Genomic DNA, 121,896 nt, shown 5'->3' with positions numbered 1-121,896 from the left:
TCTCACCCTTTCCCTAACCCAAGCAACATGGTTCATGAGAAAAGACTTATGTTGAGAACCTAGACAAGAATTTTGTTGCTTCAATAATGGCAATAAGGATTCTCCAAGACACTCCTTTCTTGCTGTTGAATATTCTACGAAGAGGATAGTGTTTTTAATTATGACCAGCCTCTGGAATTGCACAGAACAGGGGCATGTGTGACATGTAAAGAGGTCAAGACGCTGAGGCTGCTATGTCCTGTTCTCAGTTTGCTCTGGTTGGAATGGTCCAAAGTTTGGAAAACCCCAAGGGACAGCATCAGCTTCTGCAGTATTCATGTCTGAAGCTGGAAGAGCCACTTGTGAGCCATCTCATCTTGGTAATTACCAGTAGACAGAGCATAAGTCTGTATAAATGGATTAACTTCATTACATGAGAGGTGCAGCACATATCTTATCATTTCCATCCGTCTTGAATGAAACAGTCCAATGTTTGTCAAGAAGGTTTTCTTTTAACTTTTGAATATATAAATATACTTGACTTAAGGACTTTGAATGCTTTGGGGATCTTTGTGATAACTATGATCAGAGAGAATCTTTTCAGAAGTACTTTCTTTGTATCTTAGTTACATTTCCCTAATAGATTTTGAATCTGTGCTTCTGAATTTCAGCCTTTGCCTGGATCCTGAGACATAAAGTGTTGGCTATGATAATGCTGGAAATTGAACTCTGTTAGCATCATTTTGGGGGGAGGGTAATATTAAATAAGCTAACTGTGCTTTTTCAATAATGAAATTTGCAAGTGAATGGTTATCAGTTTTAGCAAGACCTGTCTTATTATTTAAGGAAATGAATATCCTCTTACCAACTCAAAGCTGTTTTTTTTAGATGAATTTATTTTAAAACTGCCAACTGTCTATTTCAATGTTGAGAAGTATTTCAAGTGGCCAAGTTAAGAATCCCATTCTTCCAATGGCAGTTGGGATGCCATCCCATCACAGTAAATTCTGCTTGAGATACTTCCTGCCTTCTCAAAAGAGGTCCCTCTCAGGGTTTTGTGCCAAGGGTGATTAGAGGTGATTTCCAACAAATTCACCTAGTTACTCTAGCTCTTTTTTTTTTTTACATTGATATTTTCATGTATAATGTTCACTACACATAAGAAGCATTTGCTATGTGGTAGGTCAAGTTTTTTATAAACATTATCTGACTTGATCCTGAACACAACTCAATAAGGGTACTATTATAAGCCCTACTTTTAAAGCTAAAGTCAAAAAGCTGAAATATATTACTCAAAGCCACAAGATGTCACAGTGTGTTTTCAGACATGGCTCTAGATGAACTAGAAGCCAGACTTTTAGCCTCTCTACTAGACTCAGTAAAAGTTTCACATCATCAGATTGTTAGGGTGGATCTAGAATAGTACAGGAAAAGTTTAAGACAAAAGTGTGATCAAATCCCCTTCCGAGAACCCCATCCATCCAGCAGGGAGATTGGCAGTAAAGTCCTGATGACTCACTTTTGCTCCAGCCGAGTCTCATCTGCTTCTTCTTTCCTTTCTAGTGATAGGCAGGGAGAGAATCAGGAGCAAAATAACAGTGAAGGTAGAGACCAAAGAGGAAAGACCACTACCTACTGGTGATGAGAAATTCCACAGCAAGAAATCAGACAAAGAAGCCAAACTTCCACTTCACATCTAGAGTCTGCATTACTAGAAAGCCAAACTAGGAAGACATTCCATCCATAAGGACAGAGTGAAATACAAGAATAAAAGAAGGAACAATGCAGAACATTACATTTTCTTTATCTTCAAATTTTATAAGAAGCTTTAGCTCATCCATCTGGGTCTGGGCTGTTATTTCTCTATTTGCAAAGGTAGTTCTAGCAAATTTATGATAAAAAAAGAGGAGATACATGCACGTGTGCAACTGATTCACTTTGCTGTACACCTGAAACTAACATTGTAAACCAACTATAACTCCAATAAATTTTTTTTTAAAAAAGGAAGAGAAGAAATGTTTCTTTTAAAATAAAAAAAATGGTTTAGAATGAAACATATAAAAACCCACTAATGTACTGTTTAGAGTGTCTTAACTAAGAGCTGGTCATTAGACAGAAATAATGAATACTGAGAAACAGTCATGAGCAGGAAGTAGTGTCCTGTCATCTCTTGAGAAGACCCTTGTTATTATGGCCCATTAACAACAAGAACTTTCCTCTGTAGTACGCCAATATTTCATTTTCCCTTATTGGTGGTGTTTCATTTGAATTCTCACTTGCACTTGTGGAAGCTCCAATAGTGTGTATATGTATATAATGTACATACAACAAATGCATTTATTCACCACTCTAAAACTTTTCAAGGCTCCAATTTTAGTTATTTTGATCTGAAAATCTAAAAAATAAAGAAATAATGCATATCCATATGGGACATTATATTTGAGAAATGAAGATTATTAGAGGCAAACAGAAGACTTCATAGAAGGAAACACTAAAACACTCATCTTGCATCCTTTTTTTTTTTTTTCTCATCCAACAGATTCAAAGGCGATATCCACATATGGCCATGTAACTACAGCCAATAGGATTTGAGACAGTAAATTCATTTAGTCCAATCTGTGATAGCTGTCTTTCTGAAACATTGCCCTTAGATAGCTGGTGCATATTTGTGCCTTGTTAGATTCAATAATGAAGACAGATTGTAAGGTTGAGACTATCGGCAGACCATGGACTCAGGAATATTCTTAGAAGGGAAGCTGGCACCCCGTTTGCTACCATGTCTTCACAGAAAACTATGATGTATTTGATTCATTTAATCGGTGCAGTCAACAGTTCAAAGTGGAGAGCTTTTTGGCATGGACCATCTAATTCGATTGTCTGTATAGATTAAATAAAAAGGGTGAACTGCCAAATCTCTAACTGTATTTCATGCCAAAGAAAACCTGTCAAAGAGAAGAATTGTCTTAGAGAAGCTAGTTAGAAGACTGACATTTTACAAAGGAAATCTTGACATTTAGCAAAGATCAAAAAGACCAGCATATTGGTGATGCCATTATAGAAACATAATCTTCAGGAAAATATTCTTGGGTCACTGTTAATATATCATGTCCAAGGAACTACACAGAAGTGAAAAGTAGATCACCCATTTTTCTCCACGGTCCTTTGAGTCTTTCAAGTTTGAGATTAAGCTTACTGGATCCATATTTTCTTAGAGTTTAAATTTCTGAAAATCAACAAAAAACAGCTGTCATTTTGTCGTATTGATTCAAAAGGTGTAAGTATTCTGAGAAGAGTTAAAAAAAAAAGAGAGAGAGAGAAAGTATGATGTAAAGAGCATTTAGTAAGAAGAAATGATCAGAAATAAAGAATCCATTTTAGGGCTTGACTTCCTGTGGGGATAAAGCAATGAAATGAAGGTGGAAACTATATTTTAACTCTGAAGATAATTTTGAGGTTAACATTAGAGGATAAAAATGGGACAATTAATTCTCTTGCAGACATGGAAAGTCTTGGATGTTCACATAAGGTGCTTTGATCAGAGGTAGCATTTAAATTACATTATACGACGAATTTAACAAGTGATGGTTTTCCTTTGATGAGGCTGTAAATATTTGCTTGAAAACAGAATATTACATACAGTAGGGCCATCTTCCACGATGACCTTAACGCACATACCACAGCAGGTTTCGGCCCGTGGCATGTCTTCCTCGCGAGTACACACAAACTCAGAGTGGTTTAGTTCTTTCCTCCCTAATACTTGATTTAGTCTGGATGTCCCTCTCATGTGCAGAGTGGAGGGGCCAGAGAGGAAAGAGTTTTGATGACTTTGGGCAGGAACAGGCACTTTCCCAGGAAACCAGAGCTTTCCACGCATTCTCACAGTGACCTGCTTCCATATAGACGGTGGCATCTAAGCTCAGTGAGGGTCTGAATGGTATGAGACCCAGTTAGGGTAACGGAGTGGTTTCTGCTTCCAGATTTTCTAGCTGAAAGAAGAGAAAGTGCAAAGACAGTGAATATTTCAGGTTGGGTTGCAGTACACAGTTATTGGACATCTTCTGTGTCAGAAAATACATTGAGAATCTTCATGTATACTTTTGTCTGCAACTCTCAGAGTTTTTCCTAGATATCAAGACATTATTTAATCTCTTGGGTCTTTATGAATATGCTACTGCACCTGTATACACTGATGAATAAGAATTATACACTAATCATAAAAGAGATATGATACGATGGCTCTTGAAAAAAAATAACTTAACCCAAACTGTTTCCCTCTGTGCTTGATCCTCTTCCCTCCTTGTCTTCAAATTATTCATGATTTGGTCAAAATATCAAAAGAAAAGCAACACCTCTATTTGTAGTACTTTTTACCTTCTTTCTTTCTAGATGAAGAACTTTTATTTTTCATCGAACTCACTAAATCAGTGGATTTTTTTTCCCCTGAAGCCACTGATTTGCAGTTCAGAGATATTTTCCCCTTGCTACCCCCACCATAAACCTAGCATATCTGCTGAGCACTCACTGGACATTTGTTCACACACAAAAATGTGGCTTGATATTTTCTAGTAAGGGAGGAGGATCACAGACATGAAGTGAGTTTTACAATGAACAAATAGTTGTTGCTGTCATACTGGTTACTAAAAAAAGGAGTTGTTTGTACAGTAAGTGGAAAGAGATGAGTTTTTTTTTCCTTTAACTTTATTTTGGTAACTTTCACACTTCAGGAAAAGTACAAGAATTAGACTGGTATTAATACAAAGAACACTTGCGCACCTTTTACCCAGATTCACCTACTGTTAACAATGTACCCCATTTGCTTTACCACTTGCTTCCTCTTCATTTTTTTCCTCCTTCAACAGACACACAGACTTACAGACACACACATACACAGACATACACACTTTGTCTTATTGAACCATTTGATGCTAAAATTTGATCCCTAAATATTTCATGATGCATCTCTTAGGAGTCAGGAACAGAGAGCTCACTATGGGATCTCTGTGGGAGAGGCAGAGTCTGCCATGACCCCTGGATGCTCCTGTTCATGCTTGCTGATGGTGGGGCTTGACCGATCTCTGACCCAGAACCATTTCTGCAGTGGTAGCATAGGTTATTAAGTAGGTTGAGCTGACCACAGCGTTGATCACTGTGTGACTGCTTGCTCCTAAGAGGCTGGTTTATTACTTGTTACCAAAGGGACTGAGACGTTAGCTCTGGTTCCCCAACTGTGATACAGTCATTGTGTGTACAGCCACCATCTGGTCCCATGGCATCACCCTTCGCAACAGCTAAAGTTTCTACTGTTCATTGTGCTATGACTACCTAAGTGTTTTTTATCGACTTTTGGCAGATAAAAGTATCTTGCCTGCTTGCTTGCTCTGTCATTTCCCACTTTGGAGTCTCGTTACCTCCTATCCTCTTCTAAGAGGCTGAGGTTCTTCCCCAACTGGTATAACAAGCAGTATGTCAAGATGGATGATGAGTGTTTGAAAGAGAAAAGACAAGGGCTCATGGAAGAGATCTGAGGATGTGAAGAAACTCCTCGGGAGCTGGTGGCACATGTTCTGGCCCACGTGGTGAAGAGAGGGTGTGAACACTCCACCCTGTCCTTCGTTGTTGTTGCTGTTTAGTCATTGAGTTGTGTCTGACACTTTGTGACTCCATGGACTGTAGCCCTCCAGGCTCCTCTGTCCATGGGATTTCCCAGGCAAGAATATTGGAGTGGGTTTCTATTCCTTTCTGCAGGGGGTTTTCCCGATGCAGAGATCGAACTCAAGTCTCCTGTAAGGGCAGACAGATTCTGTACCACTGAACCACCAGAACAACTCTGTCCCATCTGTTGATAAACAGGAGTTGAGTGGATGGATGGAGGCTGAGCGGTGAGGGGTAAAGTCTAACCAGATGCCCAGGTGGTGCCATGGTTGCCGCTTGGGCTCCTGTGGGCTAGGGGGCTAGGAGAGCACTCTGACCCCAAGAGGGAGGAAAGTCCAGCTACATCCAGTCTTAAGTCACAAGTAGAAACATCTAGAGGACAGTAAGTCCCTATATTGAGCACCAACATATAGACCCTTAATGAGAGGGAAAGGAAGCACGCTCAGGAGCATTTTGATCAACAGACTGAGCAACTTGTAGACCCGTGGATGACAAAGGAGTGAGGAAAGTTATGCTCTTAGAGGGTGAATGAAGCACCTAGACTGTCAAAATCTTGAATGGACTATGACTCAAAAGTGGATTCTGGAGGCAGTAAAGAAAGTATTCTTTGCACTATGACTCTATTATCATAAATGTAGCCCAGCACTTAATTGCACTGTCCAGCTATTGGCGACAATATGTGCCTTATCTATGCATGCATTTTGTTGTCTGCAAGTTAATCAGATAACCTGTCAAATTTTGCTGAAGACCTAAGCAGCAGGTGACACCCTGGGGCTTTTCTGAACTACAGATTTCTGTAAGAGGAGGCAGCCTCCATGAGGAGTGTCCCTTGGAACCTTCCTAGGACCATCATTATCTACTTTAGCTGGGGAAGGAATAGCTCAGGCTTTGGAGCTACTGGGAGGAGAACATGATTAATGCTCTCTTTGTTTCCAAATTCCAGGCTGCAGCCTGGCAAAGCAATCACATGGTCCACTGGTCAGGGAGCAGCTCTGATAGCTAAACTGACCTCCTGCAGGGTTTATCACCCCAGTCTGTGTGCTGTGAGATCAGAGGAACTCGTGTGGGTTTGGCTGGTCTTGAGTTACTCTATGATGCCTAATGTTATTAAAGGCAGCTCTTAAATGTGAAAATCTTGTACATGTACAAACACACACAGATAGATGCAGCCATAGAGTTATAACTAGCTGACCTGCTTAGTTGCTAAGATAGCTCTCTTGAAAGCTGGCAACTCCCTGACATTTTCTAAGACCAGGCTTCTTTCCTGACTGTAATCACAGTTGCTGTTATAAATTCAGTAAATTTAACATTTGACATAGATACAATATTTTAATCTACCATCAGCTTTCCATTTTTAAAAAGAACTTCTTAAACTGTTATGTTCTCCAGAAAGTCAACCAGCAAATACCCTTGAGCTGTTTTTTAGCCTACATTGAAAAATAAAGTGTCCAAAAGCTTTTAGGTTCAAACTGAAGCTTATTTGAGGCATTTTTAATCTCTAGTGATACAAAAATCGGTACATGCTTCCTATCACTGGAAGGAATTTAAGAGCCTGCCTTTTCCCATTTTATTAATCTCTGGGAGGAAATAGAGGTCTTGAGTGGTGAAGTGACAGGCCCAAGAGTATTGCTGGAGGAAAGCCCCTTTAATATTTTTATTTTTACTCTTTGTAGCGCTCTCTTCCACTTTTATTTTCTCCTTCCCATCCTTGATGACACCCAAAGTTGCAGGTGAAGCCAGTACCAGGCTTGGGGTATTTCTGAAGCTGATCAATGTTTTAGTCAGTCATAGACTTCAAAATCCCATTCATGACATAATCCATAAAAACAGAGCCACCCACCCACAAGAAAACTTTGGCAGTGATGTCATTGGCAAAGATGTCTATTTATGTAAGCAGTAGAGAACTCACCCTCTCTACCATGTTTCATTGCTAGAACCAGACACTTTGGAATGTAGAGTGTAACAAGGGGTCATACTTTAGTAAGGGGGAATTCAAGGAAAGGTGGAATTTCAAAGGTTTTTGTTTAACTGCTAAGTCATGTCTGACTCTTTGCAACCTCTTGGACTGTAACCCAACAGGTTCTTCTGTCCATGGGCTTTTCTAGGTAAGAATAGTGGAATGTGTTGCCATTTCCTTCTCCAGGGGATCTTCCTGACCTAGGATCAAACCCATATCTCTTGCATTGGCAGGCTGATTCTTTACCACTGAGGTAGTAATCTGGACTCAGATATGCCATATGCTTCTTTCTGCTTTTAATATGAATTTTTGTTCACTATAATAAATTCTTTTACAAAAGGAAGCTTTGGTGGTTACCTCTTTTGTTGTTCACTAGGAGTAGTTAGTCCCAAGAGCCTGAATGGGGGTAATTAATCAAGACCAGAAATGAGCCTGATTCATTGGCTAGCAAAAGAAGGTAGGAAAGTCCTGTTTGAGAAGAGAGCCCCTAGGCAGCCAGTAGCACGAGATGCCAAATCCACACAGCTGGCACCAGAACCCAAGTTTTTTGATTTCTGATCTTGTATTGTTTCACAAGAAAGACTGTAATTATTTAACCTTTGGTATGATTTTCACAGTTAAATATAGATCACTCTTAAAAGAAACCTGTTTTATAGAGGGACCTTGTTGCATAGCACGGAGAGCTCTGCTAAATTCTCTGTGAAGACCTAGTTGGGTGGAGTGGGATGAGGGTGGGAGGGAGGTCCAAGGAGGGGATACATGCATAGTTATAGCTGATTCTGTTCATTGGTCAGCAGGAACGAATACAACATTGTAAAGCAATTATACTTCAATAAAAAAGAAACACATTTTTCCCTCGAAGATGTTTCATTCAAAACAAAAGAATCTGTCCGTTGTAAGGCTTCTTACTAGCAATGTGTAGTTTAAAGCACTGAAAACATATCCCAAAGCTATGTAGATTTTTTCCCACTTTAGGATGGTAACCAGAAAGCAACAAACTTCACAATGAAACAAAACAAAAGTGAGAACCCAAACAAAATACAATCTGTTCTATTTTCAGAGGTATAAAGTTTCATTATCTTGTTTGTATTTAGACCTTATGTTTTGAATGAGAGAGAATAAGAGATTGATAATCAATTTTAGAATCCTGGTTAGTGCCTAGAATTATAAGACCTTGTCATTCATTCTAGTAAAACATTGAATTTGAAACAGATTTGTGCCTAACTGGAACTAATGCTCTATGTTGGGCTTTTTGAAGTGCTTAAGCAAACCATTCTGTGATTTGTTAAAGAGAAAAACAAGTATCATATATTAATGAATATATGTGGAATCTAGAATCATGGTACAGATGAACCTATTTGCTGGGCAACAACAGAGATGCAGACATAGAAAACAGAGACGTGGACACAGGGAAGAAAGAGGAGGGTGGGACGAATTGGGAGTTTAGGACTGAGATATATACACTACTGTGTGTAAGATAGAGAGCTACATGCTAGCAAAGTTATGCTAAAAAATTCACCAAGCCAGGCTTCAACAGTACGTGAACCATGAACTTCCAGATGTTCAAGCTGGGTTTAGAAAAGGCAGAGGAGCCAGAGATCAAATTGCCAACATCCATTGGATCATCGAAAAAGTAAGAGAGTTCCAGAAACACATCTACTTCTGCTTTATTGACTATGCCAAAGCCTTTGACTGTGTGGATCACAACAAACTGGAAAATTCTGAAAGAGATGGGAATACCAGACCACCTAACCTGCCTCTTGAGAAATTTGTATGCAGGTCAAGAAGCAACAGTTAGAAACAGATTGGTTCCAAATAGGGAAAGGAGTACATCAAGGCTGTATATTGTTACCCTGGTTATTTAACTTATATGCAGAGTACCTCATGAAAAATGCTGGGCTGGATGAAGTACAAGCTGGAATCAAGATTGCCGGGAGAAATATCAATAACCTCAGGTGTGCAGATGAAACCACCCTTATGGGAGAAAGTGAAGAGGAACTAAAGAGCCTCTTGATGAAAGTGAAAGAGGAGAGTGAAAAAGTTGGCTTAAAAGTCAATATTTGGAAAACGAAGATCACGGCATCCGGTCCCATCACTTCATGGGAAATAGATGGGGAAACAGTAGAATCAGTGTCAGACTTTATTTTGGGGGGCTCCAAAATCACTGCAGATGGTGACTATAGCCATGAAATTAAAAGACGCTTACTCCTTGGAAGAAAAGTTATGACCAACCTAGATAGCATATTCAAAAGCAGAGACATTACTTTGCTGACCAAGGTCTGTCTAGTCAAGGCTATGGTTTTTCCAGTGGTCTTGTATGGATGTGAGAGTTGGACTGTGAAGAAGGCTGAGCACCGAAGAATTGATGCTTTTGAACTGTGGTGTTGGAGAAGACTCTTGAGAGTCCCTTGGACTGCAAGGAGATCCAACCAGTCCATTCTGAAGGAGATCAGCCCTGGGATTTCTTTGGAAGGAATGATGCTAAAGCTGAAACTCCAGTACTTTGGCCACCTCATGCGAAGAGTTGACTCATTGGAAAAGACTCTGATGCTGGGAGGGATTGGGGGCAGGAGGAGAAGGGGACGACCCAGGATGAGATGGCTGGATGGCATCATGGACTCGATGGACTGAGTCTGAGTGAACTCCGGGAGTTGGTGATGGACAGGGAGGCCTGGCGTGCTGCGATTCATGGGGTCACAAAGAGTTGGACACGACTGAGTGACTGAACTGAACTGAACTGAAGATCATGGCATCTGGTTCCATCACTTCATGGCAAATAGATGGGGAAACAATGGAAACAGTGACAGACTTTACTTTTTTGGGATCCAAAATCATTGCAGATGGTGACTGCAACCAAGAAATTAAAAGATGCTTGGAAGAAAAGTTATGACCAACCTAGATAGCATATTAAAAAGCAGAGACATTACTTTGCCAGCAAAGGTCTGTCTAGTCAAAGCTATGGTTTTCCAGTAGTCACATATGGATGTGAGGATTGGACTATAAAGAAAGCTGAGCACCGAAGAATTGATGCTTTTAAACTGTGGTGTTGGAGAAGACTCTTGAGAGTTTCTTGAACTGCAAGGAGATCCAACTAGTCCATCCTAAAGGAAACTAGTCCTGAATATTCATTGGAAGGACTGATGCTGAAGCTGAAACTCCAATACTTTGGTCACCTGATGTGAAGAACTGACTCATTTGAAAAGACCCTGATGGTGGGAAGTATTGAAGGCGAGGGGAGAAGGGGATGACAGAGGATGAGATGGTTGGATGGCATTACCAACTCAATGGATGTGAATTTGAGTAAACTCCGGGAGTTGGTGATGGACAGGGAAGCCTGGTGTGCTGCAGTCCATGGGGTCTCAAAGAGTCGGATACAACTGAGCAACTGAACTGAACTGAACTGAATGGGAATCTGCTGTGCAGCACAAGGCACTCAGCTCAGTGATCTGTGACAACCTAGATGGGTGGGATGAGGAGTGGGTGGGAGGGAGGTCCAACAGGGAAGGGACCTGTGTATATGTATAACTAATTCATTTTGTTGTTAATGTTGAAATTAACACAACATGGTCATGCAATTATGTCTGTGTTAGTCTCTCTGTCATGTCCAACTCTTTGAGACTCCATGGACTGTAGCCCGCCAGGCTTCTCTGTCCATGGGATTCTCCAGGCAAGAATACTGGAGTGGATTGCCAGTCCCTTCTCCAGAGGATCTTCCTGACCCAGGGCTTGAACGCTGGTCTCCTGCATTGCATGCAGATTCTTTACCATTTGAGCTACAGGAAAGTCCCAGAAATTAAGTACCCCATGGACTCTGCAGTCCATGAAATTCTCCAGGCCAGAATACTGGAGTGGGTAGCCTATCCCTTCTCCAGGGGATCTTCCCAATCCAGGGATTGGACCCAGGTCTCCCACATTGTAGGCAGACTCTTTACCAGCTGAGGCACCAGGGAAGCCCAAGAATGCTAGAGTGGGTAGCCTATCCCTTCTCCAGCAGATCTTCCTGACTCGGGAATTGAACCAGGGTCTCCTGCACTGCAGGAGGATTCTGTACCAGCTGAGCTACCAGAGAAGCTCAATTAAACAAAAACAAAAACAAAAACAAAAACACCAGACTGTGTTCAGATAAGTTTGAACAGTTTAGCTTAAAAACAAGATGTGAGTACATATACAGAGCTAAATACAACACACACACACACACAAATACACAATAGGGCTTTTCAGAGCCTTTAAAATGCTCATCCACAGCATCAGTCCCTGTGACCTAAATAAGATATGCAACATTTCTGAATATTCACCTAACACCTATTTTTTCATGGACCACATATTAGCATTTCACTGTAATAGTGTTCTGTAAGAACTCAGTGGAACTTGTAAAAACTAAAAAGCTTATGAAAGAGTCATTTGTTCTGATTCCCTAAATATCAAATCTTAACACTTGAATTTTTGTAGCGTCCTGTTTTATGCATGCAAAATGTGATGTTTGGATTTTTAAGACTGCCAGTGGCAAGGGAATCCTTGTGTCTCTAGGCTTAGAAAATTAGAGAGTCCCATTCAGTTCAGTTCAGTCATTCAGTTGTGTCCGACTCTGCAACCCCATGCACTGCAGCACGCCAGGCCTCTCTGTCCATCGCCAACTTCCGGAGTTCACTCAAACTCATGTCTATTGAGTCAGTGATGCCATCCAACTGTCTCATCCTCTGTCATTCCCTTCTCCTCCTACCTTCAATCTTCCCTGGCATCAGGGCCTTTTCAAATGAGTCAAATGAGATCCCCATTACTGAATTTCTAATTCCCTATGCTAGTCATTAAACATCATTTGACTGCTTACTTTTACACACAGATACAAAAATACACTATGAGTACATCTAAACAAACCTATATAAAGGTCTTATGGCATTCAAACTGTCAGTATATAAATGCTATAATCTAGTTCTCAAAGCCACCACTGAGTGAAGGGGAAAACAGACTGGGAGGAGAGTAAGGTAGGTCTATAATATAAAATTTAACTGGATTCATTCCTCAGCCACTACTTTTTACCTATGACCTTGGGTTTGTTAATTCCTTAAACATTGATTTCCTCAACTGTAGAGATAATCCACACCTTATATTATCAAATCAGATACACTGGATACAAACTGGTTAATAAATGTTATTTCTAACAGTCTTATTTTAGACATGCCTAAATTTATCCAAATGCAAATATTGTAACTCTGTTTTCTTCTTTTCTTTTTTTAGCCATTTTAAACTGAAGTATAGTTAATTCACAATTTTGTGTTAGTTTCAAGTGTACAGCAAAGTGTTTCAGTTATATATGTACATATACATGTTTCTTTTCCAGATTCTTTTCCATTATAGCTTATTACAGGATATTGAATATGGTTCCCTGTGATGTACAATAAATCTTGTTATTTATCTACTTTGTATATAGTAGTGGGTATATGTTACTCCCAAACTCCTAATTTGTCTCCTGCCTCCTGTTATCCCCTTTGATAACCATACATTTGTTTTCCCTGTCTGTGAGTTTGTTCCAGTTTTGTAAATATATTCCCTTGTGGCTCAGCTGGTAAAGAATCTGCCTGCAATGCAGGAAACCTGAGTTCGATCCCTGGGTTGGGAAGATCTCCTGGAGAAGGGAAAAGCTACCCACCCAGTTTTCTGGCCTGAAGAATTCTATGGACTGTATAGTCCATGGGGTTGCAAAGAGTTGGACACAACTGAGCGACTTTCACTTTCATTTGTATCATTTTTATGTAAGTGATATATATGCTATTTGTCTTTCTCTTACTGACTTATTTCACTTAGTATGATCATCTCTAGGTCTATCCATGTTGTTGCAAATGGTGTTAATTTAATTCTTTTTTTGTGGCTGAGTATTATTCCACTGTGCGTATTGTATCTGTGCGTATACCACATGTTTATCCGTTCATCTCTTAATGCACATTTAGATGACTTCCATGTTTTATGTTACTATAAATAGTGCTGCAATAAACACTGGAGTGCATGTATATTTTGCATGTATATTTTGAATTAGAGTTTTGCCTGGATATGTGCCCAGGAGTGAGATTGCAGGATTGTATGATAACTCTACTTTTAGTTTTTTAAAGGAAACTCATACTGTTCTCCATAGTGGCTGTACCGATTTACAGTCTCACCAACAGTGTAGGAGGAGGGTTCCTTTTTCTCCATGCCTTCCCCAGCATTTATTATTTGCAGACTTTGATGATCATTTTGATTTATGTGAAATGATACCTCATTGTAGTTTTATTTTGCAGTTTTCTAATAATTAGTGATGTTGAGCATCTTTCCATGTGCCTGTTGGCCATTCATATACCTTCTTTGGAGAAAAGTCTATTCAGGTCAGTTACTACTAATAGCCAAACATTTTGTGGGAATAAACATATTTCCAAGTAAACAATATTTTCTTTTCCCAGACTGTAGTCAGTTTACAGAAACATACTATTTCTTCTGCTACTTGTGAATGGTGGCATTCGTTTTAAACTTAGATATACTTTACTACTACACATGCATAGAGGCACACCTGTGTCATGCACGTGGATGCTCTCTCTCTCTCTCACACTCATCACTGGAACTGTTTTCCTTTTAAGTCAAAGAATTGGAAGCATAGCCATTTTGACTCCATTCATAAAATATGTATTAATGTAGTCAAGTGCGGTAATTTTGTGAGCTATTCTCATTTTGGGTCTTTTGTCACGAAATTGAAATACTTTTCCAGCTTAAATTGGCTCTCCACAGATGTCTTGTCAAAAAACAATTGAAAGTCGAATTTTGAGAATAATGTAGTTGATTTGACAAACTAGGCTTCCGCTTTTAGTTTAGCTAGGGATAATATAGTTTTATAGTTAATACAAATACAAAGTATGTCATTTCTTGACCTGCTACTTTGATTAAAATGTCAAGAAACTGCTTTAAATAGTAACCCAAGGATTTAGGAATGGGCTTGCCATATCGATGAGGAGTTGGCAGGAGGCAACTCTTCGCATGAGGTGGTCAAAGTACTGGAGTTTCAGCTTTAGCATCATTCCTTCCAAAGAAATCCCAGGGCTGATCTCCTTCAGAATGGACTGGTTGGATCTCCTTGCAGTCCAAGGGACTCTCAAGAGTCTTCTCCAATACCACAGTTCAGAAGCATCAATTCTTCGGTGCTCAGCCTTCTTCACAGTCCAACTCTCACATTCATACATGACCACAGGAAAAACCATAGCCTTGACTAGACGGACATTAGTCGGCAAAGTAATATCTCTGCTTTTGAATATGCTTTCTAGGTTGGTCATAACTTTTCTTCCAAGGAGTAAGCATCTTTTAATTTCATGGCTACAGTCACCATCTGCAGTGATTTTGGAGCCCCCCAAAATAAAGTCTGGCACTGTTTCCCCATCTATTTCCCATGAAGTGATGGGACCGGATGCCATGATCTTCATTTTATGAATGTTGAGCTTTAGGCCAACTTTTTCACTCTCCACTTTCATTTTCATCAAGAGGCTTTTTAGTTCCTCTTCACTTTCTGCCATAAGGGTGATGTCTTCTGAGTATCTGAGGTTATTGATATTTCTCCCGGCAATCTTGACTCCAGCTTGTGTTTCTTCCAGCCCAGCATTTCTCATGATGTACTCTGCATAGAAGTTAAATAAGCAGGGTGACAATATACAGCCTTGATGTCCTCCTTTTCCTATTTGGAACCAGTCTGTTGTTCCACGTCCAGTTGTAACTTTGCTTCCTGGCCTGCATACAGATTTCTCAAGAGGCAGGTCAGGTGGTCTGGTATTCCCATCTCTTTCAGAATTTTCCACACTTTATTGTGATCCACACAGTCAAAGGCTTTGGCATAGTCAATAAAGCAGAAATAGATGTTTTTCTGGAACTCTCTTGCTTTTTCCATGATCCAGTGGATGTTGGCAGTTTGATCACTGGTTCCTCTGCCTTTTCGAAAACCAGCTTGAACATCAGGAAGTTCACAGTTCACATATTGCTGAAACCTGGCTTGGACAATTTTGAGCATTACTTACTAGCATGTGAGATGAGTGCAATTGTGTGGTAGTTTGAGCATTCTTTGGCATTGCCTTTCTTTGGGATTGGAATGAAAACTGACCTTTTCCAGTCCTGTGGCCACTGCTGAGTTTTCCAAATTTGCTAGCATATTGAGTGCAGCACTTTCACAGCATCATCTTCCAGGATTTGAAATAGCTCAACTGGAATTCCATCACCTCCACTAGCTTTGTTCGTAGTGATGCTTTCTTAGGCCCACTTGACTTCACATTCCAGAATGTCGGCTCTAGATGAGTGATCACACCATTGTGATTATCTGGGTCGTGAAGATCTTTTTTGTACACTTCTTCTGTGTATTCTTGCCACCTCTTCTTACTTTGGCCACCTCATGCGAAGAGTTGACTCATTGGAAAAGACTTTGATGTTGGGAGGGGTTGGGGGCAGGAGGAGAAGGGGATGACAGAGGATGAGATGGCTGGATGGCATCACTGATTCAATGGACGTGAATCTGAGTGAACTCCGGGAGTTGGTGATGGACAGGGAGGCCTGGCGTGCTGCGATTCATGGTGTTGCAGAGTTGGACACGACTGAGCGACTGAACTGAACTGAACTGAACATTAGCTTTATCACTGTTGTGTTATTTTCTCCTATAAGACTCACTGATTGATAAGGCTTTATCAAAGGATATCTATATCTTTTTGCTAAACACAAGATTCATTTGGTGAAAAACATAGGGCCAATCATCCTGACTGAATGGGTTACTCAAGTTAGACACACCAGTAACTGTGATAATGTTTGGATGAAGTCATATTTTAATTTGGAGTTTTCAGTTTAGTACTTTATTTAACATTCAGATTTTTGGACCCTACCCTGACTCAGTGAACCAGTCTTTCTTAAAGTTCCCCCCAAATTATTCTGGAGTTCATAGTAAAGCTTGAAATCTTCTGCTTGAGGCCACACTGTAATATTTGAATGCACAATGGTGTTTTGTGGGATAACAGGAAAGTTTTGGATTTGTATTAGAATTCTACCTAAAAAGAAATGATACAAACAAACTTATTTATAAAACAGGAAAAGACTTTCAGAGAATGAATTTATGGTTGCCTAGGGGAAGGTTGAAGGGAAAGGATAGTTGGGGAGTTTGGGATAGACATATACACACTGCTATATTTAAAATAGATAACCAACAAGGACCTACTGTATAACACAGGGAACTCTCCTCAGTGTTGTGTAGCAGGCTGGTTGGGAGGGGAGTTTGGGGGATAATGGATAAATGTATATGTCATGCTGAGTCCCTTTGCTATCCACCTGAAACTATTACAACATTGTTAATACTCCAGTACAAAATAAAAAGTTAAGAAAATATTAGAATTCTACATGTCTGTCTGAGTTTTACCTCTTACTGATGATTTGATATTGTATAATTATTAACCTCCCTGAACATTTATTTTTTTCATGTTTACCCATTAGGGTTATTATTAAAAGCTGATATGATAAAAGTACTTTTTAATCAGCATGCTATCTATCATATGAGTAAGATACCATTATTATTAATATTGTTATAGTTAATACAAACTGAATATTAATAACAATCCAGTAGATAGAATTCTCTTTTCCAATATAATGTTATGCATTAAAAATCAACCTTTTGTCAAAACAAAAATGCATTTGAGAATATGATTAGAGTGGAAACCACACAGGGAGGCAGGTCAGTAGTGGTCAGTAGTGGTCTCATGTCTGAGCTGGACCTGGACCGATTTGAGCAAATGATGGAAGTATTTTGAAGCCAAATAGAATCCAATGAGGACAACAAAAGGGTGGTACACATACAAAGAAATTAAACTGCACTGACAGCAAATGGAAAATGAATACCTTTACCTAAGTCTACCTAACAAAAATCTAGAAGACTTAAAGACAACAAGTTGAACATAAATCACGCATTATTCTGGAGCAGTAGGCTGGACCCTGGAATGCACAAAGGAATATGAGCCTATCTTTATAATGAGCCAGGACATGACCTCTTTAGGGCACTGAGTCTCGTTCTTGATTGCCTCATCACTAGCATTTATTTAGAATTAGAAGACAAGCACAAATGCAAGAAAATTTTTGAAAGGTGTAACTGGATTAGAGGATTAAAGGCTGGAGAGGAAAAAAATGAAGAATCCCTCCTGTGAATATTTTCCTCTTATTGAAGGGTAAGTATGAAATAAGTCAAGGTGCCACGTGATTCTTTAGCCTGTCAATCAGTTCCAAGAAAAGGATCATTCTGGCCCCTTCCTTATCTCCTGAAATACCAAGAGCCCTCCGAGGTCATTCACGTATTCAGATATGGAGGTACCAGGAAGACCGAGGCAGATGTGGCTTGTCCTCTCAGGAAGCAGTGACTTGCCTGACCCAGGCAGCATGTGTTACTGTAGATGGTGATCAGATGTGGCCACAGTGACTTCCCTCCCTTCATCCACATCCCTTTGCAATGTGACTGCAGCTCCGAACATCAAGAGGTGGAGTCTGTTTTCCCATCCTTTGAATCTGGAACCTGTGATCACCATGGAAACATGCCTCGGCTAACATGAATGACCGAAGATGCGGATCCATGAAGAGCCAGCCATTCTCACTATGGCCACTAGATCAGCTGGCTGACAGCCCAACTAAGATGGGGAGAACTGTCTATCTTAGCCCAGCCCAACTCACTGATCAATAGAATTGTAAACTAAGTAAATGGCTTCTTTCAGCCAATAAACTTTGGAATGATTTGTTGTGCAGCCAGAACTCACTAAGTAGCCCTTACCTATCTATGTGACTCAAAGTTTATTCTGGGCACAAAACTCTCTTATAAGGTTTATTGAATTACCTTGATAACTGCCACCTCTCCACTTGACTTTGCGTTGTATGGACATGGTCTCAGTATACAGTTGTCAGAATACAGACACCCTGGGAAGGTTTGATATTGGATCTCTGATCTGCAGAATATGAAGTTGACTAATGTGCTTGAGATGTTACATAGATAGAATAACACATTTCTTGGAGAAAATACAAAGACAAAGTCAGGACATAAGTATCTACAATGGTATAAATTTAAGACAAGCAGTTAAAAAGTTAATATGAATCCAATTAGCTCTGTCTCATAACATGATGGCTCATGAGTTAAAAGAAAAAAGAAAGAACAAAACCTGCCTGTCAGATTCTCAATTTGTAAGCTAATCAACTACATCCTATGTATTCTGTGTGCTCAATTGCTCAGTTGTGTCTGATTTTTTGTGGCCTCATGGTCTCTAGCCTCTCAGGCTCCTCTGTCCATGGGATTCTCCAGGCAATAGTGGAGTGGATTGCCATTTCCTCCTCTAGGGGATCTTTCTGACCAAGGGATCAGACCCATGTTTCATGTGTCTCCTTCATTGGCAGGCAGATTCTGTACCACTAACCCCACATAGACAGCCATAAAGTCTCCAGTTTTTTCCTCAAATAATGTTGCCATTTTGATATACTACTGAAGTGATCATCAAAGGCTCGTATATTGTTCTAGGTGTATGTGTGTAACTGCCTTGATTCTAACGATGACACACCAGTGGAGATTAGTGAAAGAACTCTTTGATTTATCTTAGTTTTCAGATATATCAGTATGTCTTTTCCTCTTTGCCCAGCAGCGGCTCTTCTCTGTCCAGCTCTCCCAGCTGGGCCTTTTGGGAAAGCAGCCAGCTCCAGGGCTAATGTGCTTCTGCTGTTGTCTGACACTGATGCTGCTTCATAGAGGCAGCAATGAAGATAAGCCCTAATTGGATGTATTTTTAAGGCAAACCTTTTAGTTACTCAGAACAGAGCTTCCCTAATTAGCTTCCTTTCTCCTCTCTCTGGCTGTGCAAGGACCACACGGATGTGGAAACCCAGGATTTGGAGGGGACTCAAGGGCAGTGGCAGGACAGCTAGAGGACATTCATGGTGAACTCAGGAAACACGCTCCAGCAGACAGGCTGGGAGCTGTCTTGCCAGGAGAGCAAGGCAAATGAAGGATGCTGAGAGGATCAAATGTGACGAGAAGCCCCGGCAGTGGTCCAGGGTATAAAACCAATACCCACACTCCAAAGGAGAGGGAAGGCATGAGCTGGTGCTTAAGGAGAAAGAACTAATCCTTTGTAATGGCCATCGTCTTGTTCCCATGGAAATATATTTCTCCAATGTGAAATATTTGAACCATAGTTTAGGACTGAGAGTTTGAAGTTGCACTCTTTAATGTATTATCCTCGCCTTGGAGAAAAATCTATTTAAATGCCTGCCCTTTTTAAGTTATTCACAAGATCTCCATAGCCACTGAGAAGGAGCTATGCTTAGCAAAAAGAACAGGCTTAGAGGTCTTGATGATGAAGAAAAAAAAAAAAAAAAGAAAGGAGCAGAGTGGGAAAACATTTCTTTCTGGCTTTCCTTTTGGAAATGGAATTAGAAATGAGACATAATAAGTTAATCATTTCCCTTTGGTTGGAAGTGGGTCTGCCACCATTACCTCATGCTCCCTAGGGCTTGCCAGTTCCTGGGTTCATTTGAGCGTGATTTAATATCGAGGGTATGAGGATTAATGCGCCTATGACAGATCCATCTGGGCCGTAGTACATTAGTCCTGCTGTCAATTAGAAGGGTGAGCCTGGGTTGGGGTCGGTTTGGTGGCAGTAGTGGGAGAAGAGAAAGCAGAGATGAAGCAGCTGCCTCTTAAGGGAGTCAGGTTCTCCTTCTGGCCCCTTGATTTGGCTTCTGGGTGATTGTCATGGAGCCATCTGTTCCCATGGCTGCTCCCTGATCCTAGAAACTTTATCTAAGCTTCTGACATGAGGATTTACTTTCACAGGGAGTTTGCATTTGAGCTCTGTGTTATACAATTACATACACCACGATTTGGGGGATGCCGGCACCATTATTTGGAAATTTACTTGCTTACATTGATAAGTAAGTGACTGATTTATTTAACAGGTCAGAGGCCAAATTTTCAAAACCAGACACTGAACAGGTAACAGTAGCCTAGAGACAGATGTTTTAATCTTTTCTTTCTTTTCTTTTTTTTTTTTTTTTGATTTCTTGTGTGATTATACTGCTGTGTGTAAATCTGGCCTCTTCCATGCAGGCTTCTGTCTGTACTCCTTTATGTGTAGGGATACATCTTCCAGGAAATAGTCACTCCTTATGATATTAGCCTCAAGGGGCATGTTGACTGGGCTTCCCAGGTGAGTTGGCAGTAAAGAATCCACCTGCCAATGCAGGAGATGTGGGTTTGATCCCTAGGTCAGAGGGATACCCTGGAGGAGGAAATGGAAAACCCAATCCAATATTCTTGACTGGGAAATCCCAGGGACAGAGGAACTTGGTGGGCTACAGTCCATTATAAAACTAATTTAGTTTATAACGAATTTTTTGTATTAGTTTATAACTAATACTGTTATAAAACTAATTTAGTTCCAAGAAGTAATAGGTCTGAGTTCAGGTATGAAAATTTACAAGTCAGTGACCTAACAAAGTAACAGTGTCCATCTGACTTTCTTTCTCCTTTTCTGGGACACTGCAAACATCATCCCTCATTACCACAGTGGGCAAAATGCTGATGCTTTCTTTGCAACCACAGAACCAGAGCAGGACTGGCTTTAGAGAAGTGGCAGGGACTTTACTTGGGGATAGAGGTAGATGCCACAGAAGCACTGTGGCAGAGCTAGTGGTCACTTAATTCTATACCCCCTGCTAAATTTCCCAGCCTCCTTTGCCCTTGGTTAGGGCTTTGTGACCAGTTTGTTCCAAAGGACTGTAGTTGAAAGTCAAACGTGTTATGTCAAAGCTAAGGCAGTTGAAAGTCTGTGCGCCTTCCCCTGTCTCTCTCTTCTCATCCCCTTGCTGATCGTCGTCCTCATGTTAGTCGCTTCAGTCGTGCCTGACTCTGTGACCTCATGGACTATAGCCCGCTAGACTCTCCTGTCTGGATTTTACAGGCAAGCAACACTGGAGTGGTTGTCATTTCCTTCTATAGGGGATCTTTCCAACCTAGGGATCCAACCCGGGTCTCCTGCATTGCAGACAGACTCTTTACTATCTGAGCCACCAGGGAAGCCCACCAGTTATAAAAGCCATCTATTCCTGGTGGAATATCCATGAGCTGAAGGAAGGCAGTGTGTCCTCCGCTGGGCTCTGTATTCTAGTGAACAAGAAATAAAACCATTATATTAAGCTAAAAAAGAAGTGACAAGGATGTTGGAATGATATGCACGAAACACCTAACATTAGGGGAAATCAGAATTCTAGATGAGGATCTCTTCTTCAATGTGCTGAAATCATTAACCTTGCATAGGCGAAAAGGCTGCGGCAACACAGACTTCTAGCAGATTTATGGAATTCTAATCGGAATGTCTCTATATCTAAATGATTATGTGCAAAATACATAGAGCTCGGTTTATATAACGAAGTGTTCCTCGGCCACAGTGATCATAATTTCCTCCTCTCCTCCCTCCCTCCTTGTACTGACCTCAACCCCTGAGTTACCGGTCCACTTCTAATGGATTCTAATGTTGGACTTTAAAAAGCTCTGTAATTTTTATGTCATCCCTGGTAGGTACACCCAGTCCTAAAAGCTGCATACCTGATGGTTAGTCCTATCCACCGTATTGGCTGTGGAGGGGTGGTCTCTGGTGTTCTGACGAATTCGAGTGGAGTTTTGCTGCTCAATGGTGGAGGAAGTTGGGATACAGAACTCTCTGAAGCATCGTTTGAAGTTTTCATCCAGAAATGCATAAAGGACGGGGTTCAGGCAGCTGTTGGTATAACCTAGAGCAATGCAGAAATGCCAGGAAACGGTCTGGAAAGTAGTTTCCGGGATTGTGATCAAGGCTTTAATGATGACGTAGATGTGAATGGGTGTCCAGCAGACAATGAACACAGCCACAACCACCAGCACCATCCTGGTAATTCTTCGCAGGTTCCTGTCCTTTTCTTTGGAGCCAGAGAGCATGCGGACACTCTTGAGGCGTAAGATCATCAGCCCATAACACACTGTAATGATGAGGATAGGCATGATGAAGGCAAAGATGAAAACGCAGATTTTCAGCAGGTTTTCCCAGTACCACGTTGGGTGAGAGAATATTAGTGTACAATCTATGGAACCTAGAGAAAAAGAAGTATAAGGAAGAATTAGCAGCAACATTTAATGCTATCATCAGGTGTTAATATTGCCAATTTGCTTTCTAATTTATAGCCTTGACCCGAGTTAACTTATGGCTCGTGGTACACAGATCCTGAAAGGAAGATTTAAAGAATTCATGGAAAAAAATTCAGATCTCTGTTGATTTTTCCAAATATGTCATTTGGTTGTCAGCTTTGATGACGTTATGTATCTCTCGCCACGAGCTAGATTCTCTATGGAGTCTAAGTTGACATAAAAATATAATCACTGTCCAGACTCTAGGAGTTTCCAGCTACTGGGTGCCTTCACTCCACTTTTTTTCCCTCTTTTTTTTGGCTTCTGAAGAGCTTGTGGGATCTTAGTTTTCCTACCCAGGGCACCACAGTGAAAGTGCCAAGTCCTAAGCAATGGACCACCAGGAAATTCCCTAAACTCCTCTTTTTGATGGGTGGTTTATCATTCTGAAATGAGGTCTAAAAAGACACACTTGTCATGTAGGCAGTCACTTGACATTTTCAAACAAGCCTCCACTTAATGTTCTTTGGGTCTAAGCTCTAATTACTGTTTAAAGATCTGTGTTCTTATGCTGCCATCATTCGGATGAAGTAATCAGGAATGATTACAGTGCAGAGGAATCAGGAATGGATAGATTTTGGGTTATAGTCTCTCTAAAATGTTCACTGGACTTAAAATTTTAGGGGAAAATTCCTATTTCAAAATATTCAAAAGTATTTTATGAGGAAGAATCACGAAAACTACAGTTTGCACAGCACTGGACCACTCTGTAAATTCTACTTGGGTCATGGCGTCACCAACATACCCATCTGTATACTCTCCACCCCCCAGGCCCGCAGCATCAGTCACCTTGCCGGTACTTCGTCGTTGCCATGAACATCACAGGCAGACCAATGGCTGAAGAGAGGATCCAGTTGCAGATGTTGATGATCTTGGCATTACGGGGAGTGCGGAAATCCAGGGCCTTGACAGGATGGCAGACTGCAATGTAGCGATCCACACTCATGGTGCAGAGGGTGAATATGCTGGTGAACATATTGTAGTAGTCTATGGAGATCACAATCTTGCACAGGATGGTTCCAAACGGCCATGTTCCCATCAGGTAATTGACACTCTGGAAAGGCAGGGTACTGGTTGCTAGGGCATCTGCCAGAGCAAGGTTGAAAATATAGATGTTGGTGGCAGTCTTCATTTTGGTGTACCTAGCAGACGAGGGAAAAGCAGTGGTCGAGTCAGAAGAAAAACCCCATCAGTGTGAAATGCAATGAAGTTTTTAGTAAAAAAAAAAATTGAAAACTAAAAGGCAAAAACCAAACAACCCTCCCAAAACCAAAGCAAAAACAATAGCAAGGGTTAGTGGAAAGCATCTGAGATTAGATACAAAGGAACTCTTTCAGAGTACTAGGTTGGCCATTTCTCTACTTTTCCATTTCACTATCTGTAAAATGGTTATAAGAATAGCTGCCATACTGATTTATTGGTTTATTTGCTTTTTTAAAAAAGTGTGCCAGGCACTGTGATAAGTGTAATAGACTCAGGGAGCTCTCAGTAAAGTATCTACAGTGATAATAATACATTTAATTCTAAATAAGTAAGAGAAAATTTTCAGATATACAACTAAAACTATGGAACAATGTAATTGTACTAGAGTATATACATATATGTGTGCTTGCCAGGTGGCTTAGTGGTAAGGAATCTGCCTGCCACTGCTGGAGACATGGGTTTGATCTCTGAAGAGGTAAACCAATTTGATTGTAGCGTGCTTGTGTGCTAAGTTGCTTCAGTCATGTCTGACTCTTTGTGACCCCATGGACTATAGCATGCCAGGCTCCTCTGTCTATGGGATTCTCCAGGCAAGATTAATGGAGGGGGTTACTATTTCCTTTTCCAGGGGATCTTCCCAACCCAAATCTTCTGAAGTAAAAAATCAAAAGTGAAATAAAAGATATGACTTTTAGGACCCTTGAGTAATTGACCTTGATGCTCAAGAAGTTTTAAACATTTTGATGTTGTTTATTAGCTGAAATTTCTCCCTCAAAGCAGAAAGAAAACAAAAATAGACCAACCTCCCCAAACCTTGCTAGCTATACCATAGCACACTCGACTGTTAGTCACTGTCTCAGGCAGTAGACGTACATTCCACAGCTTATACTTAGTACAATGTTTTATGTTAAATAATCAATTTCTTTACTGTCAGTTTATGACTCATCATACTTTTAACCTTTTCTTCAGGCTTATCTTAGCCCTATGTGCTTATTAATGTATGATTATTTCAGTTAAAAAAGCCTTTCCTCCTTTAGAATGAGATGTTTTGTGAAACAAAATTAGGTTAGAGTCTCACATCACAAAAGAAAAAGTGAATATTTGTCTATAAAAGTTATTTCGCTTGGCATCTTATGGGAACAATGATGTTTAATTTTCTCCATTTATTCAAAGATCCTTCCTCTACAGATAGGCAGTATTCTTATCTCAGTTACTCACACTTTGAATCACAGCAACATATAAAAAGGGGTTCAGCAGTTTCCAAAATATGTGAAAGAATAATACAAGACTAAAGGTCTGAGAATTCCAGTTGCCTCCAGTATATAGCTTCAAAGGCTTCAATCTAAAACAATAGTCTGATCAGAAAAGGGGTCATGCTGTCCAGCAAACATGAGCTTTTCATTTTGTCCTGTTCTATGTGGTAGTATGAACATTGCCCCCGGAAAGTGACATGAATGATTAGACTCACACCACAAGCTATAGGAGTGTATACACCAGAGTGAGCAAGCGTGCCAAAGAAGGGAGCCGAAGGAAGGGTCACCTCTGCTGTTCAGTTCACCTGGGTGGGTCTGAGTCGAACTCCTGGATGTCAACACACAATCCTTCACCCATCCTTCGGGCCTTTTACTTCTTACTGAGTCAGAGATGAATTTGCTGGCAAAGGGGACAAAACAAACTGGGAGGGATAGGTGACATATTCCCAGAGTGTCTCCCCTGGACTATAGGGCCTTCCTGACATTGATCGTTCCTGCTATAGTCACTGAATTGGGTCTTTTCCACTAGGTAGTGGGCCAAGCTATTTTTCTCCTTCCTAGTTATCCTACGGAAATTTTCCTAGTATGTATTTTTGAAATTTTGTTCTAAGTGATCTAGTAGCTTATTTGCAATATGAATCCAAATAAATTGCCATAGAACTATTTGAAAAATATATTCTCAGAACCTTCAATGATTGATCCAGTAGAGTGATTTTTATGGAGCTTTCAGATGATATACTAGGGAAAGGGTGTCAGGAAACTCATTTCATGGGCAGCTCATCTATTCTTCTGTGCTCTATATATATCTTTTGTTTGTAAATGTCCTTCCTTGTTTGTGGCTATAATTCCTATTTATTTTCAAACCTGTTCTTCAAGCTATTTCCCCAGTTACCAAAACCTCATTGAATTTTGACCCACATGTACTAAATGAAGCCACCCTGAATTAACTACTTTTGCAATGAGCTAGGCTTTGTAAACCTTTTGTTATTCTATTGTGTTTTTGAGTTAATTTTTGAGTTGTGATGACCCTGTCTTTGTCCAGAAACAAAAAAGATCAAGGATGCATGAAAACAGGATGAACTTCTCTGGTGGCTCAGGAGTCAAGAATCCATCTGCCAGTGCAGGAGACAGAAGAGACGCAGGTTCAGTCTCTGGGTTTGGAAAATCCCCTGAAGGAGGAAATGGCAACCCATTCCAGTATACTTGCCTTTATAATCTCATGGACAGAAGAGCCTGTTGGGCTACAGTCCATGGGGTCATAAGGGCTTGTAAAGAATCACACACTACTTAGCATACACCTACTCCACCCACATTCCAGAATCCATCTTGCCAGTTTCGTATACCATCATGAGCTTCACATGGCTCTCTACCTATTTTCAGTTCAATTCAGTTCAGTCACTCAGTCGTGTCTGACTCTTTGCGATCCCATGAACCACAGCACGCCAGGCCTCCCTGTCCATCACCAACTCCTGGAGTCCACTCAAACTCACGTCCATTGAGTTGGTGATGCCATCCAACCATCTCATCCTCTGTCGTCCCCTTCTCCTCGTGCCTTCAATCTTTCTCAGCATCAGGGTCTTTTCAAATGAGTTAGCTCTTTGCATCAGGTGGCCAAAGTATTGGTGTTTCAGCTTCAACATCAGTCCTTCCAATGAATACCCAGGACTGGTATATACTCCTTTAGGATGGACTGGTTGGATCTCCTTGCAGTCCAAGGGACTCTCAAGAGTCTTCTCCAACACCACAGTTCAAAAGCATCAATTCTTTGGTGCTCAGCTTTCTTTATACCCCAGCTCTTACATCCATACATGACCACTGGAAAAACCATAGCCTTGACTAGATGGACCTTTGTTGACAAAGTTATGTCTCTGCTTTTTAATGTGCTGTCTACGTTGGTCATAACTTTCCTTCCAAGGAGTGTCTTTTAATTTTATGGCTGCAATCACCATCTGCAGTGATTTTGGAGCCCAGAAAAATAAAGTCTGACACTGTTTCAACTGTTTCACCATCTATTTCCCATGAAGTGATGGGACCAGATGCCATGATCTTCGTTTTCTGAATGTTGAGCTTTAAGCCAAGTTTTTCACTCTCCTCTTTCACCTTCATCAAGAGGCTCTTTAGTTCTTCACTTTCTGCCACAAGGGTGGTGTCATCTGCATATCTGAGGTTATTGATATTTCTCCCGGCAATCTTGATTCCAGCTTGTGCGTCTTCCAGCCCAGCATTTCTCATGATGTACTCTGCATAGAAGTTAAATAAGCAGGGTGACAATATACAGCCTTGATGTACTCCTTTTCCTATTTGGAACCAGTCTGTTGTTCCATGTCCAGTTCTGTTGCTTCCTGACCTGCATACAGATTTCTTAAGAGGCAGGTCAGGTGGTCTGGTATTCTTATCTCTTTCAGAATTTTCCAGTTTATTGTGATCCACACAATCAAAGGCTTTGGCATAGTCAATAAAACAGAAGTAGATGTGTTTCTGGAACTCTCTTGCTTTTTCGATGATCCAGTGGATGTTGGCAATTTGATCTCTGGTTCCTCTGCCTTTTCTAAAACGAGCTTGAACATCTGGAAGTTCATGGTTCATGTATTGCTGAAGCCTGGCTTAGGGAATTTTGAGCATTACTTCACTAGCATGTGAGATGATTGCAATTGTGTGGTAGTTTGAGCATTCTTTGGCATTGTCTTTCTTTGGGATTGGAATGAAAACTGACCTTTTCCAGTCCCGTGGCCACTGCTGAGTTTTCCAAATTTGCTAGCATATTGAGTGCAGCACTTTCACAGCATCATCTTTTAGGATTTGAAATAGCTCAACTGGAATTCCATCATCTCCATTAGCTTTGTTTGTAGTGATGCTTCCTAAGGCCCACTTGACTTCATATTCCAGGATGTCTGGCTCTAAGTGAGTGTGAGTGATCACACCATCATGATTATCTGGGTTGTGAAGATCTTTTTTGTACAGTTCTTCTGTGTATTCTTAATTTTTTAAGGAGTTCACAATAGAACCAACTGGAATGTACAGGATGTTTTTATCTTTTGGGGGGCTGATTTTCTGCCCTTTGTTGTTTTTGACAAATTGAGTTTTTCTTTTTTCTCTTTTACTGTTTATCTGTTAAGAAGAAAGCTATCTAACTCTGTGAGGATTCAATGAGCCCCTTTTCTATGTTCAGCATTGTGCTTGGATACTTTTTCATATCTGTCATGATTTTTATATCCACTTACCCTCACGTAGAAAAATTCACAGCTTTAATAGAGGCAAAACCTCAGAGTGTCATCTTTTGATATTCATGATTAATTGGATAAATTGGATGAAATAAAGTCACTTGTCCTACATTTCAGGTTGTTATTTAGAAGAAGAAAGTAGACATATGAGTACCCACCTGAATCTCTCTTCTATTATCTAGACCATTCTGTTGTCTCAGGCAAATGTGTGTGTGTGTGTGTGTGAGAGAGAGAGAGAAAGAGAGAAAGAGAGAGATTGAAAACAACCAAAACCTATGATACACTCTCATCAGGCATTAACACAAAGAGACTATATATTAGTTTATTATTTTCTGTTAAGTTTTCCACTAGCTTAGTGGAGCAAACAGGAGATTTCTCACTTTACTATAAAATATTCTAAAACATTTTATTTACATTTATTTCAAGTGGTCTTATGTGGTCAGTGACCAAATTTCCAATGAGTTTATGTTAGCAAAATGAGACAGGAGTATTCTTAGATCTCTGAGCCCTGCAGGCATAAAAATGACTATTGTTTGCTAATTTGCCTCAGAAGAGAAGACCAAGCTAGGTTTACAGGAAATTAAACAAAGACACACTGCCTCTTTCTGCCCCTGTATCACCAGAGTGTAACAGTCATGAGTTTTTTTGATTGAGTGGTGCTCTCTCTTCATCTATACATACTTTTTTTTTTTGCTGTTGTTCTTTGTATTCCTACTTTCTTCTTACTCCATGATACATTAATGACAATTCAAGGGAAAAATAGCCTTCAGATGGAAAAGGGACAAAAATCTGCTTTCTTCAGGCAATGGACGTATTTTATAAATAGAAAATGTGAAACAAATAACTGATCATGTTTTTAATTTTGCATTTGGTGCTAGAAAAAATCAGAGTGAAATGTGTGGGTCCTCTTAATAATTGCATAGAATTCTAAAGGAACTAGAATCTAATATATTTCTATTGTATTGAGTCTCTGGCTAATCTCATCATTTCATTCTCTTTCGGCTCCCTATTTGCCTGTTTTCTTTTTCATTTCTCTTATTTTATTGCATGCATTTTAAAAGGCTCTTCAAATCCTCTTGTTGAATTGGAAACTGAGGTGGAGGATTGGTAGAGAACAGGGAGGCACATCAGTGCAGAGGAAAGAAAATGAAAGCAGAGACTTCCATTATGGCCAAGAGACTCTGTTTTATAATTTTTTGCATTATGCCTTTTGAAACTGCTTATTTCCTGCTTTTTGTTGGTTTTTGATTTCTGAAAATTTTACTTCAGCACATTTATCTCCTCAAAAGTTTATATGAAAAAAACATGTTTTTTTCTTGATTCCCATATTCTGTGATAGATAACATTGATGTACTATAGAAAAATATGATGCTAAATCCTCTGATGTATGTAAACCATTGTCATTGAATGAAATATTCTTATATGTGACTTTAGATTTTTATTTTCTGAAATATTGATTTTCATCTCTTTAGACCGAATTACTTGAAAAACAGTATTAGAACATCTACCTCAGCCTTTGCTTCATAGATAACAATGTTTTACTTTTATTCTAAAGGACTAGTTTTTAAAATTTAGAAACACCTTAGCTTTCAAGTTTGAGAGTGCTAAGAGAAAAGGAAATTCTCTTATTTTAGAATCTGAAAGTTTTGGACATAAAAAATAATCAAATGTGTTACCACTAATATCAAATTATGATATATCCCTAGGCATTTCTTTAATATTGAAGGAACAACAAAGAAAACTTCAAAATATAATAAAACAATTCTATCAATGTCAATATTAGAAAATTGCTTTTTGAAGAAGCTCAAGCATATGCTGTAGAATATACATTTTTAGAGTATAGACTATCAGTAGAATTAATGTCTACTGCACTGAGTGCAACAAACATAAAAATTTTGGTGATGATATGGTGCATATAACCACTCAATGCAAGTATAATATGAAAGGCAGCATGAACAGAAAAATTTAAAACCATAATAGATTATCCATTCAGCATAGAATCCAGCACAAGATGGGCACCAGTAAATGCAACTGAATACAGGAAAAAGGGCTTGGGTTATTTTATTTTTTTATGGTAAAATGAAACAAATTTTTTACGGGAACCAATGGCTTTTGAAGTAAAAGTGAACATGGAGTATTCCTTTCTGCCTTGTCGTTTGGTTGTCAAATTGAGAAGAACTTTGGCCATAGAAAGTGAAGAGGAACTAAAAAGCCTCTTGATGAAAGTGAAAGAGGAGAGTGAAAAAGTTGGCTTAAAAGTCAATATTTGGAAAACGAAGATCATGGCATCTGGTCCCATCGCTTCATGGGAAATAGATGGGGAAACAGTGTAAACAGTGTCAGACTTTATTTTTTTGGGCTCCAAAATCACTGCAGATGGTGATTGCAGCCATGAAATTAAAAGATGCTTACTCCTTGGAAGAAAAGTTATGAGCAACTTAGATAGCATATTCAAAAGCAGAGACATTACATTGCCAACAAAGGTCTGTCTAGTCAAGGCTATGGTTTTTCCAGTAGTCATGTATGGATGTGAGAGTTGGACTGTGAAGAAGGCTGAGCACCGAAGAATTGATGCTTTTGAACTGTGGTGTTGGGGAAGACTCTTGAGAGTCCCTTGGACTGCAAGGAGATCCAACCAGTCCATTCTGAAGGAGATCAACCCTGGGATTTCTTTGGAGAAAATGATGCTGAAGCTGAAACTCCAGTACTTTGGTCACCTCATGCGAAGAGTTGACTCATTGGAAAAGACTCTGATGCTGGCAGGGATTGGGGCAGGAGGAGAAGAGGACGATAGAGCATGAGATGGTTGGATGGCATCACTGACTCGATGGATGTGAGTCTGGTTGAAGTCTGGGAGTTGGTGATGGACAGGGAGGCCTGGTGTGCTGCGATTCATGGGGTCACAAAGAGTCGGACACGACTGAGCAACTGAACTGAACTGAACTGAACTTGGCCATAGAAAGTCATGGGATGATGAGAAGTGAGATCTGAGAGGGGCTTTGAGGACCACATCATTTGATCACCTTCTTTTATGGTGAAAGAAACTAAGCATAGAGAGATGTACAAATGTTTGAGACCTTCTCTCTGCCCTTCCCTAGGCTCCATTTAAAAATGAAATGACCTTCTGTGCAGTAACTGCATTGCATGCTATGTGTATTTCTGGGTGTGCGTTGCTGATATACTCAGCCACTATGTAGCTAATCAAGGTAGGTATGCAAAGGTTTTTAATCTTCTTTTCAAAGATGCCCATGCTGGGAGTGTACTGGGAATTTTGAGATATTTTCTCATTATACTGAATGTGGTAACAGAACCATATTTTTTAAGGAGAACCAAGTTTGCTCCTTTTCCTTTGTTTTACTCTCTTACAATCCATGATTTAAACCTATCAATTCCATGTAGTTGACTTACAACACTCTCTCTCAAGTTCCATCACTATGTTTCCAGGTTTTTTTTGGGACATCTGTAATTTGCTCTAGGATTCTCAAGTGCAATGTCTCAGTTCAGTTCAGTTCAGTTCAGTCGCTCAGTCGTGTCCGACTCTTTGTGACTCCATGAATTGCAGCACGCCACACCTCCCTGTCCATCACCAACTCCCGGAGTTCACCCAAACTCATATCCATCGAGTCAGTGATAGGTTTCTCAAGAGGCAGGTCAGGTGGTCTGGTATTCCCATCTCTCTCAGAATTTTCCACAGTTTATTGTGATCCACACAGTCAAAGGCTTTGGCATAGTCAATAAAGCAGAAATAGATGTTTTTCTGGAACTCTCTTGCTTTTTCTATAATCCAGCAGATGTTGGCAATTCTATCTCTGGTTCCTCTGCCTTTTCTGAAACCAGCTTGAACATCTGGAAGTTCATGGTTCACGTATTGCTGAAGCAATGTCTCAAAGGGTGCTTATTTTTTCTTATGCACTACAAACACCATGACCATCGCCATCACAACAATCAGTAATAGCAAAATAACCATCATTGAAGAAGATGTAATGAATGGAGAGTTGAGATAATTAGAAAGGCAAAAGCTAATTATATTTTTAGAAATAGGGAGTAAAGGAGGAAGGGTGAAATAGAACTCACAAATTTTAGCACGCAAGAATGGATAGATAGTAATATCATTATTTAACAGAGAAGGAGAAGAAGAAAAGGAGATTTGGTTTTGATAAAGAGTTCATTTTTGAGTGTATTATGTTGTGTAACAAATGAAACCTGACTATTATACCTGAATATATGTTTGCAGTTCAGCTGGGCCATTTATTTATGCGTCATCAAGCTCTAGATGGTATTTCCAATCATGCAAGTGGATGAAATTGCCTTTCTGTATGATGAAAAATGTGAAGAATGTTGAAGGCAGAGAAGAACAAAGTTTCATAAAGGGACAGAAAAGAAGAGAGGGGGAGAGGAAGGGAGAGAAGGAGAGAGGATATGAAGATGTTATATAAGGATATGATACTTCAGGATGTGAATGAGAAATAAATGAATTTTTAAAATGTCAGAGCCAGAAGCTAGTCTGTGGAAAAGTCTTCTAATCAGAGGATACATTTTTGTAAATGAGGGATTTGATTTTTATCAATATCTAAGAAAATGGCTCTTTTCCATTATTATTATATTTGATTATACAACATAAAATACATTTATTCAGACTATAATATTTTAAAATATTTATAATATTATTAAATTCTGATAAATAGAATTTATCAGAATTCTTGCTTCTGAAAGAACAAGTTTGTAGCAGTACCGCAGCTACAAGTATGTCTATATGTGAATGCATATATTTTATATATTCTAATATACTAAATCACATTTTTACCTAATTTCCTTATAAATCTTATAGCTCATATAAGAAAGGAATTTGATAGAAATTTCCCCAAGTTTAACAATATTAAAAATTTACATTAGAATTTCTATATAAACTTGTAGAATGGGAAGACATTTTTCTATAGTCTTAATAAAAATAAATTTTGATCAACGAAGCTAGAGAAAAATTAAATTATTTTTACACTTTCCTGTAGAAAATGAACAGGCAAAATTGTTGTCAAAAACTTTAAAATATCTATCAATCTATAATGATATATAATGTCATTATCATTTTAATTAAAATTTTAATGATTATAGGTTGAAAATAATTTAATGTATTCCTTGATGAGTTATATTGCCTTCTGTATTAGTTTGTTTTTACTTTTTGCCCACTTTTGGATCATGTTTTTCTTATTGACTTGTTAGAGATTAAAATGGATACTATAAATATTTCTTTCAGGCTACTAGTGTTTAATTTTATTCATTATGGTTTTCTGTTTTAAAACTGTCAAATTTAATTCCTTTATGGTGTGTGTATGTGTGTGCTTTGCATCTATTTTTCATAAAGACTTTTCTTATTATGTGGCTGTTGAAACGTTTTTGAAATTTCTTTTTAATAATTTGAAAATATAGATATTTTTGACTTTTTAAAAAATGTGGTGCTTGCTTATTGTAAAAATAAATAATACAGGAAAGCACAAAGGAAAAAAAAAGATGGAATACTATAATCCAGAGATAGCATTTTGGCTAACATCCTTCTAAACTTCTTCTTATACATGAGAAGAGTAACATTCATTTATAGTGGCTACTGGCCTGGCGTTGCACTAAGCAAAATATAAACATTGAGGGGAGAGGCACTTTATCATCCCCATTTTACAGATGAGCAAACTAAGCCTCAGAGATCCAATGCTTTACTCAAAGTTATAAAGCCCGTAAGTGACAGAACCCCGAGTCTGTTCACTCATCCATGCTGCCTCCCTGTAACACACAGAGAATCCCTCAGGTAGAATTTGAGTCTTGCAGCTCTTCCAAGCCCAGTACAAAGGAGACACTAAAAAAACGCTTATTTTATTTGGTTATCTAAAAAATGTATTTGATCTGTATCAAAAAAATAGCGAACATAACTTTATCCTTGGGATGAAAAATGACAATTCCTCTCCTCCCATCACATTTCTATTGTTTATGTGGTCATCTTCAGCATTTCTCACTTGCCTCTGAATTTATAATTTGAGAGTAACATCATCAGCAACCCTTAACACTACTGATCTCACTATTTCATCATTTACTCTTTTCAAAAGGAGTAACTTATCCAGTTTATGTGTTTAGGATAAAGAGTTGGTTATGTACAGCTCTGCCACTTTTCCTCTCTCTCTCTGAAATTCAACTGCTAAAAGGGAACACGGTATATTCCACTGATCCAGTTTCCAAATTGCAAAGGGGCTGGTCCCCACATGGGGAGGTTGCCAGTGGGCCAGGCCTGTGGATACTGTATTTCATTCTGGGTTTATAATTAAGAAGCCATTATAATTGTATAACTATGTCACATCAGCTAAGTATTTTTCAGTAATAAGGTTGACTTTTTTCTTTGCTGATTCATTTTGTGCTATCTCTCAGTTGGTTCAAACAGCAGAGAAAGTAGGAGTGACATTTAATAGGACTGTTTAAACATTCATATTGTCTACTGGAAACTTATCTATAATTTTCAAAAATTTATTTCATTGATTTGTTGATTTTTAACTTGTGCTCTTTAAAAAAAAAAAAGATTTCTGAAAGGTGGAGTAAAGAGGCCAAAAGTAAAATCTTGTGCCTGTTTTCAGTCATCTTAAAAATGAAAGATTATTTTGTATTCACTTTGAGTATTTAATAAAGGCAAATCTTGTGCTATTTATGAACTTAAGAATAAATTTCAACCTTTTGCAAAGCTTGCACATGAAATCTTCCTGCTATGTAGTATATGTGTGGATTGTATTAGGATTACCTGTTTTGTTGTTTTTCTGTAAGTTTGTGGAGTATAGTGAACAGACTCAATCTGTACTCTGCAATGTGTCTGAACGATAGGATCGATTCTCCTGACCCCAAAGCCCACACCTATATAATTTCTTTAAATTTGAAATTCCCATTCATCTCATGTTTTTAAAGTATTCCCTACTCCTTAAGAACAAATCAAAAATAAATTATACCTCCCCATCCCATGTCATCTTATCATTCCCTCATTGCTCACCATTTTTTTCCCCTCCCGTATTGCCAAAGGAAAAGAGCAGATGACATGTGAAAGTAGTGAGGCTGAATGATAGAAAGAAAAGAAGCCCTGACAGCTTTCAGGAAGCAAGTCTAGTTACTGACAACTGGGTTGTGATATTTCTTTGTGGAACACAATTCTATAGAATATCAGCCTCAGAGGAGAACTCTTCATGATTGGTTGTGAGGCAATAAGACAAAAACAGGTGGATTCTATAATCCTGCCTGGTTCGAGATAAAACCAAAATCATTCAGAACCATAAAAAAGGCAGACATCTCCCTTTCCTGGTTAACTTTAAGTGACAATTGCTTATTAGTCAGTGATAACTCTAGCTCTACTCTGTTAATTCTGCCTCCTATATTAAAAAAAAATCTTTGATGCCCATGTGTCAGACTCTTCTTGTTCTGAGACAGCATCCTATCCAGACAGAGCTCTGCTTTCTTGAATCCTCTTCTAAATCACCAAACAAAAATTAAAATCCCTGTGATTTTGCTGCAGCAAAATTAATGTCTAATTTCATTTGCCTCTAGGTATATTCCCAGTGGCTTTTGGCTGGTAGGCATTGATAGTAGAGTGTGCTCGCATCAGGAGGGATCAGCAGCAGTGGGCCAACAGCAATCAGCAATTGGGGGAAGCCACACAACTGAGTGACTTCACTTTCACTTTAGGAATCTTCCAGTGATGTCCATGGATGGGCTACAGGCTACTTGGAGGGCATGGTAGCTACAACAGCTGTCTGCACCCTTGCAATCTTGGTAAATACATTTACCCAGTGTCTATCTGTAGCAGGCAGAATCTGCTTTTGGTGGACCTGGGGGCTTTGAGAGCTCACATTGGATACTATCTCACGTTTTTTCGGGGCTCCTTGCCTCTCTCAGAGCCTACGATCATGCACTGCTTCCTTGGCTGCATCCTCAGCACGCCTGAGGTTAACTCCTCTCCTCTGTGATGCTTTCCATCCCTACAAGCACTGTTCAGTGTGCGTCTTTAGGCCTAGATGTCCCCAAAGCAAAGACCTACTTGCCCAATTGTAGTCACCTGGTTTATATTTATCAGGTTTATTTTCAATATCTTTCAGAGATATATCTTTCAGAGATATTTTGAACTTTAAAATGGTTATCTGGGGCTTCCCTGGAGGACAAGTGGTTAAGACTTTGCCTTGCAATGCATGATCCCTGACTGGGGACCTAAGATCCCACATTCCTTGAGACCAAAAAATAAAAACATAAAACAGAAGCAATACATAAAAAAATTCAATGAAGACTTTAAAAATGGTCCACTTAGGGGAAAAAAATGTAAAATGACTATTTAATGTTCTTTTAATTAAAATCTTATGTGTTAGGAGCTTAAGAAACAAAAATTTTACCTTTCAAGGTAAAACTATACATTTGTGGCAGTTCTCTAGTCATACCAGTTGTTTACTTAATCCTAAGAGCAAGGCCAACCCTGTTTAAATACTGTGCATCTACACAAGAGTGAGTAACTAAAACTACCTTGACTTTGTTTACTTTCTCCAAATTTGACTTCTTAATCATGTTAGGAGTAAGACGTTTCAGCATAGTATAGTAGAAAGAATATTGGATTTGGAAATAGGATACACAGGTCTGAGGGTCTTCTCTGGTAGCTCAGCTGGTAAAGAATCCACCTGCAATGCAGGAGACCCTGGTTCAACTCCTGGATCGGCAAGGTCTGCTGGAGAAAGGATAAGCTAGTCACTCCAGTATGCTTGGGCTTTACTTGTGGCTCAGATGGTAAAGAATCTGCCTGCAGTGTTTGATCCCTGGGTTGGGAAGATCTCCTGGAGGAGGGCTTGGCATCCCACTCCAGTATTCTTGCCTGGAGAATCCCATGGATAGAGGAGCCTGGAGGGCTGCAGTCCATGGGATCACAGAGTCAGACATGACTGAGTGACTAAGCAAAGCAGAGCAAACAGGTCTGAGTGCAGTGTCTTATGACCTGGGGGAAGTGGCTGAGCTTCAGTTCTCATAGCTGTAAAGAGGTTATTATATTACCACTAACAATAACCATTAAAACAAATTAAATTATGATGGTGACATATTATTTTTTGAGTATTATAATTATAGCTGGTATTTACTGAATGGTTACTCTGGGTTAGGTATTGCTGTAAGCAGTTAACTTGAATTTTCTTAATCTTTGTAACAGACTTATAAGTTGCACATTATCACTTCTTTTGTCCATGAATAAGCCAACTTTTATGAAGCTTAAATAACTCTCAAGAATAGCTGTGGCAGAGGCAGAATTTAAAGCCATATCTGTTATAGTTTATGCTCTTTGTTACATAACACTGCACAGTATGTACCATGTGATGTAAGTTTTTTATGTGAGAAATAATAACTTTTATAAAGTACAGTAAGGCTTCAGTTCAGTTCAGTCACTCAGTCATGTCTGACTCTTTGTGACCCCATGAATTGCAGCACGCCAGGCTTCCCTGTCCATCACCAGCTCCCGGAGTTTACCCAAACTCATGTCCATCGAGTCGGTGATGCCATCCGGCCATCTCATCCTCTGTCGTCCCCTTCTCCTCCTGCCCCCAATCTCTCCCAGCATCAGAGTCTTTTCCAATGAGTCAACTCTTTGCATGAGGTGGCCAAAGTACAAACACTTATATATACCTTTGTGTAAACTGATGCTCACAAAAATCTTACTAGTATCTAAAACAACTATGATCATTATCTTTACTTTTTTAAATGAAATTTCTTTTTTAAAATGTTAATTTTTAATATTGTATCTTTTAAAAAAACTTTGGCCACACCATGTGGCATGTGGAATCCTAGTTCCCTGACCAGGGATCAAACCCAGGGCCCCTGCATTGGAAGTGTGGAGTCCTAACCATTAGACCACTAGGGAAGCCGTTATCCTTATTTTAAAGGAAACTGAGCCTTAGAACAGTTGTCAAGGACAAAAAAAGCTTAATGTCATACACTTGAAATATTTGGGTGCTTGTTGCTATGCAAGTAAAGTGCCTGGATAGTTTGAATTTTTTTGCTGGGAGTGTGTGTATGTGTCCTGTAGATAGAACCATTCACTGCATTTCATATTAGCACATGTTGGAGAGAATGATACATTAGGATACTGTGTAGGAAGTTGAAATAAGAACGTTCTCATTGCTCCTGAGTTTAGCACCAGAGATTTAATTAAGATCTGTGAAGACTCAATTTAAAATTCCATTTGTCAGAACTGTTGATGAGCATTCCCTGTTTATCCCCTTTAATGTGTCATAGCACCTGCTGATATCTAAATATTTTGGCTTTCAATTAATTTCTGCTACAGTAGCTGTCCAAAATCTTTTAGGACCAATTGAAGGAAATATGAAGATAATGCAATTAATCAGTGCCTGGAGATCTTGGCTTATGTAAAATCGTGTATTTATAATAACTATTTGCCGCCCAAGAAGTATATAATCCTTTATACTTTAACTATCATGTTGACCTGGGATTTTTATTGGAAACAAAAAACAATGTGTTGAGATCTTTTAAAAAGTATTTTCAGGCAGAAAGATTTTTGGTATTTTTCCTTCCCTTGTGGAGAATTCAACAGCACTTGTTAGGAGAAAACATAATTCATGAATAGACTAGTTATTTGGCAAAGCAGATAAGTCCTATTAATTTTTAAAATTTGAAATTTTAGGCTTCTGGTGCAACAAGAGCTATTAAATCAATATAGAATTATCTTTCAACTGGAACTAAAATCACTTGGCACTAACAACATTTTTAGTTACAGATTAATGTATGTAACAGTATTTTAAATAGGGAAACTGCAAACATGATCTTGAATTATCTTTTGGTGAAAAAGCTCTTTAATGCAATATTTTATCACTTTTCAGGATTATCTATTACTTTTAAAAATTTCTCCTCTTTTATTTTTTGTATTTTTCCTTAACCATTATTCATTCATTTTTTTTTAGAATCTGAGGAATATAAAAAGTAAAATACAAATCACCATAAGTTTAATAGGTAGAGACAAACTTTGATAACATTTCATGTTTAACACTCTATGATCAAAGTTATATATTTCACATTTCTTCTAGCTTAAATACTTATATTGGACTTTATGTATGAACTAAAATATCAAGCATTATAGCATGTTTTTAATTTTATATTTTCAAATTAACTTATTTCATCATAAAACCCTCTGAGTGTCAACACTGAGTCAAGCATGCATTTGTTTAACCTCTTTTTATTTTTGCCAAGTACTGTGCTGGTCAGTGGTTCCCGACTGAAACGTATGTTGGAGAGGCATTCAGTATGGCAAGAGACAAGAAACAAGTGTTTTCCAAACAGTATGTGAGGTTTTATGGCACAGTAGCTGGTGATGTGGCAATGTTGAAAGAAGTATCTCACCTGTATTCAGGCTTTAGGAAAGATACAATTATTCAACATTTGTTTCATCACATGTAGAGTGCCCAAGGAAGTACTAAATTTGCTTCTCCAGTCACCTGTCTGTCTCAGGGTGTCAAGGAGTGTGTCTCTGATTGTGGCAGGAAGGGGTTAGTAGAAGACTGACTATAAATAAGTCTGTCTATTGTTTGTTTTTCAGAAATAAATGTAAATCTAGTTGCTTTCCAGTTAGTCTGTTTCCCAGAAACAATTACAAACCTATGTTAAAATGCATTTAATTTAGAAATTTTACTACCATTTTGGGCTTCCCAGGTGGCGATAGTGGTTAAAAACCTCCTTGCCAATGCAGCAGATATAAGAGACACAGGTCTAATCTCTGGGTTGGGAAGATCCCCTGGAGAAGGGCATGGCAACTCACTCCAGTATTCTTGCCTGGAGGATCCCATGGACAGAGGAGCCTGGTGGGCTACAGTCCATAGGGTCCAGAATCTGACATGACTGAAGAGACTTAGCACATACGCATTATCATTTTAGTTGTTCAGCTACTCTGTCGTGTCCAACTCTTTGCGACCCCATGGACTGGAGCGTGCCAGGCTTTCCTGTCCATCACCATCTCCCAGAGCTTGCTCAAACTCATGTCCATTAAGTCAGTGATGCTATCTAACCATCTCATCCTCTGTTGTCCCCTTCTCCTCCTGCTTTCAATATTTCCCAGCATTAGGATCTTTCCCAATGAGTTGAGTTGGCTCTTCACAACAGGTGGCCAAAGTATTGGAGCTTCAGCTTCAGTATCAGCCCTTCCAATGAATATTCAGGATTGATTTCCTTTAGAATTGACTGGTTTAATCTCCTTGCAGTCCAAGGGACTCTCAAGAGTCTTCTCCAACACCACAGTTCAAAAGCATCAGTTCTTTGGTGCTCAGACTCTCACATCCATACATGACTACTGGAAAAACCATAGCTTTGAATAGACAGACCTTGTTGGCAAGGTAATGTCTCTGCTTTTTAATGTGCTGAGTAGGTTTGTCATAGTTTTTCTTCCAAGAAGCAAGCATCTTTTAATTTCATGGCTATAGTCACCATCTATAGTGAGTTTGGAGTTCAAGAAAATAGTCTGTCATTGTTTCCATTGTTTCCCCATCTATTTGCCATGAAGTAATGGGACTGGATGCCATGATCTTTGTTTTTTGAATGTTGAGTTTTAAGCCAGTTTTTTCACTCTCCTCTTCACCTTAACAAGAGGCTCTTTAGTTCCTCTTCACTTTCTGCCATAAGGGTGGTATCATCTGCATATCTGAGGTTATTGATATTTCTCCCAGCAATCTTGATTCCAGCTTGTGCTTCATCCAGCCTGGTACTCCACATGATGTACTCTGCATATAAGTTAAATAAGCAGGCCTTGATGTACTCCTTTCCCAATTTGGAACCAGAACATTTTTCCATGTCTGGTTCTAACTGTTGCTTCTTGTCCTGCATATAGATTTCTCAGGAGGTGGGTAAGGTCGTCTGGTATTCCCATTTCTTTAAGAATTTTCCATGATTTGTTATGATCAACACAGTCAAAGGCTTTAGCATAGCAGAACTAGATGTCCTTGAATTCTCTTGCTTTTTCTATCATCCAACGAATGTTGCCAATTTGATTGCTGCTTCCTCTGCCTTTTCCAAATCCAGCTTGAACATCTGGAAGTTCATGGGTCATGTACTGTTGAAGCCTGGCTTGGAGAATTTTGAGCATTACTTTGCTAGTGTGTGAGATGAGCGCAATTGTGCAGTAGTTTGAACATTCTTTGGCAGTGCCCTTCTTTGGGATTGGAAGGATAGGATTCCAGTCCTGTGGCCACTGCTGAGTTTTCCAAATTTGCTGGCATATTTCATTTTACTGATAGTAGATAATTATCCTTTTTACCAGTATATTTTCTGCTCTCTGAAGTGGGACTTCTGTTTCTTGGCCTAAACTTTGTGCTTTTAAATGTCTGTGAAATGGTAAGTCCATAGCAGAGGCCAGAAAAGTCCCTTTAGTCACCTAGGGTGACTCTCATATGACACAACACTAAGATGGATCTGAATTTCTTAGTCTCACATTATCTTGAGATTCCTTTTCTTCTGTGTCCTGGGAAGAGCCTCACTACTATTGTTCTAATATCATGGCTACGGTCTTCTCCTTTCTTCTCCTGGGGAGTCATACATCCATTGGTTTTTCAGGGGGAAAAAAAATCTGTCCATTGAGGATCCCTCTCACAATGTTTGCCGGTGTTTAGTCTATCCTATTGATACAAGAGGCAAAATTCCATGCCCTACTTCTCTCCCTGGATAATTCATGTTCTTCAATCTGCTTCTAAAGCGTGGAAGGTGAAATGAAGTAGAGTGGAGTCTGGGAAGACTTTGCTCATAGAAATGGAATGAAATAGGTTTCCACATCTTTTCATAAGGACATGAGAAGCAAAGAAAGAGTTAAAGGCGAGAGCCATGTATGATAAGGGAGGCTTGTCAGTACTTCAGACATCTGACCTTATTTAGGCTCTCTGGAGTTAATACTGACATGCCTGGTTACTTTCACTTGGCAGTAACTCCAGTCGACTTGCCCCTAGCTTGCCCGTCTGGTGTTTTGCTCAGTAGAGAGACAGAGGAATAGACTAAGACGTTTTTCTTTGAATTTAGTTAGGCAGATGATTTAGCAGAATCTTTCAGTCAAAGTGTATCTTTTCTTACCGATTGATTCTCCTCAAATTCTTCCAGAATTAATTCTTCCAGATCCAATTTTTTCCCAGTCTCTCTTATCTCTCAATAACTCCTCTCCCATTTGGATTCCTGGGGACAATGAAGTTGGAGAAAGAAAAGGCAAGGACTCCACAGACCTAGGTTCTCATCTCTACTTGAATATGGAAAATATTTTGCTCCCCAATTAAACAAAAACTACCCATGTTATCAGGATTTCACTTTGGAAAATTCCAAGTTTCTTTCAGCTATTAACACTCAGAGAAACAATGTTCTAAACGTTCTTATTTTGGCAAACTAGAAATGGGACACTGAAACACAGGGGTCTGAAATAAGCATGGCATTAACATAACAGTATAATCAGTATAATTCAATGTACTAAAACATTTCAGCTCCATTATGTCCTATTACCCTTTGTTACTCTGTTAAATTCAGGGATAGGAGAATTTTTTTTTTAAAGATAGTTTCATCCTCGGGGAGCTTACAATTGAGCAATTTTGTAAATTTTGGAATTTTTTTTCTTTTTAGAAATGTAAAAAGGGATCACTGAAATTAAGGGAAACTTGAGAATGGCCTGGTGTTTGGCTGTATAATAGATCCAAAAAGCCTAGTTTGATCTGTCACTTGGAGTACTGAGATTGGCACCCTGGCTGTCTCCTGATCAGTTTATTGATGTGAATTGTTAGCATATGCTGCTCATAGCATAAAATGATGCTTCTGGGGATCAAGATAAAGAGTACCTTTATATCACAATTGAGTTTTTGTAGTTAGAAGTTCCACAAATAATTAATGGATTTTATTTTATTTTATTTTTTCAGGTTGAAGGGCAGACTCAATCAGAGACCTGAATCCAGTTATCCCAGAGACAGAAGTTGAATCCAAAATGTCACAGCTTAATACGAAGGAAAAACTCCAGATTTTGACCTCTCAAAAGCCAACTTTCCTACTTTCTTTATTCCCATTTCAGTGGGGGCACAGCCTATCAATAAAGAAAAGTCATGAAGAGGTTATCAATTAGGGAACGTTCTGGGAAGTATGATAGGTAAGGTAAGATAATAGGCTAGTCAGTCATCCTAGTGAGACCTCAGAAACTAGCTCGATGAAACTAAACATAACAGTTTTGAAAGACCTTAAGTTTCAGGGCCATGTAGGTCTTGTTTCAGATCTTGATATTATCATTTATTAATTGGCAAATTTGGGCTTATTACTTAAATTTTCTGAGGTCTGCTCTCTTCATTTGTAAAACTTGAAAGATATCAGTATCTTCCTTAAATGGTTGATGTAAAGATGAAAAATATTTCAATAGTATGTTTAAAGATTATTGATATGGAGGCTAATATATACTGTAACTTTCAACAAATGTTAGCTAAAGTGATGATGATGACAGTGCCTCTTACGGGTTTCAAAGTTAATGAAGCAGATACTATGTGCTCTGATAAGACAGAGGTTAAATGTTTATACTTATAAAAGTGTTAATTTTGCTTTGCTTGTATTGATTTTTTAGAATGTTTTCTCTTGTGTGCTAAAGGTAACTGATGCATCAAAACCTAGATTTTTCTAAAATCACAGCTATTTTCCTTGACCCCTTCCCCCCAATGATTTGATATGTTTAACTTCACATCTTCATCTATTTTGACTAGAACATTGACTAGAATATATTATTTTCAAATATCAACATAACTTCAAACAACTGGGTGGGCAGAATATCTCAGCTACATCAAAGCATGAATTCTATTATTGTTCCAGGAGACTAAATTTTCTGATAAAGGACATATATCTTTTTGTAAAATATGTTTCAAAAAGCAATTAAAGTAAGGGTGTGTGAAAGGGCATGCTTATTTATTCATTCATATGCTCTTATTTTTGAGTTTCTAAAGTGTTGAAAAAATAGTGCTCTTGAGGAAATTATCATTGGTTTGGTTTATACGTCTTAATATATGCTTTGCGGCATTGATTCATGTACCAGTGTCTTTCATGGAAATGTGACACATTTATTTAAAGACTGAAAACTTATTTATTTTCAGAGTAATGATCCTTTTTTAAAAGATGACATCAATCTCTCCTTTGATAGTTGTACTGTAAATTCCACAAAATGGATAGCAATTTTGAATAACATAAGATTTGAGTTTGACTTCTAACTTGAGCTCTCTGCTGCCTGTGTTTCTGAATGACAGGGTGTTCAGAAATAAAACAGACATTGTTTCAATGCAGGGACACACTGAGGAATGTCTTACAGCAATGGTTCTTGAGATTTTCTTCCTATGAATCCCATTCATTCCAGACTCCACTCTTTCATTGCATTATCTTTCATACTTGTGGAATATTTATAATATCTGCTTTGAGATTTATTTATAAATCCTAGTCAATGGGGTTCTCTTTCACTTTTTTATGAAAATTAACCAAGCCCCACTCCACTAACTTTTCTTTATCTTGTCTCTGAAACATAAATAATATGTTTAATGAAATTTGGAAAATTAAATAAAGACTTAAATAGAAACATATCCCATTGCAGTAAACCTTGGGAAGAGTGTTTGTCAGATAGTATGACTGAAGAACCCTGGGTTAGTTACCATAGTCCTACCTTTGACATTTATCAGCTGGTGAAATGGTTTAATTTTCTTCTCCACTAGACTGTACTTTTAGAGATAGGTAGAACCTGATCTGGGCTTCTCAGGTGGCTCAGTAGTAAAGTATTCATCTGCCAATTCAAGAGACATAGATTCAATCCCTGGGTTGGGACCATACCCAGGAGGAGGCAACCATTCCAGTATTTTTGCCTGAAAAATCCCATGGACAGAGGAGCCTGGCAGGCTACAGTCCGTGGGGTTATAAAGAGTCAGACATGACTGAGCGACAGAGCATGAGAACTCAGCCTATTTTTCTCAATGGTATATTTTGGAGCCTCTAAGAGGGTGCTTTGGAAGTAGTGTTCAACAAACATGAGCTTCAAATTCATCTTCTTTAGTATTAGTTTGGTTTACAATGTTTTCCCCTGTCTATATGCATATTCTTTATATGTTTTATTTTGCAGTGTAGTTAAATAAGCTTTCTTTTCTCATTAGAAGGAAAGACTGTTTGAAGGATCAATATTGCCTGCTTTTAATAACACCTCTTAGTGGCCTTGGATCACCAACATCACCAGAAGCATGCTCATATTCAATTCCATTCAACCCATGTGCTTTCCTCTTTAGAACTGATGGGGACTGAGTAAGTATGAAATTATAATGTTGACAATAATTTCCCTTGTTCTTTTTGGCAGGCACAATCAGGGTCTGATATTCAGGTTATACTGCCAGCAGCATTTTTCAATTAACATTTAATACTCCCTCACAATATGCTCAAACTTTCGCTGGCACTGAACCCAGTGTTTCAGTGAAAAATTGCTCAGAAGCAAAGGCCTTTTCTTTCATTGATCTCCTTGTTCCCCTACAGTTTCTGTACTTGGAATACTCTCAGCTTTCAGGGACACTGTAGATCTCAAAGATGTTATTTTCTACTTTGTGCTTGCTTTATTTGTAGTGTTTACTGTTCTGATTTTAAAAGTTGACAGGCATTGCCTTGCAAGTCCTGGAAAAATCTATTATGAAGGTGTTAGGGATAGACATTCACACAGACTCACTGTACCATCATTAATGCATCCTCCATGAAGAGTTCCATTTTTTCACCTATTTTACTGTGATTAGTGAGTCAGACTCTAACAGAAGCCAGGACTTTTTGCAAAAATGTTATTTTAAATTTCTAAATTTTCAAAGCTTGTATTCAGAGGACACCACTATGATAAGTTATTTTTTCTAATTCAAGTAAACTGTTCTGCTGAGTAAAAAGGAGTTTCATCATATGAAGTCTGTGTTTAGACTTAGATTCTGTCTTAGACACTTTGACTATAATACCGGTTTAAATGTGAAACATCTAAGTTAAAAATAGATTTTTTTTTCCAAAAAATAATTGGTTTGTGTCTTTTTTCTCTATCAAACTTTTTGTATAATATAGAGAGGCTAATCAATAGGGAGCTGAGTAAATTGTAGTTAAATGTCCTTAGAATTTTGTTCACATCATCTTAGTGCGAACAAAATGAAATTAGAGTAATCCAGGGCATTGGAATGAATCAAAGAATGACAACAGGGACCCCATGCAATGCCTTGCCTTACCTCTGCAGAAATCGTGATTCCAAAAGGCTAAGCTGTGTTTCAAAGTGTAATAATATGATTGATTTATGAGAAGGCAAGAGTACTGAGTGAATGTTGAGATCTTGCATGCTGATGAGTGAACCCAGTGGGAGGGAAGAGAAGAAATTCCCAGAGGGAGGGAAAGTGAAAGTGAAAGTCACTCAGTCTTGTCTGACTCTTGGCGACCGCATGGACTATAGAGTCCATGAAATTCTCCTGACCAGAATACTGGAGTGGGTTGCCATGCACTCCTCCAGGGATCTTCCCAACCCAGGGATCAAACCCAGCCCTCCCACATTGCAGGCAGATTCTTTTACTATCTGAGCCACCAGAGAAGCAAATAACTAAACTCCTTACTCTTATATAGCACTTTTAGAATTTACTGCACATTTCCGTATATCTTATCTAATTTGGACCTAAACTCCAAGCGAAGTTGAATGTGATTACCATTCCTTTGGTAAAGTTAACTAGTGAGACTCAGTACGCTCTGTGGCTCTGATAACTAGTGAGAGGCAGAGATTCAAACATGAGTCTCCTTGTCCTAAGGTTAGCACTGTGTCCATTCTAGAACGCCTATTATTAATGGAGCCGATTGGTCAATTTCAGGGAGCTTTATTAAGACATCCTGGGCTTTTGCTTTTCAGGGAGGTAGTTTAATTTACGATTTATTCTATAAACAGCTTTTTAACATTCAGAGAAATCAAACATATGGACGGATCTCTTAAACCTCCTTGCCCAGCAGGACTGTTTTCTCCTCCATGAAATAGACATCCAGATCTGTGCACCTCAATCTTGACTGTACACTAGACTCATTAGACTCACCAGGGAAAGTTTTAGATCTATCTACGCCCAGGAGCTATGCCAGGAGTGTCTAATTTAATTAGTCCAAGGTGGAAATGGGTTTTCTTTCTATTTTAAAAGCCTTCCCAGGTGATTCTAGATTTCCCTGCTGGCCCAGTGGTTGAGAATCCACTTGCCAAAGCAGAGAACATGGTTCGATTTTCAGTCAGGGAATGAAGATCCCACATGCCATGGGGCAACTAAGCCTGTGAGCCACAACTACTGAAGTCTGTGCACCCTCAAACCAGTGCTCTGTGATGAAAGGAACCACCACAGTGAGAAGCCTGTGCACAGCAAGGAAGAGTAACCCCAGCTCTCCATAACTAGAGAAAGCCCGCATGCAGCCAAAATAAATCCATAAATAAATAATCAAAATCACTTAAAAAAATCCTTCATAGTTGATTCTAGCATGCGATCAGTATTGAGAACCACTGGAATAGAAGATCTGAGAGATCTTCTTGGTGTCTAAGTGTGTTGCAGGGTTTTTGCAATATCTCAGATGCTCCATGAGTTAACTTGAAGGAGATTGAAATTTGGTTATCCATTTTATCCTGCCTGGGTTTCTCACTAGAATTTAGCTCCAAAAATCTCATATAAGAAATTCTGGGAACTGTAGCATTCTTCAGCTAGACTATTTTGCTCATCCAGTTGGAACGCTCCCTAACTTGGCTGTCCTTGAACCTAGTGGCCACCAGGCTGATCTAAAGAATTCCTGGACATTCCAGAAAGTTTTCTCTGAGCACAAGTAATCAAAGAAGCAGTCATTTGAATACAAATGGGGACTGAATTAAAGATGCGAAATCAGACAAGGAAGAGATTCCAGGGAATTTTAGGAAATGATTGAGCAAAACCAAGGGCAGAAAGCCAGAAGATTACAAATACCGCAGAACACCTAGGCTGCCCCTAGTCCTCTTTATCCGGCTGGACAGTCTAAGTTTTAAAACACAGTCAATAAACCTTTTCAAAGTGACTTTTGAAAACCGCTAAAAGCAAAATTTAAAAAAATGATCAAGTTATGTAAGTCAGAAAGAAGAGGAAAAAATTCCAAGTGATGAGCTTTTGTGCTTCAAAATGCCTAAATAGAGGTGGAGGGAGATGAAGCTGCCAGTCACCACCTGGGTGCATGGGGGTGGATGTGCGTGCAGGTACAGGTGTCTTTGAGGACAGATTTCATATTTGCTAAGAAGCTAATATGAATTTACAGGTGACAGTTCCAGTTTTTCCTGAAAGCTTCAAATGACTGAAGATGAAAATACTGTGAGGAGGCCTAGAAAATTGCACCGATTTAAGATAACCTGCAGCCATGAAATTAAAAGATGCTTATTCCTTGGAAGAAAAGTTATGACCAACCTAGATAGCATATTCAAAATCAGAGATATTACTTTGCCGACTAAGGTCCGTCTAGTCAAGGCTATGGTTTTTCCAGTAGTCATGTATGGATGTGAGTGTTGGACTGTGAAGAAGGCTGAGCACCGAAGAATTGATGCTTTTGAACTGTGGTGTTGGAGAAGACTCTTGAGAGTCCCTTGGACTGCAAGGAGATCCAACCAGTCCATTCTGAAGGAGATCAGCCCTGGGATTTCTTTGGAAGGAATGATACTAAAGCTGAAACTCCAGTACTTTGGCCACCTCATGCGAAGAGTTGACTCATTGGAAAAGACTCTGATGCTGGCAGGGATTGGGGGCAGGAGGAGAAGGGGACGACAGAGGATGAGATGGCTGGATGGCATTACTGACTCGATGGACATGAGTCTGAGTGAACTCTGGGAGTTGGTGATGGACAGGGAGGCCTGGCGTGCTGTGATTCACGGGGTCGCAAAGAGTCGGACACGACTGAGCGACTGAACTGAACTGAACTGAAGATAACCACAAAGCGTATGTAATAGATGGTAATTTTTCAGAACCACTATTTTCTAAGCACTTACTCCCTAATCCCTGGCCAAGAGTGGTAATGGATATTGTAAACTGTCTGGGTTAGAGGAAGACTAGGAGTTGAAAATGGCCACTGGGGTGACATGGAGATGGTCCTATGTGATTACTTTTTTGACCCAACTTCAATATCCGTTTCAGAAAAACAGTATCCTCTGTCATAAAAAAGCAGTATTCTCTTTCCAAAAAAATCAGTGAGAGCTTTTCTGTTTTGTATGGGACTTCCCTGATAGCTCAGTTGGTAAAGAATCTGCCTGCAATGCAGGAGACCCTGGGTCGGGAAGATCCACTGGAGAAGGAATAGGCTACCGGCTCCAGTATTCTTGGCCTTCCCTTGTGGCTCAGCTGATTTGTATGAAACCTCATTTTGTACTGATATTTCTTCTTCTTGAAAAACACTACAAGTTGGTACTAGATATTTTAACAAATGCTTTGTTTCCATCTAGTAAATAAGAAAATGCAATCAAATTTGCCAAAGAAGAAGATATGCTCTTTTTTATGACCACTGCAAGACTATGAATTCTACTCACTACATCTGTACCAGAGTTTGGCAAATGACAGCTTGTGGGCCAAATTTGTCAGCTAAGAATGGTTTTCTGTCAGAATGGTTTTACATTTGTAATTTGTATTTTAATTTTTTATATGTATAATAATTAGCTTAGTTGTTTTTAATCTGAGGATGCTATAAGGAAGTAGTTTGGTAACACTTATTATGGAATAATTTGCATTATAGAATCAAGTAAACCAAAAGAAAGGTTTGTATTATTTTGTACTGAAAGAAGAATCATTTTAGTCTTGCAAAATGAGTTAACAAAAGAACATATGGCATGATTATTTTCTGATAATCAAGTGTATGGATTTTCATAAAATTCAAAATATTATATTCATAAAACAGGTAAAATTATTAAATATGCTATTAGAAAATAAATTCTTTTTTTGTTATTAATGAGAAATATTTTAGAAGCTAAATTTTTCCATGTCTGCCTTCTACATCTGTTTTAGTTAGAATAAGAAAAACCAAAAATAAGTTTATAGGTAGTTTTATATCTTTAAGTGGTTGAGAAAATAATATTTTGGGGCATGCAAAAATTATATGGAAATTCACATTTCTGGGTCTACATACAGTTTTATTGGAACACAGTCATGACTATCTATTTTCATTTTGTCTGTGGATGAAAATAGACTTTTGGGCTACTATGGCAGAGTGGAATAATTGTAACAGATACCATGTGGCAACAAAGCCTAATATATTTACTTTCTGGCCCTTTACAGTAAACATTTTTAACACCTGGTCTAGACTGCGAGGTCATCCCTGTTCATCTGATGGGTGGTGTGTTCATCTAAATGTAGTAAAATAAGGTGAATTCTTTCCTTGGAATCATTTAAATCCAAACTTTACATTGGCTTATGAAAACATCTTGGTATAAAATAGATATTTTTAGGTTCCAGAATTGTCTCCCTACTTCACTGGTGCATTCTCACCCTTCTCAGAATGGAGGGACCAGGCTAATTCACACATCTGGAGCCATTAAATTATAGGCAGTTTAGCTTTTTATTGAAAACTAGGGTAAGAATTTTGTGGCTTAAAAATTACTCCAAACTTTGTTGAATATAAATATCAAGGACACTATATAGAAAACAATGAACAAGGACCTACTGTATAACATAGGGAACTCAATGCGATATTCTATATTACCTATATGGAAAAGAAACTGAAAAAAATAATAGATATAGGTAAGTGTGCTGTGTGCTAAGTTGCTTCAGTTGTGTCTGGCTCTTTGCGACCCCATGGACTGTAGCCCACCAGACTCCTTGTCTATGGGATTCTCCAGGCAAGAATACTGGAGTGGATCATCATGCCCTCCTCCAGGGGATGCCCAACCCAAGGATCGAACTCGCATCTCTTACGTCTCCTGCTTTGGCAGGCTCGTTCTTTACTGCTAGCGCCACCTGGGAAGCCCCAGATGTAGGTATGTCTTTGTACCTTTGTCTATGTACAGATGTAGGCTGTACTTGGTTGCTCAGTCATGTCCAACTCTTTGCGTCCCTGTGGACTATAGTCTACCAGGCTCCTCTGTCCCTGGGGATTCTCCAGGCAAGAATACTGGAGTGGGTTGCCATGCCTTCCTCCAGGGGATCTTCCTAACCCACGGATTGAATCCAGGTCTCCTGTGTTGCAGGCGAGGCACCAGGGAAGTCCAGATATAAGTATATGTATAACTAAATCACTTAGCTGTTCACATGAAAGTAGCATATCATTGTTAATCACCTATTCTCCAATATAAAATAAAAATTTAAAAAATGGCCCCAAATGTAGTGCTGAAGTGCTATTCGTGTCCTAAACACAAGAGGACTGTGAGGTGCCTAACAGAGAGAGTAGACATCTCAGATAAGTTTCATGCAGGTGTTATAGAGGTGTTGGTCATATGTTCAAAGCCCATGAGTCAACAATACATATTAAATAAGATGCCTTTTAACAGGAACACACATAACAGAACATTATGTATTGATTAGTTGATGAAAATGTAACTGTATGCTCACAAGATCCTCCCCCTATATTTCCCCTAGAAGCAAAGCTTCAGTCATCTCTAATTCAGTAGGTAAAGTGAATTCATGGGGGGAAAAAAAACTACCATGAAAAATGAGAATTGATTATATTAACTTTTAATTTTTTCACTCTTTAAAATTTGACTTTCTGTAGGTAAATTATAAGACTAACAATCTATTTCCCATTCAAACTTTGTGGGCTCGTGTGTAGATATATATGCATTTTATTTGAAGTTATTATTTGCAGATATCAATCCATTGGTACAGATCAGTTTTCATAGCTCAAGTCATAAAGGCTAAATATGCATGAACAAGGCAATGAATTAAGGGAATTTTCTGAATTAAGCTTTACATTTGAATAATCTGAAGAATATCTGCTGTGCTGAAAACTTTGGATTACAGAGTATTTTAAATATATGCAGTCCTGTTATTCAAGTCTGAAATGTTGAACTTTTTGGCTAACACAGAGATCTACAACTATAGATCAAGTTTTCAAGGATTAGTATCAGTTATTTTGATAAACTTATGAGAAAATGCACAGATTTTTCACACAGTAGCATTTATTATGGACTGCACTTCAGGGAAATTGGTGGTAAGAGTACTTTGAGGAGGCTTCAAAGTGGAATGGATTTAAGTTGGGACTTGAAGAAGAATTTTGATAGAAGAAAGAAGTATTGAGGTCATGAGGGAAAATAGAAAAAGTAAAGAAATGGTATAAAAGAAATTAATACATAGCATTTTTGAAAACAATGAGTGGATCAGCTTGGTTTAGTTTATTCAACATTAAATTATATTAATACCTGTTAGTACTTCTTAAGGATTACTATTTGAACCACTTCAGGACACCTACTTATAACCAACTGATAAACTAATACATGATTGAATTGAAAAAGCAAACTGCACTTTAAAATATTCTTGCCTAGACAGAAACTGATGTCCAGAATAGAATGATCTCTTTCTCATTTCATATACTCCATTGCATGTTTCATCCTGTGTAAAAGCCCTACCTACCCTCCCCATTGGCTTACAAAGATTTACTTGATTAGACTTGGTAGAATCTCTCTGATAAGTTTTACAATGCAACATCCAGAAGGTGATTAATTCCTGAAGGCAATATTAAAATAACTTCTGAACAAATTAAAGAGAAAATGAAAAAGAGAGAGAGAGAGATCAGAACTTAAGCTGAATCTGAGAAGTTTGGGTCCAGATCAGAATCTTCTGTGTGATCTTTGAGACTCAACCACAGGCAATCACCAAGGGTCTACCTGGCAGGCTTCACGAGGGAAAGCATCCTTCCTACTACTACTTAGTATACAGTCTCCAGGGAGTTGCAGGCAAGGACATGTGCCCCTCCCCCACCTTTACCAACCATGCTTTTGGGTGTATATGCATCCTTAGCCCAACAACCTCCATTTGGACACCTTCAGGAAAGGCTTTAAGACACTTTGCTTAACGGATAGGGAGTAGGCAACAGCCATGGATAGTATTCAGCATAATTCTTGAGGTCAGGGAGCCCTTGGTGCTTTTGGTGAGACTCTTCCCAGGGGTCTCTCTGAAGACCTTCGTATCAGGGGTCCTTTAAGAAATTCTTCTTCCTCTGACTATGTGCTTTTCCACTTTTACCCCATCCTTTCTTGTTAGTCCTGGTCCCTTGGTCCATAAAATGGGAGTATCCTATGGTTTGGGGCTCCTTGTGTAATGAGATGATGGCCTCTTTCCCCTTCTCCACATCTTTGCTCATACATGTGCCCTGGTGCTTTTCTGTGGGGAAAATGGAACACTGAGAATGGCACCTTTTCTGTTTAACCTTTTGCTTATTCCCTCCCAGGAAGTGAAGAAAGGCTTGAAGGTGACTTTCAGAGTTGTTCATTGTCTTAATCGACCACTACAACATCTGGTGGCTCAGCATTTTCTCTCTCTGACAGAATCCGTTCGAGCTCATTTAGAATCCAAGGAAGTGAGATGGAATGCGAAATCGTTTATTGTTGTAGATGACTAGCTTTTTTATCTCCAGATAGTAGAGGTGTAAATACTATGGAGAAACAGTCCTTGAAGTTACCACAGAAAATGTTAGTACTACAAGTTACCAACTAGACTAGATGTTCATCTAAGCAACCCATTTTACAGAAGAGGATTATTATGCACTGAAGACTTTGAAGCTGAATCATTATTGGCACTTTTCTTCTATGCTTCTCTTCCACTCTGGATTTATTTCTTGGCTGAAGGACTCTTAGACTGAGGTACTGGTGGGGAAGGAAATAAGGTGGCCTGAAGCAAGAACGGATGGGTAAAGAAAGGAGTTGCTATGACAAGCTCATTAAATGATGTTTCTTGTATATAATGCTTCTTGTGTCTGTTGTTTCAGTTCACTTTCAAGGACCCTGACATTTGCTTGAGCTCCCCTTTATGAGTAGTCTTACAGTTATTACACAACAAGGGATCAGTGCAGAAAGAGATGGTAGTTTGTCTCTTCAGAGAGCCTTCATTTTCTTTACACATCAGAGATCCTACTGCTACCAACACCCTGACCTCAAGAAGTATACCACATACTATCCATGGCTGTTGCCTACTCCCTATCCATTAAGCAAAATATGCTAAAACCTTTCCGGAATCCAGAGGCAGAAAAAAGGTGAAAGGAAAAGCTTGGTTTATAAATGGTCATGATAGTTCTGACTGGGGCTATGTAGAATTTTCCTTAAGAATTTCTAATTGTTAACAACAACCTACACTCAATGAGTCTGTAAAGCTCTATTTATTAATCAGAAATTACATAGTAGCCAGTTATAAAATAACAGAAATGATGAGCTTTGCAGTGCCTGAGACAAGAGCTTGGGTGAAGGTAAAACATTTTGGAAAGGGATTTCAGGGAACTGAGGTGGGAGGAAGGCTGAGCACTGAAGAACTGATGCTTTCAAACTGGTGCTGGAGAAGACTCTTGAGAGTCCCTTGGACTGCAAGGAGATCAAAGCAGTCAGTCCTAAAGGAAATCAACTCTGAATATTCATTGGAATGATTGATGCTGGAGCTCCACTACTTTGGCCACCTGATGCGGAGAGCCAACTCATTGGAAAAGACCCTGATGCTGGGAAAGACTGAGGGCAGGAGAGGGAGAGGGTGACGGAGAATGGTTGGATGGCATCACCTATTCAATGGACATGACTTTGAATAAACTCCAGGAGATAGTGAAAGACAGGAAAACCTGGCATGATGCAGTCCATGGGATCACAAAGAATTAGACACGACTTAGCAACTGAACAAAGAACAACAAAGGTGGGAAAGAAGAAAAGTGAAACAGACTATGAGGAAAAGCCAGCACATGGCTTGAAATGGTCACGATGTGGACCAGACCTTCTTCCAATGTGCTTCATGATCTGTACAGAACTGTGCATTATTTTGATTGACTTTTTTCTTTAAAACATTCTTGACAATAATATACTACTATCCCATTTTAAATAATGGCCACATTCAGCCTGGATGGGGGAGGAATTTAGGGAAGAAAGGATACATATATATATATATGTATATGTATATATATATATATATATATATATATATATATATATATATGTTTGGGCTGAATCCCTTCACTGTTCACCTATCACAACATTATTAATCAGCTACATCCCAATAGAAAATAAAAAGTTTAAATTAAATTAGAAATTAAAAAATCCCAACAGGTGGAAAATGTCAGCATTCTTCACACCAGAGAAGGCCATCTGATCCCAGATTCAAGGAACCAGAGAGGCACACCAGGAGATTACAGGCCCTATACATGCCCTAATCATATCAACAATCCGACCTTTGAACTGTTGCTATAAAACTCTCATCAAATCCTTCTGCGTGGGGCCACATAGTTTCTGAGGCAGAAGCCCACTCTGTCCCCCTTTGCCTGGCAAAACAATACAACTATGCTTTTCTACTTAAAAAAAAAAAAGTGTTTGCCATATCTTATAATATTTTATCACCAAACTTTTCCAGAATATTTGTGGTAATTTTCATAATATAGTTATCCCACCAGTAATTTTTTTCTTTAAGACCATAAAGCCTTTCAGATAATGAACAGTTATAATAGTCTATCATCTAATATCTGGATTTTAAAACTTTAGATATATGACTATCTCTTTTTCTCTCTCATGTTTCTTAGAACAACACTATAGGAATGATACTTAAGTTATATTCTTTAATAATGTTGCTGATGAAGGTATGATGATGATAAAGTGAAGACACAGGATAGAAAATGACTAATCAAGGCATCCATAGTATCTTTGTTGTTATTTTGCTGCCATTGTCATTGGCACCTCATGTTTTAGTCAATGTATTAAAACATTCTAATAAATGTCATGTTGATCTTGTTAGAAAACCCTAACTACTTAATAATTCAAAAGTATTTGTTGAATTTTGAATAATAGCAGGAAGTAAGCATTTTATCTCAGTACTTTAATAGATACAACATTATATTCATCTTTTTAACAGAGGCAATAATATCTGTGAACTGATCACTTTGTAGTGAAATAACCATAGCGTGGAGATAGTCTAGTTAAATATTCTCAGCTAGATAGATATAGTTCCTTCACTCCCCAGAAGCTTCTCTCATTATTCATTGGTCACTGAACTATTTTTCTGTTTCACAGTCATATTCCCAGAGGATTACCTGACCTTGGAATTAAACACCTGACTTGCACAGGTGGGTGTTTGAGGTGCCTTTCAAACAGTACTGTATTCTGGTTGGAACTTTAAGCACAGAAAAATAAGGTATAATATCATGTTCTCAGTAAGAGACAAGGTCACCATCCTTTTCCAAGTCATCAAAAGTTCAGAGGTAATACCTTTAAAACAAAATCACCCAACTAGTAATATCTTTAGCACTAGAATAAAGCTAATCTGTTTATTCCACAGCCAGTTGTTGCTCTATTGGCTCTCTGCTTTATAGAAAAGCATAAACCAGAGAGGAGAAAAATTAGGAAGGAAAATACCAAGAGAAGCAATAAAAGCATAAATGATTATGTTTTAGATGACAGAATTTCAAGATGGTTTTATAATTTCTTTTCATCCTTCATTCTCCAGGATTACAGAAACAAATTTGGATTAATTTATTATTTCCAAGTTATTATCTAAACTACTCTGTCAATATTGTAGTTGAATTAACTCAAATCATGAGCCACTCTAAAACAGAAAATTACATTGGCTAAGAGCAATTCCATGGTATTGAACTAATGAACTTATCTGTCCTTGGAGAAATAATTTATATTTTCTGTGCCACATTTTACTCACCTAGCCTAGAAAACCTCTAGGTTTCATTCTGGCCCTATAAGCTTATGAGTCCATGAATTTTCTTAGGAGAAAGAATAAATTTTCCCTTCATGGGCAGGGATTTAGTTGTTATTTTTATTATCATAAATGCAAACTAAGACAGTTTTCATATTTGAGAAGAAGCTTTGTATTGAATTACATAAAGTAAATGTTTTAAAAATAAATTTTTCCATTGATTCTCTTCCTGCATTTTTCCTTCTGTTGTTAGCTTTCTTTGCAATAGATGGTGCTCTTTACTCAGAGAAACTGCTTATATGATTCTTCATCAAAAGATCAAGAAAATTTGTTTTACTCTTTAACAATCATTAATTAAAGAAATCAGACATAAAAAGCAGAAAAAATCGATTACAAATAACTTGCACCACCTCGATAAAGAAAGCATAATGGAGAAAATGACTGTTAGATGATTTAAGAGCTCCAGTGAAACCTGCAATACTTGCTGAATAGATGAAGCCAATATTGCAGCTAAACATGGAAGTGCCATAGTAGGAAGAAAATCCTAAATCAAGAGCCGTGTTAAAGTGTTAAAATAATCATATACTTCTCAAAAGTTAAAACATAGTATTCCATAGTAACATGTAGGATTTGAATAGGCACATCAACACCAACACAATCTACATCAATCTCAGCTAATATTGAACTTGTATATTTTTTGCCAAATAAACCTGGAACATTTGGACAAATAGAAACTGGGCCACAAACTCTTCTGAAATAATTTCATTGGATGAAGACACATTTAATTTCTCTCGAGCAACCATTACAACTTCCTATGTAATAATTTATCATCCAGAATTATGTTGTTTTTGGTCACTTCTGACTTGTTTCAACTTTTGGGGGCACTGAAAAACAGTCCTGCCGTTCCGAACCACCTGACCTATTCCTGATTCAGTTTGTGACTCCCCTAGCAGATCTGTAGCTGCCAACTGCAAACTGGTCTAGGCAACACAGCTGTCATGTTACAGCAAAACAGCACCATTTACTGTGGAAAGACACCAGAAAAACTTCCTCTATGAGTGAGGAAGAGGAGGGTGCAGCAATGGTGCAGCAAATACACTGGAATCAGCAAGAGCAGGAAAGTTGCCAAGGTTCATCTCTGAAAAGAATAGAGAAGGAAATCTGCCCCTTCTGCCCGCAATTAAGGATAAAATAACTAGAATTTATCTTCTATTTTCCATAAATTATTGTTTCCACAGCTCCTTTGGAAGGGACTATGGGACACTGTGGTTAAGAGCCCAGAGCCCTTCTGGCTCAGTATAAACAAGCTGTAAGATACAGGCTATTTTTTTTTTTTTTTTTTTTTTGCCAGAGCTTTATAGCTTTTACTAAAGCAACTTCTCTGTTTCTGAAATTTTGGATTCTGTCTTTGTTAATGGGGGGAAGAATAGAAAAGTAAGTTTTTGTACTCAAGTAGCAACCACTCTGTCTAATTTCACCTCTACATTTTCCCCTGTTTTACCTCCTTTTTTCTCATCCTCCCCCCCAACACCCTTTATGCCTCTATTAGCCGCCGAAATCCGGAGCCCTGTGGCCTTCCTTACCTGACAATCACATACATGACCAGGAAGTTTCCGAAGAGCCCCACCACGCACACGATGGAGTAGAGGGCCATGATGATGATGGCCGTGATCATGGAAGGGCTGCCGGCCGAAGGGCACAGGCTGTCGCTCCCGCCCAGCTCGGTGCGGTTCGGACCGCATGGGTCGGACAGGTTGCCTTCTAAGTGGGAGAAGTTGACCCAGGAGCTGGGACTAGGTGCTGGGGAGCAACTTGAAGGGTGTGTGAAGGGGTCAGTGCAGTTGCTGGCGTTCGTGGGGACGGCGCCGCTGTCCATGGTGCTGACCGCCGGCTGGGACCACGTTGGGAGTAACCGCGAGCACCCTGACTTTTCGGGTTCCACGCGTGAGCCGTTTCGTCTCGCCGCTGCCACAGCTCCTGTTATTTCTTACAGCGACCAGCCCCGGCGGAGCCAGAGAGGAGCGTCAGGCAGGAGAGAGCTAAGCATCTGACATTATTCTCTGCTTGTAGCCCCCTCCCATCTTAGAAGTACACAGACAGGGCTCCAGCCCCATACCGCCGGTGGGGAAGGAGGGGAGAGCTGTGCGGGATCCGGAGGCTGGAGCCGAGGGAGGAGAGAGAAGGGGATTTTGCGCAAAGCGATCCAACGACTCTGTTTCCCCACTCGGCACTCCTCTGTGCAAACACCTCTAAGGACAGTCAGAACCAGGAAGGGAGTTGGAGGGAAGGGGTTGAGAGTGAGACAAACGGAGAGTTTTTGGCGGATGCAAAGCATTAAGGAAGGGGGCTGACCTCACATTTTCCAGCACCATTTTCTCAGTGTACCATGACAGAAAAGACACTGGTCTGACGCCATCCTGACATCCCAGACCCCAGAGCTCTTCTGTCTCTGCTGCCTAAGCAATGATTTGGTGCAGGGTACACAGAATCTTCTTCTGTAGCCCTCCTTGCCTCAGACCTTTTCTGTCTGCAGAAAAAGTCACCATGTGTCTCATTACTAAAGGAGAATTTCCAACCCTTCAACCCTGCCTGAGACAAGAGTGATTCCTTCTCTGAAAAGAGATGAAAAACCAACTTTTAGAGAGGATATCTATTCCCTTTACTTCATATTCCCTTATTTCTCCTGGAGCAAAAGCTTTATTTGCATCTAATTTCTAGCTTGCTGACAAAGAGGCATAGGGAGTTGTGGCATCCTGAAAAGTCAAAGAAAGACAAGGGTGACATTCCATATATAAATCTCATAGGTTTGGAGTTATTAATTATTGGTTTTATCTCCAGCCTTCCTACATATGCTTCTCAGTAGAAGACTGTGAAAACCAAGTGTTTACATTATTTCAGTGTATTCTAGTGTAGACATTCCAGGAAAAACTACATAGACATCTGGAACTGGAATGGCTCATACAAGGTTAAGGATTATTGATATGCTTTAAAATTTGATAATTCACTTTTAAATCCACAAATGCTTCTACTTTATTAATAAATTTTGTTTTGTTTGTCTTTGTTTTTTGGTAATGTTAACACAAATTCTGAAGTAATTCTCATTTCTATTCATGGGTATATTTGTCTGCATATGTAACTTTTAACTACTAACACTATCATTAAAGATCCCTAGTTGGTTGTAGAAAGCTATATCCTTGGTGAACAGGGATCAAGGTGAGGTAGAGAGCTTGGAAAGAAGATTTAATTCCAATATTATTTTTATCACTTGTCTGGAAAACATAACACTGGTAAACTCTACTAATCATAGATAATTTTGCCAATGTTCAGTATTTTTATCTTTTTTTATGTTGAAGGATATAATTTCAGTGATAAAATGTTATAGAGATCTCCTACAGAATAATAAAAATGCTTCACCACCTATTCTATGAACTAACGTATTAATTCACCCATATTCAGCTGAAATCTGTCTGCCATTATTCAGTCTCTTGAGGACACACAGAACCAGTCTAAACTTACTTATGTGAAAGACAAATTAGCACAGTATAAAAAGTCCTTGCCTTAAACCCAGATCATTTTGTGAACCTTAGATTTGTAACTTAAACTTTTTAGCTGTAGGAATTTGCATATGTTACTTTACCTGACTGAGTGACAGCATTCTCATCAGTGGAAAAAAATGTATAATACCTCATATGTCTTTTATCAGGATTAAATGAAATATATAATGCAATTGAGTGATTTAATAAATAAGTCATTGTGATTATACTTCATATATTTGAAAATAACTGAGTAGTCTCTTCTGCAAATTAAACTTTAGTTTCCTTAGACTGGGTCTTAAAAGATGTAGCTTTGAGTTCTTTCAGGAAATTGGCCCCTTTTCTAGTCACATTATAGTTTGTAGATCTGCTCTTAAAACAGTGTTCTAAGGATAACCTCATCAATAAACACTGAACAATATTATAAACTTCCTTTTTCTACCATCACAGGTTTTGGAGCTCCATTCACTTTTTATTTTTGAAGTTACATTACTCTCATCTCCTTCTATGTCTAGTATAGATAGGCAAAATTTTTTAAACATAACCCAAGTTAGTTCAACAAATATTTAATGATCTACTTTGGACCAGGTATTGGAATGGAAAGAGATAGATATGATTATTTTTGACCACAGAAGTTTACCTCTTATCCTTGGTAAATCATATTTTTCCTGTTGTATAAATTAATACATTATAGAAAGATCAAAGTACAACACTGTAAATTGTTTTATTTTAAAATTACATTTAATTAGAGCTAGTTCATAATTCAAATCCAGCAAGATCCTTTAAAGTGATGATTCTATCATCTTTTTTATGCATGCTTCCTATTTTGTATACCTTATTTACTCTCCCAGCTTAATATAGGTTCCTCAAGACAAGCTCATTCACTGCATAGTAGAATGTCTCCCTTTTGCTTTGTCTGTGTGCAAAAGATATACATACATGCATATATATATGTACACACATGTTTTTTGTATATGAGGAATATTTATAATTTTGTTGATATTTCTCTTTAGCCTACATTTTCTATTTAAAGAAAGACAAATTTATCATATCAGTTAAGATTTACCATTGCTATAAAATTCATATCATACATTTTTTTCACAAAAATATTTGCTTAAAAGCAACACATTCAGTAATAGCTAGGTTAGATCATAGGCAAATATTAAATGTTTCCCCTCTTCCTAGAATTTCAAATATATATCAGTTTTAGTTATTCATTGGCTTCCCTGACAGCTCCATTGGTAAAGAATCCGCCTGCAATGCAGTAGACTCTGGTTCTATTCCTGGGTCTGGAAGATCCCCTAGGGAAGGGATAGGCTACCTACTCCAATATTCTAAGGCTTCTCTTGTAGCTCATCTGGTAAAGAATCCATTTGCAATGTGGGAGAACTGGGTTCGATCCCTAGGTTGGGAAGATTCCTTGGAGAATGGAAAGGCTACCCTCTCCAGTATTCTGGCCTGGAGAATTCCATGGGCTATATAATCCATGGGATCACAAAGAGTTGGACATGACTGAGCGACTTTCATTTTAGTTATTAATATAATTACCATCATCCCACACTTATTTGAATATCTAGATCCTGATTTTTTTTGGAGCATGGTTGTTAATGAAACACATGATTAAGAACTATTAATGAGAAATACAGGTGTAAATACTACACATGAAGCTATTACAGTGGTTTGAAGTTCAAGTGAAAAAGGACATTCAAGGTTACATCAAAAGAACATTTTATGTATTTGCTTACAGATTTTTTTGTTATTTAGTATTGAAACTAGTGATATTCTAAAAGCATTTTATTATAATATTCTTGATCTCTGTATTGATGCATAAACATCCAGAGAAATGGAACAGATACCCTTACTTGCATGGCAAAAATAAAGCAAATAAAAATTTTACAGCTACCTTAACTTGATAACCTGAGAGAGTCCTCTGAGATAGAGACATCTGGGATAAATCAGAAAACAGCTCAAAATCTAGGGTCTGGTATTTACTTCCTTAGTTAAGGAAGTGACTTTGTTACTTACTTAGAAACTTAGTAAACTTTCTCATGCTTCCTGATACTGGATTTCCTCCTCTGGTAAATTATATATATATATATATAGACACACACACACATATAAGTTTCTCAGTTGCGTCTGACTCTTTGCGACCCCATGGACTGTAGTCTGTCAGTCTCTTCTCTGCATGGAATTCTCCAGGCAAGAATACTGTAGTGGATAACCATTCCCTTCTTCAAGGGACCTTCCTGACCCAGGGATTGAACTCAGGGCTCCTGCATTGCAGGCAGATTCTTTATGGTCTGAGCCAGCAGGGAATCTCATATATATATATATTTATATATAAGAATCAACTCCAAAGTGTTTTTTGCAGAACTGCTTGCATATGAATTTGTCCTTTGCCTTTCGGCTTTTTAGACGTTGTTATATGTGGCTTGGAGATTAGCAAGAAGAGTTATTGAAATTATTATGTGATATTTAATATCATAGAATTAACCATAAAAAATCTGATTCTTTTAAGAGACTGAAGATGGGTGTCTGTGGGTCCAGCTCAATGGACTCTTTCAATTCATCCAAGCATCTAGTTTAAGTGATTTATAAGCCTAAATATCTTTCTTAAAATATGAAGGAATTTCAATTCTATTTGAATCTTGAGATCATGGCCACTAAGAGAACAGACTCAAGCAATAGTTTTATTTTCTCATACACTTATTAACTATTGGGGCTTTTATTTCTTAGGTATTTTTAAAATTTTATCTGGTAACCTGATTTCCAACGGAGAGACTCTCCCCCAGACTCAGTCTTCCCTGCTGTACAATGGAGTACCTCTCACAGTGACAGTACAATCCACATGAAGTTTGCTTTCACACATGCCTGATTATCTGTTAGGTATGATTGACTGCAGAATAGAATTTAATGTTCTGTTACAAAAGTTGAGTTAAAATCTACAGACTTGAGAATGAATTTCTGTGTAAATTCTTTCAGTTCAGTTCTAAAACATTAAAATATGTTTTATCAACAATTAAAAATTTTAAAGTGAAGTATACAAAATCATATGCTTTCTACAGAAGTTTAACTACTTTCTACCCACCACCCCTTTCTCTTCCTCCCTGACTTAGAGACAATCATTTAAAAAATGTTTTCTCCATAAATTTTTAAAAATTTTCTTTCCTTACATTTAAAAAATTATAAACAGTTTTATATATAAAGCTGTCATATATGGATGTGAGAGTTGGACTGTGAAGAAAGCTGAGCACTGAAGAATCGATGCCTTTAAACTGTGGTGCTGGTGAAGACTCTTGAGAGTCCCTTGGACTGCAAGGAGATCCAATCAGTCCATTCTAAAGGAGATCAGTCCTGGGTGTTTATTGGAAGGACTGATGCTGAAGCTGAAACTCCAATACTTTGGCTACCTCATGCGAAGAGTTGACTCATTGGAAAAGACCCTGATGCTGGGAGGGATTGGGGGCAGGAGAAGGGGACGACCAAGGATGAGATGGCTGGATGGCATCATGGACTCGATGAACATGAGTCTGAGTGAACTCCGGGAGATGGTGATGGACAGGGAGGCCTGGCGTGCTGCAGTCCATGAGGTCTTAAAGAGTCAGCCACGACTGAGCGACTGAACTGACTGACTGAACATTTGAGTCCATTAAGTCCATTGAGTTTTTTTTTTTAATTTTAATTTTTATTTTTACTTTATTTTACTTTACAATACTGTATTGGTTTTGGCATACATTGACATGAATCCGCCACGGGTGTACATGAGCTCCCAAACATGAACCCCCCTCCCACCTCCCACCCCACATCATCCCTCTGGATCATCTCCGTGCACCAGCCCCAAGCATCGTGCATCCTGCATCGAACAGAGACTGGTGATTCATTTCTTACATGATAGTATACAAGTTTCAATGCCATTCTCCCAAATCATCCCACCCTCTCTCCCTCTCCCTCAGAGTCCAAAAGTCTGCTATACACATCTGTGTCTCTTTTGCTGTCTTGCATACAGGGTCATCATTACCATCTTTCTAAATTCCATATATATGTGTTAGTACACTGTATTGGTATTTTTCTTTATGGCTTACTTCACTATGTATAATTGGCTCCAGTTTCATCCATCTCATTAGAACTGATTCAAATGTATTCTTTTTAATGGCTGAGTAATACTCCATTGTGTATATGTACCACAGCTTTCTTATCCATTCATCTGCTGATGGACATCTAGGCTGTTTCCATGTCTTGGCTATTATAAACAGTGCTGCGATGAACATTGGGGTACATGTGTCTCTTTCTATTCTGGTTTCCTCAGTGTGTATGCCCAACAGTGGGATTGCTGGGTCCTAAGGCAGTTCTATTTCCAGTTTTTAAAGGAATCTCCACACTGTTCTCCATAGTGGCTGTACTAGTTTGCATTCCCACTGACAGTGTACGAGGGTTCCCTTTTCTCCACACCCTCTCCAGCATTTATTGCTTGCAGACTTTTGGATTGCAGCCATTCTGACTGGTGTGAAGTGGTACCTCATTGTGGTCTTGATTTGCATTTCTCTAATAATGAGTGACGCTGAGCATCTTTTCATGTGTTTGTTAGCCATCCGTATGTCTTCTTTGGAGAAATGTCTATTTAGTTCTTTGGCCCATTTTTTGATTGGGTCGTTTATTTTTCTGGAATTGAGCTGCAGGAGTTGCTTGTATATTTTTGAGATTAGTTCTTTGTCAGTTGCTTCATTTGCTATTATTTTCTCCCATTCAGAAGGCTGTCTTTTCACCTTGCTTATAATTTCCTTTGTTGTGCAGAAGCTTTTAATTTTAATTAGATCCCATTTGTTTATTTTTGCTTTTATTTCCAGTATTCTGGGAGGTGAATCATAGAGGATCCTGCTGTGATTTACGTCGGAGAGTGTTTTGCCTATGTTCTCCTTTAGGAGTTTTATAGTTTCTGGTCTTACATTTAGATCTTTAATCCATTTTGAGTTTATTTTTGTGTGTGGTGTTAGAAAGTGATCTAGTTTCATTCTTTTACAAGTGGTTGACCAGTTTTCCCAGTACCACTTGTTAAAGAGATTGTCTTTACTCCATTGTATATTCTTGCCTCCTTTGTCAAAGATAAAGTGTCTATAGGTGTGTGGATTTATCTCTGGGCTTTCTATTTTGTTCCATTGATCTATATTTCTGTCTTTGTACCAGTACCATACTGTCTTGATGACTGTGGCTTTGTAGTAGAGCCTGAAGTCAGGCAAATTGATTCCTCCAGTTCCATTCTTCTTTCTCAAGATTGCTTTGGCTATTCGAGGTTTTTTGTATTTCCATACAAATCTTGAAATTATTTGTTCTAGTTCTGTGAAAAATACTGCTGGTAGCTTGATAGGGATTGCATTGAATCTGTAGATTGCTTTGGGTAGTATACTCATTTTCAACTATATTGTTTCTTCTGATCCATGAACATGGTATATTTCCCCACCTATTAGTGTCCTCTTTGATTTCTTTCATCAGTGTTTTATAGTTTTCTATATATAGGTCTTTCGTTTCTTTAGGTAGATATATTCCTAAGTATTTTATTCTTTTCGTTGCAATGGTGAATGGAATTGTTTCCTTAATTTATTTTTCTACTTTCTCATTATTAGTGTATAGGAATGAAGGGATTTCTGTGTGTTGATTTTATATCCTGCAACTTTACTATATTCATTGATTAGCTCTAGTAATTTTCTGGTGGAGTCTTTAGGGTTTTCTATGTAGAGGATCATGTCATCTGCAAACAGTGAGAGTTTTACTTCTTTTCCAATTTGGATTCCTTTTATTTCTTTTTCTGCTCTGATTGCTGTGGCCAAAACTTCCAGAACTATGTTGAATGGTAGCTGTGAAAGTGGGCACCCTTTAAGACATGCTATCACAAATATTGGTGCAATAAGTATTCCTGAGGTTTTCACACTTTTTGCCGGTGCGTCTTAGATAGATTCCTAGAGTTATTGCTTGGTCAAAAGGTAAATGTATGCTATTTTACATTTTTTAGCTCTAATAGAAATATATAAGGGTGCCTAATTCTTCACTGATTTAACAACAAAACATGGTTTTAACTTTTGTGATTTTTGTCAGTATAGTAGAGGAGAACAGTATACCAGTGTAGTTTAAATTTTTATATCTGTTCTCAATGAGATTGAACATCTTTCCTGAGAGTTGGAACATTTGCCTTTAGTTTTCTTTGGGTTCTCTGTTCAGTTTCTGTTCATGAAAAAAAAAATGGGACCATTAGTCTTTTCCCTTGTTTGTTTTAGGAGCTCTTTACATATTAAGAATATTAACAGGTTAGTTAATATTTCCGCTTGTCATTTGTCTTTTTTATTTGCTCATGGTATCTTTTGCTATGCAAAAAGTACCTTTTATCTTCCATATTCAAGTTTATTCATATTTTCCTAGATTACTTCTGGACTTTGACTAGCAGGTAGTCAAATTTTCTGATTCCCAGAGTACAGAGGAATTTAACCATATTTATTTCTAGTGTAACATGTTTTATTTATATAATTTACTTCTTAAATTTATTCTCATTTATAGTATAAGGAATGGATGTAATTTTAATCTTTTTTTCCATATGGCTATCCAGTTATTATAATTCCACTTACTAAAAAGTTTATTTTTCTTCTCAGACTTGAGATGTCACCTTTATTGTTTTCTATATTTTACACGTGTATATATACATAATTGGGTTTTTTTCCTGAATGTTTTATTCTATTCCATTTGTCTGTCTTTTTATGCAACACTGTTATGGGAATTCATAGTGTATTTTAATAAATGATAAAACTAGTCAGACCCCATTTTTTTCCAGTTTGTTTGTCTTTTCAAATGAACTTTACAGCTTAACTTGTCAAGTTCGAGAAAAGAAAAACATGATGGTTTTTATTGGTGGTATTGTATTAAGTTTTTAAATTACCTCAGGGAAAACTGATCTACTTATGATGTTGATTTTTCCTATCTAATTATAGGTTATATCTTTTCATTTGTTTGCATTTACTTTTGCAACATTTAAGAGTATTTTATAGATTTCCTCAGAAAGGTGTGGGTAGTCTTCTTAAAGTTTAGGTTAGATATTATTGTTATTATTATTTTGGGTGCTATAAGTGTGATCTTTTTTCATTAAATCTTCTGATTATATTTATATATACATATGATATTGCTATTTGTATGTTAACTTTTTCACCCGCCACTTTGTTAAACTCTCTTCTTGTTCATGACAATTTTGGGGGAGGGTAGTTTCAACTCATTTTTGCATGTGGTTACATATTTTAAATTATAGTTATAGGAAAATTACTTCACTTTCAAAATTCAAAACTCCAGAAAACTTTTCAGAAATGCACAGTACATAAAGGACCTTTATGCTCAATGAGCCTAGAAGTAATACATCCAAGGTCATACCTTACAGTGAAGTCTCTGCTTAGCTGGGCTGTTTTCTAAATTCAGCATAAGCAGGTTGTAAATCACTTTACCTTGAATAACCATTAAATTTCCTTTAAAGTATTATGCACGCAGTTTTGTATATAGGATCCCACATGTAGCATTTATCAAATCTTATTTTCTGTAAGTGCATATTGTTATATGGCTCTCAATTAATCTTTCAATTTTCATGACATTCACTAGCCTGCCCAGCATTTTGTTAGTTGTAATAAACTCCTTAAATATTAAATTATGTTTGCCTTTCTCATAATCTTTAAATGGCTTCTCTTCTTACTTAGAGCAAAATCAAAAAAGGGTCTGTGTCCCAATCACCTCCCCCCACCACCTCTGTAACTCCACATTCTACCACTTTCTCTCAGTTTCTCCATCTTGCCTCATCGACATTTCACTTGAAATATTTCTTCTATTAATAAATGTCCCAATGGCTCATCCTTTCACCTCCTTAAGGTATCTGATCAATTAGATCAAAGAGATCAATAACCCCGTTCTTGACCACTCTTTTCAAGCAGCCTCCATCCTGTTGATGCGTCATTGGCCCCATTTTTACCCCTGCCTGTACCCTGGTGGCTCAGAGGTTAAAGCGTCTGCCTCCAATGTGGGAGAGCTAGGTTCGATCCCTGGGTCGGGAAGATCCCCTGGAGAAGGAAATGGCAACCCACTCCAGAATTCTTGCCTGGAGAATCCCATGGACGGAGGAACCTGGTAGGCTACAGTCCATGGGGTCGCAAAGAGTCAGACACGACTGAGCGACTTCACCTCACCTTATGTCTATTACTCTTGACTCTCCAGCTCTCTCTCTCAGTGGGTGGGGTCACCTACACTGTTCTTTGAGTCCAGGCGCTGTAATATGACTCTCTTTAGCCAGTATAATGAATTACAAGTGACAATGTGCCAGTTTCGAGTCTAGGTCTCAGGAAACCTTGGCTGTCTGCGCTTGCTCCTCACATGCCTTCCAACGCCTTGAGAACCTGCTAGGACTGGTCTGCTGTAGGTTGAGAAACACATGGGTTAGAGCTGAGTTGGTTCAATCATCTCAGCTGAGCTGGCTCATCATCCTGCAGCCAGCCAACCAAAGCAGAGATCGACATAGTTGACACATGTGCAACTAACACCTATTGTTGAATGTGGCAATATTGTAGTAATAGTTAACTAACCGACCGGAGAAGGCAATGGCACCCCACTCCAGTACTCTTGCCTGGAAAATCCCATGGATGGAGGTGCCTGGTAGGCTGCAGTCCATGAGGTTGCGAGGAGTCGGACACGACTGGGTGACTTCCCTTTCACTTTTCACTTTCATGCATTGGAGAAGACAACGGCAACCCACTCCAGTGTTCTTGCCTGGAGAGTCGCAGGGACGGGGGAGCCTGGTGGGCTGCCATCTATGGGGTCCCACAGAGTCGGTCATGAAGCGACTTAGCAGCAGCAGCAGTTAACTAACAGACACAGCATTGCAACTTCATTTCTTACTACACAGCATCAAGCTTTATTTAGCACTTCTCACCGTCCACACTAATGTATATATTTTACTTGGGCAGGTAGTGTTATTGACTTTGTTGTTGTTCAGTCACTGAGTCATGTCTGACTCCTTGCAACCCCAGGGACTGTAGCACGCCAGGCTTCCCTGTCGTTCATTATTTAATATTAATTCCATGAAGGCATAAATGAATTTTTCTGGCCTAAAGTAAGTTCTCCATAAACATTTGTTATATGGATAAATTCACAAAACTTATTTTTACGTTTTACCAACATGCATTGATTGTTTCAGGCTCTTGAATGGCATTGCTAATAGAATTTTTCAAACTAGTTATTTTCCCTCACACATTTGTACTGGGGATTTAAATTAAATGTACATAACTGTCTCTCAGTTCTCCCTAGAATTTCATCACTATTCTTTGAAAGTATTCTGACTGCAACTGGTTGTTACTTGTTACATAACTTTCTTCATTATTCTTATTTTCTCTGGACTTTTGACAGCCTTTAAATAGCAGGAATAAAAATGTTTAGAGTCCAAGGATAATGCCCACTTGAAAACTCTCCTCCCCTCTTTTGAAGGTCTAAATGATTGAAGATATTGAGCAATAAATATTAGTAAACCAATTTACTCACATTTCAGGTATTTCTGGAAAATATTTCAAAGAACCTATTTTTATTTTTAAACATTGCTGAGGATGAGTAAGTTTAAGGGCAAAAAATTAGTTGATTGAAATGAAATTATAAACATAGACCCACTTTGACTAAACATCTGATTTTGAATGTATTAATAAGCTTCCAGCTTGGCTCATAGGTGCTAGAATGTGCCATTATTTGCCACTTTAACTGTTTGGAAGTATGATATCCAAGAAGGGCTCTGAAAACAGATGTCATCACATATGCCTTTCTGCCAACAGTGGAAACTCTGTAAATTGTATTTCAGTCTTAATCTACCCAGCAACTCAGAGGAAGGAAAGCAATGTAGCCTGTGATATCTAAACCAAGGGTCCTCAATCTCCAGGATTTAATACCTGATGATCTGAAGTGGAGCTGATGTAATAATGTTAGTAATAGAAATAAAATGCATGCCAAAAAGTTTTGGGACTGCTGAACTACACCAAAGGTTGGTTATCTATCTACTGTGTCCATTTGAGTAGTATAATTTGATAATTTATAAGTTATGGAAAATTCTTATCATGACAGCAATTAGAAGACAAATGTTTATTTCTCTTGACTTTTACTTGCTTGAGATTATTTCAGAAGTTTGTCAAATATTCAAGCTCATCTTTAAAAATCTTAACTTCTTATACTTTTATTATTTATCCCATATTAAACCATTTACTGAAGCAATAATCATAAATAGTCAGTTCCATTGGTATTTTTGAGTAGTTCCCATCCCATAGGTGCTAAAGATACAATTTTTCTCTCATTTACCTGTGTTCTTGAGATGAAGATTCCATGGCATAATGAAAAGAATTGAAGGAGATATTTAAGTTTTTCCATTTTGAAGAGCAAGTTCAATAAGTTAAATTATTTTGTCTATAGTTGAAGTATTGCATAAATTATTTGGAAGTTTGTCTTATCTTGATTCTCAAAGTATCACTATTTTTCTTCCTTGATGAACTTTTAAAAATATTTGAAGTTAAATCCTACTTCTTTGTGAACATTGTTTTGACATAATTTTAATAGCACCATCTGTAATAGTAGTCCATCTGTGAAAAAAATAAATAAATGGGCTTATTTTGTTCTCCATTCCAATGGTTGCCAATGATTTTTCTTAAAAAGAAAAACTGTTCTAAAATAGTCTACACGTGATTGAAATGGAAACTAAAACAATTGTAAAAGTTATTGTGGTCACAATCATTTTTACTTTTTCTTGTAGCATGCAGATAATTGAAACATGGATATTATTTTAATTCAAATTGCTTTGCCTTAATTTTTTTGTGTATGTGACCATGTGTGAATGCACACACACATGGTAAACACACAGGTCATTATGAGGTAATTTATAATTATATTGAAAACAGCACTTTGTGAAACTTTTCATCTGTTGGTGTTTTTCTCTCTTCTCTTTTGCCTTGATTTCATTTTTCTAAATATTTAATTCCCATAGCTAGGAGCTTTGGATTTCCCTCCATTTATCAAACTTCCAAATATAGTATAACATTTAACCACAACCACAATAATTATAAGAACTCTGAAATAATTTCTGTGAGGTGCTAACTCTGGCATAGATCTCATTTATTTTCCCTAGCCACTCCAGGAAAACATGGACATGCACACATACATGCCAACATCATTCTATCCTCATGTTGTTGATTGCTTTATTGTGTTTGCAGTTCCTCTTCCGTTATAGGAACAAGGCAGAATGCATAAGATTCAAAAGATGAGTGTTAAGTAGCCCTTCCTCCTGCCTTTCCAGCAAATTTAGTGGAAAAGTTTTTTGCAACAAAACAGATCAGCTTTACCTCCATAGGACTACGCGTTTTCGGTAATGTGCCTTGTTCTGCTGCTGTTCTGCCACAATATGAAAGAATACTAGAGTTCTGTGCTCCAACTTTCTGGGAAAGGTTTTGATGGGAGGTAAGGGCTAGTCCTTCTCCTAGAATGACATTTATTGCAGGTAACAATCCCAAGGACAAAGGGTTATGATTATATAAAAGAAAGGAGTCCTTTTCTATCATCTTAGAGCAACCAGTTCTGCCGCATCTACTCATCTGAATTCTCTTATTTGTAGGAGAAATGGGCAATTAGTGTGGGCAAAGTCATTACCGTGCAATGAATGGAGAAGCGTGCTGACCCAGCTGCTTCCTCCTGTTGGCGTTGCCTTCTCCCAGTGAGTTTTTAGAATGCAGACTTGGTGCAGACTTAACAATACCGTGAAAGATTACACTTCTCTACGCTCTGTGGAGTGCTCTGCAAATGAACCTGGAAGCTTTCCCAGCTTTGGTGCTGCTGGATTTAGCCACTGTCTTTCTTTTTACATACAGAAAGGTAAACAAAGTCTTATTGAAGGATGGAGTAGGGAAAGCTTGAACAAAGAGCAAATAAGTAAAGAAATGATGGACCAAAGATGGTTTTGTCAGAATTTTGAAATAAAAATTCTGGTTGTCTGAGTTCAGATAAAAGATTAAAAGTAGTTTAGGCTGATTTGGTTGTGTGGCATCTTTGCTCACTAGTTACTAAGAACACTCTGAACAAAAGGGCTAGTGTGTTAGTTGCTAAGTTGTGTTCGACTCCTTATGATCCCATTGGTCTCCTTTGTTCATGTCCATGGAATTCCCTAGGCAAGAATACTGGAGAGGGTTGCCATTCCCTTATCCAGGGAATCTTCCCAACCCAGGGATTGAACCCAAATCTCTTGCACTGCAAGCAGCTTCTTTACTGTCTGAGCTACAAGGGAAGCCCCCCAAAAGTGTAACCTTACCAAACAGAGAAGAACTGGTCTTGTTAAGATTAGTGTACTAATGTTTGTTACTTACTGAGGTATATGGTCCTAACACCGTTTAAACTCATTTAATTCTCATAACAATCCTATGAGGTAAATATTACTGTTATTCCCATTTTATCAATAAGAAAACTGAGATAGAGCAGGAGAAGTAACTTGCCCAAATTCACAGGTTAATATGGAGTGGAACAAGGTGTTGGAATCAGGCCATCTGATTCCTATCCTGCATTCCTCATCACTTCCTTCTACTGCTGATCATTATGCTGTATCTTTGGAAACATTGGCTTTGGCCTTGGAAAAGCTGGACCTAAATCCTAGCTCTGAAACTTACTGGTTGTATGTGCTTCGGTAAGATGTTTAACTTCCATAAAATATAATTTCTTCATCTGTAAATTTAAATTATAAGGTCAAATTCATTGTGTTCAGTAAGAATGAATATAATATGCCTGACATTACTGGATAGAAACTGATAAATTAAAAAATAGTCTCTTCCCCTAAACTGTACATCTTTTTATATTAAATAGACTTGTCTCTAAATTTCTCTTGGAACTCAGGGCTTTGTTCATTTCATCATCTATGATTATTTACTTACTCTTCACCTATCCATAACTCATCTATTTGTGGGGAAAGACCTGAAGTGTTCTCATATTTGCTGGAAATATTCTGGGAGTTTGGCTCTGTTTAGCAGTAAAATTGCAGGAACAGCAAATCTTGAAGTTACATTGAAGGACAAATGCTCTGTTTTTGGTCTGGTAGTACTTAGTTTTTACAGTCAGAGAAAGAAAGCTTTCCATAGCTACATGTATCATATAAATTGCTTCAATTTTACAAGAACCTGTGTCAAAACCATTTCTTCTTGTTAGACAGAAAAGATATTTTTGGTTGGATAGTTGTTTTGTAAAACTGTGTTGATACTAATAAGTTTTTGATATACACTGATTTGCACAAATATTGATAGAGTGAGTTTCCACATACCTGAACTGCCATGAACCCTACCACCCTTGATAATGGTAGGTAACTTTGATTTCTTTCCCTAAATTATTTGTGTGCTTCATATTTGTATCAGGGCAAATATTCAGGATCTACTTCAGTAACAAAAGTGAGAAAAGATATCTATCTATCATCTAGATGTTTATAAATTGCTTTCTTGACACCATACCTCCATTTACCACCCAGTTCATTGATTTCCTTCAGAAATACTTTTTTTCAAGTTATTTGTGACACTTTCTCATTTTAACCTACTTCACCTCACTGTCATTTCTAGTGTTTCATAAAGAAGTGTTCTTCACAAGATTGCTATTGACAATTACATCTAATTGACACATGCCTTTCCTCAATCTACTTCCATTATCATCCTTAAAACATTTTCCTCTCTTAGCTTTTATGATATCATTCTACTCTCTTTTCTTCCCCGTCTATGATTCTCTTCTTTCTGAAATCGAGTTGTTAGAGTCCATTGGTGAATTAGCCTTCTCCAGAGAAACAGTACGTATTTCTGAATCTATCTCTGTATCTATCATCTATTGTCTATTTATCAAAAAGTTATTGGAAGTTGTAACAGTCACATCAGACCAGGTGGTCATTATAGTGTGCAATCTCTGAACCTTTGTTGAGATCCTTTATAATTATTTTTTATTGCAATTTAAAAAATTCTTTACAAATCTAGCACAATTTTGTAAAATTACCTTTCATTACTAGTGAGATAAAACATTTTTCACATTAAACAAACAAACAGACAAGGTTATTGTTTCAAGTGATTATGGAGAAACTGAAAAGTCCCATGGTCTACCATCTACAATCTGGAGACCCAAGAAGACCAGTGGCCTGAGAACCAGAGAGTCAGTGGTGTAGATTCCAGTCTGAGTCAGAAGGCCTCAGAAGAGTTAATGGCAGGAGAGGCTCCAGCTAAATAGTCAGACATAGGGAGAAGGCAAATATACCCTTCTTCCTCTTTTTTGTTATGTTCAGGCCCTCAGTGGATGGGGAAGGACAGTCTACCAATTCAAATGCTAATCTCTTCTGGAAACTGCCTCACAATTACACTCAGAAATAATGTTTAACCAGATATCTGAGCATCCCATGATTCAGTCAACCATGTTGACCTATAATATGAGCTATCACACTTGAAGATAAATCTTAATTTTCTTGATTACATTTTCTCCTCAACTGATTTATCTGATCTCATGCCTTTACATATGACCTAATTCTAACAACTACCAAGTTTATATCTTCATTTCAATCTCCTCCCCAGAATTAGTTTTTCAACTGGCTACTTAATATCTTTATTTTGATAAACCTGGACATTCTAAACATTAGTTCAGTTCAGTTCAGTCCTCAGTCATGTCCGACTCTTTGTGACCCAAATGGACTGAAGCATACCAGGCCTCCCTGTCCATCACCAACTCCTGGAGCTTACTCAAACTCATGTCCGTTGAGTCGGTGTTGCCATCCAACCATCTCATCCTCAGTTGTCCCCTTCTCCTCTTGCCTTCAATCTTTCCCAGCATCAGGGTCTTTTCACATGAGTCAGTTCTTTGCATCAGGTGGCCAAAATATTGGAGTTTCAGCTTCAGCATCAGTCCTTCCAATGAATATTCAGGACTGATTTCCTTTAGAATGGACTGGTTGGATCTCCTTGCAGTCCAAGGGACTCTCAAGAGTCTGCTCCAACACCACAGTTCAAAAGCATCAATTTTTTGGTGCCCAGCTTTCCTTATAGTCCAACTCTCACAACCATACATGACTACTGGAAAAACCATAGCCTTGACTAGATGGACCTTTGTTGGCAAAGTAATGTCTCTGCTTTTTAATATGCTCTCTAGGTTGGTCATAACTTTCCTTCCAAAGAGTAAGCATCTTTTAATTTTATGGCTGCAGTTACCATCTGCAGTAATTTTGAAGCCCCCCAAAATAAAGTCTGTCATTCTATCCATTGCTTCCCCATATGTTTCCCATGAAGTGATGGGACCAGATGCCATGATCTTTGTTTTCTGAATGTTGAGTTTTAAGCCAACTTTTTCACTCTCCTCTTTCACTTTCATCAAGAGGCTCTTTAGTGCTTCTTCACTTTCTGCCATAATGGTGATGTCATCTGCATATATGAGGTTACTGGTATTTCTCCTGACAATCTTGATTCCAATGTGTGCTTCATCCAGCCCAGCATTTCTCAGGATGTACTCTGCATATAAGTTAAATAAGCAGGGTGACGATATACAGCCTTGACGTACTCTTTCTTGATTTGGAACCAGTCTGTTGTTCCGTGTCCAGTTTTAACTGTTGCTTCCTGACCTGCATACAGGTTTCTCAAGAGGCAGGTAAGGTGGTCTGGTATTCTTATCTCTTTCCAAAATTTTCAGTTTGTTGTGATCCACACAGTCAGAATACTGAAGTTGTTTGCCATTCCCTTCCCCAGTATTCTAAACTTAATGGCCTGAAAATAAACTCTTAACTTTACCTCCAATACTTTTTCTCACTTAGTCTTTTCCCGTCTCAGTTATTGACACCATTAAGTTAATCGTTAAATCAGAAACTTGAGATGAAGTTAACTTAATTGTTAAATCAGAAACTTAAGATGAAGTTTATTTTTCCTTTTCCTTTTGGGTAGACTCCGACAGTTGGTGATGGACAGGGAGGCCTGGTGTGCTGTGGTTCATGGGGTTGCAAAGAGTCAGACACGACCGAGTGACTGAACTGAACTGAACTATCCCAAAATATCCATCCATGAACAAATTTTCTGTCCTAACATATAGTCACTCACTCTCTGAATCTCCACCACCACCACCACCACCTCAGGATATTTCCCTTCCTCATCTGGACTCTCGCATTAGCTCCCTACTTGGTATCTTTGCTTCTAATTTTGCCTTCCTCCAATCTATTATACAAATGCAAGTTAGAGTGATCTTTCAAGAACATAGAGATTATTTTTTTTTAATTTTAATACAATTTTATTGGAGTACAGCTGATTTACAATGTTGTGTTAGTTTCAGGTGTACAGAAAAGTGATTCACTTATACGTGTACATATATTCATTGTTTTTCAGATTCTTTTCTCATATAGGTTATCACAGAATATTGAGTAGAGCCCTTGTGTTGTACAGTAGGCCCTTGTTGGTTATCAACCTTATATATAATAGTTATATATAACAAAATATAAGTATAATAATATGAGTTATCAACTTATATATAATAGTGTGCATTTGTTAATCCCAAGCTCCTGATTTATTCCTCCCCCCACCACATTTCCCCTTTAGTATCCATGTTTGTTTTCTGTATCTGTAAATGTGCTTCTGTTTTGTAACTAAGTTTATTTGTATCATTTTTATAAATTAGATTTCACATTTGAGTGATAAGTTCTTTGTCTTTGTTTGACTTACTTTACTTATTATGATAATCTCTAGGTCTATTCATGTTGCTTCAAATGGCATTATTTTGTCCTTTTTTATGGTTGAGTAATATTTCAAGAAGATAAAGATGATTCTGACACTCCATGGTTTGAACACTTCAGTGACTATTGCACTTAGGACCCTCTGTGGTGTGGCATCTGTTTATCTTCCAGCCTCATCTGGTTCTGTTCTCTCCCTACTATACTTCAGTCACTGTAGCTTTATTTCATACCCCTGAACACACCAACTTTGTCTTTTTTTTCCAAATATCTCAGTACAAACATGTCTCTCTGTCAGCTTTCTTTTGAGCTATTGCTATGATTGGTTCTTTTCCTTTAGTGGGCCACTTTTTATGTTACTGTATTAGATAGGACTTCCCTGTATTATCAGAATTGACTTTTTAAAATTCTCTAGCTTAGCCACTTATCAATTTCTTCCATAGCAATGAATATAATTTATATTTAAATATTTATTTGTTTGATTACTTTTATTCTCCATGTCATCACTAGATTATATACTTCATTAGTATGGAGATTATTCGTTGTTTCATATATTATAAACTCTGGGTCTCATAGAGCGCCTTGACATGACAGGCACTCAATAAGCATTTTCTAAATAAATATATAAGCTAAATGGAATGGAAAATTGCTTTGAGATATGGATATGAATAAGCATTTCTTATAGCAGAGCAAAATAAAGAATAACTACAGTTGTAGAGTTTGGGACATGGCTTATGAACTCCCTGGGTTTACATTTATTGAAACCTCTATGAACTTCAGCCCAAGCACAATATGAAGCCCATAAAGCAGCAGTAAAAGAGGAAACACCATGAGTACTGTTCATAGCCTCTGCTTTCCCAAATGATTCCCAGTATGATTCTTGGTATTGTTTTAAATGCAGAAAAAGATGTCCACAACAAATGAGAGCTATCCAGTCACTCCTTTGATGTAGCTGATGGGAAGATTAATAAACCATAACACTTGAGAAAATAAAAGTAGAGGGTAGATTCAGATGCCTTTAATGGGAGACATCTTCCTTATTCTCTATATTGTGTATGAAATAAAACATATTAAGGAAATATCAATCCCTATCATTCTTAGTAATCACTCATATCTTGGACCAATAATTACATACTTGAGCAGAATCATGGTATACTATGTCAAACTTGGATTCTTTTCCTATTTGATATCAGTATTTTGTAAATTTAAAGCCTAAATTCTGGGTTCTGTTTCCAGTGGGGATGAATACCAGGGGTTTGAAATAGTCTCTGAAATAACTAAAAATACACAAAAGTAGTTTTAAAGATACTGGACATCAGGCAATAAAGGACAATGAAATCTGGGAGATTGTAAACAAACAAAATGAGCTTGAGCATTGCCCTGGTGTTATGTCTGGAGAAAGCTCTGAGGCTGAGAGAGAGAAAACCCAGACAGCATCCAGTGGTCTCCTTTAACTGAGAAGAAAATGTTGTGAGTTCATGGAGGCCAGCGGGGCTTGAGTTGACACAGAAAAGCAGCAGAAAAGAGAGAGCTGCCCATAGAGAGAGCTGCAGAACTTCCCAAATCTTTCTTTAGGTATACATTAAGTACATGGGCTTCCCAGCAGGTGCTAGTGGTGAAGAATCCACCTGCCTACGCAGGAGAATGAAGAGACGCAGGTTCAATCTCTGGGTCAGGAAGGTCCCCTGGAGGAGCGCATGGCAACCTACTCTAGTATTCTTCCCTGGAGAATCCTATGGAGAGAGGAGCCTAGGAGGGTACAGTCCATGGGGTTGCAGAGATAGACACGACTGAAGTGACTTAGCATGATTAAGAATATGCATGTGAAGGAAATATCTGAAACCAGAGGAAAAATAACCTGAAACATTAGAGAAAGCAATACTTTAACTAGGGCTGAGAATCACTTCTATTTCCATCAGCCAGAGTGGTAAACCTCTTAATTCACAGGACATCAAGAAAAGTACTCACAAGGCTTTCATCTCAGTGAAAGAGAAAGTGTTATTTGCTCAGTCAGACAAAGAGTGCTGTGGGACTCTCTGCGACCCCATGAACTGTAGCCCTTCAGGCTCCTCTGTCCATGGGATTCTCCAGGCAAGAATACTGGAGTGGGGTGCCATTTCCTTCTCCAGGGAATCTCTCTGACCCAGGGATTGAATGTGGGTCTCCTGCATTTAAGGCAGATTCTTTACCATCTGAGCCACCAGGGAAGCCCCTTCATCTCAGTAGTAGGGAAAACTCATCATGGATTGAATACTGCTCTTGTCCTGCCTGACAAAGTTTAAAAGCAAGAGCCAAAATAATCATATTGTTTTAATGAAACTTATCTCTGTTCTAGAGTAAAGGCAAAAAGCATTTGTAGAAAGCAAAAATATCCAACAATATTATGAAGTAAAATTTATAATATTGGCATACAGTAAAAAATTACCAGGCATGCCACAGAAGCAGAAAATATGATCAATATTGAGGAAAACTTAAAAATCAACTAAAACAATCCTAAAACTACTCACATGGCAAAATTAGTAAATGACAATGTTGAAAGAGTTTTTGTGATTGTAATCTATGTGTTCAAGAAGCTGGAGAAAGATTGACCATATTAAGTAGAGACATGAAGCAAATATATATCCTCATATCAAACTTCTTAAGATGAAAACTATTATGATGTCCAAGATGATAAATACGCTGGATAAGATTAACAGTAAATTAGACAGCAGAGAATTACAGATAGAATAATGAGAATTTTCCAACTGAAATAGATGAAAAGAATGATAAAATGAAGAACATCAGAGAGCTGTGAGAAAACTTCAGCTTAGTGCCTATAAAATGGAGTCCCCAGAGGAGAAGGAAGTAAACAAATAGTATAAAGAAGTATTTTTAAAATTACAGAAATAGATTAAAAGTAAAAAGAAAATATGCCATGGTAATAATAATCAAAATAAATCTGTGGCTATATTGACATCACAGTAGATTTCAACATTCTGTATTCAGTATTCAGAGTATCAGCAATAGAATCATAATGATAAGGGGGATAAATTTATTAAGAGGACTTAGCAGTCCTAATTATTTATGCATTTAATAATAGAATCTCCACATACATCAAGTAAAATCTGAAAGAACTGCAGAGAAAAAATAAAGAAATCCATAAATCCACAGTTACATTTGAATATTTCAACATCTGCTCTCAACACTAATAGCACAAGTAGATGGAAAACCAGTAAGGTTGTTTAACACTCTCAATCAATTTGAACTAGATTACATTTATAGAATATTTCCCCAAAGAAGACTAAAGTGCACAATTTTTAAAATGCACACTGAAATTAAACAGGATGAATCATATTCTGGAACATAAAATGAGTCTCAATAAAGTTTCAAAGATTCAATTCATAGAATGCATGTTCTCTGAGCAAAATGGAATTAAACTAGAAGCCTTAATAATGAGAAAAGAACCTCTGGAATTTTAAAGGTCTTCTAAATAACCCATAGGACAGAGAATTCAAAAACGAAGTTAGGAAGTACTTTGAAGTGAATGAAAATGAGAATACAACATATTAAAATTTGACTGATGCAGCTAAAACAGTCCTCAGAGGGAAATTTATAACACTACAGTTCTACATTAGAAAAAAAGAAAAGGCTCAAACTGATGACCTCATTTTCTAACTTTAAGTCATTAGAGACAGGAGAGTAATCCCAAAGTAAGCAAAAGAAAGGAAATGATACAGGTCAGGGAAGAAATCAATGAAATGAAAAACAGAAAATCAACAGAGAAAATTAATAAAAATAAAGACTGATTTTTAAGAAAATAAATAAAATTGCAGGAACATCATTTCCCTTCCTAATCCGCGTACTTTTGTGTGTTTTTTGAATATTAGAATAAAGGACCTTCTTGATACTCTGCCCAATGCTCCATAAAAGGCAATGCTTTCTCATTTGGTTGGCAGGAATGGGCATTGTTTTCAGCCCTGTGTGTCAGGTAATCCTTCTGGGTGGTGTTATTCCCTGACGTCTGATATTTTCCTCACATATATGCAACGTTCAGCACTATATTGCATACTCAAGAGGGGTCTTCAGCAGATTTAAGAGTTCCCTCTTTGTGTGTCCCTCTCTTCTTCAGAATTCTGTTTAGTAAACTCCAGTTGCCTTGCTTTACCTGGCCTCTTAGCTCCATCTCTTTTGATTCAAATGCTCTGCCTAGGTTCCCCTCCTGTGTCAGTGGCCTAGAAACTTGTTAAGGCAGTTTTTGGGGCACTGTTAGGGCTCACCTCATTTGCATTTCTCAGAGATCACTGTCCTTTCTTGCCATTGTTCAGTGACTTGAAGACTTGTGTTGTACGTATATCATTCTGGTTTTGATTGCTTCAGTAGTAGCGTTAAGTCTCTATGGGCTTCCCCTATGGCTCAGCTGGTAAAGAACCCACTTGCCAATGCACAAGATGCAAAAGCTGCAGGTTCAATTCCTGGCTTGGGAAGATCCCCTGGAGAAGGAAATGCACCCATTCCAGTGTTCTTGCCTGGAAAATTCCATGGACAGAGGAGCCTGGTGACTACAATTCCTGGGATCCCAGAGTCAGACATGACTGAGCACGCACATAACTTCATTTTGGGTAGTAGAATAACCTTACTATATATATACATACACACACACACACATACACACACACACATTTGGATTTGTTTGTCATGTTATTTACTGCTTTCTCTTTGTACTTCTTTTCTGTGCCCTAATTTGTTTGGTCTTTTTTTTATCATTTGAATTTTTAACTGTGTCATTCCACTATCTCCTAAATTGGAATGCAATTTTTAAACCTACATTTTTAATTTTGGTGACTGCATTAACAGTGGCAGTTAAAAAAGTATTTGCAACAGAACAGTCATAAGACTTAGAATTACAATCATTATAAATCCATAGTTTTCTTCAGAAAAAGGAAACAATATAGTTACTTGGGATTAATTTTATACTCTGAGACAATAATTTGTAGAGTGCTTTAGATATTCAGTATTAGATTATAACCAGAAGATACTAAAACAAACATTGAAATCAGCCAATGTAGCATTGGGAGAGTGTTCAGAATAGAAGAATATTATTGGTCTTTTAAATTTTCACAATTTGTATTTGTTGTTGCTTAAAGATTGCAGCCAACTAAATTTGATACAGAAATAATTTAAGGCAACGAATGATCTATAATAAGTTGTCAGTGCTCTGTATTCAAAGATGGCTGGACATATGGTTGAAAAATTTAGGTTTATTGTTTGTTTCTGCAAAAAAAAAAATGCATACCATTGAGAACTCTGAGTCATCTCAGGAGAAGAGTTTTAGAAATAGTTTTTCTAAAGGGCTTAGGTCTACCAGTTTTAGTAGAACTAAGGAAGCAGACTTTGTTCTGAATTGGATGCTGTTAGAGTGTGGGAGTAATTCTATCCTAATAAATCTTACCTAAGAAGAGGAAAGACTACACTGAGGCTAAATTGCAGTCATTTCTATCAGCCAAGATAGGGGGATACTTAGATTTTTGTGGTTTGGATAATGTTAATATCTTTGTTTGTATTCAGACATGATTATGGTCTTGTCCTTGTTTTGATCCATTAGAGTCACAATTGACCTTGTGTGACACTGACGTTCTCTGAAAATGACATCTCATAAGAGAGCACCAAACAAACCTAGACAGTGTATTGAAAAGTGAAGGCATCACTTTGCTGACAAAGGTCCATATAGTCAAAGCTATGGTTTTTCCAATAGTCATGTATAGATGCGAGAGTTTGACCATAAAGAAGGCTGAGCTCTGAAGAAATGATCCTTTTGAATTATGGTGCTGGAGAAGACTCTTGAGAGTCCCTTGGACTGCAAGGAGATCAAACCAGCCAATCCTAAAGGAAATCAACCCAGAATGTTCTTTAAAGGGACTGATGTTGAAGCTGAGGCTCCAAAAGTTTGGCCACCTGATGCGAAGACCATTAGGAAACCCTCTGATGCTGGGAAAGATTAAAGGCAAGAGGAGAAAGGGGCGACAGAGGATGAGATGGCTGGATAACATCACTAATTCAGTGGATTTGAGTCTGAGCAGACTCCAGGAGGGTTAAGGACAGGGAAGTCTGGTGTGCTGCAGGCCATGGGTCATAGAGTTGGACAGGACTTAGTGACTGAACAACAACGAAAAAGAGAGGACCAAGGCCTAGCTATAAATGCCAGATGGGCTCCTGGCTGTCAGGGACTGTTTCTCTGTCTCTACATAGACTGAGACTTGGTGTGAGAAATCAGGCAAAGAAACATAGAATGATAGGAAACTCTGTGAAAGCTGAAAGAATGTAGAGTCTGCAAAATGTGCACTGTTGTACGTATTAGGGGTCTCCAGAGAAACAGCACAAATAAGACGTGTATCAGTTCAGTTCAGTTCAGTCACACAGTCATGTTCAACTTTTGGTGATCCCATGAATCGCAGCACGCCAGGCCTCCCTGTCCAAAACCATCTCCCGGAGTTCACTCAGACTCACGTCCATCAAGGCCGTGATGCCATCCAGCCATCTCATCCTGGGTCGTACCCTTCTCCTCCAGCCCCCAATCCCTCCCAGCATCAGAGTCTTTTCCAATGAGTCAACTCTTCGCATGAGGTGGCCAAAGTACTGGAGCTTCAGCTTTAGCATCATTCCTTCCAAAGAAATCCCAGGGTTGATCTCCTTCAGAAGGGACTGGTTGGATCTCCTTGCAGTCCAAGGGACCCTCAAGAGTCTTCTCCAACACCACAGTTCAAAAGCATGAATTCTTCGGCGCTCAGCCTTCTTCACAGTCCAACTCTCACATCCATACATGACCACAGGAAAAACCACAGCCTTGACTAGGCGGACCTTAGTTGGCAAAGTAATGTCTCTGCTTTTGAATATACTATCTAGGTTGGTCATAACTTTTCTTCCAAGGAGTAAGCATCTTTTAATTTCATGGCTGCAGTCACCATCTGCAGTGATTTTGGAGCCCCAAAAAATAAAGTCTGACACTGTTTCTACTGTTTCCCCATCTATTTCCCATGAAGTGATGGGACCAGATGCCATGATCTTCGTTTTCTGAATGTTGAGCTTTAAGCCAACTTTTTCACTCTCCTCTTTCACTTTCATCAAGAGGCTTTTTAGCTCCTCTTCACTTTCTGCCATATGGGTGGTGTCATCTGCATATCTGAGGTTATTGATACTTCTCCCGGCAATCTTGATTCCAGCTTGTGTTTCTTCCAGTCCAGCGTTTCTCATGATATACTCTGCATAGAAGTTAAATAAGCAGGGTGACAATATACAGCCTTGACGTACTCCTTTTCCTATTTGGAACCAGTCTGTTGTTCCATGTCCACTTTTTTTTTTTTTTTTTTGCCCTCTCTTTAAATAAAAACTTTAATTACACTACATATATAAACATTTCTTGACAAAGGGAAGGTTTGAGTCTTAAGTGACTCAAGAGCATTATGAGAATATTTTAGCCTTGATTTCACATGGAAACAATATTCACCTTCATTAGTGAATATACTAATCAGTTCACTGCTAAACACAAAAGATTTCTAAAATAAATTGAAAAATACTTAACATTATGTAAATCAAAAATATTACCATTAGAAAAGTTTGATCATAGAAAAAGCATATCTAAAAATTATTTTCAAGATGCTTCTTTCTGTATATACATTATTACTGAAGAACTTAAGTATATCAGAAACTATCAGAGTTCAGCAATCCCATGGCCAGATAATTTGTATCTTTACTCCTGTGGGAAATTCTATTAACTAACTTCACTATTACAAGCTCATTTAAAAAATAACATACACAAAAAGCTATAGATTGTTTTTAATTTTTGTCTATTAGATCTCTTTAATAGCAAAAGATACACTGGACAGAGAACCATGAAACCCGGGCCCTACTTACAGCTTTGCTCTGCATGACTGATGTGACACTGACAAGTAATTTAACTACTTAGAGGTCCATCTCCTCCTCTAAAGAATGAATCGCTTGAACTAGAAAGTTTCCAAAGTCTCTTCACACTAAAGTCAATAATAATGGTACTGTTCCAACGAATACATAATTTATGATAGCCCAGAGAAATAAGTTTACTAAAGGAAGCTCTATATAACTTCCACAAAGGTTTACTAACAAATTAACAGTACAAACAATACTCAAAAGAAAAAAATATTGTAACTAAACAAGAAAGCAAAGTTTAAGAATCTCCATGAGAACATAATTACATATTTACAGACAAATAATATGCTAATCACAATGGCCAATTCATTGAAACATGTCCACTTCTAACTCTTGCTTCCTGACCTGCATACAGGTTTCTCAAGAGGCAGGTCAGGTGGTCTGTTATTCCCATCTCTTTCAGAATTTTCCACAGTTTATTGTGATCTACACAGTCAAAGGCTTTGGCATAGTCAAGAAAGCAGAAATAGATGTTTTTCTGGAACTGTCTTGCTTTTTCCATGATCCAGCGGATGCTGGCAATTTGATCTCTGGTTCCTCTGCCTTTTCTAAAACCAGCTTGAACATCAGGGAGTTCACGGTTCACGTATTACTGAAGCCTGGCTTGGAGAATTTTGAGGATTACTTTACTAGCATGTGAGATGAGGGCAATTGTGCGGTAGTTTGAGCACTCTTTGGCATTGCCTTTCTTTGGAATTGGAATGAAAACTGACCTTTTCCAGTCCTGTGGCCACTGCTGAGTTTTCCAAACTTGCTGGCATATTGAGTGAAGCACTTTCACAGCATCATCTTCCAGGATTTGAAATAGCTCAACTGGAATTCCATCACCTCCACTAGCTTTGTTCATAGTGATGCTTTCTAAGGCCCACTTGACTTCACATTCCAGGATGTCTGGCTCTAGATTAGTGATCACATCATCATGATTATCTGGGTCGTGAAGATCTTTTTTGTACAGTTTTTCCGTGTATTCTTGCCACGGAAATGTTCCCTTGGTATCTCTAATTTTCTTGAAGAGATCTCTAGTCTTTCCCATTCTGTTGTTTTCCTCTATTTCTTTGCATTGATTGCTGAAGAAAGCTTTTTTAATCTCTTCTTGCTCTTCTTTGGAACTCTGCATTCAGATTCTTATATCTTTTCTTTTCTCCTTTGCTTTTCACCTCTCTTCTTTTCACAGCTATTTGTAACACCTCCCCAGACAGCCATTTTGCTTTATTGCATTTCTTTTCCATGGGGATGGTCTTGATCCCTGTCTCCTGCACAGTGTCATGAACCTCTGTCCATAGTTCACCAGGCACTCTATCTATCAGATCTAGGCCCTTAAATCTATTTCTCACTTCCACTGTATAATCATAAGGGATTTGATTTAGGTCATACCTGAATGGTCTGGTTTTCCCTACTTTCTTCAATATAAGTCTGAATTTGGCAATAAGGAGTTCACAATCTGAGCCACAGTCAGCTGCCGGTTTTGTTTTTGTTGACTGTATAGAGCTTCTCCATTTTTGGCTGCAAAGAAGATAATCAATCTGATTTTGGTGTTGACCATCTGGTGATGTCCATGTGTAGAATCTTCTCTTGTGTTGTTGGAAGAGAGTGTTTGCTATGACCAGTGCATTCTCTTGGCAAAACTCTATTAGTCTTTGCCCTGCTTCATTCTGCATTCCAAGGCCAAATTTGCCTGTTACTCCAGGTGTTTCTTAACTTCCTACTTTTGCATTCCAGTCCCCTATAATAAAAAGGACATCTTTTTTGGGTGTTAGTTCTAAAAGATTTTGTAGGTCTTCACAGAACCGTTCAACTTCCGTTTCTTCAGTGTTACTGGTTGGGGCATAGAATTGGATAACTGTGATATTGAGTGGTTTGCCTTGGAGACGAACAGAGATCATTCTGTCGTTTTTGAGATTGCATCCAAGTACTGCATTTCAGACTCTTTTGTTACATTATATATATTATATATGGTATATATTAGCATATATATTATGTTATATATAATATATTAGTATATATATGATATATTATAATATTATATATAATAATATTATACATATATTTATATATTATATAATTATATATTACATATTATACATATATTATATCATATATTTTATAATATATTATAAATATATTATATTATAAGTATTATATTTATAATATTATAAATATTATAAATTATATAAATATATTATATTATATATACTATTAATTATATTTATGTAATAGATAATAATATATATTATTTAAATATATTATATATAATATAAATAATATATAATATATATTTTATATAAAAATATATAATAGTTATATACAAATATTCATATTTATATGTGATACTTTAAATATTTATTAATAAATAATATGTTTATAAATATTAAGACATTAATATATACACATTTACATTTAATATATAAATAATATTTATATATTTAATATTTTGAAATATTATTAAATATTAAATACTATTTAGTATTTATATTTAATAAATATATATTTATAAATATACCTATAAAATATAAATATGTACATAAATATAAATATATATACATACCTACATATATATATGTATACATACATATAGAAGACAATGGTACCCCACTCTAGTACTCTTGTCTGGAAAATCCCATGCACAGAGGAGCCTGGTAGGCTGCAGTCCATGGGGTCGCGAAGAGCCGGACATGACTGAGCGATTTCACTTTCCCTTTTACTTTCATGCACTGGAGAAGGAGATGACAACCCACTCCAGTGTTCTTGCCTGGAGAATCCCAGGGATGGGGGAGCCTGCTGGGCTGCCATCTATGGAGTCACACAGAGTCGGACACGACTGAAGCGACTTAGCAGTAGCAGCAGCATGTATGTATTTCCCAATTATAGATTCTCTTTAGGAAAGTTAATATTTACATTTTATTTTATCGGAAGTTCTTCTATTTTAGCTGGTTTAATGTTCATCATAATTTTCTTGTTCTTGGGTTCTTAATTTTTTTATGCTATTAATTATTATAGAACATAAAGCTACAATTCCCAGCATGCACTGGTACCAGGATTCTTTTTTATCTGCTGTCTCACTTGTGGAGACCACATCTCAGGATGGTTTGTCTCTTCCTTTGCTTGCTCCCTTTCTGCCAGGGTTGCCCTTCTCTGTGTAGCTGTGTATAAATGATTATACCAGGTGGTTTATTTAAAATTTTAACTATGTTTTGTTTCCTCCAATTCCTCCAAATTTTTATCATTTCAACGTACAGTCAATATAACATTTTGAGATATTAGCTTTGTTTTCATACTAAGTATTTGAAATTCAGTAAGTATTTTGTCAGAACTCTCCACCATGACCTGTCCACCTTGAGTGGCCCTACATGGCATGGCTCATAGTTTTATTGAGTTAGGTCTTGGTGGAGAGTTCTGCCAAAACAGGCTCCACTGGAGAAGGGAATGGCAAACCACTTCAGTATTCTTGCCTTGAGAACCCCATGAACAGTAGGAAAAGGCAAAAAGTTAGGACACTGAAAGATGTACTCTCCAGGTCAGTAGGTGCCCAATATGCTACAGGAGATCAGTGGAAAAATAACTCCAGAAAGTATGAAGAGACAGAGGCAAAGCAAAAACAACATCCAGTTGCGTATGTGGCTGGTGATGGAAGCAAGGTTTGATGCTGTAAAGAGCAATTGTATAGGAACCTGGAATGTTAGGTCCATGAATCAAGGCAAATTGGAAGTGGTCCAACAAGTATGGTAAGAATGAATGGCGACATTTTAGGAATCAGAGAACTAAAATGGACTGGAATAATGACCATTATTTCTAATACTGTGGTCAAGAATCCCTTAGAAGAAATGGAGTAGCACTCACAGTCAACAAGAGTCCAAAATGCAGTACTTGGATGCTATCTCAAAAATGACAGAATGATCTCTGTTTGTTTCCAAGGCAAACCATTCAATATCATGGTAATCCAAGTCTATGCCCTGACCAGTAATGCTGAAGAAGCTGACACTGAACGGTTCTTTGAAGACCTACAAGACCTTTTAGAACTAACACCCACAAAAGATGTCCTTTTCATTATAGGGGACTGGAATGCAAAAATAGGAAATCAAGAAACACCTGGAGTAACGGGCAAATTTGGCCTTGGAATGCAGAATGAAGCAGGGCAAAGGCTAATAGAATTTTGCCAAGAGAATGCACTGGTCATAACAAACACCCTCTTCCAACAACATAAGGGAAGATTCTACACATGGACATCACCAGATGATCAACACCAATCAGATTGATTATCTTCTTTGCAGCCAAATATCGAGAAGCTCTATACAGTCAGAAAAAGCAAGAGCGAGAGCTGACTGTGGCTCAGATCCTGAACTTCTTATTGCCAAATTCAGACTTAAATTGAAGAAAGTAGGGAAAACCACTAGACCATTCAGGTATGACCTAAATCAAATCCCTCATGATTATACAGTGAAAGTGAGAAATAGATTTAAGGAACTAGATCTGATAGAAAGTGCCTGATGAACTATGGTTGAAGGTTTGTAATATTGTACAGAAGACAGGAATCAAGACCATCCCCAAGAAAAAGAAATGCAAAAAATCAAAATAGCTGAGAAAAGAAGAGAAGTGAAAAGCAAAGGAGAAAAGGAAAGATATATCCATTTAAATGCAGAGTTCCAAAGAATAGCAAGGAGAGATAAGAAAGCTTTCCTCAGAGATCAGTGCAAAGAAATAGAGGAAACAATATAATGGGAAAGACTAGAGATATCTTCAAGAAAATTAGAGATACCAAGGGAACATTTCATGCAAAGATGGGGTCGATAAAGGTCAGAAATAGTAGGGACCTAACAGAAGCAGAAGATATTAGGAAGAGGTGGCAAGAATACACAGAAGAACTATACAAAAAAGATCTTCATGACCTGGATAATCATGACAGTGTGATCACTCACATAGAGCCAGACATCGTGGAATGTGAAGTCAAGTGGGCCTTAGGAAGCATCACTACGAACAAAGCTAGTGGAGGTGATGGAATTCCAGTTGAGCTATTTCAAATCCTGGAAGATGATGCTGTGAAAGTGCTTCACTCAATACGCCAGCAAATTTGGAAAACTCAGCAGTGGCCACAGGACTGGAAAAGGTCAGTTTTCATTCCAATTCCAAAGAAAGGCAATGCCAAAGAATACTCAAACTACCGCACAATTGCACTCATCTCACATGGTAGCAAAGTAATGCTCAAATTTCTCCAAGCCAGGCTTCAACAATATGTGAACCGTGAACTTCCAGATGTTCAAGCTAGTTTCAGAAAAGGCAGAGGAACCAGAGATCAAATTGCCAATATCTACTGCATCATCAAAAAAGCAAGAGAGTTCCAGAAAAACATCTATTTCTGCTTTATTGACTGTGCCAAAGCCTTTGACTGTGTAGATCACAATAAACTGTGGAAAATTCTGAAACAGATGGGAATACCAGACCACCTGATCTGTCTCTTGAGACACCTGTATGCAGGTCAGGAAGCAACAGTTAGGACTGGATATGGAACAACAGACTGGTTCAAAATAGGAAAAGGCATACGTCAAGGCTGTATATTGTCATCCTGCTTATTTAACATAAGAGTACATCATAAGAAATTCTGAGCAGAATGAAGCACACAAGCTGGAATCAAGATTGCCGGGAGAAATATCAATAACCTCAGATATGCAGATGACACCACTCTTATGGCAGAAAGTGAAGAAGAACTAAAGAGTCTCTTGAAAGTGAAAGAGGAGAGTGAAAATATTGGTAAAGCTCAACATTCAGAAAATGAAGATCATGGCATCTGGTCTCATCACTTCATGGCAAATAGATGGGGAAACAATCGAAATATTGGCAGACTTATTTTGGGGGGCTCCAAAATCAGTGCAGCCATGAAATTAAGGGACATTTGCTCCTTGGGAGAAAAGTTATGACCATCCTAGACAGCATATTAAAAAGCAGAGACATTACTTTGTCAACAAAGGTCCATCTAGTCAAGGCTATGGTTTTTCCAGTGGTCATGTATGGATGTGAGCATTGGACTATATAGAAAACTGAGTGCCGAAGAATTGATGCTTTTGAACTGTGGCGCTGGAGAAGTTCTGCAAGGAGAAGACTGCAAGGAGATCCAACCAGTCCATCCTAAAGGAGATCAGTCCTTGAGTGTTCATTGGAAGGACTGATATTGAAGCTGAAACTCAAATCCTTTGGCCACCTGATGTGAAGAACTGACTCAATGGAAAGACCTTGATGCTTGGAAAGATTGAAGGTGGGAGGAGAAGGGGAGGACAGAGGATGAGATGGTTGGATGGCATCATTGACTCGATGGACATGGGTGGATCCAGGCGTTGGACATGGAGGCCTGACGTGCTGCGGTTCATGAGGTCGCAAAGAGTTGGACATGACTGAGTGACTGAACTGAACTGAAATATTTTGTAGTTACAGCACATTTCAGTTTGGAATTGCTACATTTTTAGTGGCCCCTAGCCACATGTGTATAGCAGCTACTGTATTATTAGTTAGCTCCAGAACACAAAAACAGGTCTAAACTATCATTTTGTGAAGGACGGGACCTTGCCTATTTTGCTCACTGCTTTGTACAGAGCCTGACATGTAGTATATACTCAGTAAATAAATATAATAAATATTTATAATAAGCAATTAATATTTAGTTTAAAGATTGGTCAAGCTACTTATGGAGGCTGGTGAATCCAAAATCTGTTGTGGGGTCTTGGCAAGCTGGAGACTAAGGAAGAAGAAATGCTGTTGCTCAAGTCTGAAGACCATGTGCAGGCAGAATTTATTTTTGCTCAGGGGAGGTCTGATTTTCCTTCTACTTAGTCAACTGGGGCTTCCCTGGTGGCTCAGAGGGTAAAGTGTCTGCCTCCAATGTGGGAGACCCAGGTTCGATCCCTGGGTTGGGAAGATCCCCTGGAGAAGGAAATGGTAATCCACTCCAGTATTCTTGCCTGGAGAATCCTATGGACGGAGAAGCCTAGTAGGTTACAGTCCACGGGGTCGCAAAGAGTTGGACACGACTGAGCACCTTCACCTTCTACCTAGTCCCTCAAATGATTAAATGAGGCCCAACCACATTATTGAGAACAATCTGCTTTACTCAGAATCTTCTGAATCATAACTGTCAAAGAATAATCAGAATCAGAATAAGGTTTGACCACAAAACTGTGCATGGTATCCCAGCCCAGATGGCACAAAATTCATCATTACAATCATGGAAGTATATACTTGCAAAAAAGGACCATAAGCTGCTACAAGTTTCACAAAGTTCAGTAATTAGTTCTTCTGTAGAAGCACAATTCTTCCTGCTACTGAGACCAGGGCTACTTTTCCCTGCTGTTTCTCATAAAATGGATAGACAATTCACATGACTCTTCATGGACCGAGACATCTATGAGTGTACTGCTTTGGAAATATGCTCCACTCTGTTCTTGTAACTTCCATTTATATTTAGACACATCCCCACCTGCTTTGAGGTTGAAATTCTAGGGAGAGATTGCTCTGGCTGTCTGTGAATCAGCATGGTTTGTTAGATTTCTGAAGCTAATGATAAAAATACATGGACTGTTCTCACTCACCTTTAATGTTGAACACCATGAGCATGATGTTGTCTTGCAGAGTGAGGCAAGGTTTGAAGTTTATCCTGTAACTAGACTTCACCAGTGGGAGCCAGATTGATAACATACGGCAAATATTTAGATAAAGTAAGTTGTTGAGAAGTTATCCAAAAGGTATATATTCTGAAACATACTTCAAGGTATGTACATTCAAAGTCCCTCTAATCTTCATAGGGAACAGCTTTCCCAATAATAGGTGAGAAGCATCAGTTCCTAGGTATAGTGTGAGAAGCAGCCTATGCCTGGGACTGGTAATAATTTGACACCTTCTCATAGGAGGTAATGAACTTTTAAAGTCTTTCACACACCCACTTTTATTTTTGATATTTTGCATTATGGCTAAATTTCTTGTTTTGTTCTTACATTATATATATCTATATCTATATGTCTATATCTATATCTATATATATATATATAGATATATTTCTCATTCTTTAAGCTGGACTTCAAATTCTTTCTGGAGAGTCCATCTTTAATTTGGGGCTTCCTGGCAGCTCAGATGGTAAAAAATCTGCTTGCAATGCAGGAGACCCAGGTTTGATCCTGAGGAATGATTCCATGGAGTAAGAAATGGTAACCCACTCAAGTATTTTGCCTGGAGAATCTCATGGACAGAGGAACCTGGTGGGCTACAGTCCATAGGGTTGCAAAGAGTCAGACAGGACTGAGTGACTAATACTTTCCCTTCACTTTTCATCTTTTGCTTATTTGACAGTGCTGGCGCCAGTTACAAAAGCACTGTATAAACAGGGATTGCCTAGCACTTAAGGATATTGCTGAATGTGCAAAAGAAAGAGAGCTGGTGTGAATGTATGGAGAAATTAATGAACACCCAAATCAGGAGAACTCCAACTCACCCAGGGATCGAACCTGGGTCTCCCACATTGCAGACAGATTCTTTACCATCTGAGCCACCAGGGAAGCCCTCAACTCACTCTGCTGCTGCTGCTGCTAAGTCGCTTCAGTCGTGTCTGACTCTGTGCGACCCCATAGATGGCAGCCCACGAGGCTCCCCCATCCCTGGGATTCTCCAGGCAAGAACACTGGAGTGGGTTGCCATTTCCTTCTCCAATGCATGAAAGTGAAAAGTGAAAGTGACTCCATGGACTGCAGCCTACCAGGCTCCTCCATCCATGGGATTTTCCAGGCAAGAGTACTGGAGTGGGGTGCCATTGCCTTCTCCACAACTCACTCTAGCACATGGCAAAAAGAGTAGCTCAGTGAAGACTATAATTGTGCCCATGTGTCTCTGGTTATTGTCTGTAATAAAGAACATAAAATGCCAAGGAGAACCTTGCAATACAATTTTTATCCACTAACTGAATTGAGGAGATAAGATAGCACTGTAAGTATAAATTAATGCAGTTTATCTGTTCTTTTCTGATAGTCTGATATCTCAGAGTTTCTCCTAACTGAATTTTATTATGAGAAAGTCAGCAGAATACTGAGCAAGTAATTAGAGTAGTTGAGTTTGTGTTCTGGCCCTACCACTTACTATGTTTTTAACATTAGACAAGTCACTACAGGTTCTTAAATTGAAAACGAGGAAAATAATTCTCACTTTGCCTGGTAGTGCAGTGTGCAGGAAATGTGCTAAATGTGATGGCCTTTAGAAACAGCAAAACCCTAGAAGGTAATAGAAATGGTGTTCTTTGAGAATCTTGGTTCTGTAGGAACAATGCTGTTCTTCTCCACTTCGTCTTTCACCTGTCTGGATGTGTATTTCAGAGACTAAAAATACACGATGAATTAAAATGTGGAAGCAATTGTGCAGATAATTTAGAACACTGGTCCACTTGTGTTTGGCATTTCCAGAAAATGGCAGTAAACAACATTAGAGAGGTACCCAGGAGCAAGGTTATGGAGAATCAGGTAGACCACGTGAAGGACTTTGAAATCTATTATGAGAGTCATGGAAAATTTTTGCAGCATTGAGAGCAGAGATACAGAATATGATTTATATTTTAAAAGGGTCACTTTGGAGAATGTGGAAGGTAGTCTCCAAAGATGGCTCAAAATGGACCACATTTCTCAGAATTTTCACTCTTGTGTAGTCCTCTCCCACCATAATGAATATGGCCTGGCCTTTGACTTATGTTGAATAAAATGTACAGAAGTGATGCTGTATAGTTCCAGGTATAGTTTTAAGAGGACTGTCACTTACTTTGGGAGCTTTCCTTACCATGTGATTAGCTTGGTTACCAGACTGAAGAGATCACATTGAGAAGATGTTGGGCAGGGAGAAATCTCCCTCACCACCCCTCTTGAGTTTTTGTGGCTAGACTAATAACAACATTGACACAAGCCAGGTGAATAAGAGAGAAACAGATTTTAATTCATGCACATGGATGCCCCATAGAAATGAAACCTAGGAAGTGGCCAAAGAAGGTAGTTTTTATACTCTTTAGGCAAAGAAGGAAGATTTTTCTGAAGAATTGCTGCTGCTGCTGCTAAGTCACTTCAGTGTCCGACTTTGTGCGACCCCATAGACGGCAGCCCACCAGGCCCCCCCGTCCCTGGGCTTCTCCAGGTAAGAACATTGGAGTGGGCTGCCATTTCCTTCTCCAATGCGTGAAAGTGAAAAGTGAAAGTGAAGTCACTCAGTCATGTCCGACTCTTCGTGACCCCATGGACTACAGACTACCAGGCCTCTCCATCCATGGGATTTTCCAGGCAAGAGTACTGGAGTGGTTGAGAGGACAACAAAACTTAGGTTTTAGGTGCCCAATTAGTGAAGAATCTAAACAGAGTTTGACTTAGGGTAGTAAAATAAAGAAGACACAAGGTTCATTTATATAGGTTTTTTAGCCTGAATTTCCTATCTTTGGCTTAGGATGTCCTTCTACTTCTAGGTACAGGATACTTATTTCCTGCTTTCAGAGAGGCAGAAAGGAGGGTCAGAGTATCCTTCTTGCATTGGCCATTTCTTAAAAAACTATAGCTCAGAATAATCAATATACCATGGAGGCACATTTTGGGGCAGCCTTCTCTGTGCCTCAGCAAAGACAAACCCTGAGACCCAGTGGAGAAAGAGAAAAGACTTGGTGATGAAAGCCATGGAGAAGTAGCAGGGTGATGTGATTTGTCTCCCCCAGAGCCAAAAAAAAAAAAATGGTCACAATTTATTTTTGAGCCATAACTTCCTTTATGTTATGCCAGAGCTGTATGAAAGTGGTCTTATTAGTCAGAATATAAGTATTGGTATGTCATCAAACACATACTGATACAAAGAATATATTTATAGAAGATAGATTTCTGGGGCTAGTTCAGAAATGCTCTAAGTGCTCTGATGTTAAATAAAATCCTCTGTCCTATTTCCAATTGTTGTTTTCTGCACTGCCATGTATTTGTAATTTTAGATCAAATGTAGGACTTATCACTTGGGGATAAAACAACATCTGGCTTTGAGTTACTAGTTTATCTAATGGAATGAGCAGCCAAAGCATTCAGAAGTGATAATGGGCAGATTGATTTCAACATGTTCTTTCCTTCTCGGGTTCCCCTGGGGGATAAATATTTCATTCTGTGGATGAAGCGTTTGACATAACGGTGAGAGCACCCAGAATATTCTCAGCCCTGTGTTTCTAGAGAAAGTTCTTAGTCCAACTAATTGAACTTTTGGAAATGGGACTGGTGGATGTCCACAGGCTGGGGTTAAACTCAGACGAGAAGTTATTCAGGTATGTAATAAGTCGGTGTGGCTGGTCCTGGCCAGGCACCAGTTATTGGGAGGATAGCTGAAAGAATGTGTTCTTACCCTAGAGGGAAGCCCTGAGTGGGTGTCTAAGGATGTCTGTCTTTTTTAAGATGAAATAGAATAGGAGAGGAATATCCGGGGTTCTCAATATAAATACTGTGGATTGGAATTATAGCTGAATTAAACAATGGTAAAGACTCCTACTTTGCATTTCCTTGTCTGTGAAACAAAACCACATGATATTAACTTGCCCTTCCATTTTCTTAGAATGTTTCACCTTTCTCCTGAAATATAGAATTGGTGGACTTTGGGGGTATTTTTATGATCTATTGATGTTTCACATGGATGAGGACCTCAGGTACCATATAACAGAAACAATAGACTTCTCACTGTGAGGAGAGTTCTTCCAGGATGTTTAGAGATCAGGAGACAGAGGAAGAAGATACTCAGAATGAACAACCTCATACAGAGTCAAGGCAGTATTTGTAATGAAGAAGAAAGTATTTCTTCTCCTTCTCTTCAGAAGACATGAGGTATCTGGCTGTAATTCCATTTTGTCTGTCACAGGACATAAACAAAGACTTCCTAAGAGTTGGAAAAGTAAAGCAGTCTATATACATAAAACCATAAGGGGCTTCCCTGGTGGTTCAGATGGTAAAGAATCTTTCTGCAAAGTAGGAGACCCAGGTTTGATCCCTGGGGGAAGATCCCCTGAGGGAGAAAATGGCAACCCACTCCTGTATTCTTGCCTGGAGAATTCCATGGACAGAGGAGCCCTGAGGGCTACAGGGCTATGAAAGAATGTGGGCTATGAGAGAGTAGCCCACAGGGCTACTCAGGGATATGACTGAGTGACTAACACTTTATAAGGGCCACAAGTACTAAATGGTGATGCTGGCAATTGTAAGCACTCTCACTTGAGGTGCTTAGAGAAGCTATATCTGAAGACTTGGACACTAAAAGAATTTCAGTCTGGAGGGCTGTGGGGAAAAAAATCTTTATAGGGAAAACAAAACAAAACATAACAACAAACCTGCTTCTAGGGAAAAAAAATACCATTTTTAGATGGTTGAATAAGTCTGGCAATTAAAATATTCCTCTCTCTCCCAAAAATAGCTAAATGAGGGACAAATAGTAGAAAACAAAGCAAAAATACAGAAACAGTGTGCCTATGGGAAATTAGGTACAAACAATAGGGCTCTCTTGGGGGTCTCTGTAGAGAGAATTGTACATAGCTTTTGATGCTTTGCCTGGAGTTCTGCGATGAGTCCTGGATGGCAGCAGAATGGACATAACTTCCCACTGTAGAGCTTGGTCTCTCCGTGGCTAACAGGGTTAGAGGAACAGCAAGAGGACTCAGCCATTCCTGTCCTTGAGGCCATAGAGTTCAAGATCCTACGGAGAAGGAAGGCCTCTTCCGGCTGCATTGGCAGGAAGCATGCCTCATTCTGCTTTACAGGCAGGTTGCGGCTCAGCTTCTGTGATGATTGGGCCAAGATAATACATCTCGTCTAAGGGGACCCAACAACTGGAAAATGGCTATCAGTGAAAACAAATGGGGCATTTGGCATATGAGAGTATATTGGAAAAGACCCTGATGCTAGGGAAGATTGAGGGCAGGTGGAGAAGGGGGCTACAGAGGTTGGGATGATTGGATGGCATCACTGACTCAATGGACATGAGTTTGAGCAAGCTCTGGGAGATAGTGAAGGACAGGGAAGCCTGGTGTGCTGCAGTCCATGGGTCGCAAAGAGTCCAACGTGACTTAGTGACTGAACAACAAAAAATTTTAGGAGCCACCACCACCACCCCCTCCGGCCTAGCATTTAAAAGATTTTTCTGGAGTTAGAAACTACATTTATCTAAATAAACTCATTCAGTAGATGAACTAACAGAATATATTGTCACTGTTGAGACCAGAATTAAAAGCCTTTGAGGTCAGAGAGCATAAATTATCTCAAAGTCAAAATAAAGAAAAGGAGATAATAATTATGAGGGAAAAGATGAAATATTTGCTTGAAAGATCCAGGAAACTATTACAGGAATAATTGTGAAAGGAAAGACAAAGACAGATGGAAAATATGCATTACTTAAAAAAAAAAAAAACACCTTAGCTGAAGATAAAGTTGCATTTGTAGACTGAAAAGAGTTTATTGAATTCCTGGTAGGAAGATGAAAAATGAACTGTTCCAAACATATTCTGATATTTATTAACTCTAAGGATACAGAAAAATCTTATGAAAGTCAGAGAAAAAGTTTTCTGCAAAGGAAAAATATAGTTTGACAGTTGACTATTCATTTGTAACACTAGGGACTAAGTCAGTTTTAAACCATCTCCTGAGAGAAAAGAATTGTGACTCCAGAAATTATAGAACTGTCAGTATAGAAGAATTCAGACAAGCTCTCTTAGAGTAAAAATCCTTGGAAGAGAAAAGACAATATAATTGTGGATGGAATGTTCAAAGAAATAAATAATGACATAAAAATGAACAAGCAAAAAACACCAGAAAAATAAATAGAAAGATATGAAAAAACATGTATACTATCATGTAAGAAACGAATCGCCAGTCTATGTTCAATACAGGATACAGGATGCTTGGGGCTGGTGCATGGGGATGATCCAGAGAGATGATATGGGGTGGGAGGTGGGAGGGGGGTTCAGGGTTGGGAATTCACGTACACCTGCGGCAGATTCAGTCAATGTATGGCAAAACCAATACAATATTGTAAAGCAAAATAAAGTAAAAATAAAAATTAAAAAAAAGAATCAAATAAAATTTCTTGAAATAGAAAATGCTGAAATAATTCAAAGACATTAGCACAGAATAAATGCGCTCAAAGGCTTCTGTTGTTGCCCTTCAGTCACTCAGTCACGTTTGACTCTTGGCCACCCCGTGGGCTACAGATCACCAAGCTTCCCTGTCCTTCACCATCTCCTAGAGTTTGCTCAAATTAATGCCCATTGACTCAAAGGCATTACTGAGGTAATTAACTAGACTGTATCCCAGGGAGATAAGTAGACGGAAAATGTGAGAAAGTTTAAGACATAGGGTTTTAAAAGAAATGAGAAAATTTAACCTATTTAAGTGGACTTCCAGAAGAAGAGCATAGAAAAAAATATGTGAAAAGAACTGCTTGATGAAATAACCTCTGAGTATTTGACAGATTAAAGAAACAAACCCACAGGTTTCCAAGAAAGCAAAACTCCCATCAGTATGGAAAAACCCAATGAAATTTACACTTCTATAAATTTTTGATGAAACTGCAGAAGATAAAAGATAGAGAAAAATCTTAAAAGCCATCAGAGAAAAAGCAAATCACCCACAAATAATAAACTTTGGACAGTTAGTAGATTTCTGAACAGGAAAAAAAAATTAAGCTAGAGATTAGTAGTATACTGAAGTTCAGAGAAACAATATTTGACAACTTCGCTTTATGAACCCAACAAAATTGATTTTAAGGCCTTTTCAAATAAACAAAAATTTGGTTCACCACAAAATACATTTCATTAGATAAAGTAACTCTAGGTTAGGATTCAGTTCAAATTCATCTTAAATCTTTGTGGCTGAAAGCATTAAAAATTTATTTCTTAATCACACAAATTTTGCTGTGCTTCAAGGGTTTTCCAGGGTAGTTCTTTCCAAATGTTTTACTTAGGAATTTATATACTACATCTTCTGACTCCATGTTGGCACAGAACTTGCACGTGTGAGGGGATAGAGAGAGCTTTTCATTTCCTTAGCAAGGAAGTGTTAAAGGAATTTCCAAATTGCAAAGGGACCCTGTGGTATCACAGAAAAGAATGAAATTGCTGAATATTAGTAATATCTACTAGCAAGAGAGACTAAATTAAATTAGAAAGGCTGAATATGCAGAAACAGAGAAATGATTTCGGAGGGAACTTCTGATGTAAGAAAGAATAGTGTGCAAAGAAATACATTAAAAAAATAGTAGCAATGATGATATCTAACTTGTTAGGACCAATATGAGAGCACTAGAATGTGGAACAATAGTCACATGTAAGGTGGGGGAGATTGATCTACACTTAAGAAGTCCAAGTTCCTGTTGTGTTTTTGAGGGTTAAAAAAACTACAATTTAGGCAATGTTAAGCTTAGTAGTTACCATAATTAATATATAAGAAAGAAGATATGTCCTCATTATATAAGAGAGAGTAAAACTGTATATGAGAAACAAGGAAGAAAGTGCAATAAAACAGAGAAAAAAGAAGAGGAAGAAATAGCAAAAATAGCTAAATATATTATGGCAGTAGTGAGTTAAGGTAAGTTAGTAATCATATTAATAATCCATGAATTAGCTTGTTGATTAAAAATAATGTGAATTTGAATAAAATGAAACACAATAAGTTTAAAAAATTAGCTATATGTGGTTTACAAGAGACACTCTAAAACTTAAGGACATGTGTGTGCTAAGCCGCTTCAGTCATGTCCGACTCTTTGCGACCCTGTGGACTATAGCCTGCCAGGCTCTTCTGTCTATGGGATTCTCCAAGCAAGAATACTGGAATGGGTTGCCATTTCGTCTCCAGGAAGGACATGGGTGGAGTTCAAAGACAGAGAAAATTTGTACAAGTGCTATTCAAAAGAAAGCTAAGATAGCTATGCTGCTATCAAAGAAAAATAGACATTAAGAAAAAACATATTATTAAAGACAAAAGGAATAGTAATTAAGGATAAAAAGCTCACTGCACTAAAATGACAGAGTAATTCTAATACAGAATGTGTCAAATAAAATAGTCTTGAAAGCAAGAATTTGAAGACCTATTGGGGGATACAAATTTACTCATACTGGATTTTGGCAGTTTTCTCAATTATTGAGAAGCTAAGAAAATGAAACATTTAGAAAACAGGTCTAAGATTTGAAAAGTACAGTTATAAAACTAGACCTGACTATTAAGGAATGCACAGTCTTCTAAATATACACAGGACCTTTACAGAAATTGATCCTATACAGACCTTAAAGTCTGTCTCAGTAAATGACTTTGAAACATACAATGTTCCTTGACAATAGTGTAATTATATTAAAACAGAATAAGAACAATAACAGCAAAGCACAATCAAATGTGTATACACACACACACACACACACACACGTTATGTTATGGGTCTTTCTCCGTAGCTTAGTGGTAGAGAATCTGCCTGCCAATGAAGGCGACACCTGCATTAAACATGGGTTTAATCCCTGGGTTGGGAAGATCATCTGGAGAAGGAAATAGCAACCTACTCTGGTAGTCCTGCCTGGGAAATCCCATGGACAGAGGAGCCTGGTGGGCTACAGTCCATGGGGTTGCAAAGAATTGACAAGACTTAGCAACAAAACAACAACAGAACAGCTATCAATGTATGTTCTCTATATACATATTTATATATATTTATAAACTTGAGTGAAAGAACAAAAGGAAAATAAAGCAGAAATTTAAAAAGAATCAAAATTCTACCTAGCAAAATAGTTAAATGTAAGAAAAGCACTATTTAAAGGGAAATTGACAGTTTTAAAAATTTTGTATTAGAAGAAAAGAAGATTGAAAATGAACGAACTAAGCAGTCAACCTAAGAAATTAGAAAAAGAACAGAACTACTCTCAGTTGTGTGATGAATAAGGCTGAAGATTTAAAGTATAACACAGTGACTATAGTTGATGATACTGTATTATACAAATGAAATGTGTCGACAGAGTAGAACTTCATACACACACACACACCCCAGAATGAAAATTTTAAAAAGTGAAAGTAGGATAAAAATGCAATGGTAGGAACTTAATAAAACTAGAAAACAAAGATGATATAGTCTCAACAAAACCTAAAGTTGGCTCATTTGGAAAAAAAGGAAAATCTTTGTAGAGTTTTAGCAAGAAAATTGCTAGGGAAAATAGAGTAAAATAAGGGAAATAAAATGGGCATAAATGTAATTTACTGAAAAGAAATAGCATGAATACTTCTACAACCTTCATAAAATTGATGTTATAGTTAAAAATTTTCTCCCAAGGTAAACACTTGCACCAGATGGCCTTACAGGCTAACTCTAATAAATTCTTGAGGAACAGAGTATTGTAATCTTATAAAAAACTATTCTAAAGAGCAAAATAAGAGAAATGATCTCCTAACTCACTATTTGAATCCAATAGAAACTTGATTTTCACATCAGACAAAATTACAGACCTATCTAACTCAACAAGATACAAATTCCTCAGCAAGATGTAAGCAAATAAAACCAAAAACAAATTGAATTTATCCTAGGAAGACATAAGTCTCTAGAAATATCTTTTACTATATTAACATAATTGTAAGGGATTTAATTGATGGGTTTCCCTGGTGGCTCAGATGGTAAAGCATCTACCTGCAATGCGGGAGACATGGGTTTGATCCCTGAGTCAGGAAGATCTCCTGGAGAAGGAAATGGCAACCCACTCCAGTACTCTTGCCTGGAAAATTCATGGACTGAGGAGCCTGGTAGGCTCCAGTCAATGGAATTGCAAAGAGTCGGACATGACTGAGCAACTTCACTTTCTTTTGATTTAGGTCATACCTGAATGGTCTAGTGGGTTTCCCCACTTTCTTCAATTTAAGTCTGAATTTGGCAATAAGGAGTTCATAATCAGAGCCACAGTCAGCTCCCAGTCTTGTTTTTGCTGACTGTATAGAGCTTCTCCATCTTTGGCTGCAAAGAATATAACCAATCTGATTTCAGTGTTGACCATCTGGTGATTTCCACGTGTAGAATCTTCTCTTGTGTTGTTGGAAGAGGGTGTTTGCTATGACCAGTGCATTCTCTTGGCAAAACTCTATTAGCTTTTGCCCAGCTTCATTCTGTACTCCAAGGCCAAATTTGCCTGTTATTCCAGGTGTTTCTTGACTTCCTACTTTTGTGTTCCAGACCCCTCTAATGAAAGACATCTTTTTTTGGGTGTTAGTTCTAAAAGGTCTTGTAGGTCTTCATAGAACCGTTCAACTTCAGCTTCTTCAGCATTACTGGTTGGGGCATAGACCTGGATAACCATGATATTGAATGGTTTGCCTTGGAATTGAACAGAGACCATTCTGTCGTTTTTGAGATTGCGTCCAAGTACTGCACTTCGGACTCTTGTTGACTATGATGGCTACTCCATTTCTTCTAAGGGATTCTTGCCCACAGTAGTAGATATAATGGTCATCTGAGTTACATTCACCCATTCCAGTCCATTTTAGTTCTTTGATTCCTAAAATGTTGACATTCACTCTTGCCATCTCCCCCGTTTTGTCAGAACTCTCCACTACGACCCGCCTATCTTGGATGGCCCTACACAGCATGGCTTATACTTTTACTGAGTTAGAAAAAACTGTAGTCCATGTGATCAGATTGTTTAGTTTTCTGTGACTGTAGTTTTCAGTCTGTCTGCCTTTTGATGGAGAAGGATAAGAGGATTATGGAAGCTTCCTGATGGGAGAGACTGACCGAAGGGGAAACTGGGTCTTGTTCTGATGGATGGGGCCATGCTTAGTAAAGCTTTAATCCAATTTTATGTTAATAGGTGGAGCTGTGTTCCCTCCCTGCTATTTCAGTTAGTTCAGTTCAGTTCAGTTGCTCAGTTGTGCCCAATTGTTTGCAACCGTATGGACGGCAGCATGCCAGGCCTCCCTGTCCATCACCAACTCCCGGAGTTTACTCAAACTCATGTCCATTGAGTTGGTGATGCCATCCAAGCATCTCATCCTCTGTTGTCCCTTCTCCTGTTGCCTTCAGTCTTTCCCAGCATCAGGGTCTTTTCCATTGAGTCAGTTCTTTGCATCAGGTGGCCAGAGTATTGGGGTTTCAGCTTCAGCATCAGTCCTTCCAATGAATATTCAGGACTGATTTCCTTTAGGATGGACTGGTTGGATCTCTTTGCTGTCCAAGGGACTCTCAAGAGTCTTCTCCAATGCCACATTTCAAAAGCATCAATTCTTTGGTGCTCAGCTTTCTTTATAGTCCAACTCTCACAATCATACATGACTACTAGAAAAACCATAGCCTTGACTAGATGAACGTTTGTTGGCAAAGTAATGTCTCTGCTTTTTAATATGCTGTCTAGGTTGGTCATAACTTTTCTTCAAAGGAGTAAACGTCTTTTTATTTCATGGCTGTAGTCACCATGTGCAATAATTTTGGAGCCCAAAGAATTAAAGTCTGCCACTGTTTCCACTGTTTCTCCATCTATTTGACATGAAGTGATGGGACTGGATGCCATGATCTTAGTTTTCTGAATGTAGAGCTTTAAGCCAACTTTTTCACTCTCTTCTTTCACTTTCATCAAGAGGCTCTTTAGTATTTCTTCAGTTTCTGCCATAAGGGTGGTGTCATCTGCATATTTACCTGGGACCAAACTATGGAGGAGGTAATGGAGATAATGGCAACCTCTTTCAAAAGATCCCATGCAAACACTGCTACATTCAGTGCCCCCAATCCTGCAGCAGGCCACCGCCAACCCATGTTTCCACTGGAGATTCCTGGACACTCCTGGGAAAGTCTGGGTCAGTCTCTTGTGGGGTCATTGCTCCTTTCTCCTGGGCTCTGGTGCTCACAAGGTTCTTTTGTGCCCTCCAAGAGTCTCCTTCACAGTTCTGTGTAGTTCTGGCAGCTCTATGGTGGGGTTAATGGCGACCTCCTCCAAGAGGACTTTTAAGCCATACCATGGTAAATAGTTGGGGAAACAGTGACAGACTTTATTTTGGGGGGCTCCAAAATCACTGCACATGGTGACTGCAGCCTTGAAATTAAGACATTGACTCCTTGGAAGAAAAGTTATGACTAACCGAGACAGCATATTAAAAAGCAGAGACATTACTTTGCCAACAAAGGTCCACCTAATCAAGGCTATGGTTTTTCTAGTAGTCATGTATGGTTTTGAGACTTGGACTATAAAGAAAGCTGAGCACCAAAGAACTGATGCTTTTGAACTGTGGCATTGGAGAAGACTCTTGAGAGTCCCTTGGACAGCAAGGAGATCCAACCAGTCCATCCTAAAGGAAATCAGTCCTGAATATTCATTGGAAGGACTGATGTTGAAGCTGAAACTCTAATACTTAGCCACCTGATGTGAAGAACTAACTCATCTAAAAAGACCCTGGGAAAGATTGAAGGCAGGAAGAGAAGGGGACAACAGAGGATGAGATGGTTGGATGGCATCACCAACTCAAAGGAGATGAGTTTGAATAAACTCCAGGAGTTGGTGATGGACAGGGAAGCCTGGCATGGTGCAGTCCATGGGGTCGCAAAGAGTTGGACATGACTGAGTGACTGAACTGAAATGATATTAACATATTTAAAAGGAAAAGATGGTTATGGTTATACTAATACACAGAAGAAAAGCATTTGATCATATTCCACATCTACTTATAATTATCAAAGTAGAAAATAGGACTTCCTTTACTTGATAAATGATCTCAAACATAAACCAAAAGCAAGCATTCTTAATGATGTAACATTTTAAAAACTTGTTTTATTTCAGGAATAAGACAAAATTACTGTTACTACTGTAAGGCAGGAGAACATTACAAAATTGAGGTATGAAGATTTAAAAGGAAGAAATAAAAATTACTTCTTTGTAGATATTCTATTATTTCCATGTAAAACTTAAAGGTTATACTCAGAAACCATTAGAAGAAACAGGAATTCATTAACATAGCTGAATGTAATGCTAATATATATTAAAAAAAAACTGTATTTCCAGGCATCAGCAAATAAATTTGAAAGTAAATTAGCATGCCATTTAAAACTAACATAAAAGTTACCTACATTTAAGTCTAACAAGGATATACAAAGCTTATATTAAAAAAGTAAACATTTTCTGGCACACTATCAAGAAAATAAATGGAGAAAAGTATTATACTATTAGTCTATAACATGTTGCTTCTCCCCAAGTTGATCAGCCAGTTGAATATAATTGAAATAAAAATTTCAGTAGGGATTAAATGTGTATGTGTGTGTTTGTCTGTGTGTGAGTGTGTGTGAAATTTAGCAAGGTATTTAAGATGATACTTAGAAAATTGCCTTAGCAACCTTTATATAGATATGATAGATGTGTAGCATTGGACTTAGGAAAGACAAACTGATAAACATATAAACAAAGATATGAGAAATGGAATTGTAGAATACGAAAAATTTAATTGACTATGTTGTGAAAATAGATTCAGTTCAGTTCAGTCGCTCAGTCGTGTCCGACTCTTTGCGACCCCGTGAATTGCAGCACGCCAGGCCTCCCTGTCCATCACCAACTCCCGGAGTTCACTCAGACTCAGTCCATCGAGTCCGTGATGCCATCCAGCCATCTCATCCTGGGTCGTCCCCTTCTCCTCCTGCCCCCAATCTCTCCAAGCATCAGAGTCTTTTCCAATGAGTCAACTCTTCGCATGAGGTGGCCAAAGTACTGGAGCTTCAGCTTTAGCATCATTCCTTCCAAAGAAATCCCAGGGTTGATCTCCTTCAGAATAGACTGGTTGGATCTCCTTGCAGTCCAAGGGACTCTCAAGAGTCTTATCTAACACCACAGTTCAAAAGCATCACTTTTTCAGCGCTCAGCCTTCTTCACAGTCCAACTCTCACACCCATACATGACCACAGGAAAAACCATAGCCTTGACTAGACGGACCTTAGTCGGCAAAGTAATGTCTCTGCTTTTGAATATACTATCTAGTTTGGTCATAACTTTCCTTCCAAGGAGTAAGTGTCTTTTTAATTTCATGGCTGCAATCACCATCTGCAGTCATTTTGGAGCCCCCCAAAATAAAGTCTGACACTGTTTCTACTGTTTCCCCATCTATATCCCATGAAGTGATGGGACCAGATGCCATGATCTTCGTTTTCTGAATGTTGAGTTTTAAGCCAACTTTTTCACTCTCCTCTTTCACTTTCATCAAGAGGCTTTTTAGTTCCTCTTCACTTTCTGCCATAAGGGTGGTGTCATCTGCATATCTGAGGTGACTGATATTTCTCCCGGCAATCTTGATTCCAGCTTGTGTTTCTTCCAGTCCAGCATTTCTCATGATGTACTCTGCATATAAGTTAAATAAGCAGGGTGACAATATACAGCCTTGATGTGCTCCTTTTCCTATTTGGAACCAGTCTGTTTTTCCATGTCCAGTTCTAACTGTTGCTTCCTGACCTGCATACAGATTTCTCAAGAGGCAGGTCAGGTGGTCTGGTATTCCCATCACTTTCAGAATTTTCCACAGTTTATTGTGATCCACACAGTCAAAGGCTTTGGCATAGTCAAGAAAGCAGAAGTAGATGTTTTTCTGGAACTCTCTTGCTTTTTCCATGATCCAGCGGATGCTGGCAATTTGATCTCTGGTTCCTCTGCCTTTTCTAAAACCAGTTTGAACATCAAGGAGTTCACGGTTCACATATTGCTGAAGTCTGGCTTGGAGAATTTTGAGCATTACTTTACTAGCATGTGAGATGAGTGCAATTGTGCAGTAGTTTGAGCATTCTTTTGCATTTCCTTTCTTTGGAATTGGAATGAAAACTGACCTTTTCCAGTCCTGTGGCCACTGCTGAGTTTTCCAAATTTGCTGGCATACTGAGTGCAGCACTTTCACAGCATCATTTTTCAGGATTTGAAATAGCTCAACTGGAATTCCATCACCTCCACTAGCTTTGTTCGTAGTGATGGTTTCTAAGGCCCACTTGACTTTACATTCCAAGATGTCTGGCTCTAGATTAGGGATCACATCATCATGATTATCTGGGTCGTGAAGATCTTTTCTGTACAGTTCTTCCATGCATTCTTGCCACCTCTTCTTAATATCTTCTGCTTCTGTTAGGTCCAGACCATTTCTGTCCTTTATTGAGCCCATCTTTGCATGAAATGTTCCCTTGGTATCTCTAATTTTCTTGAAGAGATCTCTAGTCTTTCCCATTCTGTTGTTTTCCTCTATTTCTTTGAATTGATCGCTGAAGAAGGCTTTCTTATCTCTTCTTTAGAACTCTGCATTCAGATGCTTATATCTTTGCTTTTCTCCTTTGCTTTTCACCTCTGTTCTTTTCACAGCTATTTGTAAGGCCTCCCCAGACAGCCATTTTGCTTTTTTGCATTTCTTTTCCATGGGGATAGTCTTGATCCCTGTCTCCTGTGCGATGTCATGAACCTCCGTCCATAGTTCATCAGACACTCTGTCTATCAGATCTAGTCCCTTATATCTATTTCTCACTTCCACTGTATAATCATAAGGGATTTGACATAGGTCATACCTGAATGGTCTAGTGGTTTTCTCCACTTTCTTCAATTTAAGTTTGAATTTGGCAATAAAGAGTTCATGATCTGAGCCACAGTCAGCTCCCGGTCTTGTTTTTGCTGACTGTATAGAGCTTCTCCATCTTTGGCTGCAAAGAAGATAATCAATCTGATTTCGGTGTTGAACATCTGGTGATGTCCATGTGTAGAGTCTTCTCTCGTGTTGTTGGAAGAGGGTGTTTGCTATGACCAGTGCATTTTCTTGGCAAAACTCTATTAGTCTTTGCCCTGCTTCATTCCGCATTCCAAGGCCAAATTTGCCTGTTATTCCAGGTGTTTCTTGACTTCCTACTTTTGCATTCCAGTCCCCTATAATGAAAAGGACATCTTTGTTGGGTGTTAGTTCTAAAAGGTCTTGTAGGTTTTCATAAAACCGTTAAACTTCAGTTTCTTCAGTGTTACTGGTTGGGGCATAGACTTGGATTACTGTGATATTGAATGGTTTGCCTTGGAGATGAACAGAGATCATTCTGTCGTTTTTGAGATTGCATCCAAGTACTGCATTTCAAACTCTTTTGTTGACCATGATGGCTACTCCACTTCTGAGGGATTCCTGCCCGCAGTAGTAGATGTAACGGTCATCTGAGTTAAATTCACCCATTCCAGTCCATTTTAGTTCGCTGATTCCTAAAATGTTGACGTTCACCCTTGCCATCTCTTGTTTGACCACTTCCAATTTGCCTTGATTCATGGACCTGACATTCCAGGTTCCTATGCAATATTGCTCTTTACAGCATCGGATCTTGCTTCTATAACCAGTCACATCCACAACTGGGTATTGTTTTTGCTTTGGCTCCATCCCTTCATTCTTTCTGGAGTTATTTCTCCACTGATCTCCAGTAGCATATTGGGCACCTAATGACCTGGGGAGTTCCTCTTCTGGTATCCTATCATTTTGCCTTTTCCTACTGTTCATGGGGTTCTCAAAGCAAGAATACTGAAGTGGCTTGCCATTCCCTTCCCCAGTCGACCACATTCTGTCAGGCCTCTCCACCACGACCCACCCATCTTGGGTTGCCCGGTAGGCATGGCTTGGTTTCATTGAGTTAGACAAGGCTGTGGTCCTAGTGTGATAAGATTGACTAGTTTTCTGTGAGTATGGTTTCAGTGTGTCTGCCCTCTGATGCCCTCTTGCAACACTTACCATCTTACTTTTGTTTCTCTTACCTTGGCGTGGGGTATCTCTTCACGGCTGCTCCAGCAAAGCACAGCCGCTGCTCCTTACCTTGGAAGAGGGGTATCTCCTTACCGCCTCCGATCCTGACCTTCAACGTGGGATAGCTCGTCTAGGCCCTCCTGTGCTGAAAATAGATTAGAAATGGGAAAAATTCAAGTTGGACCTCATATCACACACTAGAATTGATTTTAGGTATATTAAAACATTAAGTGTAAAAAGCAAAATAAAAATAGAGAAAATGAAGGCTGAACCTGTATGACTTTTGAGCAAAAATTTAAAAAAATGATATTAATAAACAAAACAATTAAAAAATTTCCCCAAATTAAGTTTAAGCACTCTGTTCATTAAAAGACACTTTCTAGTAAAAAACAAGTTATAGAGACAGAGAAGACATTTGAACATTTTCTGATCAAAATTCAATAAAAAATAATTTACTCATAGAGAATTAAAGAATATGACAATATTCATTAAAAGAAAATTTAAACAATAGATAAACAGAATCAACAAATAAAATCTCTCAAAAAGTTTTTTGATAAAAGAGAAAGTCTATATTTGAAAAATAAATATAGTGAAAAGAATACATACCTGAACGTACACACCTAAAAAAAAAAAAGAAAAGACTACATATCTGTTATATAGATGGAAGAAAATAGCTTTAAGTAGATAACCAAGAAAGGTGAATAGAAAAAAAATTAAGAATGGAATATAAAAATGTAGAAAAAATAAAATAAATCTAAAGAAAACAAGGAAGAATCAAATATGAGTAAAAGCAAAAAATAATGAATTGAAAATGAAAATCATTGAAAATACTGAGTAGATTTCGTTGTTGGTTTTTAGGGAATGAAACAAGACGTAAGATTGCTATATTGTTAGCAAAACCAATAAAGGATAATAAGAGAGGAGAATTTGACAGTAAAGAAAAAAAAATGATGAGGAAATAAAAACTACAAAGGAAATTTACAGATGCAAAAGAGATGTCAATATGATGCAGTTTAATTTGATGAAATACATTTTCTACAAGAATGTATACTAACCAAATGCCCCCAAAAGAGAGGAAATAATACTACTAAGTGTTGTTTATCCTGTGCCAAACACTGTTCTGAGAACTTTACATACTTTAATTCTTTTAATTTTCACAACAACCATATGAGGTAAGAATTATCATTATTTTTTTTTTTTATCATTCCTATTCTTCAATGAAGAAATAGAGGCACAGAAGGATAAATGCTTGCCTAAGGGCACACAGGTAGGAAGTAATGAAACCAGTATTCTAACTGTGGGCTTCTGGCATCAGAGTTCATGATTTCAGCATTTACTACATCTGTTCTAAGAAAATACGAGCAATCCAAATGCCACAGAGGAAATAGAAATTGCTTTCAAAATATTGCTTACAGAAAAGAGCATCAGGGTAAAGAGAGGCAAAGAGAATTCTATTTTGCTTTGAATGATCTAATTAGTATTATTTGACCAGTTCTAAAGAAGAGCAACAAAGTATTTCCAGTTTATTATATGAAACAAAGATAATCTTGATCTTGTGTGTTGTGTGTGTGCTCCGTCCTGTCTGACTGTTTGAGACTTCTTGGACTGTAGCCTATCAGGTTCCTCTGTGCATGGGATTTTCCAGGCAAGAATACAGAAGAGGGTTGTCATTTCCTTCTCCGGGGGATCTTCTGAGCCAAGGGATCGAAGCCACATCTCCTGTGTTTCCTCCTTTGGTAGGCAGTTTCTTTACCACTTAACCACCTGGGAAGCCCAACTTTGATCTTAATGCCCACAAAATATAGCACAAAAAAGTAACTCAAGCTCACATATGTAGACTGATAGAAATAGTCTTAAATTAACAGATTCTAAGCAAACAGAATTGAACAACATATTAACGGTGCAATAAACTGCCTTTTATTCTAGTTACATAACGAAGGTTCAGCACTAGGAAATCTAGTGATATAATTCACCAATGAATACACGAATTAGTAATTTTACATATCCGGAAATGCTGAAAGTAATATAGGTAATTACTATCATTTTTGTGTGGACATTTTACTTGTTAAACAATGAGGAAATTGATTTATCCATCAGTTCAGTTCAGTTCAGTCGCTCAGTCGTGTCCGACTCTTTGCGACCCCATGAATCACAGCACGCCAGGCCTCCCTGTCCATCACCAACTCCCGGAGTTCACACAAACTCATGTCCATCAAGTCGGTGATGCCATCCAGCCATCTCATCCTCTGTCGTCCCCTTCTCCTCCTGCCCCTAATCCCTCCTAGCATCAAAGTCTTCCAATGAGTCAACTCTTCGCATGAGGTGGCCAAAGTACTGGAATTTCAGCTTTAGCATCATTCCTTCCAAAGAACACCCAGGGCTGATCTCCTTCAGAATGGACTGGTTGCAGTCCAAGGGACTCTCAAGAGTCTTCTCCAACACCACAGTTCAAAAGCATCAATTCTTTGGCACTCAGCCTTCTTCACAGTCCAACTCTCACATCCATACATGACTACTGTATGCAATAATAATACATGTGCAATAACCTTAGTTGTGATACTCAAGGCAATGTTCTCCTCAAAAGAACTGATATAGAAGTCAGAGAAACTAAGTCATATATTGCAAAAAAAAGAAAAAAAGGATGAATACAATGTGATTGTAGCTCATTCTTAAAAGTGGCTATAATTAAACAAACCAACAATATAAAATCTGGGTAGATATGTGGTGGAATTAGAACTCGCATATATTGCTCTGTGAGCTTTCCTCATGGCTCAGTGGTAAAACAATTCACCTGCAATGTAGGAGACATAGATTTAACTCCCAGTTTGGGAAGATTCCTTGGAGAAGGAAATGGCAACCTACTCCAATATTCTTGCCTGGGAAATCCCATGGACAGAGGAGCCTGGTGGGTTACAGTCCATGGGGTCACAAAAGAGTTGAACGTGACTTATCAACTAAACAACAAGAATACTGCTCTTTGGAGTGTAAATTGGGACAACCACTTTGGAAATTTGTTTTGCAGTATCTGCTAATACTAAATATATACACAACCCTTGAGCCACAAATTTTATATATACTTATGGATGTAGGTAATATAGGCAATTAAGCACACACACAATATAAGTTGCATAAAGATATTCAAGAAAAATAAGTTTATATATCCACTTGAAGATGTGTACAAAATTCCTTGCATAATATGTAATAGTTTATTGATAATAGTCCCAAACTGGAAACAACCTAAATGCTTATTAGCAGTAGGATGGATAAACACATTAAGATATATTTATATATAACCACATAGATACTAAATATAACTCCTGCCACCCACAACAAGTGAGTCTCACTGTCATAATGATGAGTTAACAAAACTAGACAAAACGAGTATGAAATGTACGATTCTATTTATATGAAGTTGAGCAAACAAAACTAATATCTGGTTATGGAATGTTTCCTATACGGTATATGAGGTAGAGGAGTAGGTTTTGTCTGGGAAAAGAAACAACGGGTTTACACATGTATAAGCATTCATAAACATCATCAAACTGTACACTAAGAATTTGTGTTCTTTATGCATATTTGATCTCAATAAAACCTTAAAAAATAAAATGTACAAAATGAATAAATACAAAGGCAAAGTTCAGGGTATTTGAATGCTTGTTTGTGTTACTCACTCAGTCATATTGGACTCTGCAACCCCATGGACTGTATCCTGTCTGTCCATGAAATTCTCCAGGCAAGAATACTGGAGGGGGTTGCCATTTCCTTCTCCAGTGGATCTTCCTGACCTATCCTGAGTCTCCTGCATTGAAGGCAGATTCTTTACCTTCTGAGCCACCAGGGAAGTTGATCTCAATAAAACCTTTAAAAATAAAATTTGCAGAAAGAATAAATATAAAGGGAAAAATTGCACTCTTTGAATACAACACAAATATTTCTGTTATACATAGCATTGGGGACAAGCAACAGATATGCATAGACTTGGAGATGATCTTGGCACAATATACCACTAAAAAGTATTAAAATCTTAAGCATACAAGAAATTATTTCAATTTAGAAAAAATAAAACAGGAAAACTGCTAATTAGCCAAACAAGGAGGTACTAGATAAATTACATTTGGAGAAAGAAACATGAAAATCTAAAAGATTGTGAAGATTTTTTGATCTCACTTGTGAGGATAATTTTCAAAGTTAAACAAAACAAAACAAAACAGTGACATATGGCAAAACCAACACAATATTGTAAAGTAATTAACCTCCAATTAAAATAAATAAATTTATATATAAAAAAAAACAGTGAACTGCCAACTGTTATTGTCAAAGTTAAGATGGGATGTCAGCTTGGAGAACTGAATCTCTCCCCACTTCTAGGTCAACTACTCACCAGGGCAATTTGCATTCAGTGCATTTGTGTATGTACAATGTCATAACTCATCAATTCTATTTCATGAGAAGTGATCTTGAGAAAAATTATTCTATACATACACAAAGGAATTTGCATCATTGCCGGTAAAATCAGAGTGGGAAACAATCTGAATGTCCATTCACAGGAATTGGATAGGTAAACTGTGGTATTGCCAATGGTGGAATACTAAGCTGCAGTGAAAAGGAAACTACTGTGTCTGCAGGCCACAGGATTGAGACTCACAAGAGTATTTTGAATGATGATTTTGAAGTAACATGAAGAGTTGAATAGGTACTTCCCTGGTGGCCCAGTGGTTAAGAGTCTATACTCTCATGGAAGGGTGCAGGGGTTCAATCCCTGGTCAGGGAACTAAGATCCCACATGCCATGTCACACAGCCAAAAAATAAAATGTTTAAAAAAATTGTTGAATAAACCCAAGCCATTTGGTAAATTGTATTTACATAATTTATGGTGATAAGGTGGGTTAGGATGAAGATGAGGTGCTACTAGAGATGATACAAGGGGATAATGGTGAAGAAAATTAAGGCAGAGGCAAATAAATATAAAAATAATTTAAAAAGCAAGTATGATAGTGTGCCATAAACCACAGCTGATTGCCCACACTCTATGCATTTGAAGTCCAAAAGAATAAAATAACCTCCCAGAAAACACAACAAAATATTAGCCATTTCCTCTTTCCTTTAAGTTGCAATTTATGCAGCTAAATCATATCAAAAATGAACAAACTAGACAAGGCAAGAATTACATCAGAATAATATTGCTTGTAACACATTTTCCTGCAGGATCTTGTTGAAGCTCTATCTATGCTTAACTTATGTAATATTTTCTTAGTTTTGGGGTGTTGGACTGAAATTAACATGTTACGTCTGCTTCAGTTAGAAAGATAATGCCATGTGGATTCTCTGATTTCTAAAGTTCCTAAAGGAAATGAATATTCGTTGGAAGGACTGATGCTGAAACTGATGGGCACCTGAGAAGAGGCAACTTGTTAGGAAAGATCCTGATGCTGGGAAAGATTGAGGGCAGGAGGAGAAGGGGGTAACAGGGGATGAGATGGTTTGAAGGCATCACCGACTTGATGGACCTGAGTTTGAGCAAACTCCAGGAGATGGTGGAGGACAGGGAAGCCTCGAGTGCTGCAGTCCATGGAGTCACAAAGATTCAGACATTATTTAGTGGCTGAACAACAACAGTAGCTGTCAGAAAAGTTTACTAGATATATTTTTACTAATCTAAATTTGCTAGTGTATAGTTCCAATAAAGTAATTATGGATTTTAAGGAAATCTACAGTTACCCATGAAATCAGCTGCTTGCTTTTTGGCAGGAAAGCTATGACAAACCTAGACAGTGTGTTGGAAAGCAGAGACATTACTCTGCTGACAAAGGTCGTATAGTCAAGGCTATGGTCTTCCCAGTGGTCACATACAGTTGTGAGAGCTGAACCACAAAGAAGTCATAGCACTGAAGAATTAATGCCTTCGAACTGTGCTGGGGAAGACTTCTGAGAGTCCTTTGGACAGCAAGGAGATCAAATCAGTCAATCTTAATGGAAATCAACCCCAAATACTCATTGGAAGTACTGGTGCTGAAGCTGAAGTTCCAGTATTTTGGTCATCTGATGTAAACAGGTGACTCATTGGAAAAGTCCCTGAGGTTGGGAAAGATTGAGGGCAGAAGTAGAAGAGGGCGTCAGAGGATGAGATGGCTGGACGGCATCACCAATACAATGGACATGAACTTGGGCAAACTTCGGGTGATGGTGAGAAACAGAGGGGGCTGATATGATGCAATCCATGGGTTCAAAGGAGTTGGACATGACTTTGTGACTGAACAGCAATAATAACTGTAATACTCTTTTCAATAAAGTTTATGTAATCATATTAACTAGCCAAATCTTGATAAGACATTTGAGAATGTGCTGAAATAATAGTTTTAAGAAAGGCATTGCTTTATGTGATCTGTGATTTCCTCAGTATAGATGTGGCTTTTTTATTGTTACAAAAGAATAGGGAAATAGTATTGCTAAAATAACATACCTAGTCAAGTTTCAATTTAATGAATGACCAATTCTGGCAACTAAAACTCTACTTGCCTCACCTTGAAAAAAAAAGCTATCCAACACAATTTTATTGTTATAAGTAACGCCGTATTCAAACACTGAAAATTTAAAAGTTTTTTCCAAACTACAACTTCAACCATCACTATTTTCATGGTGTCATTCTGAGATATTAAACTAGTAGGCACTTAGTCTCCTCAGTTCATTTTGTTCATCAAGGAAGATCCAGAATAATGATGTGTTACAAAAGGAGATTTAAAATTTTTTAGTGCAAACTGCAGATGTTTACCATCTGCAGATAAACTACAGGATCATTATTATCAACACAACACATCCATTCTTTTCATTTGTGCCATTTTTGTTTCACCTTGAGAAAAATCAATGAGCATCTCTAGAATGTGGAGTGCCAACTATGGAGCCAGATGCACTGGTTTCAAATCCTAACCCCTCACTTAGCAATCTGTGTCACTGTGCATAAGTCATTTGATCTTTCTGTGCCTCAGATTTCTTGTGGGTTAAACTGAGTGAATGTCATTGTGACCTCCTTTTTCAGTCTAGTTAACTGGTGCCCAAGACATGCTGAAAAGAGTCGTAGATTCCAACCATATGGAGTTGGAACATATCTTATTGCCAGTGGCCTCTGCCTTTGCATGAAGCTCCCACAGAGCTCCTTGGAGCAGGCAGGTGAGACACTCAAGTTCTCTGCTGTTGATGAGCAACATCTGGCACTAATGACTTCACCGCCACACACTGCCAGCATCCACCACCTTGACAGGTTCATTAGTGGCCAGCTGCAGAGTATGCTGCTGCCCATCAGGATCCAGGGTCTATGAACTGCTAGCAGGAGTGTTGCCTTGGGAGTCCAAGTGTTAATGCATGCTGTCAGTGTGTGGTATCGAGCTAGCCAGGGGCTCTTGGTGGGTTGTGGGCTCTTGTTGTTTTGTAGTCATGAAGCTGTGTCCAACTCTTTGAGATAGGCTTCTCTGTCCTTCACCATCTCCTGGAGTTTGCTTAAACTCAAGTCCATTGAGTCTGTGATGCCATCCAACCATCTTGTCCTCTGTCATCCCCTTCTCCTCCCGTCTTCAATCTTCCCATCATCAGGGTCTTTTCTACGCATCAGGTCGCCAAAGGATTGGAGCTTCTGTTTCAGCATCAGTCCGTCCAATGAATATTCAGGATCGATTTCCTTTAGGTTTGACTGGTTTGATCTCCTTGCAGTCCAAGTGACTCTCCAGAGTCTTCTCCATCACCACAATTCAAAAACATCAATCCTTCAGTGCTCAGACTTCTTTCTGGATTGACTCTCACTGGCCTAATCTCTGAATTTATGTTTTTACATATATTGGCCACTTTTATCCCTTTGTGGCTGATGTGTCTCTTTTACAATGTTTATGTAGCTGTAGAATATTTCTCTAACAATGCATGAGTATTTTGCAAATTAGACCTTCATCAGACATTTGGAATAGTTGAGTTGAAAATGTTTTTTTAATATAAATTTATTTATTTTAATTGGAGGTTAATTACTTTACAATATTGTATTGGTTTTGCCATAAATCAACATGAATCTGCCACGGGTGTACATGTGTTCCCCATACTGAACCCCCCTCCCACCTCCTTCCCTGTACCATCCCTCTGGGTCATCCCAGTGCACCAGCCCCAAGCATCCTGTATCATGCATTGAACCTGGACTGGCGATTCATTTCATATATGATATTATGCATGTTTCAATGCCATTCTCCCAAATCATCCCACCCTCTGCCTCTCCCACAGAGTCCAAAAGACTGTTCTATACATCTGTGTCTCTTTTGCTTTCTCGCAAACAGGGTTATCATTACCATCTTTCTAAATTCCATATATATGCGTTAGTATATTATATTGGTGTTTTTCTTTCTGGCTTACTTCACTTTGTATAATAGGCTCCAGTTTCATCCACCTCATTAGAACTGATTCAAATGTATTCTTAATGGCTGAGTAATACTCCATTGTGTATATGTACCACAGCTTTCTTAGCCATTCATCTGCTGATGGACATTTAGGTTGTTTCCATGTCCTGGCTATTATAAACAGTGCTGCAGTGAACATTGGGGTACACGTGTCTCTTTCAATTCTGGTTTCCTCAGTATGTATGCCCAACAGTGGAATTGCTGGGTCATAAGGCAGTTCTATTTACAGCTTTTTAAGGAATCTCCACACTGTTTTCCATAGTGGCTGTACTAGTTTGCATTCCCACCAACAGTATAAGAGGGTTCCCTTTCCTCCACACCCTCTCCAGCACTTATTGCTTATAGACTTTTGTATAGCAGCCATGAAGTGAAATGGTACTTCATTGTGGTTTTGATTTGCATTTCTCTGATAATGAGATTTCTAGAATTTTCATTCTTTTGTTTTCCTCTATTTCTTTGCATTGATTGCTGAGAAAGGCTTTCTTATTTCTCCTTGCTATTCTTTGGAACTCTGCATTCAGATGCTTATGTCTTTCCTTTTCTCCTTTGTTTTTCAATTCTCTTCTTTTCACAGCTATTTGTAAGGTCTCCTCAGACAGCCATTTTGCTTTTTTTGCATTTCTTTTCCATGGGGATGGTCTTGATCCCTGTCTCCTGTACAATGTCATGAACCTCAGTCCATAGTTCATCAGGCACTCTATCTATCAGATCTAGGCCCTTAAATCTATTTCTCACTTCCATTGTATAATCATAAGGGATTTGATTTAGGTCATACCTGAATGGTCTAGCAGTTTTCCCTACTTTCTTCAATTTAAGTCTTAATTTGTCAATAAGGAGTTCATGATCTGAGCCACAGTCAGCTCCTGGTCTTGTTTTTGTTGACTGTATAGAGCTTCTCCATTTTTGGCTGCAAAGAAGATAATCAATCTGATTTTGGTGTTGACCATCTGGTGATGTCCATGTGTAGAATCTTCTCTTGTGTTGTGGGAAGAGGGTGTTTACTATGACCAGTGCATTTTCTTGGCAAATCTCTATTAGCCTTTGCACTGCTTCATTCCCTACTCCAAGGCCAAATTTGCCTGTTACTCCAGGTGTTTCTTGACTTCCTACTTTTGCATTCCAGTCCCCTATAATGAAAAGGACATCTTTTTTGGGTGTTAGTTCTAAACGGTCTTGTAGGCCTTCATAGAACCATTCCACTTCAGCTTCTTCATTGTTACTGGTTGGGGCATAAGCTTGGATTACTGTGATATTGAATGATTTCCCTTGGAAATGAACAGAGACCATTCTGTTATTTTTGAGATTGCATCCAACTACTGCATTTTGGACTTTTTTGTTGACCATGATGGCTACTCCATTTCTTCTAAGGGCTTCCTGCCCACAGTAGTAGATAAAATGGTCATCTGAGTTAAATTCACCCATTCCAGTCCATTTGAGTTCGCTGATTCCTAGAATGTCAACATTCACTCTTGCCATCTCCTGTTTGACCACTTCCAATTTGCTTGATTCATGGACCTGACATTCCAGGTTCCTATGCAATATTGCTCTTTACAGCGTCAGACCTTGCTTATATCACTAGTCACATCCACCACTGGGTATTGTTTTTGCTTTGGCTCCATCCCTTCATTCTTTCTGGAGTTATTTCTCCACTGATCTCCAGTAGCATATTGAGCACCTACCAACCCGGGAGTTCCTCTTTCAGTATCCTATCATTTTGCCTTTTCATACTGTTCATGGGGTTCTCAAGGCAAGGATACTGAAGTATTTTGCCATTTCCTTCTCCAGTGGACCACATTCTGTCAGACCTCTCCACCATGACCCGTCCGTCTTGGGTTGCCCCGCAGGCATGGCTTAGTTTCATTGAGTTATACATATGTGATTATGGTTTCAGTGTGTTTGCCCTCTGATGCTCTCTTGCAAAACCTACCATCTTACTTGGGTTTCTCTTACTTTGGACGTGGGATATCTCTAAAAGGCTGCTCCAGCAAAGGCAGCTGCTGCTCCTTACCTTAGACGAGGGGTATCTCCTCAGGGCAGAGATACCCCTCCTCCAAGGTGCCCCTTGTCCAGAGATACCCCTTGTCTAGAGATAACACAATGGGAAAGACTAGAGATCTTTTCAAGAAAATTAGAGATATCAAGGGAAAACTTCATGCAAAGATGGGCTCAGTAAAGGAGAGAAATGGTATGGACCTAATAGAAGCAGAAGATATTAAGAAGAGGGTGCAAGAATACACAGAAGAACTGTACCAAAAAGATCTTCATGACTACGGTAATCACGATGGTGTGATTACTCACCTAGAGCCAGACATGCTGTAATGTGAATTCAAGTGGGCCTTAAGAAGCATCACTACGAGCAAAGCTAGAGGAGGTGATGGAATTCCAGTTGAGCTATTTCAAGTCTTGAAAGATGATGCTGTAAAAGTGCTGAACTCAATATGACAGCAAATTCGGAAAACTCAGCAGTGGCCACAGGACAGTTTTTATTCCAATTCCAAAGAAAGGTAATGTCAAAGAATGCTTAAACTACCTAGTCAAGTAATGCTCAAAATTCTCCAAGCCAGGTTTCAGCAATAAGTGAACCGTGAACTTCCAGATGTTCAACGTGGTTTTAGAAAAGGCAGAGGAACCAGAGATCAAATTGCCAACATCTGCTGGATCATCGAAAAACTAGAGAGTTCCAGAAAAACATCTACTTTTGCTTTATTGACTATGCCAAAGCGTTTGACTGTGTGGATCACAATAAACTGTGGAAAATTCTGAAAGAGATGGAAATACCAGACTACCTGACCTGCCTCTTGAGAAACCTATATGCAGGTCAGGAAGCAACAATTAGAACTGGACATGGAACTGGTTCCAAATAGGAAAAGGAGAAAGTCAAGGCTATATATTGTCACCCTGCTTATTTAATTTCTCTGCAGAGTACATCATGAGAAATGCTGGGCTGGAAGTAGCACAAGCTGGAATCAAGATTGCTGGGAGAAATATCAATAACCTCAGATATGCAGATGGCACCACCCTTATGGCAGAAAGTGAAGAGGGATTGAAAAGACTCTTGATGAAAGTGAAAGAGGAGAGTGAAAAAGTTGGCTTAAAGCTCAACATTCAGAAAACGAAGATCATGGCATCTCGTCCCATCACTTCATGGCAGATAGATGAGGAAACAGGGGAAACAGTGTCAGACTTTATTTTGG

General features: G+C 38.4%; 1 protein-coding gene across 1 annotated transcript; it reads right to left on the bottom strand.

Annotated features, from left to right (window-relative positions):
• Positions 1-1,667: 1,667 nt before the first annotated feature.
• On the bottom strand, positions 1,668-59,251 carry OPRM1 (opioid receptor mu 1). The gene is made up of 4 exons (XM_040238727.1): positions 58,922-59,251; positions 23,601-23,953; positions 22,197-22,717; positions 1,668-3,965 (listed from the first exon to the last, which is right to left on the bottom strand). Exons 1-4 carry the CDS (start codon positions 59,212-59,214, stop codon positions 3,927-3,929), a joined length of 1,206 nt encoding a protein of 401 aa, XP_040094661.1. The 5' UTR covers positions 59,215-59,251; the 3' UTR covers positions 1,668-3,926.
• Between the last annotated feature and the right edge of the window lie 62,645 nt (positions 59,252-121,896).

Source organism: Oryx dammah, unplaced genomic scaffold (genome assembly GCF_014754425.2).
Source record: "Oryx dammah isolate SB20612 unplaced genomic scaffold, SCBI_Odam_1.1 HiC_scaffold_4, whole genome shotgun sequence".
NCBI classification, from domain to species: Eukaryota; Metazoa; Chordata; class Mammalia; order Artiodactyla; family Bovidae; genus Oryx; species Oryx dammah.
The sequence above is the reverse complement of the archived record's forward strand: the minus strand, read 5'-3'. Positions and strand labels throughout refer to the sequence as shown.

What these genes read in the sequence shown, in the direction of transcription:
- OPRM1 (XM_040238727.1), bottom strand. Translation starts at nt 59,214, where the DNA reads ATGGACAGCGGCGCCGTCCCCACGAACGCCAGCAACTGCACTGACCCC. An exon ending in AACGACGAAGTACCGGCAAG is followed by an intron (nt 22,718 to 23,600) that starts GTGACTGATGCT and finishes CTTTTTCTCTAG; the next exon opens with GTTCCATAGATTGTACACTA. An exon ending in TGGATAGGACTAACCATCAG is followed by an intron (nt 3,966 to 22,196) that starts GTATGCAGCTTT and finishes CTCTTCTTTCAG; the next exon opens with CTAGAAAATCTGGAAGCAGA.